The sequence below is a fragment of the Ceratotherium simum genome, chromosome 20, assembly GCF_057802395.1.
Source record: "Ceratotherium simum simum isolate JZ-2026a chromosome 20, ASM5780239v1, whole genome shotgun sequence".
NCBI classification, from domain to species: Eukaryota; Metazoa; Chordata; class Mammalia; order Perissodactyla; family Rhinocerotidae; genus Ceratotherium; species Ceratotherium simum.
The window spans coordinates 8,768,412-8,889,914 of NC_141919.1; the positions used below are offsets into that span (position 1 = coordinate 8,768,412).

At 39.7% G+C, this 121,503-nt stretch overlaps 1 protein-coding gene and 1 non-coding gene across 2 annotated transcripts; both read left to right on the forward strand.

Moving 5' to 3' along the window:
• The first annotated feature begins 1,345 nt into the window (after positions 1-1,345).
• On the forward strand, positions 1,346-120,435 carry LOC147914354 (uncharacterized). Its single transcript, XM_087444430.1, is given in 16 exon segments — positions 1,346-3,604; positions 10,023-11,353; positions 11,429-12,223; positions 12,225-12,295; positions 13,487-13,601; positions 20,476-20,552; positions 26,172-26,230; positions 27,237-27,239; positions 28,356-28,503; positions 67,903-68,072; positions 88,228-88,382; positions 91,924-92,000; positions 111,975-112,165; positions 115,318-115,445; positions 120,285-120,310; positions 120,313-120,435. Coding segments are annotated over 16 exon segments (3,486 nt in total). The 5' UTR covers positions 1,346-3,556; the 3' UTR covers positions 120,405-120,435.
• LOC147914355 (small nucleolar RNA SNORD36) lies at positions 49,773-49,841 on the forward strand. The gene has a single exon (XR_015555487.1). It is a non-coding gene; the product is annotated as a small nucleolar RNA SNORD36 (small nucleolar RNA).
• Positions 120,436-121,503: the final 1,068 nt, after the last annotated feature.

Here is a 121,503-nt window from a genome sequence, read left to right on the forward strand (position 1 = left end):
CCATGCCTGCAATAACACCGAAGTTCGACCTATAAATAAGTTATTATAACGAGGCACCCTAAATGCACAGGGTATTAGATTATCCCACTCTACAGAGCTGAGCCTCACCCAGACAACTAAGGAGACTGTGCAAATATTAGGTCCTACGTTTACGCCAGGGAGGACTATACTACGGAGATCCTCATTAGTGCAGAAGCCCGTCCCTCTCCATTTCACCACCATGCTGCCTCCTGAAAGCACGCAGATGAGGCTCATGGTTCCCAGCGTCCAAATCCAGCCCTCAGGTCCAGCCAGGGCTGCGGCTGTCTGCATCAATCCTGAGGTCTCATCTGATTGTTCAATAAAGGATGAGGCCCGGGGCTGAGAAACCTGTCATCTAGTGCGCGGGCATTATTCTCAACGAGCACATGATTGCTTTCCCAGCGTGGCTTCTTTGTTCTTCTGAACCCTAAGAGTAAACCAGGGATTGGAGCTAAGGGCTTCTTATATCCAGAGCCCTAGGCTCTGCGACTGCCGCATTCCTCGTCGGGAGACACCTCTCTGCATCCAAGCTCCGCTTTCTAGACGAGTTTATGTTAAGGAGACAGCAGCCAGAATTAAAGACCGTGGGCCGCTGCTCTGCGGAAGGAACAAGCGCGAAGGACGAGGCTGCCCCCAAGTGGGAAATGCTCAAAGAGCAGCGAGCTTCCAGCTTACACCTTAGTTCAAGGAACTGAATGGGGGCTGCGTTTCCAGCTCCAAGCCCGCCCCCACCCTTGAGAGCCGCTGGGGAGGTACTGGGGTGCCGGGTGCGGATTCTTTCATCATTATGGGGTGGTAGAGGAGGGCGGGGGGGGGGGTGAGAAAAAAGAATAGGCGAACCCAGTGTCTCCCAGCCTCCCAGCCCTGTAAAGTAACTGGTTAAATCCGGATTCCGGGTCCTCGCAGGGGAGATTTTGAGGCCAGGAGGCGGAACCTGAGGTCTGGGTTTCTCACCAATGTAATTCTGGTTTCTAACCAAGTGATTCTGATCATCTGGCAGATTTGGAGATCTGGGCTGGGAAGCAACTTTCTGTTTTCCTTTGCCGGCCCCGCGCAGGGGCCGAGCTCTCGAGGGTCAAGCAATGCAGAAGGCGGCGTCCTCCCCCTGCCTTCCCGCGGGCCCCAGCCGCCGCCCCCTAGCCTCCCGGCAGCCACTGCCCGACCCCTCCCCGCTCCGCGGGCCCGCCCCACCCCCGCGGTTTCCATGGCGACCCTGGCCGCGCGCCGCTCCCGCCCGGAGCTGTCGGGTTCCACCTCGCTGCCCCAGCTCCCGCCGCCGACCGGGAAGGTGGGGATTCTGGTCCAGGACAGTCAGGCTAAGAAGTAACTTTTATTATTATTTTGCTTATTGAGTATTTCTTCTGCCTATTTCTTATTTAAAATAAGCTTTAAGAGTTTTTTTGGTTTTGTTTGCGCGGGGGCGGGGAAAAAAGGAATATGAGCGATATGTCTTTCTAGTACTTTTATGTAACATTTCACCTTCAGATTCAAATGCTTGGGACTGACCGACCGCGTGGCTGAAAGAATCCATAATTTCTAGCAGTTGACCTTTGGATCCCCTTCCTTTACTGTCCAGTCCTGCCTTTCTTTCCAGAAGCTGCTGCCTCAGCTGAACCAGGTGGAGGAGGTCAGGTGCTCAGGAGGCCCAGGTGGGAATGCAAACACTGCGCTCTCAGAGGCATCGGGCTGAGCTTGGCACTCAGAGTCGTCTATTCTAATCTGTGAGCCCCAGCTCATTCTAATCAATCTCCTTTAGGAGAGGGCCACGTCTTCTGGACGGGCTGGTTTTTCTGGTTGTCAACCCTTAGGCCTGGGCATTCCCTCAAAAGGTGCCATAGGTCGCATGGCCCACATGTTTCAGTTGCTCAGGTCCACCCCAGGGGGCCTGTCAGCTTTTATTTGTGGTCGTCCAGGATGACCGCTGGATGACCTCAGGGTGCTGCCTTGGGGCGGTGTGGCTGTTCAAGATGGCCCAAGGCTAGATGGAAATCTAGATGTCTCAGGAAGCCTGTTGAAGTGCATGGGGGGAGAAAGGGGGAGCACTAACGAGGGGTGTTGCTTTTACTGTTCAAAGTAACCCAGTGGGGAGCTATTATTATATATCTCATTGTACAGAAGAGGGGAGGAAGGCACAGAGAATTTCAGAAATTGGCCGGAGGTGGGGTCCGGAATTAAACCCGCACAGCGTCTGGCTTCCAAGCTCACACTCAGTACTCTGAATTGAGCTTCATTTTCTTTTGCCCTGATGGAGCTTTTATTCAAGCCCTACCCCCTCATTAATTTAAGCAAATTCATCCACTCATTTAACAGTGAGCTGTTTCACTTCTGCCCCCCACCCCCTTGTTCCACCAGGGCAGACATAACCACATCCAGTTCAAGTTCTGTGTCTGGCACAGTAGGCTCTCAGGAAAGTGTGATAAGTGAAAAAAGAACAAAGAGAATGAGTGCTTCAGAGTTTTGCACTTAGCATATAAATTTGGAGAGAAGGAAACATGACAGGTTTATAATTACTTTTTCTGGGCCAGGCACCTAAGATATTTCCTCCCCATTTATTCCTGTAGCATGAGATAGGGGAGGAGCTAAGTCCCACTTTTTCCCCTCTTTTTGTGAATGAGGAAACTGCACGTTAAGACACACTGATCACTTGTGGGAAGCCGGGATTTAAACCCAGGATTGTTTGCCTGACTCCAAAGTCCACACTTTTCCCACATACCACACTGCCTGCCGGAGCTGTAGTAGTGGTCAAGGGGAAGGAGAAATTTTTTTTTTTTTTCTAAGTGAAAAACGAAAAGTGAAAATGTGATTGTAGGTGTGTAATTCTTGAGCCAGTCAACGAGCACATGCGCAAGAGGGGAGAGAAAGCATGTGAATGATAGCAAAGTGCTGAGGCGGGGAGAGAGCTCCTCGTCTAGAGAAGACTGTGCTTTCACTTGGGTCCAAGATTCCTGGCTTAGGGAATCTGGAAGCTTCTATATTAAAATAGGGCCTGGGGAAACTAGAAGCATTTAATCTATCAGCTCCTTCTATCATAGGCTTGCCTGAGATGGAATTGCAGGTTGTTTTGTTTTGTTATTTTAAACTCAGAAGGTATTGTGTAAGCACCAGAAACAGAACAATGGAGTCTGTTGGTCTGTGGGAGAAGGTTTGCTGCGGAATATGTAGTGTTTTTTAAAGTTTGTGCTATGTTCCCTGGTTTGTATTACTAGGAGAAGAATCCCTTTTGCATTCTGATCATTTACCAGAGCTCATGTGGTTTGGCTTTAGGTGAGACAGTCCCTGTTTCCAGTCTGTAACTGATACACTCGCCTGGTTTTCCCAGCCCTTATATTAATGAAGTTAACACTTGTTTTCTTTCCTCCCCTTGGTTGCCATTTGCTTTTCTTCCCCCCTGCTGTCCCTCTTGGTGTCACTAGTTTTTGTGCTAACCATCCCCCTTATCTTTGCCTCTACTTCTGCTCCGCCTCCTGGAGTCTTTAGGGATCACAGTCAGTTAAGCAATGCAGGTGGCTGCCCTGGAGAAGACCAGCATCTTGTTATGCCTGTAGGTGGCATGTGCAGACTGCAGGCTGAGGAGCGGCTGGAGGTGAGGCTTAATTCTTGGAAGATTTCAGTGGATTGCAAGAAGCAGTACTGAAACAATGAAGCACTAAGGGCTAAAAAGAAATTGAATGAGCAATGAGATACAGACTTAGTAAGCAAAGATCTGTTTATCTGCGTATACTGACACTACCATTTCTGCGCCATGCTCGTAGGTAATTGCAAACCATAATTTTAAAACTCTTTTTTTTTCTCTTTAACTTCAGATGTTTTCTTTTCCATGGGCGGGCCAGTCAGTTTGTGTTTGAATTAATCACCTGTCAATTTGGGATCTTAAAACACAACGTGAGCTGTGTGTTTGTTATGTCAATGCAGAGCCAACTAAATAATGAAAAGTGAGAAGTAGTATATCCTAGCGTTAAGAGCAAGAACTCTGGAATGAGTAGGCTTGGGCTGGAATTCGGCTCTCCCACGTATGAGCTGTGTGACCTTGGGCAGTTACTTAGGCTTTCTGTGCATCTATTTTCAAAGCCTTAAGTGCTATGTGTTAGCAACTATTATTATTATTGCACAATTGTCCATAGATTCCGCCAGACCATGATTGATTGGTTGTGTATATATATAGTATTATAATTTGTTGTTGTTTAGTAACACCTAGAAATGCATTTATTTATAAGATTGATTTCTTATTGGGCATAGAGTCAAGTGCAGCTTAAGGACGCCAAATGGGGGTCTGAGAAGGGGAAGGGTAGAAGTTAAGTCTAGGTCAATGGAACGACTTTTTAAATGTGAAGTCCTGGTTTCAACCTGAAAAATTTTCTCCAAAAACATCATTGTCTTTTAGTATAATGATTAGGAAAATACTCAATGTCAAAATACTTCTCTGAGTTCAAAAGTTGCTTTTATGTGAGTATCTATTTTATGAATTGCAATGTTATTTGTTCATTATTCAGGCAATTCTTACATAAGCTCATATAAAGATTCTTCAACTGCTTGTTGAAGCTTTGGTCTTAAACAACATTAGAACAGGTGGACTCAACGAATATATACAGAACATTCCATCCCAAAGCAATAGAATATACATTCTTCTCAAGTGCACATGGAACATTTTCCAGGATAGGTCACAAGTTAGGCCACAAAACAAGTCTTAATAAATTTAAGAAGATTGAAATCATATCAGACATTTTTTCTGACCACGGTGGTGTGAAACTAGACATTAATAATAACATGAAGAAAACTGGAAAATTCACAAATATGTGGAGATTAAACAACATGCTACTGAACAAGCAATCGGTCAAAGAAATCAGAAATCAAAAAATACCTTGAGGCAATTAAAATAGAAATATATATCATTTATATATATAAATATAATAGAAAAATTTGTGAGATGCAGCAAAAGCAGTTCTGAGAGGGAAGTTCCTAGCAATAAATGCCTATCTTAAGAAACAAGAAAAGTCTCAAATAAACAACCTAACTTTACACTTCAAGGAAGTAGAAAAGGAAGAACAAAGCCCAAAGTTAGTAGAAGAAAGGAAATAAAGAATACAGCAGAAATAAAAGAAATAGAGACTAAAAAGACAATAGAGAAGATACATGAAGCTAAGAGCTTGTTCTTTGAAAAGATAAACAAAATTGAGAAGCCTTTAGCTAGACTCACCAAGAAAAAAAAGAGGGCTCAAATAAATAAAATCAGAAATGAAAGAGAAAATGTTACAGTGGATACCACAGAAATACAAAAGATCATAAGAGACTACTATGAACAATTATATGGCAACAAATTGGACAACCTAGAAGAAACAGATAAATTCCTAGAAGCATACAACCTACCAAGACCAAATCATGATGAAATAGAAAATCTGAACAGAAAGATTGCTAGTAAGGAGATTGAATCAGTAATCAAAAACCTCCCAACAAACGAAAGTCCAGGGCCAAATGGCTTCACTGGTGAAATCTATGAAATTTTCAAAGAATTAATACCACTCCTGAAACTCTTACAAAAAAGTAGAAAAGGAGAGAGCTCTTCCAAACTCATTTTACGAGGTTAGTATTACCCTAATAGCAAAACCAGACAAGGACACCACAAGAAAATAAAATTACAGGTCAATATCTCTGATGAAAAGAGAGCAAAAATCCTCAACAAAATAATTGCAAACCAAATTCAACAAAACGTCAAGAAGATCATACACTATGATCAAGTGGGATTTATTCCAGGGATGCAAGAATGGTTCAACATCTGAAAATCAGTCAGTGTGATACACCGCATTAGCAAAATGAAGGATAAAAATCATATGTTCATCTCAATAGATACAGAAAAAACATTTGACAAAATTCAGCATTCATTTATGATAAAAAGTCTCAACAAAGTTGGTATAAAGGGAATGTACCTTAACATAATAAAGGCCATGTAAGACAAGCCCACAGCTAATACACTCAACAGTGAAAAACTGAAAGCCTTTCCTCTAAGATCAGGAACAAGACAAGGATGCCCAGTCTTACCACTTCTGTTATAGGAAGTCCTAGATAGAGCAAATAGGCAAGAAAACGAAATAAAAGGCATCCAAATTGGAAAGGAAGAAGTAAAACTGTCTCTATTTGCAGATGACATGATATTATATATAGAAAAACCTAAAGACTCCATCAGAAAACTGTTAGAACTAAGTGAATTCGATGAAGTTTGCAGCATACAAGGTCAATACCCAAAAATCTGTTGCATTTCTGTACACTAATAACAAACTATTGGAAGGAGAAATTAAGAAAACAATCCCATTTACAAGTGCATCAAAAAGGATAAAATACCTAGGAATAAATATAACCAAGGAGATGAAAGATGTATATATTGAAAACTATAAGACATTAATGAAAGAAATTGAAGAAGACACAAATAAATAGAGATATTCTATGCTTATGGATGAGAAGGATCAATATTGTTAAAATGTCCATACTACCCAAAGCAATCTACAGATTCAATGCAATCCCTATCAAAATTCCAGTGACATTTTTCAAAGAAATAGAACAAATAATCCTAAAATTTGTACAGAATACAAAAACACCTGAATATCCAAAGCAATCTTGAGAAGAACAAAGCTGGAGGCATCACACTCCCTGATTTCAAACTGTATTACAAAGCTGTAGTAGTTAAAATAGTATGGTATTGGCATAAAAACAGACACATAAATCAATGGAACAGAATAGAGAGCCCAGAAATAAACCCACGCATATACGGTCAATTAATTTATGACAAAGGAACCAAGAATATATAATGGGGAAAAGGCAGTGTCTTCAATAAATGATGTTGGGAAAACTGGACAGCGCGTGTAAAAGAATGAAACTCAACCACCATCTCACACCATACATAAAAATTAACTCAAAATGGGTTGAAGACTCAATAAGACTTAAATCCATAAAACTCCTAGAAAAAAACATAGGCAGTAAGCTCCTTGATATAGGTCTAGGCAATGATTTTTTTGAATCTGACACCAAAAGCAAAAGCAACAAAAGCAAAAATAAATAAGTGGAACTATATCATACTAAAAAGCTTCTGCACAGCAAAGGAAATCATCACCAAAATGAAAAGGCAACCTGCAGAGTGAGAGAAAATATTTGCCAATCATATATCTGGTAAGGGGGTAATATCCAAAATACATAAAGAACTCATACAACTCAATAGCAAGAAAACAAACAATGCGATTAAAAACTAGACACAAGATCTAAGTAGACATTTTTCCAAAGAAGACATACAGATGGCCAACAGGTACATGAACAAATGCTCAACATCATTAATCATCAGGGAAGTGCAAATCAAAACCACAATGAGATATCACCTCACACCTGTCAGAATGGCTATTTTCAAAAAGACAGGAAATAACAAGTGTTGGCGAGGATGTGGAGAAAAGGGAACCCTTGTGCACTGTTGGTGGGAATGTAAATTGGTGCAGCCACTATGGCAAACAGTATGGAGGTTCCTCAAAAAATTAAAAGTAGAACTACCATATGATCCAGCAATTCCACTTCTAGGCGTTTATGCAAAGAAAATGAAAACACTAACTTGAAAAGATATATGTACCCCCATGTTCATTGCAGCATTATTTTCAAAAGCCAAGATATGGAAACAACCTAAGTGTCCATCAATGGATGACTTGATAAAGAAATCGTTTATACACACACACACACACATACAATGGAATATTTTTCAGCCATAAAAAAAAATGAAATCTTGCCATTGTGACACCATAAATGGACCTTGAGGGCATTATGCTAAGTGAACTAAGTCAGATGGATAAAGAAATACCTCATGATTTCTCTTATATCTGGAATCTAAAAAAAAAAAAAAACAGCTCATAGACACAGAGAACAGATTGGTAGTTGCCAGAGGCAGGGGGTGAGGGGAGGGAGAAATGAGTGAAGTGGGTCAAAAGGTAAAAGGAAAAAAAAAAGAATTATAGCTTGTCATATTAAAAATTAAATAAAAGAGATAGAAAGAAATAAATAAGGGCCCAAGTTCCCTGTATTGACTGGCATGGAGCCAAACTAGAATCACCAGCACGTTCAAGGAAACAGCTATAAATCGGGTGTCTGTCTGCTCATCTGTCCCCGTGGAGTCAAGAGACTCCAGGCACCTAAGCTCCATGGGTTGTTCCTCTCGTGCGTACCAGTTAGGAGATCCTCAGTAAAAGTCGGCTGAATTAAGAACCTTGGTTGGGGCCAGCCCAGTGGCTTAGCGGTTAGGTGCGCGCGCTCCGCTGCTGGCGGCCGGGGGTTCAGATCCCAGGCGCGCACCGTCGCACCTTCTCCGGCCATGCTGAGGCCGCGTCCCACATACAGCAACTGGAAGAATGTGCAGCTATGGCATACAACTATCTACTGGGACTTTGGGGGGAAAAAAATAAATAAAATAAAAATCTTTAAAAAAAAAAAAAAGAACCTTGGTTCTAGATCAGAGCATAGAGTGGATACCGAATGTTTTGAGTAACCTTTTGAAATTGGACCATTTTGACACTTGAAAAATGGGTACTTGGAAAATATCAAGTGATGACTGAGACAGACACTCCTCAATTCACAGTCACGTCAGACCTGGGGACAGGGTGGTGAGAAATTCAGAGGTGTCTATTTTACACAGTCCTTGGTAATTAAAAAAAAAAATATATATGTTTATTTTTTAACATCAAGAGCCCCTTCAAAATATCCTGATTCGCATGGAGCCCTTGCAGGAAGGGAGGACAGTCCTGCCCCCAGAGTGGGGAGTGTAGGGAGTTCTTAACTACTGAGCACCTTGGCTGGGACCAGAAGTCACATTTCAGTACTTGTGATTCACGATGAAGTAGGAGAAAAAGTGGTGGATATGAGACCAGAGATCTGACTTCCGGTCTTGGCTCCGCGGGTGTAATTTTGTGTCTGGACAAATCACAAGATGCCCTTGGTACCTCACTCACTGCGTCTGAAACTCTCAGGATCGCTGTGAAGATCAAAGGAGAGAACCCGTGCAAAGTGGCCGTGCACACAGGCTGTACATCTCTGTTATTAGTATCAGTCATGCTTGCATGCATTATTTTCTTCATTCATTCAGAAATATCCAGAGGCTGACCATGTATGGCAAAGATATGCTGAAGGACTCTATGCATAGAAAAGTATTTTTTTATATCAGTAATTTTCAAATTACTGGAGGTGCCTCAAGGAAGACTTTGGTGAATCAGGCAGAGGAGGGAGAAAAAGGAGAAGTTTTGTTTTACAAAACTTGCCTTACATTAGGAATAAGAGGCTCTAATAATTTAGTTTTTTTTTTAAGTGAAAGTTTGTCAGGAGTCCAGTTTCTATGAGTAGCATATTTGATTGATGGGTGACCCTTAGGTCACTTTCTGGGTTTTTTGCTTGATCTGTTGCCTTTCTGTCCATCTTCATCATCCTGTCTCTCCCTGTCCTGGCCTGGGTTGACAGGATATGTAGGAAGGATAAATTGGTATGAGATGGTTGTACTGAGTGGGTCTGAATAAATTTTCTTTTCCTGCCTTGTCTTTTTCCTCCTTTTTTTCCCTTTTAGACTTTCTTCCTTTTATTCTTTTAAAATTCCTATGCCATTTATAAAAATCAAAATAACTTATATACCTGGTTAAAAAAGTTAAACAGTAGAAAAATCTTGAAATAAACCAAGCTACCCTTATTTAAAAACCACCTTCTATTTTGTATTCACTTAGTTGGCATATATCCCCTGCAAAAGACAAGATTAATCTTTCTTATTCAGTGACTAAGACCCATAGCATGACTGAATGTGGTAAGATACTAATGATGAAATTTTTCATAGTTTCTCTTAGTACATTAGTTGCCTTGATCTTATAATTACAAAACTGCCCTCAAGTCCCTATCTAAATTTTAGTTGGATTGTGTGATGTTAGTGGATGTGGTAGGGTCACATTGTAGATAGAAGAATCATCAATGGGTTTTTAAAAATATTTTTGACTTTTTATTCACAGATGGATCCCTTACCCCCGACACTGACTGGACATTCTCCCTGGAATGAGGCAGACACTCCTCGAACCTGGGACCTAAAGCACTTACGAGCCAAGCATGTGGCTTACTATGAAAGCATTGGGATCATCAAGGGTGATGCTTCCAGAAATGGCAGCAAACAAGTGTCGACAGCTTCCCAAGACACCAAAGTGAATCTCTCAGAAAATTAAACCTTTGGGCTGAGACCTCAGAAGTCACCATGTTATTTAGCAGTTGGAAAGAAACCTCTGCTCCAGGAAAAGTCCAAAGTGGCTCCTGGAGAAGCAGAGCAGTATCAGGACCAGAGGGCCCAGGAGGGGCCCAAGGGAAACAGCCGCCCAGCAGAACTGGATCTCCACCTGTTGGCTGATGCCTTGGTCCCCAAGACACAGAAGCTGCAACATGTTATAAATTGGGCCCAGAAGTTCTTGTCTAGCCCTTCAGAAGAGCATGGGTTGAAGAGTTCCACAGCTTCTCTAGGACTCCCTTGGTCTAACCTTTGTCAAAGTTCAGAAGCTCTAGGAAGTGAGAGAAATGCCCATCTGAGGTCATCTGATTCTCTACCTCTGCTCAGAGAAGACCAGTCCAGCACACAAACAGACATTCACAGCTGCTCTTCAGGCCCACAAAGGAACTGGTCAGAAATGAGCTTGTCTTCAGAATTTCTGAGTTCCTTCCTGAAGGAGGGTTTTCCCAGCAGTCTCTCTTGTGGGTGGCAAGAAACTACAGTTAGCAATAAAGGGGAGGGAAGAGTTGCCAGGTGCTCTCCTGATAGTCTTCAGCTGGAAAATTCTGCTCAACAAAAGTATGACAGAGCAGGAACTATTCAGACCCCCAGTGAGGACGAGACGTTTCCTGAGAGGCTGGGGGCTCAGCCACAGCTCAGACACGCTTCTGAAGAAAGCAAGGTTTTAGAGGAAACCAGCCAGAGCCCACCCAGAAATGGTTACTTCTAGACTCCACCGACAGACAGCTCAGAGGAGGAATGTTTGGATGGAGCCGGGGAAAGTAAAGGGACACTCAGAAGGGGTGTTCTAGGCAGGAAGTGTAGAGGGTTTTCAGGAATTGCCTTGTCTCCCACAAGTGATACTATGCTAGTGTCAAAAACCATGGTGCCAAGTGGGGTTTCCTTCCATCGGGAAACACCCCTGGAGGCTGAAGTCAGGGAGGGGTGCAGAGGAGCAGTGGACTCCCCTGTGGGGACCCCCAATGATGTCACAGTGGAATTCAAGGCTGACAGCTCCAGAGGTGAAGAACCCATCCAGAGACTGCCTGTGGGTCAATGTATGCTCCCCTATGACAGCTCCAGTGGAAGGTGAAGAACCCATCCAGCAGACTGCCTGTGGGTCAATTTATGCTCCCCTATGACAGCTCCAGTGGAAGGAGAAAGGAATGTGGGGTTCACTTTGGGGTCCCCCCAGCCTGATTTTAAGCATAAAAACGAATGGAAACATGCCATCAAGGAGAGAGTGGGGAAGACTATCGTGGGGAGAGTACCAAGAGGCAGTCCCAACAGAAGTGTGCAAAGTTCTGCTAAAAGCAGCCCTTCTGTGATAACTCAGAGGCGGTTTGATCTAACTCAGCCTGAAAGTTACTTGGCCCCTCAGATTGCCAGCCTCTCGCTGAATGTGTCGGAAGCCCCCTCAGAGAACACTGCATTTCATGGATGCTCGGGTGCCGCTGTCTTCTGTGGACCCGCTGCAGATGCACATGGCACTCGTGGCAGCACTTGGTTTGACCCACTGCCACCACCTGAGATAGATGATGGATCAGTACAGACATCTCGAATTGTCACCAGGCAGGCAACTCATGAGCAAAAGGAAGAGACACTGCCTTCAAGTTGCCCCGTTTCCAGAGACACCTCTAAAACTGGTTTGAAGGGATCCTTCCCACTCCAGGATGTTGGCAAGGGTGTCTCCTGGAATGATGAGCCACCCCATAAACCAGAGCAGGGGGCCAGTGTCCTGGAGACATATTTTTAGTATTTGCATATGTTGAACAAGATCAGGAGTCTCTCTTCAGAAGAGAGGAACTCCTTTGTGCCTGCACAGGGGCCTAGACTGTCGGAATCAGAGTCAGTAATCATGTCTCCAGGAGGGAAAGGCAGGTCCAGTCCAAAGGGGCCACTGGGCAGGGGGACCAAGGAGTGGAGAGATGGGAGTGAGAGCAATGTGGCTGTGGAAGGTGAGGCGACAAGGCTGTGTGGAAGAGGCAGCTCCAGAAGAGACCAGCTTTTGGAAACCTCAAGGCAACTATGGTATGAAACCAAAGCTGGGGAGAAGAGTCTCATGAGCAGCACATTTATTGGCACTTGGACTTGTCATGTGGCCTTTAAGGATGAGACACAAGCTCTTTCTTCATATATTGCCTCTTAGTTTCATTTTCTATAAATATAAAATGGGGATTGTGGTAGTCTCTATGGGCTGCTATAACAAAAATACCATAGACGGGGTGGCTTAAACAAACATTTATTTCTCAAGTTCTGGAGGCTGGGAAGTCCAAGATCAAGGTGCTGGCAGATCCAGTGTCTAGTGGGGGCCCGATTCCTGTTTCATAGATGGTTGTCTTCTCACTGTGTTCTCACCTCACTGAAGGGGAGAGAGGAAGCAAGCTCTCTGTGACTTTTATAATCCTATCATGAGAGCTCCACCCTCATGACCTCATCTAATTCTTATCACCTCCCAAAGGCCCCACCTCCTTTGGGGAGTATGGTTTTGACATATGAATTTTGGGGGAGCACAGTCAGCCCATAACAGGGATAATTATCAGAGTAAAGTATAAACTGTAAGATACTATGCAAATATTAGTTTTATTTTGGAAGACCAAAAGCCATTAGGTAATTAATAGTAAACTTAGAAAATAGTTATTCTGAAAGATAAATGCTTCAGCATTCTTCTGGTTGCTGAGAGCACGCTCTCAGGTGCTTGCATTTTCCGTGAGCACGATGATTCTATTCGTTTTGCTGTCTAGTAGTTTGTGTGGAAATAAGCGTTTTATGCCTTTCATCTAAAATACATTTTAATAACCAAGCATTAGAAAATAGAATCTGCCTCTCTAATTTGAATGCTGTGTAGAAAGAAAATGAATAATGCATTTTCATTTCATAGAATAAGCTCAGATTAGGAATTTAAAACACTTTGCTAGATCTTTATCTAAAAATTTTTTTTTCTTATTTGAATTCATTCTCTTTCCTTGTTTTTTTGGAACTAGGTTACATGATTTTTTGTAAATAATAGTAAAATATAACATTCCAAAGCTATTTTGAGATACAGCTGAAATGGTAGAAGACACATATTATTAAATATTATGCTTATAAGTATTCTTATAAGATCCGGGACGTTGAGTGACACGTCAGTCAGTGCAGATAACAGAGTACATGTGTAAAATAAAATCCATGTACTTAATATGAAACGTGAAAGGTTTATAACTTTTTATTTTATACTTTTAGGGAGGTTATGTTCTGCTACCCCCAAAGCGACATCTAGAATGCCCAGCTGTGCGGAATACTGGGAAATGTCCAGTACTGCATGTTCATCTCATAAGCGTGAAGATATGAAGCCAAGGTTTGACTACTCTTTGGTTTTGTCACATAATATTAACATTTTAAATAGCTAACTGTCAACATTGACAGTCTTCTGAGAAATTAGTTAACATTCTAGTTTATACAATATGGTAAAATCAATTATGTATTGAAGGTCTACCTGTAAGACACTGTACAGGGACAATATAATAGATAATGGATACAAAAGGGAAAGAGAGACAGTTACTCCAGAGCATGAAGTTCTGTAAGAGAAATGCAAATAAAATGTTTGGGGAGCACAAGAAGAAGTTATTGTACTGGTGGAATCAGGAGAGGCCTTATTTAGCAGATGGTAAGTGAGGAGGCTTTGAAGGATGAATAGGAGTTTAACAGGTAAGAAAAGGAATACCAATTGGTGGAAATAGCATGAGCACAGTCATAAAGGTAAGACACTTGGATTTTGTTGAAGGAGTAATGAGTTGTCTAATGTCGTTGGATATATTAGTCAGGATTATTTTGGTTGTAAGTGATGGAGGCACTATTCAAACTAGTGGGGCAACAGAAATAATGAGTTGGTTTGTTTATTTGAAAATTTGTTCAGGTTTCATCTAGCAACTCAACACAATGACATCAGCTTTCAACCTCTCTCCATTTCTTGGCTTTGTTTCTAAGATGGCAAGAACTCTCATACCTCTTTCATATTATTTTTGGCTCTGGGGCACTTTCTGTAGAGGTGTCTCCTAAAGCAAATTCTCCAGAGAGTTCCTCAACTTTGTTTTCTGTTTGTTTTGGATCCTTAACCAGTTACGGAATACAGAAGTTGAAGTCAAAAGACTTGGATACGAATCATAGCCCTTGTTAACTGAGGGGCTTTGGTTGAGTTAAACTCACCAAGATTCATTTTCATCATCTATAAAATGGGTACAATATTTACCTGCTTTGAAGGATTATTGTGAAGATTAAATGACTATAGTATATGGAAGTGCTTTGAAAATTATAAAGTGCTGTATACGTGTAAGATAAGTAAAAGTAATATTAATAGTATGTCTATTTGTCACACTTCAACTTATCCTAGAAATATCTTATCTTTTTGGTATAAGTTTATACCCCTTTTATAAAACAGTCCCATGTCATTGTCATCATCATCATCATCATCAAAACAGTAGATGTTTATTAAGTACTTACTCTCTATGTATCAAGCATGGTGCATGCAGTATCTCATTTATTCCTCCCAGCAGTCCATTTCACAGAAGTCTCTGAGCTTAGAGAGTTGAGGATCTTGTCCAAGTTCACCTGGCTAGTAAGTGGCAGAGCCAGTGTCCAAACCCATCTGACATGAGAACTCTTGCTCTGAACCCCTCCACTCTATTTCCTCTCCAGACTCCTTTTCTTCAGTCCTGCAGGTCATTAACACCATATTTCATAACCAACTCGTGCCTGTGCCTATGCCACCACACCTTTCAAGTCTTTCATGTACTGCATAGATCAGGTTTCTGGTTGTCCTGAATGCCATCCCTCGAATGTGATTTTGAACTTTTTGTTGAATATATTTCACTGTGAAGACGTCTGTACATTGTGTGATGTTGATGTACCTCTGTATTGAATTACAGCTACCATGCACTATTAGATTACATGTTTTTTGAGCTTTATGACAATCCATTTTTCTTGTTTCATCCAATGTTTTTGGAAAGTGTAAGTGGGTTAATTGTCTGGAACCAAACTTATCAAAAGCACCTTTCCCTTGAGAACTTTTGGTTCTTTCCCAGTAATAAGGTTGGCAATAAAATCTGTTGTCCCTCTAAGTTCATAGGACCCATAAGCAGTGGAAATGCAGGCCTTGAACCTTATATCTTGCACTCAAGAGCTGGCCTCTGGACTCCAGACACATGCATACAGCTTCTTGATTGACATGGCCATTTGAATATTTCACTGGAGCTCCACATGAGGCAGGTCAGAAACTACGTTCATGGGTCCCCGTTTTCCATCCCATAATACCCCTCATCCTCTGTAGTGTCCATCTTAGTGGCCAGCACCACTGTGAACCCAACTGCCCCAGCCAGAACACTGAGGTTATCCCTGACTCCTTCCTCTTCCTCACTTCCGTATTTGGTCCATCCCAAATCTTGTCCATTTTTACTTCCTAAATATTTTTGGAATCCAGCTACTCCTCTCATGCTCACCGCCTTACCATGAGCTCTCCCTGCAGGACTGCAGTAGCCTCCTACCGTGTCCCCCGTAACCACTCCGACTCTCACTCTGATCTGGTCTCCACACTGCCGTCAAAGTGATTTTTTTAAAAACATAGAACGGCACTCTGCAGTGGATTACCATTGCCCTTAGAATAAAGATGAACTATATTAACATGTCCTTCTGGGCTCAGGTTGGTTCCACCCCTGCCTCTTGTCCTCTTCACTCCAGCCACAAGGCCTCCTTCAGTTCCTCTGGTGCAGTGCATTCTCTCCCGCCCCTAAGCCTTTGTACCTGCTGTTTCCCCTGTCTGGAGTGCCCGCCCCACCACCAGCCCCTTAATTACTTAAGTGATAGCCACTCTTCAGGTCTGAGCTTAAGAGAGATCCCCACCCCACCAGCCTCAGACCAGATCTGGCCTACTTGTCTGTTTCCTCCCAAGGTACCCTGTTTTCTTCCTTCAAGGAACTCATCTAAAATGTAATGAAATAGAATGTAGGGAGGATCTACAAGGGCAGGATCAAGTCTGTAGCTCACTAGGAACTAGCACTGTGCTTAGCACTTAATAAGAGCTCAATATTTATTTATTAAATAAATGCAGATATAAATGTAAAGTTTGTGGGAAGCTATCCTCATTTTTAGTGGATTGCTGTGTATCTATCATCTATAATATATCTACATATTATTATATATATGACATACATATGTATGTATATTATATATTCCATCTATGTAATAATTTCCATTTTGCTAGCCTTAAGAGTTAATAATTGGGACCTTTTAAGGAAAACTCCAGATAAGAACATCTTTCTCTTTTAAACACTCCTTTCTGTTAAAGTCATTTCTAGTTAAAATTTTTCTAAAATACATTAGAGAGCTTTCTTCCATTTTAGTGTGTGCTGGTCATGGTTAAATATTGTCTTCATAATTGATCTTCATTATGAATATTCATTATCTATAGTTCTTTTTATTCTTTTATCATCTGTCTCACCTCTGAGTCATTGCAGCTGCCTATTATGTCTTTTTCCTAGCCTTATTTTCCTTCCAGTCTACTTTAGACTTAGAAATTAATTAAACATACTTGTTAAGCTTGTATGTCAAATAAGTGTTAATAAGGCATTGAATGACAACGTAAGAAGCAAAGTGCATGGTTCTCTGATGCAGTGTTATTTTAGCTCTTTTCACCTGTGTCCTGGGCTGGCTTCTGGATGCTTGAAATAGTCCTAGGTCTGATAATCTGGGAAGAGAGATATTACCATATATATTCATGCATTTAAGAGTGAAGGCATTTAAAATAGAATGCAAACCACTTGATAAATAGAACTGAAGAGAACACAAACCAAGCATGAAATTGCACCAAGTAATTTTCCCTTTCTGCATACTAAGTGGTATGTACAGCTAGATCTTCAGGAGGTAACTAATTTGTAGTTAGGAAGGGAGAAGTAGAAAGAAAAATCCCATTAATATTTAGAAAAAAATCCCATTAATATTTACAGTTAGCCCAACTGCTGTGTATCTGTCCACATGACAACAAATGTTTTATTCGAAAAATGTTTCTCACAATTCTACTTTTTTAAAGTTGTGAAATAGGGCTAGCTTGCTTAAGGGGTTGCCCCCAGAATCCAATTAGTATTTCAGGGTATCTCCATTAGCAAGACCTCTGCAAAGAGAATATCCAAGTTCTGACATTCTCTACTTGGGGAGCACAATTCAAAATTATTTCAGCAAAATGTGATGGTAGGGAGCACTTTCCACCCTGCTAAGAATCCTGGCTGGGCTGTTACTTGGCTTTCTGCTGCGTCTTTTTGGTGCACAGTTTGAGGCTGAATGAAGTGGGCTCTGTGGAGGAGAGCTTCATTCCACACAGGGACGTGAGGGCGGTTGTCCTCCCATCAACAGCCGGGGTCGAGTAGGCTGGTCTGACTCGACAGGCAGGTGTCCTTCTTCCTCACCTTCTCCCAGGATTCTCCCAAACCTGTGTCGTTGGCTGGAATGAATGACCTTTCTAGGAAAAGGAGGACCGTCTTTCCATCAAAAGTCATGAGTAGCTGCATTCCCCTGTTAGAAGTTTGCATCCAACTCTTTCAAAGAGTTTGTACCTTTGTACCTGTAGGTACAAAGTCCCAGAGTCTAAGGCCCAACTGAAGAGGGATGCCCTTGATTCCTTGGACACACCTCTGGAGCAAAGTCAACTGGAGGTCATGTCCAGAGCGGCAGCTTCACCTTAGTCTTGTTGCCTTGGTAACCATAAGAACCCTCTAGCTCTTTTCACACTTCAGAGGACTTGACTTAACTAATTCCTGTAACAAATTTTTTGAGACCCTATTACGAGCAGATACTGCCTTAGGCACAGTGAGCAAAACAGACAAAAAACATCATCCCTCTCTTTGCGGAGCTTACATTCCAGTGCAGTGAGACAGAATATAAAACACATAAAAAGTAAACCGTGAGATGTGGCAGGTGGCGATAGGTGTTTTCGAGGAAAATAAAGCAGCAAAGGGGGATAGAGAGTGTCGGAAGGATTGCAGTTTTAAATATCAGGGGGCCAGGGATGTCTTACTGAGATGATAACTGAGTAAAGACCTGAGGAGAGGCTCTGGGGAAGGATCTGGATGGGGCAACAGCTAGTGCACGGGCCCTAATTGGGAGCCTTCTTGTTGGTGTGTGTGTGTGTGTATCTTTTGGAAGAATTTTATGTGTGTGTGTGTGTACACATCCTTAACAAATGTACACAAATGCCATCATTAAAGAGCATCCTGTCTACTCCTTTCTTAGTTAGAGGTCTTTTCATACCCATTCATACTAACATTATTAATGAGGTCTGCCTCATTCTTTGGCGGCTGCGTCGTGTCCACACTATGCGTGTGCTGCGTGTAGATAACTAGTTCTCCATGAAGGTACTAGGCTGCAGCTGGTTCATAGTCCAGCTCCAGGTCCAAGAACTCGAGAGGCATTTTCACTTCCTGTCACCTATATGGGCCATACGGTTATATCTTGGCCACTCTCTTGCCAACACCCATGCCCTCCCTGCTCTTTTCCTTCCTTCTCGCCTTCAGTTCAGGCAAGTCCACATTTGTTCCAGTTTCTGAGTCCTCAATACAGTGTCAGCTCTTGCTGACAGATGTTGTCCTGTTGGTGCCTCATTTGCTCACTGATTTAGATGTGGAAGGAAACTCTGTGTGAGAGAATTCAGAAATGCATTGTGCTGGCATGTCACCGACTGTTGTGGTGTCACTCACTGACATTGTTTTGTGTTCGCCTGGAATCTGAATGGGCCTGAGCAGCACTGAACTGAACACGACAGTCTCATCCTGGCCTCTAGTGGATGATGCTATTTCAACACGCAGGCTGGCCAGGGTGGTTAGCAATGCCCGGTCTAAACAGACTGCGACAGTGAGCAACTCAAAAGCTGTATGCACACATCCTTTTGTTAAAGTGTGTAACTCTCTGCAACAGATCTCTAACAGGAAAATAAAATTGTCTTAATATCTTTTCAAAGGTCAAGTGTTTTGGGGGGTTTTTTTGGTCCATCCTGGGGCCTCCAAAATCTATGGGGAAAAATGATAACTTCTCAACCTCCACCTTCCAAATGTGTAACCCAATTTGTTTCCTGACCTAAAATCCTGCCAAACTTTGGAAGAGTATTGTATCTTTTTTCTCTTGTGAAGGTCTTGGAAATATTTGGGCAATTAACAATCAAAGTAATCTGAGGTGAAAGCATTCCAGTGCTTAGAACAGTCATTTGATAATTGTAACATTTTGTATTGTTCTCTGTATGCAGAGGTGGCTTTTGTGGCTGCCCTCTTTGCTTCTTTCATTGTCTAAATACTTAACGTTTTTATTTATTTCTATAGTAAAGTGTTTTCTCTACGTTCATCCCTATTCCCCATCTATTTATAACTTTGAAAATTGTATGGGAACAGAAAGCTAGTCTTTCTGCCTTTTCTCATCCTTTTGGCTTTGTTTTCCCCATCCCTGCCTGCTCAGGAGGCTGCAGTGCCCCGAGCACATATAACTGAAATGTGCTCTGTGAGTGACACGCCAAGAGGGAACATCACTTTGTCTTCTAGGCCCATTAGTTGGGCTCTTTCTGCCTGAGACGTTGGGCTGAGGTGAATAGTGGGTGGTGAGTACTGGGAGGAACCTGAGGTCCTGTAACTGGCGTCTCTGTGTGGTGCTGCGTTAGTCAGACCAGGGGCCTGGGGGTCCATCCATGTGTAAGAACATGTAGAGAATGGACATGAAAGGCAGTGAATTATGCATAAGGAAGGAAGTTTCCTTATGCACAATAGAAGGGGCAGAACCGTTGCTGCATTTATCAGACAGTAGCGAAGAAGAGGTGATGTCTGTCTAAATTGTGTGTTAGGTTGGCTATTTCCTTTGAACATAAGTGTTATGTAGACATAGTCATAAGGTGGCTCCTTATTTCCAAATTATTTTTCTTTGGGTAATTTAGCAAAGAACACATTATTTGGGGAGTCCTGATGTTACATATTAAAGGAATGGTGAACTGTGGTCAGTTAACTGTAGTAAATAAAATGGTCCAAGAAGTCATTTTTTTCTGGGGGCGCCTGTTAGACCAGAGAGATTTTGTGAGCTGGGTGTGATTGCAGTGACATTGAGGAGATGTGCACATGAACTTCCAAAAGATGATTCTTTCTGGTAAGCAAGAGCAAAGCAGTGCAGCCATCAAGCAATTAAATTATCTCCCTGTGCTTTTATTGCTGTAGATCTCAAAGCATTTCAACACCAGGCTTGGCTGAAGCCGAGGAGAGAACCTCTACTGGGACTTATTCCAGTGCTGTTGGTAGGTGGCCAAGTGATTAATATGCCAAATGGTCAAATCTGTCAGACGGAGGAAAACGAAGAGAGAACAGATGCATGTGCCAGGCCTAATTAAAATTTAAAAACTGGGAGGAGGTGATAAGCAGGGGTGAAGAAGGGGAACCTGGATCCATGACTTTCAAAGTACTAGCTTGTTAGCGTCATTCTCGGAGAAGCACTCATAAAATCTATAGTCTCAAGAATAATTTTTAAAACTTTCCTCCAAAAGTTCCTTATTAGAGAATCATCGCTGAATGCCCCCAGCCTCGCTTCTTATACTCTGCTCTCACCTCTCTTCCTCTTGCCACCACTCGAGGAGTGGGGAAGTGTCAGGCTCAATCCCAGCAGCTCTGTGTGAAGGTGGACCAGTGTGCCCATCAGAACTGCAACAAAGACCACTCTCCAGGTCGGTCTCTCTGTGGTTCCTGTGGGCTGTGTTCATGCTTGTGAGGAGGAGAGGCTTCATGAAGAGGGAGAACAGGTCCTGGGACCAGTCACTCCTCTGCCCCTCGGGACAACACAGCCTGCCAGAGATAGAGGGGTCACCATTTTGTGCAGAGTTTTCAGTGACAGCCATTACAGAAGACCAGCTCGCCCTTCCTGTTTAGCGACCATCCATTGTTCATTAAGAGATCAGCACTGGACAATTTTCATCATTCCGAGGGTTGGGTAAGATTTAATTGATCTGACAAGGTTGGGTTTCCATGTCTGCAGTGAGCTTCTTGCCCTCTGAGTTACTATAAAGACTGATTTGCACATATCACCACTTGAAGGAAACTCCAACCGGGAAGACGGAGATGCAGGGAGGAAATAATTAACACCTCTTTCTTCCCTTCCCAATATGGGACGACAGGAATCAGAGAGAGATTAATATCAGCTTTATTATGCAGCAGCACGGCTGTGGTTATGGGTTCAAGTTGGCACCAGACTCACAAGACACAAATATATTTTAATCTCATATTACGTTTAGGGGGCTTTGTAGAGAGATACCAAGTGGGAGGTCCAGCAGGCACAGCATCTTCATCTTATCGAGAGCCAGCAGCAAGCCAAGGACCAACTCTTTTTGCCCTGTCTCCCACATGAGATGCAGAAGGCTGCCATGGACCGGGATGAGAGCCAAGGCATGTGGGCTCAGCTGGACACACAGAAGCCATAACTCCTCTCCCCCATTAATGTTTTACATCATTCTAGTCATGCAAGCCCAAGGCATCCATACCAACCCGAGTGCAGACTCACTTGAGAGGGGAAGACCCTCCTCATTTACCGCTGTTTCTAAGGTAGTTCTGGGGAGGGCGGGGGTGGGGGCAGGTCCATTGTAGGCCTGACATTAACACTTTACTCACCTTTACTAGTTTATCGCATCTCCAATCAAATTCCTGCTCCTGTCCACTGCAACCTGCTCCTCTCGCAGTCTTCCTCATCTTGGTCAAGTTCAACTCCACCTGCCAGTCGTGCAGACCAGACACCTTGGAGTAGTCCGTGGCTCCTTCCCTCTTCCATGTGCTGCGCCTACCGTCACCACCCTGGCCCAGGCTGCCATCATCCCTGACCTAGATGATTCTGAGAGCCGCCCAGCTGGTCTTTCTGCTTTTGCCCTTTGCCTTCCCACTGCCCACAACTCCCATCAATGGGTGACTTTAAACATGGAAGTCAGAGTGGCCTGTAAAAAAAGAGAAAGGAAGAGAAAAATGTTATTCCTCGGTCAAAGCCATCGATGACCTCCTGTCTCACTCAGGGTCTCTGTCGTGCTCTCCCGTACCCCCTTCCCGCTTCACTGGCTCTCTAGCCAACCTGCCCTGCCTCTTTATAGCGCTGATAGCTCCTTGGCCTTTATGTGTTGATTTTTGTTTGTTATCTTAATTCCCCTGCAAGTATGTTAGCTCTGTGAGGGCAGGAAATCTGTTTTGTGTTTGTCTGTTTTTCTACTACTGTATCACTAGTGCCTAGAACAGAGCCTGACATGTATAGGATGTAAATAAGTATTTGTTAATTAAGGAACAGAGAAGTCCATGAATGATTGATTGACTGACATGACTTAACAGCATGGCCACAGTGGGCCTCCTCATCGTCCACCCATAAGTGAAACCGACCTTCCCACCCCGTTGTCGGCTTGCTAGACAACCCCAGACCCTGCTGACAGGGTCAGACAGCTGGCCACTGCCCCTGCTCTTCTGTCGGGCACTTTGGAAAGAGAGAATCCTGAAGGGGTTGAGCAGACTTAGTTCCCTCTTTCAAAATCACCAAGCAAACAATTCATTCTGCATTTTCCTGAGGTGAGTGATGGGTGGGAGAGAGGGCAGGAAAAGTACTCAAACTGAAATCCCACCACATAGAAGCATGAAGCCAGAGGCACAGAGGTTGCCCCTGACACGCGACAGCTGTAGTTCAGTAAGAAGATGCTGGTGGACCAAGTGCATACCTCAGAGCAGGCCTCCAGAGGAGGGCCAGGCCTGTCATAGACAGTGTGGAAACCAATGGTGAAACTCCCAGTGCACAGATCTTGCTTTCTAATACTGTTCTCTGATGAAAGGACCCAGGTCTCTTGGGAGAAATGACTGACTCTAGAGCTGGTACAGGGTATATCCTATAGCAAGAAAGTAAGGAAGTGCTCAAAAACACCAGGATGGGGCATGTTAAATGGACGCAGAAGCCATCCTGGCATTGCTGACCAAAGCTGGAGCGACTTGAGCAACAAAACAACGTAGTATTGGGTTATAACTGAAGGTATAAAATATCCGTAAGTCCATGCTGATCTAAGTGAACAAATTAATGAATAAGTAAATAGAAAAGAGAGAAATCTTCCTTACAGAAGAATTCCAAATACTTTATGTATTAATTTATATAGTAAGGAGGTCGAGCTTAAGTCCCCTCCCCCCATTCAAGTATGGGCTATACTTAGTGACTTAGAGCACGGAAAGAGAAAAAACTCACCTTCCAGTGGAGAAGCCTGGCGAGCACCACCTGGGCCAGGTGATCAAAGTCAGCGTCATGAGTGATGAGTCGTGTCAACAGCACGCAGCCCACGATGGATAAGAAGGGCACTACACCTCTGGAGTCTGTTTCCCCCAAACCCGTGACCCCAGTCTCACCACAAGAAAACCACCAGACAAACCCAAATCAAGGAACATCCTGCGAAATACCTGACCCGTGCTCCTCAAAATTGCCAAGGTCAGGAAAAGTAAGGGGAGTCTGAGAAACTATCATGGGTGAGAGGAGCCTGAGAAGACCTGATGACTAAATGTAACGTGGGACCCTGGACGGGATCCTGACAGAAAAGGGACATTAGTGGAAAAACTATTCAAATTCAAATAAAGTGTGACGTTTGTTTAATAGTAATTTGCCAATGTAGTTTCTTAGTAGTGACAAATATAGCGTGGTAATAATGTAAGACTTTCGCAGAGTGGTGGTATACAAGAACTCTCTGTATTACCTTTGCAGCTTTTCTGTACATCTGACACTATTCTAACATAAAAGGTTTATAAAAACAAACTGATGAAGAATTAGTAAGCACTTCCACCTGCAGCCCACCTAAGCCCATGTGGCCTAGAACTTCATAGGCTGACCCCCCTTGAATCTTGGGGCCTTATTGGATGTGACTGAACAAGCCTGGTATAAAATGCCTTTTATGTCACCAGGCTTCAGTATCATGGCTTCACCTGTTTATGCAAAAACTGTATCCCTTAGACCCTGCTGGTTGGTCTTCTGCCATTTATTGCCTAATTTACATTCTCTATCTTTATTTTTTTTAGATGTATATGATTCTCCTTGTCTCAGTTATCACATTCACTACCATAAAGAAACATCTATTTAGATTTTAATATGTAACTCTGTATGGATGAGGCCATTTAGAGAGAGGAAACTACCATTTATCAGATACCTCCTACATTCCAGACTCTGCCTTTGGTGCTGTTTCATTCAATCCAGATTATGCAGAGGGTTTGAATTCTGCCTATCCCAGGAAGGGATTTTCTCTCTCAAGCTCATTGAAATGCTTAGAATTGCTGGCATATTTTGTGTATAGACATAATTTTGTGTATAGAATTCCGTTCATCATAGTGAGGCTGGGGAAAAGATATCCTATAAGGTGAGTGTCCACAGTACTTGAATTTTCTTTTCTCTGATCTTATATAACTGTGGGTAATTATACTTTAGACAGGGAATAAACCCACTCTTGGTTCTCTCCCACCTTTCACCACAGCGATGAGTTTCTGAATTGCCCTCACGCAGGTCTGGCTGTGGAGTGTGATGCTGGTTAAGGGCTGTCGGGCAGGCAGAGCAGGGACCTGGCACCAGGGCTGCCCGCTGGGAGTGTGGGAGTGCAGTCTGATGGGCAGGCACGTGGGTCCTGGCAGTTGCTCCCCATCCCACTTTGCACTGTTGACCACGACTCCTGCTGCACTTGGATCTCAGAAGCAAAGACTACCAGAAGCTCAGCACAGCACTCACATTCCTTATTGTGTACTTGAAACCTCAGAGAGGCCTAGCATAGGGGTGGATGTATCATTTAACTTCTGCAGCTTATAGCTTGTTTCTCACTAGAATCCTGGGAACATTGCCCAACGCACATTCTTATGGTTTTTCCACAGTGAAACCTTCTTTATAAGCAAGAGTAATAAAACAGTTTGCATTTCAGCATGACATTCCCGTTTTCTCTTTCTCTGTGATAGAATTGCACTCTTCGTTGCTTCAGCTCGCCCGGAGCGATGAGCTCTCCTTGTTCCTGATGCAGTCAGCAGTCTTTATCACTGTTGCCATGATCTAACTAGTTTTTTAACTTTTTATTTTGTAATAATTTTATATTTACAGAAAAGTTGCGAAGAGAGTACAGAGAGTTCCCATATACCATTCATCCAACTTTCCCTAATTTTAATGTCTCTAAATAATGTTTTAATCCAAGTCATCCCAAAACAAAACATTTTTTTACAGGGGTGAGGATGAGGGAGGTGGGAGGAGGGGCAGGAGTTTGACACTTTGAGTCAGTAATTCCTCACAGGAAAAGAACGGTCAGGCTTAAGTCTTTTAAGCATCGTGGGCTTCCCTTTTCTCCAGGGGCAGTGTGTAAAGGCCGATATCATCACGTACCACATGGTTCTTTTCCATAGATTCCAAGTGTTTAAAAAATGCTGGCTGAAATTTGTGACCAAGCTGTGCCTCGCAATTGTGCAGATGAGATGAGGGAATCACCCGGTGGCTTTCCCACTTTCATCACCTGATATTCTTTTATTCTTAGTCTGTCAAGAAGTAATAAAGGGGTAGCTGTGAGTGGAAGGGGCTGTTTCTGCAGGGGATTATAATTGGTGCCTGCCAGTTCATCACTCTGTAGTAGGAAAATATAATCAAACTAAGGTGCCCTCTGTCTGCAGAAAGGCCGTCATCTTTTCTGGAGCCTTTGTTAGCAATTTGGTTTTCCTGGTGATTGAAATTTCAAAACCCACAGACTCGTCACAACCTCCCAGGCCAGGCTTTCCTTTCTATGAATTGCTTGTGGTTACTTACAGCCTCCTTGAGGTTGCAGGGGTATTTGCTCATTGGACCAGAGGGTTATGTTGCTGTTTGATTTCCTCTGATGGGTCTTATGTGCTAAATTCTTTTCTTTTTCTAGGATCTGTTGAAAAATTCCTTTGCAAGAACATGCCTCAAGATGTGGAGAGAGAAAATGAGGTACCCAGGCTGTGCACTGTGTGAATAATCAGCATGCTAGTCCCATTGTTACTTAATTTTGAATAATCCCAGTGTTTCCAAGTGAGAAAAACCTTGCTTGAGTAGGAAAGTCATTTGGTGATGGGCATGGAACATGGTGGATGGGAGAAGCTGAGTCCCTGAATTATGGTTTTTCCTACAGCCAGGTGAAGATTTCAGTGTTTCTTCCCAATAGTCATTGCTTTAGCAGAGTTGTGGCAATTGGAGTGAAAACACCTTTAAAGTGGATCATTGGTAATTATATATATGTATTAACAAATGATTGAATTCAGGTGGGAACCTTGGCAAACAGCCATGCCTTTTGCAGGTGTTCCTGTTCTCTTATTTAGGCATCTTTTTTTTCTAATATGCAAAGTTGCTGTTATTAAGCACCAAGATAAAAAATGCAGCATTCACAGCATAAAAATATTGAGTGGTGTGACATCCATAATCATAAGTAAAATGAGAGGCTGACAGTGTGAACCCAAATCCTCAAAGACCTGCTGTGTGGCTAAAAGCAAGCTCATTGAAGGACAGGTGTTTTCCTGTTGTGTGTGTGTAGATAGATGCCCATTGATCCATTAGAATTAAGTGGATACTTACAGTTCATGTTTATGATTTACAAATATATTTTAACATAGTTTAGTCATTTAATAATAGAGCATACTTTTCACACTGCTTTAAAGAGTGTGTTTTCCATGGGGCTTATATTGCACGTATAGATCAGATGCAATTACTTCACGTAACGGGGACAACAAACTATAAATATAGGACTATTTTACAGCCTTTTTGGCTTCTTGAATCCTAGAAATGTGTGTTGATGATTAAAATATTGTGGGAAAAGTGCTGCAGAATTGGAGGAAGCCAAATAGGCCGCTGAGATTTTATACTAGAAAGTAATAAAACTAGTAAAAGGAGGAGATAATTAATCCAGAAAGACTGGGGGTGGGGTGGGGGTGGGAGTGGACTGGGTGGGAACTTAGAGCAGGAAGTACAGTCTAGGGGGCCACTCCAGAGTGTGAGGAAGTTGGAAAGAGAAATAAACAGAGAAACAGGAGTTTTAAGACATTTTATTAAAATTGATCTCCTTTGATATTTTTAGAAAGACTCCAGTAAATATTTGAACTGCTTCTTAAATTATTTTTGATGGTTAAATTGATGTTTATTTGAATGAGACACATAGGAACAGGCTCTAGAAGAGACATAATTACATTTTTGCTACAGTAAAAATGGGATTCTAGATTGGAGGTGAGCATCTCAGATTTATTCAAGAATTGAGATGAGAGTACAAGTTTATCACATCTGCCTTATCTATGGAATGTATAAGATTGTAGAATGAGCAACAATAAGACATGAAGTATGATCATTCTTAGAGTTAACACTGAAAGCCAGAAGGGCACCATGCTGAAATTGGGATTACGGCTTTTCAGAGAATATGTGGTTTAGGACTAGAAGTTCCAGGTGAAGACCAGTCCTGTGTGATATTATGAGAGATCTCCAAAATGAGGAAGTCTGAAAAATTTCCTAATAAAAGTCTCATCTGGGAAGTGAATTTTCATCCAACCTCAATAGTAACCCAATTTCTCAAGAAACTGGAGGATCCATGGAAGGGGCAAGAAGGCTGGTGACAAGACTCTTTGTCCAGTTCAAGGCTCCTTCCAACACCAGCAGCTGAGGCCACACCTCTGCATGTGGCCTGGGCTGTGGCTGTGGGATTTCAGTCAAACATGGAACCACAGAACCATGATCAGGGCTCCTCCTCGCCAGCCACCAGTGATATCTGTGGACAGAGGCCCTGAGTTGGGGTTAACCGATGCCAATGAGACTCTGCGCCATATGAACCCAGAGGGGGTTAAAAATCCTCTGTTGGGTTTCTCTGTTGATGTTTTTCATTTTGGTTTCCAAACTTTGGGATGTGGGCTCTGTGTTGTGCATGAGCCGGGCTGAGGTAGGTAGAAGGAAAAAAAGAAAGATACCTGGTCTCTGTGGGGCAAATGCACTTTGTGCAAATGCAGTGCATTTAATTTCCTTTATTTTGAAGATGTGTGACCCCTCCTCTCTGCACGAGACTTTTAGTTACCCACTGTTTCTTGTTCCATTCCACGAGCACAAGAGAGATGCTGATTTCTCACAGTGGCTACTGCTGCCTGATGAAATATGGATTTGTGTATTTTCCCTCCTGTCACACAAGGAGCTTGCTCAGGTTGCACAAGTGTATCACCACTTCCACCAGCTTGCAAGTGATGAAAGTCTCTGTAAGCAGACAAAATGATATTTGAGATGAATGGGCTGTACTTGGGAAGAAAATGTCCATTTGGCTTCATCAAGTTTGCTTTCTAATTTTTCCATTGTCTAAGGGACGTCCTTTGGAAAGTGCTTTACACTTTCCTGGCCATTATCATGTTGGCTGGTACAATACTGCCATTTGTTCGTCCATCCAACCTATAAATTAGGTGCTATGGTGATAACGGAGAGAATAAGACATCAGCCCCAACCTCAAAGTACTTTTCTGCTGTCAGGGAGACAGATCTAGAGCCAACCAATAGAGATACAGCTAATAATGGCAATAATAATAATAATGATCACCATAATCATTTATTGAGTACTTTCTGTATGCCAGATGTTATACTGTTTCATGTGCTTTATCTCATTTATTTCTCCCAACAATAATATGAATTAGAACTTTCTCCATCCCCTTCTTGCAGATGAAGGAAGTCAGTCTTGGAGAGGTTCAATAATGTGCTTGCAATCCCGTGGCTAGTAGATGGCAGAGCTCATTGGTGAACTCCAGTACTGCTGTTACAGAGGTGAAAACAAAGTACTGGGTAGCTGTGGAAGGAAGGAGTAATTCAGGAGGAAGTAGCATTTGTGCTAAGTTTTGAAGAATGAGTAGTATTTTGAAAGATGGAGAAGTGGAAAATAGAGAGAAGACGGGCATTCTGAAGAGGCTGAATAGCTAGAAGAAAGCACAGAGATATTGCGTAAGTTAGAGATTACATTTGGCTACAGAGACCTGAAATAACAGTGGCTTAAACTTCCAGAAAGGGTTTTATTTTTTTCTCACATGACATGAAATCCATAAATGGGTTGCTCAGGACTAATGTAATTGCTTGGTGATATCATCAAGGAGCTAGGTTCCTTTTCTGTTTTTGTTTTGCCATCCTTAGGTCATGGCTTCTATCTTCAAGATTTCTTCATGGACACAGGATAGCTGCTGAAGCTCCAACCACTGTGTCACAGTTCCAGAAAGAAAAAAAATGTAGGGAAGGGTAAAAAGGCAGCTACCATGTGCACAAACCCCATGTAAAGCTTTCTTTTCTTAAAACCCCCCCAATGACATTTATATCTCATTGGCCACCTCTTTTTATGTGTTAGAGTAGGACATTCAGTTTTTTATGTAGGTACATTGTCTTCCCCAACATTATGAGGATTCTTTTAGGAAGAAGAGGAGCGTGGATATTGGAGAGGTAATTAGCAGTACTTGCTATAAATGAGGAGAGTGAGCACATGGCATGTGGAAAGGAGTTGAGAATGTTGTGGAGAAGGAGGCTGGGGTCAAGCAGTGGAGGGAGTCCCTGAAGTGCTATAGTAGGTTTTAGCCTCTAGATAACAGGGAACATTCAAAAGATCAATCCGGAAGCAATGTGAAACATGCATTAGAGAAAACTCTGTAAATAGGAAGAAAATCCAATAAATTGGAGTCTGCAGTGCACCTTGGGCAGAAGAAGAGGATGGCAGGGTGCCAGTAGTGGGTGTAGAGAGGAGGGGACGCATGCCTGAGACCCTCTGCTGCTGGAATCAACAGGGCGGGTAGCTCTGTGGAGGTGGGGGATTGGGTGTCCACAGTGACGGAGGTTTCCGGTCTGCGGGACAGGAAATGCACTGGTGCCCTGACTGTCTTGCCGTGGCTTCCTTCCGTCATTAGAGAAACGGCGCTCAATAACATAGTGAGGACAGATCCCAGCAGTCGAGCCCTGTTATTTCAAAGGCAGGGAGGACTTCCTAACAACAGAGATTAGTGAGGAAGGAGTTTGCTAATTTGGGTCACTTGGCTTTTTTGGGTCATTTTCTCCCCCCGGACAGCGGGAAAATCATAGGATTCCCCAAACCAGGGATTGGTGAACTTTAGCCCAGGGGCCAAGTTTGGAAGCCACCTGTTATTGGAAGTAGAATGGTTTTGGAATGCAGCCAGGCCCATGTGTCGACATATAGTCTATGGCTGCTTTCCTGCTCCAGTGGAAGATTTGAGCAGACCATGTGGCCCGCAAAGCCTACGGTATTTAGTATTTAAAGTTTCTTTAAAACTTTTAAAGAAAAAGTTTGCTGCCTCCTGCCTAAAACATTAGACTCTACCTGATGGCTCTTCTTCCAGGGTAATTTCAGTGGAGGGAGAACACTCCGGATCCTTTCACTCCTGGCCCTGAGATTGCGGGGCTTAATTAGTACTTTTTATAATGTTTAAGCTTTCTTGAAAAACACATTTTAAGAAATAAACATCATCAAATAAAACTAAAATAAAATACAATTTTGTTCTATTTGCCTACCCTCCCAGGTGACTATGTAAATTATGTGGCCATAGAAACCTATTAGAAATTAATTACCAGCCCCTGACATGGCTTTTTTATGTTTCACATTTCATATATATTTGTTATTGCAATCTCAAGTGTGAGTACCAAGTCCTCCAGTGGAGCAAATAATAAAAGCAAACCTCTTTCTTATTTGTGGCTAACCTTAATTAAAGGTCATTTTAAAAATTATGATTTTAGGTGTTGTGCATTTCAACACTGAGACAAATGTTTACCTGGAGAGTGGAAACAAACAGAATAACTTCTTTGGCTGAAAGAATAATTCTTTCCGGAGACCTTTATTCTGCAAAGAGTTGCTAAGGCAGCCCCTCAAATTAGCACTGTGGCTTCACATTTACTAAATTGAGAGGGAAAAAATTCAGGAATAAATGAGACACCCCTGAGCTCTTGGGCACGTATGGTTGTACCAGGGCAACCCCACTGTCGCAAGCCCAGTTGAGTGGAAGGGTATTTATGGAGGAGTAGCTGAGGCTTCCAGTTCATCTGTAGGTCTAGGCACCCTGCAGTCTGTCCCTGGTTTAAGTTCAGACCTTCAAGAGCTGCTTGTCTTCCTGCCTTGCAGTATCCCCTCAGTGGAATTTCATCTGGCCTGTGGCCATCTCAGCTTCTATTGAGAAACCTTCTAGGAGACTCACTGTGCTTTCTGGAAGCTTGTTGTTGGGAACATCACACTCTGCATTACACAGCTGTCTCCCTGTGGCACCCACAGGGAGGTCTCACTACCCCGAATAGTTGTGCTTCTCCTAGATGGCTCTTTTCTTGACTGTGCTGCTTTAGAAAGCGTAGAGCCACGTTGGTGGCCCACCTTTAACATGGATAAAGGACTTTGGGGGTATTTATTTTGTTGACCAAGCACAGTGCTGGGTCTGGAAGTTTTCCTATCCTTATTTTCTCTTCGCATCATTTTTTGTTCCTATTTAAATTATTTTTATAATTTAAAACACTGCTTTCGATTATAGACTGTACTGTCTATACTATACTGTCTGTAGGCTGCCTGAACTTGTTTTGAGATTCAGGCTTTAAACAAAGCAGTGGGTCTTAAACTTGAGTATGCCTCGGAATCACCTGGAAGGCTTGTGTAATGCAGATGACTGCCCTCCCCCACATTTGTGATTCTGCAGGGCTGGACCAGGCCTGAGGCTGTGCATTTCTAACACATTCCCACAAGATGTTGATGCTGCTGGTGCAGGAACTAGCTTTGAGTACCATGGTCGTAAAGAAAACAAACAAGCAATAAAAACAACTGTTATTGATTATTTATTATATTAGCAACCTGCCAGTCAAGCAGTGAGGCTTTTTAAAAAAATTCTTATTATGCAGCTGGCCCCAAACTAGGCATTGTGTTCCTTGTCCTGAGGGAATTTTCTGATTGGCTGCAGAGATGAGAAATACTTATAAATCAGAGAAAAGGACAATGTCTGGCCAAGTGTAGATCGGGGGGAACAATTCAATGTGAGTTTGGTCTTTAGGAAGGAACACAGCGTGAAGTAGAGCTTGAGCTCCTCTGGGAAGTGCGGATGGGGGTTGAATGATGGAATAAAAGATGGTGAGGAGGAGCCTTGGGATTAAAGGACGAACCAGCACGGGCATAGGACCAGCATTGGAGAAAAGCCCCATAAAACCAAGTCCGGCCGCAGCAGGCAGAACACACTTCAAACTCCACAGAGCACTGTTCCCCATTGGCCATGGAGGAGGGTGTCCCTGCCCCAAGCTGGCTCCACCCTCTGGTCTCATCTCCCCTCTGCTTTCCATTTGATCAAATCCCTCATTGCTCCCTGACAACTTTCCAAAGCTGTTCCTGATCCGTTGCCCCCGATATCTCCTTCACCTGACATCCGCTTCTTCTTTCTGTACCAGTCCCGCAGGGCACAGCTCAAATGCCACCAATGACTTAATGCTCCGGGTTCCTCCCCAAACCCTACTTCAGTGATTAGCGAGTAGCTTGCATTGATGAGGACATCATTCCTTCCCCTGTTTACTTGTGTCCGACTTTATCATCTGTCAATTCTAGTTTCCCAGCTCTTCCTCCGTGACAACCCCCATTCTCGAAGTGTGGTCCACAGACCAGCAATATCAGCCTTATCTGGGATGTGCTGCAAACGCAAATGCACCAACCCCACCTCAGAACGGAATGGGAACCTCTGGGGGTGGGGCCCAGAAATCTGAATTTTTAAAAGCCCTCCAGGTGATTCTGATCAATACTGCTCTATGAGGAAAGCTAATTATTGGCAAGTGGCCAGCGAAGCCCTCCCAGGTGACAGCCCAGCTCTAATTACTAACGGTCCATTTTAAGAGTTGAGATTTTGCATTCCTTGCAAGATGAACAGCTTTAATTTCCTCAGCAGTTTGCTTTAAAAACAAAATGAAGATGTTTTCTCCATAAGTTTAACATTTCATTGACTTTATTATGTAGTACAAATGCCTTGGCCGCTTTTTAAAATTATTATAATTCAACCATAGATAATGAACGCTTTAGAGTGCTGTAACAAATTGGATAATAGCAATGATTTAATAGAAGTCAAGCTGTCTAACAGCAGGAAGAAAAACCCTGTTGATTAAATTCATTTTTCTAAAAATCATGTCCATTTAAACTATATTCATACCCAAAATGTTCTAATGCCTTGCTTAATCTGTGTCTAGTATATATACTTTCTCATAGGAAAAACTGAAAAAATAACAAGGAATTCAATCTAGAAACACTGCGGCGTTTAAGGATTTGCAACGTTGCTCATTCTCCGGCAAAATTGTAACTGCTTAGCCATGTACATAGAGTATATAAGAATGCTTTTTTTCACACAAACATGAATGTGTATATCTATACACAAATCTAAGTGGACCTAAGTGATCTAAGTAATGTTCCTTTTATTAATTTTTTCTCAACTTTATTGAGGTACAATTCATAAAATACAACTGCATCCATTTAAAGTGTATGATCTGATGAGTTTTGACAGTTACTCATGAAACCACCATCACAATCAAGACATAGAACATTTCTATTACCTTCCAGAATGTCCTGTGTACCCTTGCTGTCTGTCCTGCCCTCTACCCCTGGTCTCAGGCAACTTTTTGTTACTCTGGATTAATTAGCATTCTATATAAATAGAATGATACAGTATGTACTCTTTTGTGTCTGGATCCTGAACTCAGCATGATGACTTTGAGATTCCTCCATGTTGTAGCAAATTATCAGTAGTTCATTCCTTTTCATTGCTGAGTAGTGTTCCATAGTGAGGATGTACCACATCCTGTTCATCTATCCACTTGTCAATGGTCATTTTGAATTTTTGGCTATTGCAAATGTTGCAATGAACATTCATGTACAAATCTTTGTGTGGACATATGTTTTTATTTATCTTGGGTAAATGCCCAGTGAAGAATGGCTCAGTCATATGCTACATGTAAAAATGTTAACTATTTTTCTTAAAACAGCCAAAGAGTTTCTAAATGATTGTGCAGCTTGTGTTCCCATCATCAGTGTATAAGACTCCTGGTTGCTCTACCAACACTTGGTATCATCAGTCTTTGTGTTGTTGGTCATTCTGATGTGTGTAGTGATATCTCATTGAGTATTTAGTTTGCATTTTCCTGATGACTAGTGATATTGAGCAGCTTTTTCTGTGCCTATTGGCCATTTGTATATCTTCTCTTGTAAAGTGTCTGTTTAAATAGCTTGCCTTTTTTTTTTTTTGAGTTATTTTTCTTGTTGTAAAAGTTCTTTATACAAGTCCTTTATCAGATGTATGTATTACAAGTACTTCCTCCCCGCCTGTGGCTTGTCTTTTCATTTGCTTAATGGTGTCTTTCAAACAGCAAAACTTTTTTCATTTTGATAAAGTCTGTTGAAAAACTTTTTTTCTATGGTATTTCCTTTTTATATCATATCTAAGACATTGTTGCCTATGACTAGGTCACAAAAATTTTCTCCTGTGTTTTCTTATTGAATTTTTATAGTTTTAGCTTTAACATTTAGATTGTTTATTCATTTGAGTTAATTTTTGAACAACGTTCACTTTTTTCCCCAGGTGGATATCCAATTCTTCCAGCACCATTTATTGAAGACTATCCTTTCCCCATTGAATAGTTTCGCTATCTTGATCAAAAATCAACTGACCGTATAAGTATGGATCTATTCTATGCTCTGTATTCTGTTCCATTGATCTATATGTTTATCCTAATGCTAATACTGTGTTGTCTTCTAACTCATGAATATGGTTTATTTCTCCATTTATTTCACTTTTAAAAATAATGTTTCTTAGCTATGGCTTGGGTATCTTATTGCAGAGGTTTGCATATCTTTTGTTAAATTTATTCCTAAGTATTTTATGTTTTTTGATGCTATTGTAAATGGAATTGTTTTTGTAAATTTTATTTTTCTGATGTTTGCTGTTAGTACAAAATATACAATTATTTTTCTATGTCAACTTTGTATCCTGTTACCTTGCTAAATTTACTTCTTATATTTGATATTTGTTTCTGGATTTCGGAGGATATCAATAATGTTAGTTGAATATAAAGACAGTTTTACAACTTTCTTTCCACTATTTTTGCCTTTTGTCTTCTTGCCTTCATGCAGGGGCTAGGACCTTTAGGACAATGTTGAACAGAAATGGTGAGAGCAGTCATTCCTTCTTTTTTCCCAATCTTAGGGGGAAATAGTTTAATATTTCACCATTAAGTCTGATGTTGGTTGTTGGTTTTTAATAGATGACATTTATCAGATTGAGGAAGTCTCCTGCTACTGGTTTGCTGAGAGTTTTTATCATGAATTGATATTGCATTTTATCAAATGCTTTTTATGCATCTAGTAAAATGATACAATTTTTCTCCTTTACTCTGTTAATATGATGAATTACATTGATTGATTTTGGAATATTAAACCAATCCTTCATTTGAATATTAAACTCAAGCACAATATGGTGCATTATCTTGTCCACTGAGTTCTTAATTTTTTTCCTTCTTATCTTTCAGTTGTAGAATTTCTGTTGTTTCTTTATCAAATCTAGTATATCACTTTTTAAAGTTTCCAGATCCATTCCAAAATTTTATTTTCTGGAACATAGTGACCATACTTGTTTTATAGCCTGTGTCTGGTAATTTGTAGCCCTTTGGTTCTCTTTCTGTTGTCTCTTATTTGTACTGGTTTTGTTCATGTCATCTTATCTCTTTATGAGCCTTGTTTTTTTTTTGATTATATGTGGAACATTGTTTTTGAAAGTTTGGGGGAAAATTTGAGGCCTAAAATGGTTTTACATTCTCCAGCAGGTGCTTTTATTTGATTCTGCTCAGCCCTTGGGGGCGCTACTAACATGTTATCAACTTTATCCAATTTTAGTGCTTGAGATTTTCTTGACCACCCAGTCGAGTCCAGTCCCAGGATGGTTTCCTTTCAGTTTACTCTTACTCCTAGAGTTCAGCTCACACCCACGGGTGGTTGCTTTGGCTCCTTGCAGGTTCTGGATTCCTTCTTTTGGTTCTCTCTGTCAAAGAGCCTGTGAAGACCACTGGCTGGCCTCTCAGCTGCCGTTGCTGGATAGGCATACGCCTTAGGGCAAAGGGGTTTCAAATGCTGGACGCACCACACTGGATTACAGCTTTCCCGGTATTTCAGCAGGCTAGTTCCTCACCATTTCATTAACTTTTTAGCACATTCAAGATGACTTTTAAAACATACCTTTACTTAGCTTTTTCATTTGTCTTCAGTGGAAGATTTGGTTTGAATTACCCAAAGCAGATGCCCTAGTGTTGCCTCCTTGATCCCTTTAAAAATGACCCCCAGGTGATAGTCATGTGTTTTCCAAATCATGTACTCTGACCTGTGGTTTGGGGGAGAGGAGTTATTTCCCAAACATGGTTTCCCAAACAGCCAGTCTCTCACTTGTGGGCTTTTTTTTATTTAGGGTTGAGTCAGATACCTGCAAACTCCAGGAAGCATTTACTAAGCTCCTTGAGAAGTCTTTTTTAAGTTATCTCTTGCTAGGCTTGAGAGGAAGACTAAGTATTTCTCCCCTCAGGGTTGTTACCCATAGTGTATCAACAATGCTTTCTAAAGAAATTCCCTCAACTCCAACTGCTAGCCTCTCCAGCTTCACGCCTTTGATCCTCTCAGAGTAGATGAGTGGCTAAGGGTTGTGAAACTGGTTTCCAGACACTCCCTTTATAAACATTTAGAATCCAGGTAATTGGCACACATTGCCTTGGATGCTGAAGATGAAATTGTAGGGGAAGAGGGAGAATCCCCCTCTGCCCTTTCCCTTAAGGTTCTTATGGCTGGCCAAATAATTAACAAGTCAGGTTAGCAGGAGAAAATAATCCCAAGTTTAATAACATGTATACATGGGAGAAAGCAGGAACACTGCGTTTGTCAACACAATAGCAGAAATTCTCGTCTTAAATACCATCTTCAGCTAAAGACAAAGGAGGATGTTGGGGGTGGGGGGGTGTCAGTTACAGGAGATTACCACTAAAGCACAGTAAACAAGAGTAATGTTATTATGCAGATTTAAGGCCTCACCTTCCACATTGATAAGTTTCTAGAAATGAGGTCATCCGCCCTCTTCCCAATACAGAGAGGGAGATACCTTTACAAATAGAGATTTCCCTTATAAGTGTAAATGTTTGTCTGGCAGCTTTCCTCGCAGGGCCATCCAGGCAATGTGGCCAGAGAGACAGAACTTCCAATAAGATGGGCTTGTTGGTGCCTTTTCTATTGTAACATCTATTTTACATTATATTACAGCCATCAGATAGAAGATCTGTTCCAGGAAGGAGCCACCATGTCAAATTCTTTAGGCAGTTAGCGGGGGAGGTCAAATGTCCGTCAGAGAAAACAATCAAGGTAAAGAGGTATATTTCAGGGTGGCCAAATCTTGATCTCCCACAAAATATTTCAACTTCCTATTATGTGTTTTACAAATATTTTCTCAGTTCGTCATCAGCCTTTTGATTTTCTATGGTGTTTTCATGTTCCAATGTTAAATTTTAATATAATGAAGTCTTTTCATGGTTTCTGACTGTATTCTTTTTTAGAAACACATTTTATACTTCTGAGGTTGTTTAAATATTTACCTATATTTTCTTCTGCTACTTTTATGAGTTCCTCTTCTACGTTTAAATATTTAATCAATCTGGCATTTGGCAAGTTAGGAAATCTAACTTTTTTTCCCCAAATCGTAAGCCACCCAAATACTTACATGTATTTATTTTTTTCTAGATTTTTATATTTTATTCTATTGGTCTGTCTGGCCATTCTGCTAATGATAATGTAATTGATTAATTGAAATCTAAAATATGGATGCATTTGTCTAAGTATTCACATTAATCCTGCTGACGTAATTCTTTGTTAGACAATTGCTATTGAAATAAATAGCCTTATTGAAGATGCTTCAATGAAATTATCCTTAAGTTAGAATTTTTCAAATTGAATCCTAGTTTCCCTTTGACTTACAGTATAATTTTTGGTTGTCCAAAGACAGTCAGTGATGGTACATGTGTGGAAGCTCCCAGTTTTCATGATCCAGTCAAAAGAAGATTTAAGGCTGTAAACAAAACATGTTACAGGTGGTACCAATGTCAGTAGATTGGTCTGAATTTCACCTGCTACTAGTCAAAGATTCCCACTTCTGTGACATTCTCACAGTGAAATTCGAAGCTAATAATTAACTGACTGTGTTAACAGACTGAATGGCTGGAAGCAGCAGACTCTGGTACGTCACAATGCATCAGTGTTTTAGCCATCAGGCACATTGTTGTTCGTAGTGAGCAGGACTCCTGGGCTGGGATCCTGCAAATGAGGCTAAATGTTTTGAGCAGGTGCTTGGTTACAGGACAGCCAAAGGGATCATGTGGTCATCTTAGAGCCACATCAGAATCTCCGTCATCTGAAATGGAATTCAACTAGAGTGGACACTTACTTTGGGGAAGGATCCGAACTGGTTGTGTTTTCCTGCTTCCAGGAGAGGACAAATATAGAGAAAAAAGTTAGCACAGTATTACTGTAAAATTTTCATTTTTATTTACCAAATTACGTAAAAAACTAGTTTTGTAAATACTTAAAAACATTTTTATGTTATTATTTATTTCCTACTTTTTCCTAAAATAATTTGAGATGTTTATTAAAATGTATGGAATATAATGTTTCAATTTGTAAGAAAATGATAATAAAGCAAAAGAAAAATAAGAGTCAGAAAGAGAAAGGAAAGGGGAGAATAAATACATAGAATGTGTGCTCTTTTTATCCTTTCATGATTGTAAAGCCACTGCACAATGGACTGAATTTTCTTAGACCTACAGAAAGAGGTGAGCATGATGAATCACAAAATTCTCATTGTTCAGAGAAGAAAAACAAGCCAGTTGCTGAGAGAAAAGGCTTTTCATAGGAGTTTATTCTTTATATGAAAGACTTCTGCAGTGTTTGTTTTAGGACAGTAATGTTACTGTTTATGTTACTTTTCTTGATGCTGTTTAGGTTTTGTGTGTTGTAAATAAATTGTATCTTAAATGTGATGAATACATCCATCAGCCAATTTCACAGACATTGTCTCTAATCCATATATGTTAGTCAATTATTTAATAAGTGCCTCTATGTGCATGGGATTGATTGGTGCTAAGAGATACAAAGATAAAGAACACCAGTTACCACATTTCCTTTTGAAATAAATCTAGGAAAGCAAATAATGATATAGGTACTATGAAAATAAACGTATGATGATGATGATTGTTATGGCAAAAATCACAAAAGTAGTACTTAAATGACTGGGTTGGGGAACGTGGTTGTAGATGATAGTGGCGCTAATTAAGAGGTTTTGGCAATGGATGACATAATCAGATTTGTGGTTTAGAAGGGTCATTTTGGTTGCCATGTGGAGAATGGATTGGCAGTGGGGAAAGATGAGGATTGACAAACAATAAAGGTTTGAATTAAGGCAGAGACTTTGTGGAAAAAGCCTAGCTCTCAGGACAGTGGAAGGTGAGTTGAGAAGGGAGGAGGACCCAAGGAAAGCTCCCAGATTGCCGGTTTAGGTGACTAGACACTTGGATATAACTAACCAGAATATGGAATATGAGAAGAGAAACCAACGAGCTTTGGAGAAAAAGAGGAGTTCAATCCTAGAGGTGTTTATTAAATTTGAGGTGTCTGTGGGTCATAACAGAAATGTCCAGTAGGCAGTTGGATTCCTGGTGCTGGAACTCAGTGGGAGTCGTCGAGGCGTGAGATATATAAACAACAAAACGTTCCTACGTATAAGATATAGAGACACAAGATATATAGAAAACAAAACGTGGCTGGATTAAACAATCCAATCAAAAGGCAGAGACGGTCAGATTGAATAAAAAAAGAGATCCAACTATATGTTATCTATAGAAGACACACTCTACATTCAAAGATATGACATAAAGGGATGAAAAAGCTATATCATGCAAACCACAACCACCAGAAAGTTGGAGTGGCTTTACTAATATCAGACAAAACAGACATCGAAACAAAAAAAATTACTACAGATAAAAAGGGACATTTTATAATGATAAAAATGTCAACACATCGAAGATATAACAATTATATACACACTACAGAGCCCCAAATACATAAAGCAAGCCTGGCAGAATTGAAGTCAGAAATAGACAATTTAACAATAATAGTTGGAGACTTAAAAACTCCACTTTCAATAGTAGATAGAGTTACTAGGAAGAATATCAATAAGGAAATAGAAGAATTGAACAACACTTACACAAACTAGACCTAATAGACATCTGTAGAACAGGCTACCCAACAAAAGCAGAATATGCATTCTTCTAAGTACACATATAAAATTCTCCAGGATACACCACACGTTAGGCCAAAAATCAAGCCCTCAATACATTAAAAAGGATTGAAATAATACCAAGTGTGTTCTTTAACCACAATGAAATGAAATGAATATAGACACAAAACCTGCAACAAAATACTAGAAAACCAAATCCAGTAACATAAAAAGTGTTATACACCATGAATAAGTAGGATTTACCAGGAATGCAAGGTTGGTTAATGAAAGAAAAAAATCAGTTAATATAATACACTACATCAATAGAATAAAGACAGTAGCCACATGATCATCTCAATAGATGCAGAAAAGCCATTGACAAAATCCAACACCCCTTCATGATAAAATACTAAACAAACTAGGAGTAGAAGAGGACCTCCTCAACCTGAAAAAAGGTGTCGATGAAAAACCAACAGTTAGCATAATGCTCAGTGGTGAAAGACTGAAGGGTTTACCCTAAGATAAGGAATAAGCCAAGGATGTCTGCTCTTACCACTTCTATTCTAAATGGCAGGAAAATTAGGAAAGGAAAAGAAAGAACAGGCATCCAGATTGGAAAGGAAGAACTAAAACTCTCTCTATTCACAGGCAACATGCTTTGGTATATAGAAAATCATAAGGAATTCACTAAAAAACTAATTAGTTCTATTAGTAGAACTAATAAACAAGTTTACCAAGGTGATAGGATACAAGACCAACATACAAAATTCAGTTGTATTTCTATAAACCTGCATCGAATAATCTGAAAATGAAACTAAGAAAGCAATTCCATTTACAAAAGCATCAAGATAAAATATTTCAGAATAAACTTAAAAGAAGTTCAAAGCTTAGAATATTACAACTATAAAACATTGTTTAAAAAAGTAAACAAGGTTTAAATAAGTGGTGAGATCCCATATTCATGGGTCAGAAGACTTAACATTGTTAAGATGGCAATACTCCTCAAATTGATCTATAGACTCATGTAATTCCTATCAAAATCTCAGCTAGCTTCTTTGCAGAAATTAACACTTACCCTACAATTCACATGGAAAATCAAGGGATCGAGAATAGCCAAAATAATCTGGAAGAAGACAAAATTGGAGGACTCACACTTCCTGATTTAAAAACTTACTACACAGCTGTATTACACAAGATGGTGTGGTACTGACAGGAAGATGGACTTATAGATCAGTGGAATAGATTTTAAAGTTTAGAAATAAACTCTCACATTTATATCAATTGATGTTTGACAAGAGTGTCAAAACAAATCAATGGAGAAAGAATAGTCTTTTAAGCATATGGTACTGTGACAACTGGATATCCAGATGCAAAAGAATGAAGTTGGACTCCTTCACACCATATACAAAAACTAACTCAAAATGGATCAAAGATGTAATGTAAGAACTAAAACTCTTAGAAGAAAACATAAGGGCAAATCTTCATGACCTTGGACTAGGCAATACTATATGTCACCAAAGGACAAGCAACAAAGAAAAATAGATTAATTTGACTTCATCAAAGTTGAAAATTTCTATGCTTTAAAGGATACCACCAAGAAAATGCAAAGACAACCTACCAAAGGAAAGAAAATATTTTCAAGTCATGTATCTAATACAGAATTTATATCTAGACTATATAAAGAACTCCACTCAGTAATATAAAGACAGCCCAATTAAAAATGGGCAAAGGATCTGAATAGAGATTTCTCCAAAGAAGATACGCAAATGGCCAATAAGCACATGAAAAGATGCTCAACATTATTAACCATCAGGGTAATGCAAATCAAAAGCATGATGAGATACCATTTCACACCTACTAGAATGGCTGTAATAAAAAAGACAGTAACAGGTGTCAATAGAGATGTGCAGAAATTGGAATCCTGATTCACTGCTGGTGGGTATACTGGTACAGGCTCTTTGGAAAACATTTTGGCAATTCCTCGAAAGTTAAACATAGAATTAACCATATGACCCAGTAATTCCACTTGCGCATGTATACCCAAGAGAATTGAAAACATATGTCCACACAAAAACTTGTACATGAATGCTTGTACCAGCATTATTCATAATAGCCAAAAAAGTAGAAATGACCCAAATGTCCATCAACTGACGAGTGGATAATAAAATGTGGTATATCTATACAAAGGAATATTATTCAGCAATATAAAAGAATAAGTACTGATACAATGTGGATAAACTTTGAAAACATGGCAAGTCAGAGAACCCTGTCACAAAAGCCCATGCATTGTATGGTTCCATTTAGATGGAACCAGAATAGGCAAATTTATAGAGACAGAAAATAGATAAGTGGTTGCCTAGCTCTGGGGGAAATATGAGGAGTGGGGATGACTGCTAAAGGATGTGGGCTTTCTATTTGGGCATGTTAAAAATGTTCTAGGGGCCAGCCCGGTGGCGTAACAGTTAAGTGCGCGCCCTCCATTTTGGCGGCCCGGGGTTCGCAGGTCCGGATCCTGGGCGTGACTGGCGGGCTGCTTGTCAAGCCATGCTGTGGTGGTGTCCCATATAAAGTAGAAGAAGATGGGCATGGATGTTAGCCCAGGGCCAGTCTTCCTCAGCAAAAAGAGGAAGATTGGCATTGGATATTAACTCAGGGTTAATCTTCCTCACAAAGAAATAAAAATTAAAAAAAAAAGTTCTAAAATTGATCATGGTGATGAGTTTGGACACCTCCGTAAAGATACTAAAACCCTCTGAATTGTACACTTTAAATGGGTGAATTGTATGGTGTGTGATGTATTTGCCAATAATGCTGTTACGAGAGAAAAATACGGGAGGCTCATCCCCAATATTTTTAGAACACTTATTTACGAAGTGTTGCTAACTCCAACATCTCATGTGCTTTCGTAGCAACCCTGGAAAGAGATTGGTGTTGCCAGACCAAGTCGCAGAAAATGCGGCCTAAAGACTTTAAGTCCTTTACCTAAGTTATTGGCTGGTTTGTGGTAGAGCCAGGAGTACAGCCCCGCCCCCGAGGCCAGTCCAGAGTTTCCACCACACTAGCTTTTTCCCAAGGTTATCTGCTCACTCCTTATTTACTTTGCTTCAGTTGCCTTATTTAAGGAGTCATAAATAAGTTTGACGTTGTGCCTGGCACTGTTCTCAGCCCTTCAAGTACATTAATTAATTAAATTCTTATCACAACCCTTTGCAGAAGGTGCTACTTTGACCCTATTTGCAGATTAGGAAATGGAAGCATGGAGATTAACTTTCCTAGGTCACACAGCTAGTAAGTGGCAAAGCTAGGATTCGAACCCAGGGAGTCTGGGTCTGGAGTCTTGCTCTTAAACCTCTACACCCTGCACAGACCTTCTCTTCCTCGACTGCTCCCATCTTGGATCTCATCCTCAATTGTAAAGAGAGGTGAAGAGAGCCTGCTCGATCTGTGCAGTTGTGCTGAGATCTGACACTAGAGCCCTAGCTGAGTGTGCTAGTGGTGCTGCATTCCCCAACACTAGAGTGGTAGCAGGGAATTCATGACTTCCAGGCTAAAGCTCAGCTGGGAGCAGTGTTTGCTGTGCAAACACATCCTTCATCTGTCAGGTGATGGGGAGCGGGTGGGGTAGGCAGGGCAGAAGGGGAGCTGCAGAGTTTGTTTGTGCCTACCCAATCTTGTGAAAACCCCTGGAAACACACCACCACTGAAGGAGCCTGAACAAGAGCTCTGAGACTCAAGAATGCCTTCTCACTGTGCGCATGCGCACGCACGCACGCACACTCGATGTGCTGATAGCACTACCACGATGCTCCCTGTGCCTTACGGCCGACCCAGCCACAGCGTTGCTTGTTATTTTACACCCTGGCTCCCTGGGTTCTGCGTCAATGGGCAGCCACAGCTAGTTCCTGGACTTGTCTTTCTGGTTGGTTGTTTAGAGAAGGCTTACGGGTGCTTTTCTTTTGACTGGATGACACGCAACTCTGCGTGTCAAGTGTAATTAAGAGTTCTTACCCGGTCACCCAGGCTGCCTTCCCCAGCAGCGTCTGTGTCTGGCCGTCTCCGGGAAGGCCCAGTCACTGTTGCATTTGCTTTGTGGGCAGGGTCCACAATATATTGGGATACTCAGGGTTAAACAGGCGGCTCTAGGTTTGGAGTGGAGAGTATGCAGTTTCCTGGCACTGACTTGGGAGAGCAGGGCTGCAGGGACCTGCACCGAGAGCTGTCATGCTTAGTGCTCGTGCCATAGTCAAATCAAGGGCTGTGGGGACAGTGTGTAGCCTCGGTGAGGATTAACAATGGCCGTGCCTTTAAGAACATCCTTTTAGAGACAAGCCTTAGTTTCTTTATAATCTGGAGCTTCTGCAACTCATCCTTCCTTTAATAGACCTGGGCATGTCTGCTCCTTTGTGTCCTGTTTACTCTTTATTTTATTTTGAATACAACTTAAACTGAATTCTGATTTTATTTTAGTAAAAAGGTTTATAAATGCTTCTGTACTGAAGGCTGAAGAGTAGCTTAGAAAGGTTGGCAGGGTAAAAGGACTATTCAGCTTGATGCTACGTTTAGTGTGTTCTGGTTTATACTGTTTAGTGATTGCAGCTTCCATCACCCCCGAACCTTCTCCTTCTCTCTTTAATTAGCTGTTAGGAAACTTTGATCTAAATTTAAGACCCATTTTTAGCATATATATAGTATTATAACATGTAATGTACTTGGGGCTTACTTTATCCCTACTCTTATTTTCCCTTTTTTCCTGATTGTATTCCTTTTTATCTTTCAAAAACCTGATTCAAATCCTTTTTGCAATGAGATTGGGCATAAAGAAATAAAAAGATCAAATCAGGCACCCATACACCAAACGTTTGTTGAAAATCTACTACGTGTCAGGCATTGAGCCACGGATAAAAGAGGATACAAAGTTGACTCCTCCATACCCTAAAATAGTCCTGATATGAGGTGCTGTGTTTTTTGTTTTAAGCTATCTGGTGTTCTTCATTCCCTCCTTCATTCCCATGTTTTCACCTGGGATCATTTTCCTTCTGCATGAAAAACTTCCTTTAATATTTCTTTTAGTGCAGGTCTGCTGGTGACCAATTCCCTTAGGATTTTTTTTTCCTAAAACATCTTTATTTCACCAGTATTTTTGCTTGGTTGGCCCATATTTCAGCAATTTAAAGATGTCATTCTATTGTTTCCTGAATTTCATTGTTTTTGTTGGGAAGTCAGCTGTCAATCTAATTCTTGCCCCTTTGAAGGTGACCTTTCTTATTTCTCAGGGTGCTTTTAAGCTTGGCTCTTTGTTTTGTTTTCTCAGCAGTGTGACTGATGTGCCTAAGTGTAGTTTTGTTTTGTTTTGTTTTTGTATTTTACCATTTTATGTTCACTCAACTTCTTGAAAATCTGGGTTGTTGTCTTGCACAAGTTTTAGAAAATTCTCAGCCATTATTTCTTTGAATATTGCTGAGCAAAGTCCTGATGGAGTGAGTGAGAGACCCAGGTGGTTGTCTGGGGAAAGAGCATTCCAGGAAGAAGGACCAGCCAGGACTACTAGGATTGTACTTGGCAAAGTTGCGACACAGTAGGGAAACCAGGGTAACTGACGTAGAGAAAGAGGAGGAGAAATAAGGGATAAAGTGACGGGTAATGGGGCCAGTTTGTCTAGGTTTTATTATGCCATTGTAAGAGCTGTAGCTTTTAATTCTGAGGGAGATGAGAAGACATTGGGGATTATTGAGCAGACTTTTAAAAAATGTAACTGCAAGACTATTATTGTACCCCACAAAATTAATATTAATTTGTTAATATCATCACACACCCAACCAATATTCACACTTCTAATTATCCCATAAATGTCATATTTTTAGTTAGTTTGTTTTTTTTTAAATCAGGATCCAAATAAAGGACACACATTGCAATTTGTTGATGTCTTTTAGTCCTTTTTAATCTTTAGGTTCCTCCTCTCTCTCTCTGTCTTATTTTATTTTTTTAACCTTTTAGTTTAATGGTGGAAAAATCCAGATTACTGTTCCTGGAGTTGTGGAGATTTCCACATCCTGGATTTGCTGATAGTATCTTTTTAGTGTACTCTGACCTGTCTCTCTGCCCCTTATATTTCCTATAAATTGTTAATTAGACTTAGAGGTCTACTCAGATTCATATTTGATTTTTTTCAGGTGACTTTTTAGATGGTGATGTGTTCTTCCACCAGGAAGCATATAATGTCTAGTTGTTTCTTTTGTGTGTGTGTGATGTTACCTGATGTTGATATTCAATACTTAGTTTTATTAGTCCATGAGGTGTTACAAAATGGTAATATTTAAATTCTTTTATACTTATTTTTTTAAAAAAGATTTCACTCTGAGTTGAGAATAGCTTGGGAGAAACAATGGCAGATGAAGGAGGAATTAATCATCCAAGTGAGGGGTGATGGTGGTTTTTGTTAAGGTACTGGCAGTGGAGGGGTGGGAAGTTGTTGGATTCTGGATATGTTCTGAAGACGGATCCAACAGGATTTGCTGATGAATTTAGTTGCAAGGTGTGAGAGAGAGAAAAACAGAAGTTTAAGATGACTTCAAGCCTTGAACATCTGGAAGGGTGGAATTTTCTTAAACTGGGAGAAGGACAACTGCAGGAGGAGCAGGTTTATGGTGGAGGGACTAACAGAGGTTCTGTTTTTGATGTTAATTTTGTGATGCTGGTAATAGGAGAACCATGTAATTTATCACTTAAAATAAGAAATACTTGAGAGTGAAAGATGTGCTACAACAAATTAAAATCATATAGTTGAAAATATTTATGTACCTACAAATTAATACTTTGGTTTATTGTTTAGAGCAGTTTTAGGTTCACAGTAAAATTGAGAGGAAGGTACAGAGATTTCCCATATACCCCCTCCCCTGACACAAATGCATAGCCTCCCCCATAATTAACATCCCCCAACAGAGTGGTACATTTGTTAGAATTGATGAGCCTATGTTGACATGTCATAACCCAAAGTCCTTAGTTTACATTAGGGTTCACTCTTGGTGTATGTTTTATGGGTTTGGACAAATGCACAATGACATGTATCTACCATTATGGTATCATACAGAGCAGTTTCACTGCCCTAAAAATCCTCTGTGTTCTGCTTATTCAGCCCAGCCCTATAATCCTTGGAAAACACTAATCTTTTTACACTCTCCTTAGTTTTGCCTTTTCCAGAATGTTGTATAGTTGGAATCATACAGCATTTAGTCTTTTCAGATTGGCTTTTTTTACTTAGTAATATGAATTTCAGTTTCCTCCATGTCGTTTCACGGCTTGATGGCTCATTTATTTTTAATGCTGAATAGTATTCCATTGTCTGGATGTTACAGTTTATTTATCCATTCACTTTCTGAAAGACATCTTGGTTGCTTCTAAGTTTTGGCAATTATGAAGAAAGCTGCTATAAACGTCCATGTTCAGTTTTTTGTGGACAGAAGTTTTCAACTCCTTTGGGTAAATACCACGGAATGTGATTGCTGGATCATATGGTAAGAGTAGTTGAGTTTTATAAGTAACTGCCAAACCATCTTCCAAAGTGGCTGTGCCATTTTACATTTCCCCCAGCAATATAGGAGAGTTCCTGTTGCTCCACACCCTCCCTGCATTTGGTGGTATCAGTGCTCTGGATTTTGGCCATTCAAATAGGTATGCAGTGCTATCTTGTTTTAATTTTCATTTTCCTGATGGCTTATGATGTGGAGCATCTTTTCATATGCTTGGCATCTGTATACCTTCTTTGATGAGGTGTCTGTTAAGATTGTTGACTCATTTTTTTAAATTGGGTTGTTTGTTTTCTTACTGTTGAATTTTAGGAATTCTTTGTATATTTTGGATAACTGTCTATCAGATGTGTCTTTTGCAAATATCTATTCCTAGTCTGGGCTTGTCTTCTGTTTCTCTTGATATTGTCTTTTGCAGAGCAGAAGTTTTAAATTTTAATGAAATTCAGCTTATCATTTATTTATTTCATGCATCCTATCTTTGGTGTTGTATCTAAAAAGGTATCACCATACAAGGTCATCTAAGTTTTCTCCTATGTAATCTTCTGGGAGTTTTATAGTTTGGCATTTTACGTTTAGGTCTGTGATCCATTCTGTGTTAATTTTTGTGAATGGTGTGAAATCTGTGTCTAGATTCATTTTTTGTCTGTGGATGCCCAGCTGTTCTGGCACCATTTGTTGAAGAAACTGCCTTTGCTTCATTGTTCCTTTTCAAAAAGATCTGTTGACTGTATTTATGGAGGTCTATTTCTGGTCTCTCTATTCTGTTCCATTGATCTATTTGTCTGTTCTCTCACCAATATCACACTATCTTGATTATTGTAGCTTTAGTAAGACTTGAAGTTGGGTAGTATCAGTCATCCAACTTTGTTCTTCTCCTTGAGTATTATATTGGGTCTTTTTCCTCTCCATATAAACTTTAGAACCAGTTGTCAATATCATAAAATAACTTGCTTGGATTTTGATTGGGATTGCATTGAATCTGTAGAATAAGTTGAGAAGAACTGAGGTCTTGACATTATTGAGTGTTCCTATCCATGAACATGGAATATCTCTACATTTATTTAGTTATTTGATTTTGTTCATCAGAGTTTTATAGTTTTCCTCATATAGACCTTGTATGTATTTTGTTATATTTATACTTAAGTATTTCATTTGGGGGGGGTGCTAATGTAAATGGTATTTTGTTTTTAATTTCAAATTCCACTTGTTCATTGCTAGTGTACAGCAAAGCATTTGACTTTTGTATATTAACCTTGTATCCTGAAACTTTACTATAATCACTTTACTATAATTTTTTGTCAATTCTTTCAGATTTTCTACATAGATAATCATGTCATCTGCAAACAAAGACAGTTTTGTTTCTTTCTTTCCAATCTTTGTACCTTTTATATCCTTTTCTTGTTTTATTTCATTAGATAGAAATTCCAGTATGATGCTGAAAAGGAGTGGTGAGAGGGGACATCCTTACATTATACCTGATCTTACTGGGAAAGCTCCAAGTTTCTCACCATTAAGTATGATTTTAGTTATAGGTTTTTGTAGATATTCTTTATCAAATTGAGGAAATTCCCCTCTACTCCTAGGTTACTGAGAGTTTTTATCATGACTGGATATTGGATTTCATCAAATGCTCTTTCTACATCTCTTGATATGATCATGTGATTTTTCTTCTTTAGCTCATTGATGTAATAGATTACATTAATTGATTTTCAAATGTTGAATGAGCCTTGTATACCTGAGATAAATTTCACTTGGCCATTGTGTATAATTCTTTTTGTACATTGTTGGATTCAATTTGGTAATATATCGTTGAGGATTTTTGCATCTATGTTCATAAAAGATATTGGTCTGTGGTTTTCTTTTCTTGTAATGTCTTTGCTGGTTTTGGTAATAGGGTAATGTTGGCCTCATAGAATGAGTTAGAAGTGTTTCCTCTGCTTCATTCTTCTGAAAGAGATTGTAGAGAAATGGTATAATATCTTTCTTAAATATGTGGAAGAATTCACAAGTGGAATCATCTGCACCGTGTACTTTCTATTTTGGAAGGCAATAAATTATTGATTCAATTTCTTTAATAGATATAGGCCTATGCATATGGTCTATTTCTTCTTGTGTGAGTTTTAGCAGATTGTGTCTTCCAAGAAATTGGTCCATTTCATCTTAGTTATCAAATTTATGGGGATAGAGTTGTTCATAGTATTCCTTTTTTATCCTTTTAACATCCATGGGATCTATAGTGATGTCCCTCTTTCATTTCTGATATTAGTAATTTGTGTCCTCTTTCTTTTTTCTTAGTTAGCCTGGCTGGAGGTTTATCAGTTTTATTGGTCTTTTCAAAGAACCAGCTTTTGATTTTGTTGATTTTCTTTATTGATTTTTCTGTTTTCAATTACATTGATTTCTGCTCTAATTTTTATTTCTTTTCTTCCATTTACTTTGGATTTAATTTGCACTTCTTTTTCTAGTTTCCCATGGTGGAAGCTTAGATGAGTTCTTTCTTCTTTTCTAATATATGCATTCACTGCTATAAACTTCCCTCTAAGCACTGTTTTCACTGCATCCCACAAATTTTGATAAGTTGTATTTTCATTTTCATTTAGTAAAATATATTTTAAAATATCTCCTTATATTTCTTCTTTGACCTAATGTTATTTAGAAGTGTATTGTTTAATTTCCAAGTGTTTTGGAATTTTCCAGCTTTCTTTCTGTTATTGATTTCTAGTTTAATTCTATTATGATCTGAGATTAGACATTGTATGATTTCTGTTCCTTTAAATCTTTTAAGGTGTATTTTATGGCCCGAAATGTGGTCTGTCTTGGTGAATGTTTCATGTGAGCTTGAGAAGATGTGTATTCTGCTGTTGTTGGATGAAATAGTCTCTGGATGTCCATTATATCCAGTTGATTGATGGTGTTGTCAAGTTCAGCTATGTCCTTACTAATTTTCTGCCTGCTGTATTTGTCCATTTCTGAGAGGGTTTTGAAGTCTCCAACTATTAATAATGAATGCATCTGTTTCTCCTTGCAGTTCTATCAGTTTTTGCCTCTTAAGGGTTTAGGCACATACATATTAGGGATTAGTATGTCTTCTTGGAGAATTGACCCTTTTGTAATTATGTAATGCCCCTCTTTATCCCTAATAATGTTCCTTTCTCTGAAGTCTGCTCTGTCTGAGATTAATATAACTACTCTTGCTTTCTTTTGATTAGTGTTAGCATGGTATATCTTTCTCCATTCATTTTTCTTTTAATCTATATGAGTCTTTACATTTAAAGTAGATTTCTTGTAGACAACATATATTTGGGTCTTATTTTTGATCCACTCTGACAGTCTTGGTCTTTTAGTTGGTATATTTACACCACTGATGTTCAAGGTGATATAGTTGGATTAATATCTACTATGTTTGTTACTGTTTTCTATTTGTTGCCCTTGTTCTTTTTTCCTCTTTTTGTCTTCCACTCTTTTCCTGCTTTTTGTTGAGCATTTTATGATTTCATTTTTCCTCTTTCTTAGCATATTAGTTGTATTTTTTTTCCTGTTTTTGGCAGTTGCCCTAGAATTTACAATATACATTTACAACTAATTCAAGTCCACATTCACATAACACTATACTGCTTCACAGGTAGTGTGAGCACCTTATAATAACAAAATAATCCTAATTCCTCTCTCCTGTCCCTTTTATCATTACTGTCATTTGTTTCACTTATACGTAAGCATATATATATATCAATATGCCTATATAATTCAAGTACATTGTTACTCATTATTGTGAACAAACTGTAATGTGTTTAGATCAATTAAGGATAAGAAAAATAAAAGTTTTTATTTTACCTTCACTATTCCTTCTCTGATGCTCTTCCTTTCTTTATGTAGATCTGAATCTCTGACCTATATCATTTTCCTTCTCTCTGAAGAACTTCTTTAAACTTCTTGCAAGGCAGATCTGCTGGCAACAAATTCCCTCAAATTTTTTTAGTCTTAGATAGTAGTTTTATTTTATGGTTACAAATTTGAAGTTATTGACACCTTCAATCGATTTCCCTCTGCAGATCATATTTTTTTATTGATGTTTTAATAGTTTATAACATTGTGAAATTTTTGGTTGTACATTTTTGTTTGTCCATCACCATATACATGTCTCCCTTCACCCCTTGTGCCCACCCCCTACCCCCATTGCCCCTGGTAACCACAATACAGTTTTCTCTGTCCATGTGTTGGTTTATATTCCATATATGAGTGAGATCATATGGTGTTTGTCTTTCTCTTTCTGGCTTATTTCACTTAACATAATACCCTCCAGGTCCATCCATGTTGTTGGAAATGGGACGATTTTGTCTTTTTTTTATGGCTGAGTAGTATTCCATTGTATATATATATACACCACATCTTCTTGATCCAATCATCAGTCGAGGGACACTTGGGTTGCTTCCACTTCTTGGCTATAGTGAATAATGCTGCAATGAACATAGGGGTGCATAAGCCTCTTTGGATTGTTGATTTCAGGTTCGGTGAATAGATTCCCAGTAGTGGGATAGCTGGATCATAGAGTATTTCTAGTTATAATTTTTTGAGGAACCTCCATACCGTTTTCCATAGAGGCTGCACCAGTTTGCATTCCTACCGGCTGTGTATGAGGATCCCTGTTTCTCCACGTCCTGTCCAACATTTGTTGTTTTTTGTATTGGTGATTATATTCATTCTAATGGGTGTGAGGTGATATCTTAGTGTGGTTTTGATTTGCATTTCCCTTGTGATTAGTGATGTTGAACATCTTTTCATGTGCCTATAGGCCATCTGTATATCTTCTTTGGAGAAGTGTCTGTTCACTGCCTCTGCCCATTTCTTGACTGGGTTGTTTGTTTTTTTGTTGTTCAGTTGTGTGAGTTCTTTATATATTATGGAGATTAAGCTCTTGTCAGATAGATGTTTTGCAAATATTTTCTCCCAGCTGGTGTGTTGTCTGTTCATTTAGATTCTGGTTTCATTTGTCTTGTAGAAGCTCTTTAATCTGATAAAGTCACACTTGCTTATCTTTTCTTTAGTTTCCCTAGTCTGAGTAGGCATGGCATCCGAAAGGATTCCTTTATGACCAGTGTCAAATATTGTGTTGCCTATATTTTCTTCCATGAGTTTTATAGTTTCAGGTCTCACCTTCAGGTCTTTGATCCATTTTGAGTTAATTTTTGTGAATGGCGATAGCAGATGGTCCACTTTCATTCTTTTGCCTGTGGCTGTCCAGTTTTCCCAATACCATTTGTTGAAGAGACTTTCCTTTCTCCATTGTATGATCTTAGCTCCTTTGTCAAAAATTAGCTGTCCGTATACGTGTGGTTTTATTTCTGGGCTTTCAATTCTGTTCCATTGATCTGTGTCTCTGTTTTTGTACCAGTACCATGCTGTTTTGATTACTATTGCTTTGTAGTGTGTTTTGAAGTCAGGGATTGTGATGCCTCCAGCTTTGTTCTTTTTTCTTACGTTGCTTTAGCTATTTGGGGTCTTTTGTTGCCCCATATGAATTTTAATATTCTTTTTTCTATTTCCATGAAGAATGTCATTGGGATTCTGATTGGGATTGCATTGAATCTGTAGATTGCTTTAGGTAATGTAGACATTTTAACTATGTTTATTCTTTCAATCCATGTGCATGGGATGTCTTTCCTTTTCTTTATTTCCTCATTGATTTCTTTCAATAATGTCTTGTAGTTTTCATTGTATGGGTCTTTCACCTCCTTGGTAAGATTTATTCCTAGATATTTTATTCTTTTTGATGCACTTGTAAATGGTATTATCTTTTTCAGCTCTCTTTCTGCTAGTTCGTTATTAGCATACAGAAATGCAACTGATTTTTGTAGATTGATTTTGTACCCTGTGACTTTGCTGTAGTTGTTGATTATTTCCAATAGTTTTCCAATGGATTCTTTATGGTTTTCTATATATAAAATCATGTAGTCTGCAAATAGTGAGAGTTTCACTTCTTCATTGCCTATTTGGATTCCTTTTATTGCTTTTTCTTGCCTAATTGCTCTGGCCAAAACCTCCAGTACTATGTTGAATAAGAGTGGCGAGAGTGGGCAGCCTTGTCTCGTTCCTGTTCTCAGAGGAATGGCTTTCAGCCTTTCCCCATTGAGTATGATGTTGGCTGTGGGTTTGTCATAAATAGCCATTATTATGTTGAGGTACTTTCCTTCTATACCCATTTTGTTAAGAGTTTTTTATCATAAATGGATGTTGTATCTTGTCAAATGCCTTCTCTGCATCTATTGAGATGACCAACTGGTTTTTATTCTTTGTTTTGTTGATGTGGTGTATCACGTTGATTGATTTGAGGATGCTGAACCATCCCTGCGTCCCTGATATAAATGCCACTTGATCATGGTGTATGATCTTTTTAATGTATTGTTGTATTTGGTTTGCCAATATTTTGTTGAGGATTTTTGCATCTATGTTCTTCAGTGATATTGGCCTGTAATTTTCCTTCTTTGTGTTGTCTTTGTCTGGCTTTGCTATCAGGGTGATGTTGACCTTGTAGAATGAGTTAGGAAGTGTTCCATCTTCCTCTATTTTTTGGAATAGTTTGAGAAGGATGGGTATTAAATCTTCTTTGAATGTTTGGTAAAATTCACCAGACAAGCCATCTGATCCTGGACTTTTATTTTGGGGGGAGGTTTTTGATTACTATTTCAATCTCTTTACTTGTGATTGGTCTATTCAGATTCTCCATTTCTTCTTGGTTTGGGTTTGGGAGGTTGTATGAGTCTAAGAATTTATACATTTCTTCTAGATTGTCCAATTTGTTGGCATATGATTTCTCATAGTATTCTCTTATAATCCTTTGTATTTCTGTGGTATCCGTTGTAATTTCTCCTCTTTCGTTTCTAATTTTATTTATTTGAGGCTTTTCTCTTTTTTGATTAGTGAGTCTGGCTAAGAGTTTGTCAATTTTGTTTATCTTCTCAAAGAACCAAATCTTTTTTTCATTAATCCTTTTTACTGTTTTTTTGGTCTCAATTTCATTTATTTCTGCTCTGATTTTTCTTATTTCTCTCCTTCTGCTGACTTTGGGCTTTGTTTGTTCTTCTTTTTCTAGTTCTGTTAGGTGTAATTTAAGGTTGCTTATTTGGGATTTTTCTTGTTTGTTAAGGTGGGTTTGTATCGCTATGAGTTTCCCTCTGAAGCGGGCTTTTGCTGCACCCCATATGATTTGGTATGGCATATTTTCATTTCCATTTGTTTCCAGATATTTTTTGATTTCTCCTTTAATTTCATCAATGATCCATTGGTTGTTCAGTAGCATGTTGTTTAATCTCCACATCTTTGTCACTTTCCCAGTTTTTTTTTCATGGTTCATTTCCAGTTTCATAGCCTTATGGTCTGAAAAGATGCTTGTTATGATTTCAATCTTCTTAAATTTATTGAGGCTTGCTTTGTTTCCCAACATATGGTCTATCCTTGAGAATGTTCCATGCACGTTTGAGAAGAATGTGTAGTCAGCTGTTTTTGGATGGAGTGCTCTGTATATGTCTACTAGGTCCATCTCGTCCAGTTTTTCATTTTAGTCCACTGTTTCTTTATTGACTTGTTGTCTGGATGATCTATCCATTGGTGTAAGTGGGGTATTAAGATCCCCTACTATTATTGTGTTGTTGTTAATATCTCCTTTTAGGTTTGTTAATGGTTGCTTTATGTACTTTGGTGCTCCTATATTGGGTGCATATATATTTATAATTGATATGTATTCTTGGTGGAGTGTCCCTTTTATCGTTATATATTGCACTTCTTTGTCTCTCTTAACCTGTTTTATCTTGAAGTCTACTTTGTCTGATACAAGTATGGCAACACCTGCTTTCTTTTGTTTGCCATTAGCTTGGAGTATTGTCTTCCATCCTTTCACTCTGAGCCTGTGCTTCTCTTTAGAGTTGAGATGTGTTTCCTAGAGGCAGCATATTGTTGGGTCTTGCTTTTTAATCCATCCTGCCACTCTGTATCTTTTGATTGGAGAGTTCAATCCGTTTACATTTAGGGTAATTATTGATATATGAGGGCTTAATGTTGCTGTTTTGTCACTTATTTTCTAGTTCTTTTGCATTTCCTTTGTTTCTTGTCCCATTTTTTTCTGACTGCCAATTCAGTTTGGTTATTCTGTCTTATGAGCCTTCTAGTTTTCTCTTTGTTTATCATATGTGATTTTGTTTTGATTATTTGTTTAGTAGTTACCTTGAGGTTTGTATAAAAAATCTTGTGTATGAGATAGTCCATTATCTGATGGCCTCTTATTTCCTTATACTAAGTCAATTCAATCTCTTTCCTCTTCCCCTTCTAAGTCATTCTTGTTACAACTTATTATATCTTGTGTTGTGGGTGTGTGATTACAGTGATGAGGTTATATTTGGGTAATTTCCTTCCTTTGATCTTTGATTTTGGTATTTAAGTGGTTACTGACCTATTCCGGTAATGATCTACTATTTTTCTGATTTTGTCTGCCTATTTTTCTCCTTGCTCCAAGCTTTGTATTCCCTTTCTCTTCTTTTTTTCAGGCCTGAGGGCCTTCTTGAGTATTTTTTTAGTTGGCTTCTCATGGCCATGAACTCCCTTAGCTTTTGTTTATCTGGGAAAGTTACTATTTCTCCATCATATTTGAAGGATATTTTTGCTGGATAGAGTATTCTTTGCTGAAAGTGTTTGTCTTTCAGTATTTTGAATATATCATTCCAGTCTCTCCTAGCCCATAAAGTTTCTGTTGAGAAATCCGCTGAGAGCCTGATGGGAGTTCCTTTGTACGTTATTTTTTGTTTTCGTCCAGCTGCTCTTAATATTGTTTCTTTGTCATTGACTTTAGCCAGCCTTACCGCTATATGCCATGGAGTTGGCCTTTCCCTGTTGACGTATTTAGGCGACCTATTGGCTTCACTTACTGGTATTTCCTGCTCCTTTCCAAGATTTGGGAAGTTCTCAGCTATTATTTCCTTCAATAGGCTCTTTCTTCCTCTTTCCCTCTCTTCTCCCTCAGGAATACCTATAATTCTTATGTTACATTTCCTAATAGAGTTGGATATTTCTCGGAGACTTTCTTCATTTTTTTTTAGTCTTAGTTCTCTCTCCTCCTCCACCTGGAGCATATCTGTATTCCTATCATCTATGCTAATTCTTTCCTCCATATTTTCAGCTCTGTTCTTTAAAGATTCCTAATTCTCCTTTATCTCCTCCATTGTGTTCTTCATCTCCATCAGTACTGATGGGTTTTTCTTTATGATTTCAATCTCTTTTGTGAAGAAACTCCTTATCTCATTGAATTGTTTGTCTGTGTTATCTTGTATTTCGTTGAGCTTTTTTATGATAGCTGTTTTGAAATCTCTGTCGTTTAGGTTATGGATTTCTGTGCCTTTAGGGTTGGTTTCTGGGTGCTTGTCATTTTCCTTCTGGTCTGGTGATTTCATGTATCTTTGCATTTTGCTTCCTGTATTCGCTTTGTTTTTCCTCGTCCTGGAAATATCTGGTTGCAGTTTCCGCCTGCCACCACCATGTGGGGGTTAAGGGCTATGTAATATGAGCCCTATGTGCTCTGCCCTGGCTGCTCCCTGTGATCCATCCGACCACTCTGTCTAGTCTGGTCGGCTGAGCTGCAGTGTCAGGCATGTGGCGGCAGGGCGGTGGGGCTCTCTCTTTTGCCTGCTGTGTCCCTGGAGTGGGGGGCTTCTCACTTGCCCCTCATTATCCACTCTCCTGGGGTGCTCAGATGTTGATGACACCCCTGCAGCAGTTCTGAGTCGTCTATGTGGGAGCTTCCCACTAACTGAGAGAGCCCAAAGAGCTATGGTTTCCCTGCAGAGGGCCGCCCCTCCCCCCTCTCTGTGAGCTGCATAGACCCAGATCGCTGATCTGATGGGGAAGGAGAGGATTTCTCCTTACCTCTCCCTACTTCCTCCAGGGGCTCCAGCACATCCACTCTCAGATGTGTGGCAGTGTGGATCTTTCCGATCTTCCTTTTTGCTGTATAGGAGTCCGTTGTTGGTCTGTGACTGTCTGTTTTGTTGTATCTTATCGGGGAAGAGTTTACGGGAAAGCTCACTCTGCCATGATGCTGACGTCACTCCCCAGATCATCATATTTTTAATTGATATACTGTGTTCTTTATAGTTGCCAAAATACCTAGTAAACTCACAGTAAATCCTGCTAAATGAATTATAGTCTCCATTCTAATTTTTCTGTATTGAAATTTGTAAATGTAGCAGCTGTAATATTTTCACAGATTTTCTTTCTATTCAACAAATATTTTTACAGGAAAAAACTGATCAAATAAGTTGTCTGTGATTATTTTGAAAGTTTTTCCAAATATAAATACTGCAAATTTGTATATTTACCGAACTCTTTTCCATTTCGATGTAGAATATAAAATTATCCAATGAAAAATAGGAGGTCCATCAAAAGAATATTCCTATAAGTCAAAGTATCCAAAAGCATGGTTAGAAAATTTCAAAGCTAAATATTGTTTATCATGTGAGTTCTAATTATTTAATTTTTTCAGTTCCTCCCTTGCTTTTATAGGAATACATTTTATTAAATTTTTGCTTGAAGGCTTGTTTTTATAATTGGAACTTTTTAAAGTGAATTGGAGAAGCTGAAGATTTTGATACAGCATTCATTGAATATTTGAGTAAAAATTTCCAAATGATGCTGAATAAAAAGTAACCAAAATTTGGAGGATTTGTTCATAAAATGTTCAGTGTCAGTGTGGAACATTTAAGGTGATTTACAAAGTAGTTTGTAAAGGCTCAAACTTTCCTAAAATTTTATTGATCATGTCTATCAAATAGATAAAGTATATTCTACCTTGCATATAAATTCTAACATCAGCTTCATACATTATTTTGTAATTTACTCTAGCTATGTATATATAGCTTACAAGTATTGTATATAATACATATTATATTGTATATTTATATTATATATATAATATAAACATATAAACACATATAATATTAGTAACTTTTGACAGAGTGTCTATTTTGGTTAGAAAATGTCACAGCTTATTAGTTTCTAATGTGTGCACCACAACCGATTCCCGGTACATTTCTGCTTCATGAGATTCTTAGTTTAGTAAGAAAACTTTTTTTCCCATGATGCTATGCTTTACCAAAACTTGTATTTATATTACTACTTCAAAAATAATTTGTCTTCAATGTTGAGTTTTTAACTTAATTTATGATGACATTCGCAAAATGGCAATTATTTCACTTTAGGCAGAAAACTCTTCCAAATGCTTTATTTTGATTTCATTAATTGGATTAAAAATTTTAATCCTTATTGAAATTATCTCAAATAATTGTCTGTTTTTAATATCTGTTCATATTGAGAGAAAACTGGCATCACTAACTGTTACCACTTCAATTTTATCACATGTACAAGAAAACTTGGAATCAAAAATGAGCTAAATTAATTTTGAAGAGCAGTCATTTAATTAACATGAAAATTCATGCTTCCCAGAACAATATTTAAATGGACCTTTTGTAGTTGCCTGTGTTGAGTCATCGCTGGGCATAGCCTTCTTGCAGTAACTAATAAATCAACTTTGTGAAATGAGTGCTGAAACTTCTTCAGTAGATTTGTGTCTGGTTTTCACATGGTCCCTGATATCACTACAGCCCAATGGTGGATGGTAAGTGTCAACATTTTGTATACGTTACACTTTGATTATCAGCGTTTTTTTTTAGGCAGGTAAATTCAGTGCTTAATTTTTCATTAAATATGCACTTTCATTTTTTTAGCTCATTGCTGCTGAATGGATTTATTGCAAAAATGAAAACTATGTTATCAAACAATGAAATAAATAAGTAGTTGTAGATTTATACCAACCAGTAAATGACAAGACCTCTGTAACAAGATCCACTAATCCACTAATCTACTAAGACCACTCTACTTATGGAACTGTGCCCAGTCTCTGTTTCCTGTGTATTTTTCAGGTCCACCTGACCTGTAATTCCCACATTTCCCACTGACTTCACTGACTGGCTGCTTGTGTCTTCGTACATCTTGCATGCCAAGGTGGTGTCCATGGCAAAACTGGCTAGTACACCAGGTGGCTGACTGCAGCAGTAGCTTCCTCCAATACTTTTCCTACCACTACCAATACCAGGAGTTAGCTGTCTCTTCTATCCAGGACATTTGTTTTTTAAAACACTAGCAGGTGTTCTGCATGCTGTGTTTGAGGGAGGCATTAGTTATATTTCATCTGGAAAGGGTTGGGAAAAGAGTGATGGGTTATTTCAAATGTAACTACATGTTAAAGGGGAAACTCTATTTATTGCCCATGCATCTTCCACATTACTGGATAAGACCATGACAGGAGCTGGAAGTACAAAGTGGAGATCTCGGAAACTCACCCTGGCTTATTGTAATTAAAATGATAATGATACTACTTCATTTACAATGAAAAATCCAGGACACATGCTAAATCAGATGAGATGCTGCTCGGTCTTAGGAATAATCCAAGCCTGTCCTATGCAAACCAGGAAGGTTCTAGAGAAATGGATTTATGACACCCCACTGTTAGATAGTCAGGTGGAAAGAGTCATGTCGGCAGTTAGATAAATGAGCCTGGAGTTCCTGGGAGGCATCCGTTCTGGAACACATTGGGAATGATCAGTGTGCAGAGCATATATAAAGCCATGAGATTGGATGGGTCACAATGGGAATGAGTGTTATCCAGGAAGAGGAGAGGCCCAAGGACGATGCCCTGGGTACCCCATCATGGGGAACGGGGAGAAGATGAGGAATCAGCAAAAGAGACTGAAAATTGAAACTCAGCAGAATGTCACTTATCAGGTGGCAGAGTGCTCGAGTTTCAGAGAACCAGAATTTTCACTGAGTGCTCGCTGTCTGCTAGGAGCTTTCACACCCTCATGGGGTCCTGAAAAAGAGGTAGAACTCAAATATGCCCATGTGCCTGGGCAAAAGCACAGACTCCTGCTGCAGGTCAGTATAAGACCAGAGAGAGGAGTGAAGAATGTGCCAGACAGGAGAAGGCAAGCTTCCTCTAAAGGAATTTATAAAATACTTTTCACAATTTTGTGAATCGAAGAAATTATGTCTGTGACCAGATATGGCCCATGAGCCATAAGTTTGTGATACCTGCTGTATATTAACTTTTCAAAAGATATTCCCGTGTTTCCAGGCAGAGTAAATGAATCCCAGGACTAGTAACTATTAAGTGGCATATGGAAACTCAAGTCAGTGGCCTGCAGAGCTGGTGTTCTTTTCACTGTCTAAACCACTGTCCAAGAGTTTCTGAAACCAAATCTTGCTGGAGGTTGACTGATAAATCTAAGCTTCAAGCTCTGTCTGTATGTCTGTTGAGGTGAATGCAAGAAGGGGAGAAAATTATGTTTTGTTTGTTCCAGAATATTCTCATTGGTACTTTTAAATGTTTCCGCTCCCACCCTATCCAACTTCTAAAAGGGAAATGGCAACACTTTTTTTGTATCTTTCACTGGAAGAAGTCCCATATCTTTGAAGTCTGAAGGAAATGTATGGAACCTATGGCCACAGATGGAAGATGGGGATCACAGAAACATCCAGGAATCTTAAGGTCCTTAAAGTGTATTAATGGCCCCCTTAACATGACTGGGGGATTGAATGACCCCCAAATGCTGCCCATTGTTCTTGGAGTCAATGACCTTTTCCTTTCCAGTTTACCTCTGGATTCAGGCTGTCTGTCTGTAAGAGGTGGTGCGAGTGTTGCTTCTTGGCTGTGCCTCTTCTTTTTCCTATGGAACCCACAAGGGGTAGTGGTTAGAATGTTGACTTTGGGTCAGCAGGCTGGTGTGTGGGGCCAGGCTTGGCCAAATACTATCTATGTGGCCTTGGAGCTAGTCACCCAGCCTTTCTGGGCCTCATTTCTTTTATTTTGTAAATTTTAAAATAGAGATAAAAACACCTTTCCCCATTATTTCCCTAGATGATTGAGAACCTACAATAAGGTATTTGTGATTTCATTGTGTGAGAACACAGTATTAACTCTGTGAGTGGAAGGATTCTTATTTTAGAAGCAGGCAGAGGGAAAGGAGTATGCTGGTGTAGAGAGAGGAAACTGGGGAGTGTGGGGATTGCCATGGGGTAGGCAGAGGGGTGGCCAGCTGCCATCAAGAACTGCCAGAAAGTTAACTCCAACTTTGTGTGCTTTAAAAGTTCCTGAATTTTCAGTGTTTCAGAGGCAGTCATGTGTGCCCAGGCAGTGAGAACACGATGTGAGGGCAGGAATGGGGGGATCGGCTTCCTGCCTAGCTGTAAGCTTTCTCACTGTGGCTCTAAAGCACAGGCAGACCCAGTGTTCTAGCCCATCTGAAATGGCATGACTGAAAATATGACTGTGGATGGTACTTGCAGTGCTGAGAAAGGGTTCTAGAAAGGTTCGGACTTTTAAATGGGATCTGATAGGCAAGTGGGTGAGGCAAGGAAGCCCAAGGGGGTGTCACTCAATCAATTTGCAGAAGACTGTGTAGGTCACAGGGCTTTCACATCCCATCTCTCCTTTCTTGCAACAGCAACACTATGCAAACAGGGCAGATGTTTGTGTCCTTGTTTTATAACTACTGCATCCGAGGCCATATTGACTGAGAGCTGGTTAGTGGCAGAATGTAGACTAGAACGTGGGTCTGCTATTTTAGTCTACTCTTTACCCACCAAGCTATCCAGGGTCCCTATTTGCTGAAGCTCAGAGAGGTTAAGCAACTCCTAAAAGGACAGAAAGCGGTAAGTAACAGAGCCAGGAGCTTAATCCAGGCATTCAGACTCTAGATCCCATGTACTCTCCACTATTCCATGCAGCCTCCCTAACGGGGAGTGGAAAGGTTATCTCACAACTGCCAGGTACTCAGCTACCTGGAGCTACCATACCTGCCCGGAATATGCCACACAGTCTTTACTACATGGTTAGGTGCTGCTTTTGAGGTTTTACTCTTAAGGTCCCCTAGTACTGAGTACTAGAAGAGAATATCAAAAGAAGAGAAACTGTTAAACAGCCTCATGCAATGGGTCTGGTATGAGAATGCAATGGCATGGGGTGGGATTCGAGAGCTTTAGACAAATAGTTGCATTAGTGGGTTGGAGAAGAAAGGTCGCTGTCACCCCAGAGGCAGTATGAGGGCAGCTCAGGGTTCCCATGATGGAGACACAACGCAAAGGGGCCCTGGCAACTTGCAATTGATGTAGACCTTCTCTGAGTTTTTGATAGCATTAGAGATGGTCTTGTTAAACTCAGGGACAATTTTGTAGTGCCTTGGAAGATTTAAGGTAAATAGTGGGTGCCCTTGAATGTGCAAGGAACAGCAAATTTCTTATAAGCAGTCACATATTAAAATAAAATGAAAATGTATTTAATGAGGTAGATAAGCATTTAATAAATGCTTGTCGTGGGGAAAGCAGTAGGTCTTAAAGAGATAAAGAGATAGAAGGGGAGAGAGAGAGAGAGGAGAGAGAGAATATATACATGGTGTGTAAGGGGAAGAGGGGATGTTAGTGATAATATCTCACTGTAGGAGAGAGAATTGATGGGAACTGTTAAACTATGTCTTGACTAAAGTCATAGCAGTTGAGTTGGAATTGATCAAACTTATTTCTAATTTCTACTATATTTTGTATTATACAGAAATCTCTGCAAAAACAAGTTTTCTGAAGCCATTTGTTATGGCAAAATTAAGCAGCACAGAGTATTTCATCAGGCCAGATTGGAAGACATTGGTCTACCAAATTCTCCAGTGGTGTGTTGTATTTCGTTCTGAGTGCAGTGTCACTAGCTGCCATAGAGGGCTGAATGTGGCTAGCACGGTTTGGTCTTGTCAACAGTACCGAAGTTTTTTTATGTATCTCTCTTACAGCCGGCACTATCATTACTGTGCAAGAGGTGAGAGAGATTGATGGGAAATAAATAAGTATTTCACAGGAAATGACTCAGAAATGAGTTAGGCTTCAGTTATAGTTTCCTGTGTGTGTGTGTGTGTGTGTGTCTGTGTATACACACATATATTCAGAGAATCAAGTGGCCTTCGTTGATAATTTTCAGTATGTTAGAACATGAATGTGGAATTCCCAGGAGTGAACTATGCATAGTGGCACTTTTAAACAGAGAATACTGGGAAAAAAACCTATAAAACATTGCCATTTTAGTTCTACACATGAAGAAAGACAAAAGACCTTTGGGACAGAACAATGGCCTGGGAGGGAGATGTGGGTTTGAATCCTGACTCACCTCTATGGAAGTATAGGCTCATTCTCAACCTGGGCTTCCTTAGAATGAGGGGGTTCCAGAAGAGAGATGGTCTGTAAGGCCCCTTCCAATCTGATTTTTTAATCTGTGATTCTTTCCAATGAATGGAGAGCAACATTTTAATTATTCTGAAAGTGGTCATCCTTTCTGTAGTATTTTACAGCTGAAAGAAATCTTTTAGACCAATCTCAGATGAATTAAATTATTTGATTAAGGCTGCACGTGCAGTTTTTCCTAGAGCTGGGTCTAGATCCAGGTAACTGATTCCTAGCCTAGTGCTCCTTCTGTTCCAGCTGATTTTCCTTCACCTTGCAGTTATCGAGCACCGACCACACGTGAGACCCTGTGCTTAGGCACCACGGATATCAGAAGGTGTGAAATCCACTCCTGTTCTCAAGATCGTAGTCTCATCGGGGAGAAATGACCCTGCCTGGGGAGGCAGCCACAAATACCAGCACAGGAGGCCTCTCTCTCGTCCTTGAAATACCCTGCCCTCTTGGTTTTGGTGATGCTGTGCTCTCCAGGTTTTCTTCTACATCTCTGGCAGCCTTCCTGGACTTCCTCAAACCGTATTTAAAGTAAAAAAATCTATTTCTGGAGAAAAGAAAGTCTGCATTTCTCCTTTTCACACCTCCTGATTTTTGGGTCTCCTTTCCAGCTGCCCCGAGACTGATGATGTCTGTGTAAAATTCTTCCCTGGTGTGGCAGAGTGACAAGCCCTTACATTTCTTTTCAACATCTCCAAAGATGGTTCCTTCTTAAAATGCAGTTTGACTAAGTGACTGGGTGCACATGATGAGGCCAAAAATAAACTCTGGCTCTTCTCCTAACTTTCTTTTGGAAAGATAATACAACCATTCATTGCTTTGGTTTTCCAGTTGCAAAATGGAAATAATATTTGTCAACAGATCCTCTTCTAAATATTAGAGTTCATCAGGGTTTGGAAGTATTATGAAACTTTCTATCCCCAGGCAATTGCATCCATGCTTGTGGCTTCAGTCCCCCTCTGCATACCAATGAGCCCACCGTCCTCCTGGGCGTCCCATCCAGAACACTGGAGCTAACATGGCCTCCTTCCTCTCCCCACCTGCATATCCAATCAGTCATCAAGTCCTAACACCTACATTTCTCTCAACCCCATTTTCTTTCCCATGGGCTTCCCTCCTACTGGCCTCCTCCAAATCCCTTGCTCTCCTTCAATGCATTCTCCACACCAACGGTGTCCTGAAGGCTGAGTGGAAGGAAAGATCTGCTCAGGGTGCAGTCAGTAAGGGGGTGCATTGACTGTAAAGAATTTAAAAGCAATAATACCTATTAAAAGTCAGTCTGTTTTTTTATTATCACCATGCACAAGCAATTCTAAGCAATGTTGGTAATAAAGTACTGATCCCTGAAAAAGATCTTTTGACGGTCTAAGTTCTATGCAGTTGCTGTTGAATTTTAATAATTAATATATAGACTTTAAATTAGCTCATTTTAATGCTTTAATAAACACTGTATTCTACATGGAAATTAACTCAGAGACCTCCCGGTTACATAGCAGGCCCTGACATGTATGGATTCATCAACCTGCATTTGTTTGAGAGTTAAGTTCATGATGGTTCGGGATCAGAGGAGCTCACTGTAGTTGTTGATTAGTTGTTGTTCATGTCTCCATCCTTCTGTAACTACACATTCACGCATTCAAACAGTCTATCCAAATGAACAATGGTGGCACAGTGCTTATAAAGGTGAAGAACCAGAACTGGAGTTATTTCCATTCTATTATGCTATATGACCCCATAGGGACTTGATATGTTTAAAATTTAAAACAACAAAACTTTAGTATGTGTACTTTTTTATTTATACATGAAGTGATTTGCTAAACTTAAATAATGTCTTTAAACTGGAAAGTACGTTTTTTAAGGTATTGCTCTAAAGCTAAACAATTCTAGAAAATAATAATTGTTATTGAAAATAATTTTGCCCTACAGAGGAGGGGGGTGTTAAGATGATCTACCTTACCTCCATGCAGTAGCTAGAGTGATCTTTTTTTTAAACTCGAGTCTGATCCTTTCTTAAAGCCACTGGGTTCAAGCCCTCATCATGACCTGCAAGGCCGCGCAGTCTGACCCCTGCCTGCCTTGTAGTCTCATCTTGGGTCACTCCCAGCTCACTGTCTAAATGCCAGTCACACCAGCCTTTATTCATTTCCCTGTGCCAGGCTCCTTCCCACATCAGAACAATCTCCCCAGGTGCCGTCCTACCCCTTTGCCATGTGAATTCCCACCCTCCTTCACCTCTCAGTGTAACTGTCTCTTCCTGGGGAAGCCTTCTCTAACTCTAATGTCACCCTGCAATACTGTGATTGATAAGAAAGACATAAGGAAGATGTAAAAGTATATCTTCCTCCACCTTTCCTGGCTCCGAGTTCCTAAAACGCTTGGAATTTCCTGAGTGACACGAGCAACAGGAGCATCTTTTGTTCTATATTTGGTCTCTTGTCCTCAGTTCCTGAAAATACTTCAGAGCCAGAAATGGTTGTCTTGTTATTCATAACAGGCCCCTTTCCACTACAGCTGCCTTTATGTTAATGAGGTGATTTTGGAAAGCACCTCAGGATGGGGGCTTGTTGTCAGGGGGACCAACCACAAATCGAGGGTTGGAACTTTCAGTCCCTGATTTCCAGGGAGGGAAGAGGGGCTGAAGGTTGAATCAATCACCAGTGGCCAATGATTTAATCAATCATGCCTATGTAATGAAGCCTCCATAAAAACGCTCAAAAGGAGGGGATTCAGAGAGCTTCCAGGTTGGGAACCAGAAGGCTTCCACGTGCCACCATGACAGGCCCCAAAGTCCATGAGGAGAGAAGCTCCTTTGTTTGGGACCTCGAGCTATGTATCTCCTCATCTGGCTCATATGCTTTGATATCTTTGTAATAACCTCATAGTCTAGTGAGCAAAGGAGCTTCCTGAGTTCTGTGAGCTGCTCTAGCAAATTAATCAAACCCAAGGAAGGGGTTCTGGGAACCTCTGATTTATAGCCAGTTGGTCAGAAGTCTAGGCAACAACCTGGACTTGTGTTTGGCATCTGAAGTAGAGGGCAGTCTTGTGGGACTGAAACCTTAACCTGTGGATCCGATGCTATCTCCAGGTAGATAGTGTCAGAATTGAGTTGAACTGTAGGACACCCAGCTGGTGTCAGAGAATTGGTTGGTGGTTTGGGGAAAAGCCCCCCAGACATTGTAATTGGGTGCAGAACCCTGACACCCCTCATATAATCTCCCAGCATCTTGTGCTTTAGCATTTATGAGGGTTGCTAACTACGCTGTACATGTGACCATCTGATTAAGGTGAGGGTCCTGCAGCCAGCCCCTGAGATGTCTGAGGGCAGGTGCCGTATCTGTGTGGTTACATCTCCCTGTCGCCCCCCTAGCACACGTTGGTGCTCAGTAACCTTTGTGGCACATGAGAGGACACTCGGGGACAGACCCTTTCCTGAAGGTGTTCTCAAAGTGGAGCTCTTTAAGGTCCTTGGTTTTATTTATTATCATTTTTTTACCCCTCAGGGAAGCAAGTCCAGATCTCAGACTGCCATGTCCTGGAGGATGACTGGCTGGTGGCTCTGGCTCACCGCCAGCCCCGCTCTCTCACCCTGCACCACTGCCGCCATGTCGGCCAGGCTGTGACAGACTTTGGGCTGAAGTGGCTTTTTCAGCACTGTGGGGACATTCTTCAGGTATCAGTACAGGCCACACTGCGTAACGCTCTCCCCTCCAAGGGGAACTGTATGGATTGGGTGCTAATGGCTTCCTACCTACCTTTCTCCTCACTCCATATAAAACAGTATCTCTTTTGTATGGGATTATACACAAAATGTTATCTATGGAATGAGCACTACATTCACTTGGATTAAAGAGTGAAAATGAAGGGCTGGCCCCATGGCCTACTGGTTAAGTTCGGCATACTCCGCTTTGGCACCCAGGTTCGGTTCCCAGGCATGGACCTATGCCACTCGTCAGCCACGCTGTGGCAGCAACCCACATATAAAAAAACAATAGAGGAAGATGGGCACAGATGTTAGCTCAGGGCCAATCTTCCTCAACAACAACAAAAAAGTGAAAATGCTGTAAAAAGATATCCTTTGAAACATCTTACTCTCCCCCGTGTTGTATTAGTTTGCTAGGACTGTCATAACAAAGTACCACGAACTGAGTGGCTTCAACCACAGAAGCGTATTGTCTCACAGTTCTGGAGTCTAGACCTCTGAGATCAAGGTGTCAGCAGGCTTGGTTCCTTCTGAGGGCCGTGAGGCAGGATCTGTTCCAAGCCTCGCTCCTTGGTTCTGGTGGTTTGCTGGCAATCTTTGATGTTCCTTGGCTTGTAAAGCATCACCCCGATCTCTGCCTCCATCTTCATGTGGCATTCTCTCTGTGTGCTTGAATCTGGGTCCAAATGTCCCCTTTTTATAAGGACACCAGTCATATTGCATTAGGGGCCCACTCTATTCCAGTTTGACCTCATCTTAACTAATTACATCTACAATGAATTTATTCCCGAATAAGGTCACGTCCTAAGGCACTGGAGGTCAGACTTCAAAATACAGAGTTTTGGGAATCACTGTTAAACCCATAACACGTATTCCAAATAATATTTTTAATGTCTGATTGGACATTCATGCAAGTGAAAAAACACTTTATAATTATCTGAGCATAGACCTTAACACTATTTTACACATACACTCAAAGTAATTTTTGCAGTTTTAATATGCACTGAATTTCTCAGAAATGCATCTACCAGGTTTATTGAAGAACGAATGTGCTTTGTTTTGTTTGGAAATTTACCAAGAGTTGTTCATGTTTTTAGAAAATCATGTCATTAACATCAACACTGTGCATAGTATTTGGGTCACCAAGACAACCTATCTAAAGCACTCTTCATTTATTGAAAAATGTCAGGCTCCTGCAGCTGTAAAAATGATTGGGAATACGCTTTTCATTTAGTTACATTCTTTTCTTCTTTCTAGTTGTAAAGAATGGGATTGCAAAATGTTCTAAGCCAGAGTTACAGATATTTCCTCCCGATACATTATGGGAAATATATACACACACACACACACATATACACATATATAATGATACATATGTGATATATATATAAAGCTACATGTTTGTGGCATCTGGGAGGTATGAAGCATAATGATATTGTAAAATACCTTGAGGATTCTACTATTACCTTTTAAAATTCCTCTTAAGATTAATTTTTTGTTAGTCTCACTTCCTTCATTCTCATCCAGTTGCTGGAGGCTCTGTCTTTTCTGCACAATTTTGTCCCCAGGTTTTCAAAAGCCCAACATTTTAGTTGTTTAGTGTCTTCAGCTAAAGGTTTTTAATGGTGGGAAATAGTCCTGGGAGTCTGAGTACAAAGACACTATAAAACAGTGGGGTGTTAAGTGCCTCATTTAGCATATGTACCCATGCACATATTAGTTTGAAAATTTCAGTCTGACAGAAGCTGTCAAAGAGTTTTAAATATTTGATGAGAGGTTCCAACCTTTATCTGAGTTCAGAGATTAACAGTTTCGGAGGACAGAGGGTATTCTCTGTTGACATTCATGGATCAATTAGTGTGCAAATATTGAATTCTTTCCAGCTATAACAACAGGCAAATAGCAGCAAATCTACTCTCTAGAATAGCAGAATTGTGAAATACTCATTGAAAGGGTGTGTGTGTGTGTGTAGAATTCTTTTTATCCAGGGAAACAGCACACAGTAGGGGCTGAGTAAAATGTAATCAAGAATCACAAACAGTTTTTCAGAGCTAGAAGGGATTACCTAGGCTGTTCCACCTGCCTGTCATCCCCCCTTTTCATACTGACGATACTGAGGCCCACAGGGATTAACTGAATTGCCGGTCATTGCTCATATACTTGGTGTATTTTAAGGGATCTTAAAAAAAAAACACCAGTTGTTTTGCATTTTTATCTGGATGGCTGTGAGGACTTAACTTGTGAACCACCATATGGCTCCCTAAGGAGTGTCACCTTCAAAACCTCTTTGCTTTTTGCTTTTTTAGCACTTCATTTGTCTGCTTCAAATATCATGGATTATTAAACTGTAAGACACAGCATTCTTTATAGCTACGTTATAAATTGAACTTTTTATGAGGACCCAGGAAATACATTTCTCAAAAGACTTGGACCTAGGTATATTTGTCATTCTTCTGAGTAACGTGTTTGTGTTTACTTTGTGAAATGTGCGATGGTGCTTTCTTCTTCGCCTTGGCTGCTAGGAAATCCAGACTCAAATTTGTGAGATTAAGCATCTCAATAGGACATGGAATGTTATGACTTATATTTTGTAAACTAACCTAACTTTGCCCTCATTTTGTTTTTCCTAACCTTTTTTTTTCTGTTTTTCCTATTTTCTCCCTTTCTTATTTTTATCTCATTGAACTGTGGGTATTTGAATTTACATGAAATCCTTTTCAATATTATGTTTAGCCATCTTCGGATCTCTTACTTATTGCACAACAAAGTATGCTAGGCCCTGTCAATAGGCCTACCTTAAAGTTGTGGTGAGACAGGCTTAGAAGATAGAGAATCCAATTAGCTGTCTTTTTAATATTGAAAAAAGCTTTGGGGCCCTATCAGGTAAGAAGAATCTGAAAAGAATGCAGGGTTCTCTCAAGTTCCAAGGTCTCTTGACCTAAACGGGAAAATCAACTATCATATTTAACACATATTAAAAAATACAGCGTAATGGGGGCCAGCCCATTACGTAGTGGTTAAGTTCACGCTCTCTGCTTCAGCAGCCTGGGGTTTGCAGGTTGGAATCCCAGGCACGGACCCATGCACCTCATCAAGCCATGCTGTGGCGGCGTCCCACAAACAACATAGAGGAAGATGGGCACAGATATTAGCTCAGGGCCAGTTTTCCTCAGCAAAAAGAGGAAGATTGGCAACAGATGTTAGCTCAGGGCCAATCTTCCTCACCAAAAAAAAAAAAAAAGTACAATGTGTCTTAAAAATATAATATGTGAAGAGTGAAATTAATCTGGAATTCTCTCAGGTGGTATAGTAACCCTCAATGGGGTTGATAGGCTCAACCGTGACTTGAAAATTATGCCATGGTATGACTCAACTCCAGAGATGTGGGATGTTTGGTTACCTCCTTCTACAAATTTTATAGGTCTTGTTAAAGATATAAATAAGGCTCTGTCTCACTTGTGTTTTGAACAAGAATTCAGTCTACATTCCAGCCAATCTTTCTGCTTGTTAGAGAGTTTTAGCAAATTCAGGAGGAAGCCCCAAAGATTGCTTGGAAAAGTAGACTCAAAATTGTTTGGGATGATTTAAATTGTTGTCTTTAAGAGTTAACAGATTTTAATCCTAGAAATTAAGACTAGAAATGATGAGAATCAAACTCATGATATTAATATTTTGTGTAAAAATCTGTACATATTTGTGTTTTAAGTATTGATAAAACGTAAGAGGATTTGGCTTGTGGTTATCCTTGTGATTCTAATTTTAAGTGGATAATTGAATAAACGACTTACATGTGTAAGCTAGGATTTGCATCCATGCCCCTCTAAGCCCTGGTTTTTCTCCCCCTTCATGCCGAATACTATAAGAAAGTGACTGATTCTTGTAACTTAATTACGCACCAGGAAACAGGTTAACACTTCATTTCTGGGTGCTGTTGCCTCTGCGCACCAGCTGTCTCATTTTCCCTGGATGTACTGTGCACTTTCACACCCTTGTGTGTTTCTTCATGCTGTTCCAGAAACTCACTACCTGTCCCATGTCTGCTTGGAAAAACTCAACCCATCCTTTAAGGCACAGTGGAAATGTCCCCTTGGCTGACTTCTGCCCCCTAACCCCCCACTCCACAAACAATACGTGCTGTAGCCTCTGTGGTGTTCTGCGTTCCCTGCTCTGATAAGTATGTGTGACTGTCAATTGTGGGGTCACATATCCATAAAGGCACAGATCATGACTTGGGCACAGTGTCTGGTCCATAACAGTCACTTAATACATGTTAAATTGAGTTAAATGGCATAAGTTAAATATATAGAACAGTTAAATAACAGCCATTTATTACTCAGCCAGTTCTTATTTAGGATCCCTTCAAATCATTGGGATTTGAAAGAGAATCTAGTTCTGTCTGTTTCATAGTCTTATGTTCTATGGAGAATTTAATTTGAAAAAAGTCTTCTACAGCATAAAACAGCCTGAAGTCCACTGATTCTGGACAAAAATGCTTTATTTTCAGTTGAGGTAACTGAAGATTTTTTAATATAAAAATCTAGATTTCTGATTTCCCTTGAAAAATTAAAAGACCCAGCAACACAGGTTCCCATTCTTGAAAAGTGTCAATCTGTTGGAACCCTCTCCAGTTTACCACAGTCCTCATCACTCCCTATAGTTTCCCTGATGCAAAGCTAAGTATCAAGAGCAGCACTAAAACCCCAAAATGATGACTCTGGCATACTATGGTAATGCACCTGGCCTTCTCCCTTTGTTTATGTTACTTGCCTGTCACTGAAGGCAATTGAACTCGAGGCTCAGCTTTTGCAATAGTTGTGTTTCTATGAAGTATCATCGGAAAAATATTGTTTACAAATCCAACTCCATCTGAAATGCATGTAGTTTGCTATTCAGAGGAATCAACTGTAACTGTAAACTCACTCTTCTGTACATCAAATAAGCACACTTGATTATATTTCTATTTCCTTGGCAAGAGCTACATCTCAGCTTAACTTAAAATTCAGAGAGCTCAACTTGTCCTATTAAAATTCTGTAAAAATGTCTTCCTTTGATATTGTGACATTTACTTTTGCACAGGGGAAGCTTGGGTTCTGTGTGCTTGTTTGTCCTTTGCAAGTAATCTGTGTGTTTGGCTTTCTTTTCCTGCATGGATAAGATCATATTGCTTATACAATTTTTATCATGAAAATAAAACTGTTGCCAAGACAAGTTAAAGATGAAGCTACATTAAATTAATTTTCGCCAGGGACATGGTGAGCTCATTAGAGCTGTAGACTCAGACATTTTTTCACCCTAGAAAGTTTTCCTTTTTGTATATAGTTTTTAAAAACAGTTTCATTGGTGTATAAATTTCATATAAAATTTACCCATGGGAAGTGTACAATTCAGTAGTTTTTGGTTTCAGAACATTTCCATCATCCCAAAAAGTTCTTTGTGTTCATTTACAATTAGTCCCTGCTCCCACCCTCCAGCCCTAGCCAAGCCTAAGTGGGGAATATACTTGGCCCAGTCATGACCTCAACCTGGGGCAGGTATGGCCCTCCCTGCTCACTCATCACTGAGATCATCACTTCTACCAACAGTGACATTGGACGTAGGTGTTGCCACTGCTCCAAATGGAATGAATCCCCTTCCACTGAAGCACAGCCTGCCCCCTGCCTGGCAGAACCCCATGCCTCCTGAGCTGGGGGGCTAGGGGAGTGATTGGAGCTGCCCTAGACTCCCTGTGTTCCTACTCGAAGTTCAGCTGTTTTCTAAGCATAAACATTTTGCAGATTATTATTTACAGTTGTTTTGGCGAAGAGGATTTGCTGACCTCCTCACTCAGCCATGGCCAGAAGTCTCACCTTTTTATATGTTTGACTTTTTTGTTATGGCTTAATTTTTTCTGCTTTCTTTCTCAACGATATCAATGGCGAACTAATTGGATCTTTGTGCTCTGTAATCTATTGCTATCTCTTTTTATCTTATTGTCCTCATCTCTGTTTCCGTATGGACCTTTCTCAGTTGGCCCCTGATCTCACTGATTCTGTTCTCTAGTAGGTCCCTGTTCACATTAGTTCTCTTTGCTGCAGTGCGTCGTCTGCTCTGCACTGCCTTAGAGATGGATTTTAGTTAGCTATTGCAATATTCTTTTCTTTAAATTTCTTTTGTGTCCTTGCTATCTACCTTTTTATATGAGCCTGGCATCTCAGTTCTATTTTCATCATTTTCTTCTTAATTTTTAAAAGTTATTTTTTTCTGTGTTTTTGAAAACAGAAGTGCTTTCTAAAATTTTTATCTAATTTCTCAGTATTAATAATTTTTCTCTGCATCTTTGGAGCAATAATAGCCTTTTTTGATTTTCAAATGCTGCACGTTACATAATTTTCCTGATTACTCAACTTTGAACAAGGAGTATTGATTCCAGTCTGATGTTTGCCAGCTGATAGGACCCACATATTCTGTTTGGATTCGCTCACTGTCCATCAAGGTACCGTCAGAATTCTCTTTTCAGGATATAAGCTGGAGGTCAAGCAGATGCACATGTCCCTAACATGCGTTTAAGTTTTTAATGTCTAGAAGACGTTTATCCAATTTAACATACTTTATTGAGCCAGGGCCACTTCTGTTCCCATTACCTGATTTTCTAACTATCAGCTAGTGTATTTATTACTGAAAATTTTGAATCAGCCTGTAGCTGTTGCTTTGTTGGAAGTAGAACATGGGTAAGCCCAGTCTCCAAAGTGGATTGCTTCCTCTTTCTGCCCTCACTCACTCGACTTGACACCATCGGGTGCCATGCACTATTGCTGAGCCCGTGAGCTCATGGCCAAGTTCAGTTACTGGGTGTTATAGGCTCCAAAGTCAATCTAGCAATGAAGCATTGAAGAGTTCTCAGGGAAGAATTCCCTTAGGGAGGAAGATTCCCTTAGGAACTAGGTCCCTAAGATAATGGTGAATTGTTACAGCTGTTTTGCTCTCTTCCAGAGACCCGTATATGAGCTCACTGGCCATCATTTCTCAGTATGACTCATCTACATTGGGGTTAGGACTAACTCCCCCCAATGATTAAAAAACATCATTGATATCATTGATTTATATTCTTAGTTTCTGCTGCTATTTTAATTTCCCCATCATATTGGTATTTGAAAGTGGAAGAGGGAATTAGCAACCAGCCACCGTATACTAAAAATATCTAAATATTGACTAAACTAATACTGTATTTTAATGTTCAGAAGGAATTTTTGTCCTATGACCCTTAATGTTTTTAGCCTAAATCCCTAAAAAAAAACTTCTGCTCTAGTCTATATACAAAGAAATATCTTGGAGCAGTGTGTGCTAGAGCAGCGAATCTCAAATTTTAATGTACAGTGCTTCTAAAACTTTAATATGCATTCTATCCCCTGGTGATCCTGTTAAATGCAGATTCTGCATTTCTAACAAGCTGCCTGGTGATGTTGATACTGCTGTTCTGATCAGTAAGCTGCTAGAGGAGCTGGTGTGTCCTGTCCCTGATTTGGAGCCCAAATCATTGATATTTGGGCTTCCTGATTACCATTCAGGAAGATGCAAACTGGGAAAATTCTGCAACATCGCCATTTGCAGACTCATTGAGGGCCTGGTGCTCTGTGGTCCCTGCTCCCAAAGCAGAGACTGTCACCAAATGATTGCTCTGTCAATAACTGTGTGCCGTGTCACATTCAATACTCATGGCCTTTTTATCTGGGAGGAGACTGTTAGAGTAAGGAGGCAGCAACCACAGATAAGTCTTATCATTTTCATAACACCAATAATACATTTTTTTTTTAAATAAAAGCTTCTAAGAGTTTGAAGTGGGGTTTGTTGCACAGCAGGTGATGTCTAAAAAATTCAGACACTGCTTTGAGGCCATGGACAGAGCAAGAGGTCACATGGCTCCATAGGGGATTTCTGAAAGGTATGCAGGCTTCCTAGGAAAATAGCCAAGGATGTGTTTGGAGCTATAGGAAAAAGCTATGGTTAAGAAGGTTGGCAGGGCCGGCCCTATGGCTTAGCAGTGAAGTGTGTGCACTCTGCTACTGGCGGCCCGGGTTCGGAACCCGGGCACGCACCTACACACCGCTTGTCGGGCCATGCTGAGGCGGCGTCCCACATACAGCAACTAGAAGCATGTGCAGCTATGACATACAACTATCTACTGGGGCTTTGGGGAGAAAAAAGGGGGAAAAAAAAAGGAGGAGTATTTGCAATAGATGTTAGCTCAGGGCCAGTCTTGCTCAGCAAAAAAAGAGGAGGAGTGGCATGGATGTTAGCTCAGGGCTGATCTTCCTCACAAAAAAAAAAAAAAGAAGAAGAAGATTGGCTCTGCTCTAGAAGAGTTGAGTTGCTGATGTTTTAACATTCAATAAAAATAAACGCCCCTATTGATTTGGAAGAAACGTTGTAAAAGTCCCCTCAAAATAGATTCCACTCTAGTCCTTTGTTTGCCAGTTTGGGCATTTTTATGGTGTTGTACTTAAATTGGAGTTAATTTTCAGGATACGACTGCTTTTATCCCCCCGCCTGCTTGATAGGCACTATTTTCTAGATCTCTCTCCCAGTATAATTACTTCCTTATTCTAGTATTTTCCTTAGAGAACCATCTTCACGATTGGCAATTTCAGTTTTTTAGGGTACGTTGTGGCTAAGAATCGTAAGGCATTTAAGTGGAAGTGCCCAAAGAGTAAACTTGAGACCCCATGGACAGGAAAGATGATGGTGGCATTTCCAGCCCCAACTAGCCTGCTGGGATTATTTGGGCAATGGATACAGGTAGAAAAGCAACTTGCCCAGGAAGCTTTAAAGGCCTTCAGTGTTTGGAAAAAGCAGATTAACACAAGTACCATTGTCACCAATCGTGTAGTTTTGGACAAATCATTGCTGTTGTTATTTAATTTCTCATCCTGTGTGGTCTTCGTAAAGTAACTAAAAATGAAATTGCATTTATATCTTAAAATAGGTCAGATCCTTCTGAGGATAATGTTCAAGTTTCGTATATCCTCCACCAAAGCAGTCAGTCTTTTAAATATGTTTTATCTTTCTTTTTTAGAAACATAACAGTTTGTTGCCAGCTTAACCTGCATCCATCCCCCCCACACACACACACACGCCTCTTAGCATGTGCTGCTCTCCATCCATTCCTTTTCGGTACTTCATATATAAAAATCCCTTGTGGCTGCTCCACTGCTCCCTACTGAATTTCCAGCCTCCTTTCTCTGCCTGGCCCCAACTGTGCCTAAATAACCTTTTCAAGCCTTTCCTTATCATTCTGATAAAGCAAGTTCCAGTGGACCCTGCCCCAGCTAAATCAACTTCTGACTTCTGTCAGCAAGCTTTTCAATATTTATCTGTGTTATTCTATTTTTCTTATTCCCAGCTTGAACCCATCTGTTACTGTTTTGCTGCTTCTAGCTCTTTCTCCTTCTTTCTCAACATTCACCAGTGTCCTGTTTTCTGTCTACTAAATTATCTCCCACTATTTCAGGAAATCTCACTTTAAGACATTAACATTTTTCACTGTTAACTTTTAATACAAATATTTTACAACTCTTAACTCCCTACTCCAACTTACTTAGTTTTTATGATTATTATCTCCTATATTACATAGTTATTATCTTACTTATTCATTTGCATCCAGTGACTATGTTCTTTTTTAATGTGTATTATCAGGTTGAGTCCATAAACCAACAATTTCCCAAACAGTATTTTGCTACAATAAAAATAGGAACACCAATTAATACAACAGACTAGAGAGTACCAACATAAGGCAATTACATGTATGCAAAACTGTGTATGTGTATGTTTAAAGAGGTTAAGGAAGGATTGTTTAATATAAGGTATTATAGAAACAGAATAACATTTCAGTAAAATAATTAAGGTGACTTCCTGCTTTTATCATGTTCCACAAGCAGTCCATATGGAATAAAGACTGAAATATAAAAATCTATCAAATTGTAATAAAAATTGACAAAAATTAGAACATTTATTCAACATACAGAAGAAAGATAATTTCATTTTTGAAGAAATGAAACAAATTGTAAAGGGATGATTGATAACTTCAAGATTATGCATATTTAAAATTGCTATACCGTTAAAAAATCCCAAAGGGGCTGATATGTACAATAGTTTCAAACATTCATACTTATAGAGAAGGCATCCAAATTTTAGAGGGTAAATGAAGGAGAGGACATGAATGCATTTCACTGACTGTAAGCTCTGTGAGGACGGGGATGTTCCCTTATATTTCACACATTACAGGGATGTAATAAATATTGAATGAATAAATGATTAAGGGGGACCAAATAGAAAGAAAACATCTAACACCTCATCATTGCAAACATAAATATGTGAAATAAACAACTCTGGACAGCTAAAATAGTTTTTAAAATTATGTCATAAGTATCTGCAATATTGTGATAGAACTGTACATATTCCTCATAAAGCCTCTATAAATTGGTTATGTTTTAGAGGGAAATATGATAATTTGTAATAAGAGCTTATCATCCCCCATGCAGAAATTTTATCTTAACGAAGTAGCCAAGGTTAAATACTTCATAAGTGCATAGTAAGTAGATATAAATATTTAATATAGCCATATTCATATATATATTTCCAAATTGAAGGTGTTCAATCTAACTTTACCATAATTAATATTAGGGGAATGGTTATATGCATTTTCACTTCGCACAAGGGTATGTTGTGAAACCATGCAAATAATATTAATTCTAAAGATGCAGGGAGACTAAGTAAAAACAGAATGTGTATTATTATTATATTATGATTGCACTATAAAAATTATATAAGCACATAGGAGACAGTATGCATGCCTGCAGAAATAAAAGCAATTTATGAGAGTGGTGGACTTATGGTCTTACTATTATTATTTTTATATATTTTTCATGATATAGCTCTAATTAAAATATATAAAGTGGTCTCTACTTTTATGTTATATTTATTACCTATAATTATATATAATATGTATATTTACAATATATAATTTTATATATAATAATATTAAATTATATATTATTTTATATATAAATTATATGTATGTATAATTTACATTCTCATGAGCCTAGTAAAGCTGTTAGTAGCCCAGGGAAACTGTAATAATTACTTATTGACCAATGGACTCTCCACTGACATTGACATGCTCACTAATGAGCAGAGTGCAGGATATCCAGTTTCATAAGGGTTGAGGGAAGGCTTGGAAGAAATGTTCTTGAAGCACTGTCTACCTTAACATGCCTGTGAAGACAAAGCAGGTGATGTTTCCTGGATGCAGAGAACAAGGCTTGGAGGCATTCAGGGTGTGTTTGCATGGACAACAGATGGACCATTTTTGAGTTGATTGACAGGTGGCTATTCATTACGAGATAATTTGCAACATTGAAATATTAATTGTACTTTTTTTGTGTCTTGGACTTATAGGTGGCTTTTAAAGGAATAACTGGTTTGTTGAGATATGATTTACAAGCCACAAAATTCCCACTTTTAAAGTGTACAGTTTAGTGGGTTTTAGTATATTCAATAAGTTGTACAACCATCACCACTATCTAATTTTAGAACACTTTCATTACTACAAAAAGACATCCTGTACCCATTAGCAGTCAATCCCATTTCCACCCCCGCCCCAGACTCTAGCAATCGCTAATCTACTTTCTGTCTACATGGATTTCTCTATACAGGACGTTTCATGTCATACAATATGTGTCTTTTGTGTCTGGCTTCTTTCAGTTAGTATAATATTTTCAGGGTTCATCCGTGTCATAGCATGTATCAGTACTTCATTCTTATTTTATGACTGAATAATTTCATTGTATGTATATACCACATTTTGTTTATCCATTCATCAGTTGATACATATTTGGGTTGTTTCCACTTTTTTACTGTTATGAACAATGCTGCTATGTACAAGTTTTTGTGTGGATATATGTTGTTTTCAGTTCTCTTGGCTGTATACCCAGGAGTGGAATTGCTGAGTCATATGGTAACTCTGTATTGAACATTTTGAGGAACTGCCAGACTGTTTTCCAAAGCAGCTACACCATTTTACAATCTCATTGCAGGTGGATTTTACTTTCTTCTTTCATTTACTTATTCTTCTATAATGGATGTATATTACTTTAATAATTAGGAAAAAAAGGAGTAATTTAAAAAAAAATCTGTGTGTAATCTGTTGGCCCGGACATTTTGCCAAGGGGCTTTTAACACATTTGGGTCCCATCTTTGTCCTTAAACGGAACAGAGGCCCTGTCTCATATGCCATGTATAAAAGCTATTGTGATCAAAGAGGAACAAAGTCTTTGTTGGAGGAAAGAATCTACTCCCAATTAGTCTGGTCAAAATGATAGACCTGTTGGGAAGAGGTGCAAACTATGTGTTCTTCATAGGATTTCTCTGTGTAAGTTGAGCTCCTATCCTGTGTGTTCTCTGTTACGCTTACCTGTGAAGGTCCAGTAAAACCACCTCTGCTGATCGGGTGACCGAGAATAGGGAGGGGGAAAAGAGGGATGAGAAAGCCTGTGTGTGATGGAAGAACCCCATTTCAGTACATTCTGGATATAAGCTGTATCTAAGCATACATCTATATCTATATGTCTATCTCTATACCCATATCTATATCTATATCTGTTAAAGTTGGCTATCAGAATTTTGACTAGTACAGAGTCCTGAAGTAATTTGCTTAAGTCAGTTATAGGATCTATATATAAAATAATGTTTTTGAGTTGCATGAGAGAACCTAAAACAAGGTAAGCATTGATTTCTTGTCTGTCACAATTATCATGTGTGATGAAATGATGGAGCTCAATTTATCCGACTTTTAGGGCTCAGTAACAGTGCCACACTGAACCATACTGGAGCTTGAGGTAAAAGGAAAAGCAGTAATATTGATCCTGTTTTTATTGAAAGTTTTGACATTTTGTTCATCATAGATTTTGTTTGCATTAATTTCGATTTTTAAAAACTATTGCACTGAATATTATATATCTGGATAACTGAGATTTTGGACACCTCCTTAAATGTTATGCCCAAGGAGGGAGCCTCACTGGCCTCACCTTAGTCCCAGCTCTGACTTTGACTGTATTTAAAGTTCCTTAGTTAAAATGGCTGGAAAAACAAGTGACGATTTATTCATGGAGAAACTGAGTCGTGGATCAGATCACTTGATGTCGTGCGTTGATAGTCATGTAGTGACTAACTGGGACTCAGAAGAGCAACTCCGCACTCCTGTTCTTTTATCACATCAGAAAGTGATACTCCCCTGTTCTATATTTACTGAGGTTTGATCCCTTTGCCTTAATTCCCATTTCACACATTTGATTAGAAAAATGAACTATTTCTAACTTTTTCAATGTTGTTCTCTAATTTTTTAACAGTTACAAAGTGGGGAAAAATTTCCCGATAATCACTAGCAGCTTAATCCTCATTCCTGGCCCTTCAGAATTTTCTGGACAGGAGAAGCACTCTGTTTTAAAGCTTTGTAGGGAAGTGATATTACAATGGAGTGGAATTTTCTGTATAAATCCTACATTCATCATAGAGATTAGGGACAAAAATCTAAGTGAGATGGTCAGAAGAGCCAGAGGGTTATGCAAATTTCAGTGCATCGAAATGTTTGTCATACCCATTGGAAGAACAGCACATCCTGGAGCTATTATTGGCACAGCAAATAGTGAGTGACATTCAGAGTTTATGCTGTTTGCTCTCTGATAGTGCTGGCATGAGTTTACGTCACACACGGGAGTTACCAAGAGCTGACTCTTTCTGAGCTGGCCAATAACCATTTGTTTGTTCTTCAATTTATTATCACAGTAAAGTAAAATCTTCATTTTCTGTAGTTCAGATCACCAGGGAAAAGGGAAACCTACACATGAGAAGACAGTATCATTTTATCCCAGCATTTCCTCAAGTTATCCCTCGAAAGTAGCTATGAAAATGGTTTCTTGGGGAAATAAATTGGGAAATACTGTATTCTAAATGTGTTTCTTAGAGATACACATGCTCATTAGCATATGAAGTCTCTGAGAAATACTACAGGGGAAAACAAAAACATACAGAGTTTGGTTTAACCCCAGTTTTGCCCAAATTTTGGTATGGAACCTCTTCAACTTGTGAAACAAGTTGCCCCAAAACTTAGGCACTTAAAACAACAATAATTTTTATTATCTCATGGTTTTTGTGGATCAGAAATTTGGGGAGGACTCACCTGGGTGGTTCTGGTTTGGGGTCTTGCATGCAGCATAGTCAGGTGGTGGCTGGTGCTGGAACAGCAGGTGGCAGGAGCAGCTGGAGACTGGCTGGACATCTCTCTTCATGTCACCTTAGGGCTTCTTGTGGTCTCTCCATGTAGGCTAGATTGGGCTTCCTCATAGTATGGCTACCACAGGGCAGTAGGACTTATACATGGTAGGTCAGATGAAGGTATTTCAACTCACAAGGTGACAAATGCAGTGACTTTTATGACATAACCTTGGAAATCATGCAGCATGACTTTCACCGCATTCTGTTACTTACAAGTGAGTACAAGATCACGAGATCAGGGGAATTCAATCCCACATCTTGAGGAAATCGCAAAGTTCCATAAGACCATGTAGACAGGAGATATTTTGCTACCATCTTTGGAAAATACATTCTACTACAGAACGCTCTTTTCTCCATGGAATCTGTTCAATGTTGGTTCCACAAAACATACTTCATGAATGTTGCTTTAGGCAATTATCACCAGAGCTGCTTCTAAGTAAAAAGACAGACTGGTCCAAAAAGATCTGTCTAATAGGGCACATGTGTATAGTGATGGATGGCAATTAGTCTTTGGGTGGTGAACATGATGTAATATATACAGAAATCAAAATACAATGATGTACACCTGAAATTTATATAACGTTACAAACCAATATTACCCCAATTTAAAAAAAAAGATCTGTCTTCACAAATTCTGGGGAGGTCCAGATATGCAATTCACAAAGAGATTATTTGGCATGACTATACTAAAAGGTACCGTTATTTTAAATCCTATAGCCCAGGGTGTACCCACTTAGATGTTTAGTTTTTAAGGCTCAGGGAAGGTTAGTGCTCTAACCTTCTACATCAGTGCCAATGATTGAATCAGGTTGTGTGGAATCTCTTGGCATTTATGTGTCTAGACTGGAGTGGGTTCAGAAGTGATCCACTGCAATCCAGAATGACCCTGGAAAGTCTTCTCTGTGTTAAATGGGTCCTTATCAAACTGAATGGCATCCTGGCAGTGTAGCGAAGTTTTGAGGGACATATCAATAAGCTACTGGTGTTTCCTAAACCTCCCAATACTCAAATTCTTGTCCCAGGGTCTACTTCTGGGGTAACCCAAACTAAGACATCCCATTGTGAAGAATAAAAAAGTACTTGCATACATGAAATACTGTATATAGCATGCCATGAATGCTAATAGTGTGGAGAAAATCAGCTTATTTTTGCATACATGGTTGGGGGGGGGAAAGATTGTGAGATGGGCTGTTGGCGAAAAGGAAGGGCCTTGTTGGACTGATAGGCAATAATTTACCCAAAAAATCTACCTTGAGGACAGTGTCACCCAGCAAGAGGTGACTCCCAAAACACTGTGTACTAGATTTTCAACATTTGAAAGCTGAGGGATTAAATGAAAGCTAACTCATCACACGGAAACCATGACCTCAGGAATGGAGAGCTTGTTGATAAGTCTCTCAAAACTTGGCTACACTGCCTCCTAGGTATTTTTTCCTACCCCGTGTGTTCTCCATATACGCTTATTTCCAGGCTAAGCCTGCCTAGGGTGGAGCCACACATTCTGAAAGTAATGAACAAGCTTCGGTTTAATATTTCACTCTTGTGTGAATTATGGGCTTAAACAAGAAGAGGACGCTCTTCTCTTAGAAATAAATACTCTAGGATAGTAACAAAATATCTGAATTTAAAACAATAGCTGTTAAATTTTAATTGACTTTAAATCAAGGCAGGTAAAATTTATTCCCACACTAGCGATGAATTTTTACTGATTTTTTCACAAAGCCATCTTCTCCAAACACACTACATATTTGAAAGTCATCCAATAGAAGTTAAGAGTATATAGACTGTGACATGGAGCATAACTGGATTTTTCTCTTTGTTTTTGTTTAAAGGTAACTGACCTACACAGGGATAAAACTCATTGATCTGAACTCTTTTCTCTGAATATCCATGTATATGCAACACACTCTTTGCTGAAATAGTGATTAAGAAATTAGTAGGGTATGGGTTTAAAAGAACAAAATAATATGGAATAAAAACTATTACAATAAAGCTCTCCTTATTTTTAAAGAGTTTCAGAATTGCTAAGATGCTTCCTAATGAAACATCATGTCTTTATGTAAATTACAGAGTAGGAGAAGTGGAGGTGTTGGCTATAATTCCATTAATTTTTGCAAAAAATCTCCTTTGTGGTAGTGGGCACTCCATTCCTTGAGTTTCAGATCAATGAATAGGAGCAAATATCAACTCATCTAAGAAATATCATGAGAAATATTGTCCACAACCAAACCACAAACAGCTTTGGTTCTTGTTGACATGCACAAAAAGTTAGGGAAATATCTCTAAATCAGCTTTGTGAGTCAGCAGCTACTGTAGGCTGTGGGGCATGCAATGGTAGACTTGCCAGGTTTCCCACATCCTTGCTGTAGTATCCTGTTTCAGGGCTGCTCGCAGACAAAGGGTTGCCTGTGAAAGTGGCCCCACACCCGGATCAGGACACCACTGGGACTAACCCCCACTTTGGTGCCTCAGAACTGAAGCTCTCTTTCTCCATCCAGCCTCTCCTTTCATTTTTGTTCCCGTTCTTTCTTCCTCCCCTCTCACTGCCAGCACATACACACGCTTTGGTTCACGCTGCTGAACTGTTCTACGCTGGGTCTCAATCTCTCAACCTCTATTCTTTTTCTTTCTCTCTCAGCCTTTTTCTTTTTTTTCTCTTTTTCCCCCATTTTGCTTTCCCAGCTTGTCCTAACAGAAGGATAGATAAACTCTCAGCGAGGGGCTCTCAACCTGGGGCCCCTGGATAAAATTCAAGGGGTTTGTGACCTTGGGAAAAAAATCATCTGTTTATTTTCACTTCTTCCCTGCAAAAATTTAGCACCTCCTTCTACTATGACTATTGGCAACTAACCTTCTAGTGTGAGCAATACCTGTGACTTGGTCACCAATAGAAAGCAGACTTATTTTCATTTCACATTAAAGTTGTTGCAGAATCTCAAAATGTAGTTTATGTCTATGTCTTCAAAACTAGAGTAGTTACTGGATGAGGAGCTAGATCATAATATAATAGATCATATTATAAACTGTATTAATAAAGAAGCAAATATGTTACAATAGCACAAAAATTTTTAAATTTTGATGTTTACTTCAATATAATTGGTTTCCTTTGCAATCCTACATATTGTATTTTATTCATTTACAAACATTATTCTGACACGAGTCCATAGTCTTCACCAGTCTGCCAAAGGAGTCCAGGGCACAAATAGGGCTAAAAGTCTTCTATACACAAATAGGCAGGGCTGGGGATCCATGGCCTGCGTCTGTGGTGGCCCAGACTAGCCCCAGTTATCATTAAGGGAAGAAAAAGCATGATATATAAAAAAATTAATTTTGATAATCTTTAATTCGAATAATGTTGCACATTGTACTTTTGGTGCTGATGGTGAACAGGGAATGTCTGACAGTGTTGGTCATTTGAGTTCCAGAAGGCTGAGGGCTGCCGTCCAGGGCAGTAGGCAGCAGTCAGGAGTCCTCCTGGGGAAAGAGCGAAGCTGAAGGTGTAATGCCCCAACTTGAGCCTCTCGTGCTGTTGTAGCAGAAATGGGAGTGGGAAATCAGAAGCATCTGAGGCGTGGGAAGCTACTTCAAGGTCATTATGATTTCAGATAATTCAGCTTTAATTTAGGCTCTCAAAATTTTCAGGTTCTACTGGTAGAAAATTCCTACTGTCTAGGATAATAAGCTTCTAGCTTAGAAGGATTGACGTCTGTTCTTTTTTATATCAAGTGGGAGTAGCTCCTGTTATGTATGTGAGGGGTCAATAAAAGCAAGTGTGGACTGGGGTCTCAGGAAGGCCTCCATTATGGAGAATGACGTCCAAAACTGCCTAGATTCTAAGGGTTCCATGAATCCAGTTCAGCTCAGTAAAAAATAATAGAGTGACATATCCAATGGGTAATATCCTCTGGCTATTTATTTCAAATGAATAACCTTTTAATAAAAAAGAGCACTTATATCCAAATATCTGTTTTAGAATTCTTAGTTTTCACAAATTGGTTTTGCCGAAGGTGGACAAACCAGCATTTCCCACTGCAGCCACTCTCTGTTGGCAATGCTGTCCTAAAGTGCTCTCGGCTATGGTGTGAAGCTCCCGTGTGGACTGAGGGCCAGACCAGACCTAGGTCTTGGCTGGATTTTCCTATGATTTTTTAATGAAAAGTTTAAAACATACTTAAAAATTGAAAGAATTGTACAGTTAACGGCAATACTTACCACCTTGCTTTATGATTAGGTGACACTATATTCACTTTATCACAAATCTATTGATGGTGCTCAGGGCAAGCTACCCCAGGAAGCACCACTCTGGTATGCGGATTATTTCGAGCTGAAGACAATAAGGACTCAGAGAACTCAGGAAGAATATTTGAGTTTCCCCTCCCAAACTGCCTAAAGAATTTAAAACAAAAGATCTGTTTCAGGAAGGAGTTATTGTCATGACGGCTATAAAGATAATGTAGGATAGAGGTTACCATAGAAAAGGCATCAACAAGCGCATCTTATTGGAAGTTCTGTCTCTCTGGTCACATGCTCTGGATGGCCCTCCGAGGAGTTACCAGACAATCATTTACAAGGGAAGTCTCCATTTGTAAAGGTATCTCCCTCTCTGTATTGGGAAGAGGGGGGATGACCTCATTTCTAGAGACTTATCAATGTGGAAGGTGAGGCCTTAAAACTGCATAATAAACCTTACTCTTGTTTACAGTGCTTTAGTGATGATCTCCTGTAACTGACACCCCCACCCCCAACATCCTCCTTGTCTTTGGTTGGACATGGTATTTAAGACGAGAATTTCTGCTATTGTGTTGAGAAATGCAGTGTCCCTGCTTTCTCCCATGTATACATGTTATTAAACTTGGTATTATTTTCTCCTGCTAACCTGTCTTGTTAATTATTTGGCCAGCCATAAGAACCTTAAGGGAAAGGGCAGAGAGAGATTCTCCCTCTTCCCCCGACACTATCCATTCCTCTACCTGTCCATCAACACATCCTTTTTTTTTTTTTAATTAATTTCAAAGTGAGTTATAGACATCTGGTATATTTCATATCTGAACACTTCAGCATGCATATCATTACAGTCCCTTTTTTTCCTTTTTGAGGTAAAATTTAAATATAATAAAGTGCACATATTATAAGTGTACCCTTTATGGAGTTTTGACAAATGTGTACAACCTGGATAACCCACTCCTATCCAGGTATAGAACGATACCACCACCCCAGAAAGTTGCCTCATGCCCCTTCCCACTCAATCCGCACACTGCCATCCCCCAGAGCTAATCACTGTTCTGAGTTTTTCCGCTATAAATTAGTTTTGCCTTGCTGGCAAATAACATTTTTTAGTCTACAAAATTAATACATATTTATTAAAGAACATTTTAGAACAGCAAAAAGGAACATAATAGAGATTATAAAATACATAAAACATTTTGTAGTCATCATTTTCACTTAAGTGTTTTCTCAATTAATTAAAAGCTCTTCATAAAAATAACTTTGAATGTCTACACAATCGTTGGCTGTGTGGATGACGAGTTACTTCTCTCCCCGAGGGTAATCCCCAGCCGTCAGAGGAAGGTGTGGTGGATTCAGTAAACAGGCCTGAAGGAAGATGGGCTGGCCGAAACAGAAACATACTAGTTGTAATTGCTCTAGACAAGTTCTTCTTCCTCCTTTGCTGAGCTGTTTACACTTCAACTGTTGTTGGCTACTAGGTTGATTGATCTCACTCCCTAACCCTGTCTCTTAGCTACTAAAATCTCCTTCTGATCATGCCCTCTTCTCAAGGGATTCTGAAGCATTTCGAATGAATGCTTTGTTCATCACCCAGGAGCTGAATGTGACAAGTTGCAGTGGTCCTGGGCTCACAGGAGACAAGGTCCTGCTCCTTGCAGGGGCCCTTTGCAACAGACTGACAGCAGTGGACATAAGTTGGTCTGGCGCCACAGATGTGGGCGTGGTGGCTCTCATACCAGGAGCTTCAAGGTAACGCACCAAAAATTACCCTGCCATTCCCCCAATTAATTCATTGATAATAAAATTTTTAAAATAACACTTCTTGTTCTTATAAACCACTGTTCTAAGTGTTATAGCTGTGTTGTTTTAATCCCCAGAACATCTCTGAGAGGTAAGTATTCTTATTATTTTGCTGAAGAGAGAACTTAGGCACAGTGAGCTAGGTCACTTGCCTAACTTCACACATCTAGTAAGTAGTAGAGTCCGTACTGGAACCTAGACAGTGGGGTTGCAGAGTCTGAGTGGCCTCTGCCTTTTATCTGTTTCCTGCAGAAAAAGAACAATGAGGATGTTTTTTCGGGATTTAATGTTTGGCTCTAATTATGTGATTTCTGAAGCGTCAGCCCTGTTACTCTCAGTTGAGAACCAGGAGAGCCAGGTCTCTAGATGGAGCAGAGTCCAGAGCAGCGATCGGAACACTTTATCTCTCAAGTGCCTGGTAGTTCATATTGTAGACTTCACAGTCTGTCATAGCTGCTCAACTCTGCCTTGGTAGCAGCCAGAGACGGTATGTAAATAGATGGTCATAGTCATGTTCCAGTAAAACTTTGTTCACAAAATCAGGTGGCAGGCCACATTTGACCCATGAGCCATAGTTTTCTGACCCCTACTCTGGAGAAGTGCTTAAAATGTTATGGGTAATAATTTCTTTGAGAATCAGATGAAAGCGATGGATTCCCTACCCGTAATGAGCCACGTAAACACATGCAAAAAGCTTTTGCATATATTGATATGTATATCATTATATATAAATATGTATGTATATTATGCATATCAACTGATATACATATGTGTGTGCTAATTGATATGATATACTTACATATATTGATATATTGCCTTGAAAATTTATTTTCTTCAGAAAAATTAGAACATAATATTTACAAATTTATCTCATAAATATTTTTCATGCAAAAATTAATTTCATTCCCAAGAAATGGAAATAATTCCAAATTGTTTGATTAAAGTATAGAGCAAAAATTAAATCTGTTCCAAAGCAACTCTAATATAAAGGCGGCTCCTGAATATAAATATCATCTTTAACATCCTAATGGTTGTGACTTTTTGTTCTGATGGTAGCAGAAGCTGAGAGCTGAGAGCCGTGACTTACAGAGGTGCGTAAATGGAATCAGAATTCTAGTAGGTCTCTTTATCAGACATATATAAAGGAATTCTGGATTTCTCAGAAGCTCTTAAATTGAATTGATATTGTTTCACTTCCTTTGTTCCTAAAGCAATGAGGTCACCCTGGCAAGGTTTTCATCACTGGTACTGTTTATGACAGCAAAAAGTGGCTTATAGATTAACATTTCAATATTAAGTGTTGCCTGAGTTGAAGAAACTTATAAATGAGTTCTGCAATGTTTCTGATTATCTGCAGAGCTCTGCTTACAGAAGCACTTCCTCTAGTGATAGAAAGTTGGCATAGTCCTTGTATCAGTCAGAAAAAACTAGATTATGTTGTTGTAACAACCTCCAAATCTCAGTCAGTAGATTGGAACAATAAAGGTTTATTACTTGCTCATGTCTGTCTGGGGTGGGTTGGAGGCTGAACTCTAGCTTCATCGTGCTCACTCCAAGGCCAAGTTAATATAGAAGGCACAGTCTGGAACACTGGCAACTGTCACGGAAGGAGGGAAGAGCATGTGGAGAAGCCTGCGCTGGATCGTAAAGCAGCTGATTACCTTTCATGGTCAGAGCTACAAGCTCCATGGAATGGGGAATTCAACCCTATCACACTTTTGGAAGGAAAGAGAAAACCAGACATTTGTGAACAGCCATCCTGATATCACAGTGACCTTCTCTAATCTCTTTTTCCTAGAGTAGAATTGTGGCCAAAGTAGTTTCAGTTTTCCACCAGCCTCTCTAACCACCCAGTTCCTAGCTCTGATGAAGTTTATGATAACTCTGCCAGCAGTAGGCAAGACTTTCAGATTTTTTAATAGAATCTTTGATGTCAATTTATGTCGGATATAGAAGGCAATGAGTCATTACAGCTTTCCCATCCAAAGCAGCAAAAGCATGTGTGTGGTCAAGCATCCCAAATGTACTTTCTGCATGTGGGGTCCATAGGAACTGTTTGGGAAATACATTTAATATCATTTTGAAGATATCAGTGTCTTTACCTGGTAAGGAAGGTGAAAGTGAAACAGGGATCCATCATTGAGGGTGTCTATGCGTATATAACTGATGAAAACCAGGAAGTGGCTGCGCTGAGAGATAGCAATAATTTCATCCAGTTGCCTGTGTAAGGAAGATGGCGCAACTGCCCACTCCTCCAGGCCTGCTTCAGAATGGCAGGTGGCGTGACTGATAGGGAGGGAAGTCTTCATTGTCAGGGCTGTTGCTTCAGTTTTCTTCCCTTGTTCTGAGCCATAATGCAGGATAACCATTTCTATGACATGTGACTTTGTCAAAGTTCCTCCACTCACGCTTCTCAACGTGAAAAGTTTCCTTATGGGATGATTTAAGATAAGGACTTTATATTACATCAAGTAAAGTTCCAGCCTTTTAAAACTGAGCCTTGTTTTCACAAAGAATCCATACTGCTGATATAATTTGGTGTCAGGTAAGATGCTCTCTCAGCTTTTCTGATTTTGTGCATCCAATGGGAGGGAATGTGTCATATAGAAAGCACAGTCGCTTTTATGTCCCACTATATTTGGTGATAAATCTAATGGTAAATTCGATAAAATTCGATAAAATCGAATGCTATGTAAGACTCACTATATTTCATTTCTGGGTCAATTTCTAGCTGAAGCTTGGCCTGGTCATGAGCATAGAGAATCTCTATAATGACCATGATGTCATTGTATGTTTTCCTTTATCTCTGTAGGAACCTGTTCTTGGCTTAATAACATGGTGGTGATGAAGGAAACTATACTTTAAATGACCATACCCAGGAGCATTCCGTATCCCTTACACAACCATATTCCTTGGAGACAACAAAGCCTCCATAAAATAATTTGAAATGGGGGCTGACCTGGGGGCGTGGTGGTGAAGTTCGTGCAACCGCTTCAGCGGCCCAGGTTTTGCAGGTTCGGATCCCTAGTGCGGACCTATGCACCGCTTATCAAGCCATGCTCTGGCGGGCATCCCACATGTAAAGTAGAGGATGATGGGCACAGATGTTAGCCCAGGGCCAGTCTTCCTCAGCAAAAAGAGGAGGATTGGCAACAGATGTTAGCTCAAGGTTAATCTTCCTCACTAAAAAAAAAAATTAATAATAAAAATAATTTGAAATGAAAATACATTTGCTACAAAGACAAAATCAAAGCAACAGAAAAGAAATCCGAGAAATAAAGATATATATTTGTGCCTGATTCATTGAGTCCCCCCAAAGTTCATAAATCAAAATTAAAGTACATCATTTACCAAAACAAAATTCCTCTTTAAATATTTTCGAGGCCATTTGAATGACTAACAACTGCAAGCTTTTGGTACAAAATCCTTCTTTTTAAGTAAAGACGTTATTGAGATGTAATTGTTTTGTTTTTTTCTTGTAAACTTTCAGCCTTCAAGGACTCTCCATTAATGCATGTCAGATTACAGACAAAGCCATTAAAGCTTTAGTTAAAAAGCATGGAAACAGGTAATAATGATAAATTTCTCATTTGCGTGTACCTTACATTTATGTATCACCTGTCAGCTTGCAGAGTGCAATCTGTTGTCTTATTTGTATTACATTATTTGGTGTTTTCATCAAGTACTCATTGAGGTAGGCGTTATCCACATTTGTCCATTGAGTGAACAGAGGCCCAGAGACACTAAGTGACCTGCTAACTGGCACACAGTAAGTACAGAAGCTAGATGTCCAGTTTCAAGTGTGGGGTCCTTTGTAGCACAACTCAAGGAAATGTCTTGAAGATGTTTTCCCTCTCTCCTCCTGTTCAGAACCTCAGAGCTAATCACCAATAACTAGAGACTTTCCCATCATGATTTGATTTCCACTGTCTTGGGCTGAAAGAGTTAGTACCATGTATTTACCCCAGCATTCTGGAAAGATCATCAAATGACCATATTTTCAGTAGCTACCATTCTCCCACACTTTGGGGAAGGAATTACCCACCCACCTAGGAAGATGACCAGTAGCAGGTGGCACCTGCACAGAGGTGCTCCAGACTTATAGGATTCCAAAGGGACTGATGAGGTGCGACTTCTGTAACCAGAGGGCTCACCAAGCCTAGGGTGTGAGGAGTCCTCTGATGAGGTGGCATTAGAGACCTGTGTCTGGTCTCTCAGGGCAGCAGCTACACTCCCACACCCTGCAGAAAACATTGAAAAGAGTCTTCCTGGACAGCAGTGTGGGCCTCTTCCATGTTTCTGAGGTGAAGTGATTCAGAGGGTGACAGGTTTTTATTCCTCTAATTTGAGTCTGCTTCTGATTTGTGCACATTCCAAAGGAGTCTGGTGAGTCTTACCCCGTGTGGAAACCAAGCTGCATTAGGTTCTGTGCATAAACCACTCCTGGACAAGAAGAACTTTTATCTCGGTCACTCCCTGTAGAGAGAGGCTGCTGCTTTCTCTCCAACTTTTTGTTTGTTTTTTAAATAAAATTACCCAATGTTACCTGCCTGGGAAAGTCTAAATGAATAGTACATCAGGTGTGATCATATGTTAAAAACGTGGCAGATGATGGCTCCAGTGTGAATTGGGAGTTTGATATATTCTCAAGAATCTTTTTGAGACATGCTCACTCTGATCAATTCTCTTCCTTATAATTTTATAAATCATGAAGCATAGGAATCAGTTTATATTGTGTTTTTGGAAAGAGTAACTGAGAGACTAGATATTTGCTTAAGATTGTGGTTGTTTCTGGTGCCTTAGACTTTCTACTTTATAAGGAGAAAAATATTCCAATAAACTGATCCAGATAATTGGTCAACTTGTTATGAGGAGGAAGTATTATTAGAGGGATGTTAATTTGTTTACAGAATATCTATCCTTTTACCTTTTGGCGTATTACTCAATTTTTTCTCAAACCTTTACTTCTCTTTGAAACCTTCTTTGAATAGTAGAAAAAAAAACATGGGAATCTTATATATCTGTTCGTTAGTTATGAGACTTTGGGAAAGTTATATACTTTCTGAGCCCCAGTTACGTTATTTATAAAATGTGAGTCATAATGATTATCAGGAATAGTGGTTGTGAAAGTTAAGAGATAATGTATATAAAACTTTTAGTGACTAGGATTTAGTATATGCTCAATAAATGCTACCTTAATTGTTTTATTGATTATCCTCCTCTCTGAATGCCTGTAGCATATACTCTTTATTGCCCAGTGTTTCTGTAACGATAACCATGTCTCCTTACACGTTTTTTTTTTTTTTTTTGCTGAGGAAGATTGGCCCTGAGCTAACGTCTGTGCCCATCTTCCTCTATTTTATGTGGGATGCCTGCCACAGCATGGCTTGATGAGCAGTGCGTAGGTCCACACCTGGGATCCGAACCTGCGAACCCCAGGCCACCCAAGCAGAGCACGTGAATTTAACCACTACGCCACTGGGCTGGCCCCTCCTTAGACAACTTTTAAAGCAAGAATACCTTTGCATTTGCAGGATCTGGCACAATGCAGAAAATAATTTGGGGAAACACCATGATTCCTCCCAAGGTCAACAGCCTGTAAATTGTGTAGTAGTTTGTTTGGTAGAAAAACACCAAGGAGCGTGGACCCTGTGATAAACAAAAGGCTGTAGCTGGCCAATAAAAACCTCATCAAATTGAATTCTGCTTGGCAAAGTATACAAGTAAATTAAGAAAGCCAACATTTCTTAAATAATTGGCAGCAGCCTGTGGTTTCTCTGAATTATTTCAAGTCTTTTGAATCCTAGTCCTTGGACAATTTTGACATAAGTCAGCAATAAATGGAAAGATAAAACTAGAAATGAAGTCTTGGCAGGGAATTCCAAAATGGTCCCTGTTGCCACAGTTTCAAGTCTCACCTTCACTTCCTTCAGAATATTGATATCAATCCTTTGGTTTAGAAAAGGTCCAGTATATTTTTCTTGTTTCTTTGTTAAAACCGTTACTACTTGGGTATACTTTCTGCTAATTGCTTTTAATGCATAGGTTTGGTATTTTTTTAATAGTTGTAGCTTTTTTGTCTTCAACATTTTAGCAAAGATTTTCCTATGTTATTGAAAACTTGCCATTAGTATCATTTTAACATTTGCAGAACTTATTAGCCATCTCAAATTTTGAACAGTTAGAACATTTCCAATATTTTAAAGTAAATGCTGCCCCAGTGATACATCCTTTTGCATGTAGATTCCTGCCGTCCCTTTAACAGCTATGTATTTAGGCTAGACTCTCCAAAGTGGGATTTCTGGGTCTAACCACATGAAAACACCTTAAAATCTTGATTCACATTTCCAGATGTTCTCAAAGATTGAACTAATTTATACTCCATCAGCAGTGGAAGAGAATGCCTGTTCCTCATTGCCCTGCCAGTCACTGTTCTTTGGTGGTAGGGTAGGGAGTTGAGGGGTGGGCAGAAAGTGAACTTCACTGATTTGATAGGGAAAAAAAGATGTTATGCTGTTGCACAATTGCTTTAATCCTCTTCTCTTTGATTACTTGGTTCTATCTTTATCCATACGTTAGCTATTTGTATTTCTTCAGTTGTAAGGTTTCTGTTCAAGCTGTGTTGAGGACATAGTGGTTTTTGTAACAAATCTCATTTAGTACTTTTTTTTTTGCTGGGGAAGATTCGATCTGAGCTAACATCTGTTGCCAATCTTCCTCTTTTTGTATGTGGGCCACCACCACAGCGTGGCCACTGACAGACGAGTGGTGTAAGTCTGCACCTGGGAACTGAACCCGGGCCACCAAAGTGGAGCACACCAAACTTGAACCACTAGGCCATTGGGGCTGGCCCCATTTGTTACTTTTAAGATAACACAGTTCTTTTCTATCTAGATATCAGATTATTTATCTATATTTTATTTTACTTCTTAAATATTTGTTGAAAATTGACTCTAAATCTATAAGGATTTTTTTTGTGTGTGTGGGGAAGACAGCTCTGAGCTAACATCCGTGCTAATCCTCCTCTTTTTGCTGAGGAAGACCAGCTCTGAACTAACATCTATTGCCAATCCTCCTCCTTTTTTTTTTTTTTTCCCCAAATCCCCAGTAGATAGTTGTATGTCATAGTTGCCCATCCTCCTAGCTGATGTATGTGAGACGCAGCCTCAGCACGGCTGGAGAAATGGTGCATCGGTGTGCACCTGGGATCCGAACCCAGGCCGCCAGTAGCGGAGTGCGCGCACTTAACCGCTAAGCCACGGGGCCGGTCCCTATAAGGATTTTTAAAGACAATGCTTATTTTAAAATATAAAAACAGTGTATTTAAAAAACATTAGAACATACATAATTAGATAAAGAAGAAAATGTAAATTGCCCCTAATTCTACTACCCAGTGATGAGCATGTTTACATCGTATGTATTTCCTATCAGTCTTTTTTCTGTGTGGAAAATTTTTTTTAAAACAAAACCTTGATCACAAGGATAGAGTTTTCTAGCATTTATTTTCCTTAACTACACTGAAAGGATATTCTCAATTCCTTAAATATCCTCTGAAAGCATAACTTTTAATGGTTCCATAAAACAAATGTATACATTTACTAACAGATATTTGGATAGTTTTTAAATGTTTGTTATTATGTATAATATGATGCAAAATCTTAGGACAGAGTCTTAGAAGTGGAATTACTGGATCAAAGGGCATGAATGTAAATACTGCAAAATAGCTTTCAGGAAAGTGGTAGCCGTATGCATTACAGCAGAATGTAAAAGTGTAATCTAACCTTGTTTTGCTAGCATTGAGCATTATTATAATTTTAAATAAAATATTTATTTAATATATTAAATAAATTCAAAGCTGCTTTGATAGATTTGAGTTACACATGATTTTGTTTTTCTGCTCTGATAGCAAAGTTGAACATTTGTTAGAACATTTATTTATCGTAAGTTTATCGATTATTTGCCTCTATTCTTCTGTGGAATATATGTTCATACTTTTCCCACACAAATATTTCAGAGGTTTTATTTCTTTTAAGAGCTCTCAATATAAAGGATATTAACCTTCTATCACAGCTATTGCAAGTATTTTTCCAGTTTGCCATTTACAGTTAAAAAGCTTTATCTTCAGAATTATAAAAACTATTTAGTCATATATTAATCTCCTTCATATTTTCTTGCATTGTTCTTAGTTTAAAAAGTCTTTCAAAATTTCAAAAATTCTCTTTGAAATTTTCTTATTAAATTTTTTTTTAAACTTTAAGTTATTTTGGAAGAATTGATACCTTGTCAGCATTTGTAAACATTTGCGTTTTGCATATCGTCTTCAGATCTTTTTCTCCTTCATTAACTCTTCCATGGCATGCGATTTGCCATTTAATCCATCAAGTTTTAAATTTTAATTATTACATTCTCATTCTTAGAGGTTTTCTTTTTTTTTCAAATCTGCCTAATCAAGTTTGATAGTTTCTTGTTATTTACGAACACTTTCAATACTCCATGTTATTTCTTTAGTGATATTATGCATTCTTATTTTGTATTCTGCGTCCAGAAATTCTAATACCTGCAGGCTTTGTGCATCTGAATTTGCTACTTGTTTCTAGCAGTTCTTGTTCATGTTTCCTCTTGTGATTTGTCATTCTTAAATGTCAGCTCATGTTCAAGTTCCCTTGGGAACACCTGGGGTGAACGTACTTTTCTCCGGTAAGGATTTGCTTTTTCTCTTTCCTGGTTTCTGGAACACTGCTAACCCAGAATCATTTAAAAGAAATGATTCTGAACTTAGGGCTTTTCAGACCAAACAGGTGGTATAAATTTAGGCCACAAAGCAGTGTGAGGGCCAATTTATGATTATAAATACTCAGGGGAGATGAGCAATTTCTGTGGTCAGAGCACATTTTATTGTTTCACTGAAGGTGGAGATGTTTAGGTCCTGGCTCTATGGGCACATTTCTCTTCTGACTCCCCCCTTCTACACACCCTAGGCTTTATATCCTGTCTTCTGTGGTGTCTTTAAAATATAAGGCTTGAGACAAATACCCCCACCTTCATTCTAAATCAAGGTGCTAGACTACCCATACAGGACATATTGAGAGAGTGTAATATTAGTTTGGCAGGATTGGCAAACACCTACCCTCAGCCTTTATGAGAAGTGGAGGTTGAAGAGTAGGGAGAAGGGATTTTTTTGGAATAAGTTATTGGTATACTCTGATGGGGGAGGGAAGTGCCCCTTGACCTCAAGTCAAGTGGGAAGGGGTGGTGAGAACCACCATGTCCCCTGTGGTTTAGGAGCCATAGGGGCTAATGTCTGCTTTGTATTCTTTTGAGTCCATTGCGGCTCCTAAATATGGTTGTTCTAATAGTCATCATCTGTCCACATTGAGATGGCCACTTTGCATGGGCTGATGTATGCCAATTGCTCTGAGGCCTTAATAGTGCTAACGACTAGAAATGAATGCAACATTTAATTTTCTTTAAAAATGTAATTGTGTAAGCAATAAAATGCTTTTCTGATAAACTTATAAGAATTCAATGCCAGCATGGATTTGTGGATTCTTGTCAAATTGATATAAAGAATAGCAAATATGGACAGAAATATGTTCCTTCCACTTTGGAAGTTGATTCATTGGAATTAGATTTAGCCTCTTGATGAACCCATAAAACCTTTTTACTGTTGGGAAAAAAGCATTCAATCTCCTTGAGACGAGAAAGTAAAACACTGCATCTGGGAAGGAAGTTAAGGTGGGCTAAAGCTTGCACAGTGGTAGAAATGAGAATTTTTGATTAACAAATTGTCAGCCTGGGGTACATTCCTTTAATTTTTGGCAATTTGAAGTCCTAGCATTAATCAGCATTTGTAGAATGCCGCCCACTGTTCATGTAGAAGCGAGGAAGGCAGTAATGAAAAATTGTAGAACTAGCATTAGATCAGAGATGATGCTGACTGGTGTGTCTTTATTTCGTGTGAAGACTTTTTCTTATTATTCAGGAATTGGTCAAAACATGCCATGTCTCCATCAAATGACTCCTGTGAGTTCTTTCTTTCAGGACAATAAATGGTGCTAAGAAGCTGGCAAGCCTCCCACAACTAGACCTTTGATAGATGTTGTGTGAGCGCATTAATATGAAATCAGAATTACAGAAACAGAGGGAGTATTCCCCACTCATAATTGTCTTTTTCTGCAATGCAAAATAAATCAAACTATCACGTTGCTCCCAGGAAGCCTAAACCATTTATAAAATAATGACTTTTGTTTTTATAAATTGGTTTAATTTATTCATTTCTTTATTGCTTATTGGGTTCCTACAATGTGCGAGGTGCTGTAGGGACTAAGTAGATGCACAGGTGAGGCCCTGCTGTAAATTGCTCACAGTATCCACATACGCTGCACTGTCTGGTCCACGTGTTTTTACTTCCTCTACATTCTTGGTCTATATTCTTCCTCTATATTCTTGGTCTCCCGAAAAAATGTGCCAATATTCTTCTTATGTGATTGTGACACTGCTCACCCCTCTGTCTGTAAGCTATTGCTTTGTGCTTTTTTCTAGTACTGAGGCTAGGGACTGCCTGTTCATCACTTCTGGTGTTCTTGGTCTATCTCGGTACCAAACTATATACATTTTCAGACAGACTTCTCAAGACTTCTCAAGTAGTATATAGACTGTCACCTAGAGGGAAAACAAAATTAATTGATGCAGGACTGAATATTGTAATCTGGGCAACTTTGTTATTGGCTATAACCATGAGTAGTTCCATGGAGCAAACAAGAATGTGAAATGGAAGTTCAATTATTTGTGGTTCAAAGAAAAGAGAGCCAACCTGTGGATTGTTCTTAGTAGAGTGGTTTAATAATTTCTGATGAAAACTTCAAACAGGGGGTCTTAAGTTAGAACTGATGACTGTGCTTCAGAGGACATATGAACTTCCTGAAATTATAAATAACATTTTATATTTAAGAAGTTGTGTGTTTTCTTAAGGAGATAATCAATAGCTTTCACTGGATTCTCTAAAACAATCATGAATCCCTAAAAAATTATGAACTGTTGGTCTAGGTCAGGATTTGGCTAATTTTTTCTAAAAAGTGCCAGATAGTAAATATTTTAGGCTTTGAAGAATATACAGTCTCTGTAAACAAAGGGATGTGGCTGTGTTCCAATACAACTTTATTTACAAAAACAAGATGGCCCAGGGGCCATAGTTTTCTGGCCTCTGGCTTAGGCTATGATTTGGTAACTCAGAGCTTTCAAAATACTGTGCTGAAGTACATCCAATTTTTCCCTTTTATAAAAACCATGTTTAATATATGATTTTCATTTACTGAATTTTGTTTCTTCTTTCTTATTGAAGTATAATCTACATGGGGTAAAATGAACAAATCTTAAGTGTACAACTCAATGAATTTTTGCATATGTATATACCCACATAACCACTACCCACAACTAGATATAGAATATTTCTCTCACTCCAGAAAATTCCCTCATATTCCTCTGTAGTCATAATCTTCTCCCTCTCCCTGGAAGTAACCACTCTTCTCTCCTCTATCTCCATAGTTTAGTTTTACCTTTTCTTGAACTTTATTTAAATGAGAGTATAGTGCTGTGTGTATTTTTTTGTGTGTTTGGCTTCTTTCACTCAACATAATGTTTTTGAGATTCATCTGTGTTTTTTAACATACACAGATTTTTGACATAGATATCCTGGTTCATTTACATTACTGTTCCTGAAGACTCTACTTGCTTGAATAACAAGAATTTGTTGATCCTTTTGGTGTTTGTAATGTTAGACTAGGGGCCACAAGAAGATGCAGGAGAATTTGTGTTTCCACCCTCCCACCCCTTAGAGTGAAACCACAAACACAGAAATTGCAATTCAAGAACGCTTAGACACAAACAGTGTCAACAAATTGAAGCATGAGCTCGCAGTACTCTTTCTCATTGGAGAATTTAAAGGTTTAAATGTATTCTTGACAAGTGAGGGCTCCTGTTTCTCTTTACCTTCATATCAGTAGAAACTAATTTGGTTTTATGCTACCATTGGCCCATAGAATTGTGAGGAAGTTTCTGATGTCCTTTGGTCCAGTGCTTCTCAGACTTTTATGTATATATGAATCACCCAGGGGTCTTGTTAAAATGCAGATTATGATTTAGTTGGTCTGGGAGTGGCCTGAGAATCTGCACATCTGGCAAGTTCCCACATAGTGCTGATGTTACCCTCATGTTTCACAAGATTTGAGTAGCAGGGCTCGTGTCTAGTAATCATTATTGATGTGGTGTAGACCAGAGACGATGCTATCCAAGGGCAGTGACGGTGAAAACTCAGAGAGAAGTTAGATATTTATGAATTAAAATGGGTAGAAGTTGCTGAGAAACTGGAATAGAACATGAGGGACAGAAGATACCAGATGATTCCTAGGGGTCTGCCTTAAGAAATTAGATAAATCCGGATTGCTACCCAGCTCTGGATTGCTTCTAGCTCTGAGTCTTTTGCAGCCATGAGAACTTAAGAATTTTGGTTTCTGCTGGAGCAACATATGTTTTCCAGCATATCTATGTCTAAACTTTAAAGTTCTGAACACTCTTTGTTTTCCTCTGTTGGCTTTATTGTGGATTTTTTCTCTTTCTTTTTTTTTTTCCATGAGGAAGATTGGCCCTGAGCTAACATCTATTGCCAATCTTCCTCTTTTTTTTTTTTTTTTTGCTTGAGGAAGATTGTCCCTGAGCTAATATCTGTGCAATCTTCCTCTATTTTGTATATGGGACGCTACCACAACATGGCTTGATGAGTGGTATGTAGGTCCACACCTGGGATCTGAACCTGTGAACTCCAGGTCACCAAAGCGGAGCGTGCAAACTTAACCACTAGGTCACCGGGCCAGCCCAATTGTGGATTTTTTCTCAAGAAAGGCCTGCACTCTCTGTATCATAATATTTACCTAGTTTGTTCTCGTGATGCTACCTAACCACCTCTGCTTTTATGTGATAAATATTGACATAACATATGCTTTTAGATTGTTAACACATTATGATCTTCACATGGACTCACATCCATCACATCTTCCACTGCTGTCTTTGTTAAGTAAGTATTACTTCATCACGGGCACATTTTTAGACCCTCCTACAACCGGAAGATATTTTTACAAAAACATCTGATTTTGATTTCAGTCTCTTGCTTCAGCTTACCTACAATCATCTCTAGGAACTATTGTTCACCACAGCTCATGTTCATGCATGTGTTATGTCTCCACTGAGCCCCAGATGTACACATGTTATTACGTAGGGACTTTAAACATTTACACAGTGATTCTGCTTACTCATCCTATATCTTATAACAAGCACAGCCTAAAGGAAGAGTAGCCAGCTCTTTTGCCTCTGAAACCCTTCCTCCCCTATCTCCATAATTCCAAAGCCCTCTTTTCAGATGCTTACATAAAAAACATTTCCATTACAAAGTCTTTCTTAGTTTTATCTTTTAAAAAATTGTGTGTATTTGAAAAATCTCGTGCATAGAGAATGATATTTGTAACATACAGACAATTTGAAAGATAATTGTAAAGCATAAAGACTAATTGGAAATCCCTAGTGTATGTACCACCTATCTTAAGAGACAGAATATCGTCTGTTGCATATGAACCCTCTGCACACATCACCCTGCAGCTAGAATAGACCATCAATGGCCTGACCTTTGTGAGAACCTTTCTCCTACTTTTATTTAGAGTTTTTTCCACGTATGTATGCATCCTTAAAAATTAGCTTAATTTTGCTTCTCTTAAAATTTTATATAACCGGAATCATTCTGTATATATTATTTTGTGATCTGCTTCTTTTGTTTAACATTGTTTATGAGATGCACTGATGTTAAAGCACATAGTTATGGTGCATTCATTTTAATATATAGTATCCTATCGCATCGATATATCACACTTTTTGTATTTATCAAGTCTATTATCGATGGGCGTTTAGGTTGGCCAATTTTGGCTTATTACAAATAATGCTTCTATGAACAGATAGAAAAAACTTGGAAGTGAACGTTATTTGGGGAGGCAAGATTTGAGCATTTACTTTGCTATACTGAGTTAGAAGTGCTTTGGGATATATAAGTGGAAATGTTGAGTAGGTATTAGGATATAGGATTCTGGAGCTCAGAGCAGGATTTGCCTAGAGATGTAAGTCTGACAAGCTATGGCCATGGTTGACATCCAGAGAGAGATTATAGTGTAAAGGGAGAACCCTTAGCCTTGAAAAACTCCAATAGTCAATGATCAGATAGAGGAAGCTGAGTTCGCAAAAGAGACTGAGAAGGAATAACCAGAGATAAGTGGAAAACCAGAAAAAGAATGTGCGTTTTTTTTATTTTTTAAGAAATAAAAAGAATAGAATGTTTTAAAAAATAAGCAGTGGTTAACAGTGTCCAGTCCTGTTTAAAGTATACAAAATGACGATTGAAATATGTCTGTTGGATTTATCTACTAGCAATCATTAGTGATCTGCATGAGAGTTGTTTTGGGGGAGTGACAGAGGGAAAAACCACATTGGCATGAAATGATGAGTGAATGGGAAATAAGAAAATAGAGATAGAAAGTAGAGATTTTGTTTAGAAGGGCAAGAAAGAGAGATAAAGTGATGACTGGAAAGGAATATGAAGTTAAAAGAACCTTTTGGTTTTCCTTGGTGAGACTTGAACATGTTCAATTTCAGTGGGAAAGATCCATTTGAGACAGAATGATTGGATATATAGGATGGCAAAAGTATAGGTGATGGTTTGTGGTTCTGGAATAGGCTGGAGTTGATGGGATCCAAAGATTAGGAATTGGCTTTTGAAAGGATGAGAGATGCTCAACCAATGTAAGAAGAGTGGAGAAAGATGAAAAAAATATGTGGAAGGATATGGTAGTGGAGTGTTGAGCATAAAGTAGGTCATTGGCTTTGAGGAATGGGGAAGCTGGAGCTATAAGGACATGTCTAAAGAAGAGTGACATAGATTTGAAATAGTAATTTTAGAGAGTGTCATGCGTTGGCCAGACAAATGTATCAGGATGCTGATCATTTGTTTAAAATGTAAGTATATTGTATGACTTGCTGCAGTGCAAGGCCAGAGAACATAGAGAGTGTTTATGTGGATTTCTGATTATGACAGAAAAGTGAGACAAGGCTTTGGAATACTGGCTAGATTATCAATGAAATGGTGGATCATGGAATTTAAGCAAGAAGAGAATAAAGTGAATCTTTTGTGTTTATACAGATACTTTCATGACATACTGTCTGTAGTCAACATTCAGTTGCTCAAAACTTCTTACTGCTGTCAGGTGTTATCCACTACATCCAGCATAACTGTATTAACCACATTTCATATGTAAATGAATGTGGGACATTTGGCCCTTGGGAAAAAAAAAAGAGAATAAAGTGGAGAAATTAGAAAGCTGATGGTAGGAGTAAAAGTAAAGAAGACAGTTATTTGGAGTCCCTGATGAGGCGGAAGAATGGTCACAGCGGGAGCAGTTAGAAAAGTTATAAGCTGGAAGGAAAAGAAATTGGAGTCTAAATGAGGGATGCCCTAGTTAGTAATTTCAGGGTATGACAAAGTCCAAGGCCATGCTAATGGAGTGGGTGGCTGATGGGGTGCAGAGGAAGGTCGTAAGTGATGAGGAGGTCAAGAACCTAGGTGGGTCATCCATTTGCCTACTGAAGTCACCCAGGAAATTGGCAGGACTTGTGGTGGACAGGAAGACTGTGATCACATGCTCAAGTCTTTCATAAATGGTGGTGACTGAGGGATAAGTGAAGTTGATATGTAACTACAAGGGCGGTAAATGACAGCTGAGAGGAAGGGGGGAGGCTGTCATGCATGATGTGAGGGGAAGTGATAATTGTTGGCAAGAGATGATGGGGAGCACAGAGGACAAAAACTTCCTGTTCTGATTTTGAGCTACATGGCAGTGAGAGAATGAACAGTCTCTACTTGTGAGAGATGTGAGAAAGTATTTATATTGGGGGTCTCCCTTAAGGAAAGGTAGGAGGATTAAGGAAAGAAACAAATAAATTCATAAAGGATTTAGTGAATGGAGCAATATTTCCCTAGAGCTCAGCTCAGGGGTTTAGATGGGGTAGGGGAGGGATGGGCTGGGTCAAGGGCCCAGAAGTACCAAGCAGAAGGGATGAGAGTGGAGGAGAGAATGGTCGGCCAGAGCCTCATACGTTGGGTATTCCTGGTGAAAATGCCTGGTGGGTTTTCAGTTAATCTCTTTTAGGAGAGTGGGCACTGGGCCTCATGTCCAGACGACTTCTCTTAGCTGATGTTAGCCCCAGCAGCTGCAATTTTGGCCTTGGTGTTCTTCTAGGCTGCAGCCCTGCAGTCAAGGCATGGGATGGATGGTGTAAAACCCTTATTGTTATTCAGCCTATAACCAAAATTCCTGGCTATGAGTATTTGCAGCTTTTATATCCTAGCATCATACTCACTTGCCATAAGTTGGCTGGGATCTATAATAATGCAATCATACACTTTCATACGTTTACAGGCTTTAGAATAGTTTACAAGGTACTTTCAAGCACATGATCCCGTTTAATACCATGCGTTTTTCTTTTATAAACACAAAGCTTGTCTCTGATGGATTATTTGCAATTCTGGGAAAACTCAGGCTGAGAAAGGAGAATTTTATTTTGGGTTAATAATTTCAGTTAGGTTAATTGGCTTATGGAGTGGGGGCAAGACGCACATGGAGGGCGATTAAGATTTGAAAAATAAGCATGGGGAGTGAGAGGCAAGGTGTACCCCTTATCAATTTTCAGTGACCCTGAATGGGTGAAGTTGAAACTAATTTTAGCAGGTGGGTCTTCATGTTGTTTGATCATGGCTTCCCTCCACTCTTTATTTTTTCATTTTTCACATAGTGTTCCTCCAGGCAGGCATCTATATTCTCTCATTTAACTTTGTGACTCTTCGAAATTGGAGGGAAGTGGCAGATATTGTGAAAATGTGACTGGTACTGTAAAGCTCTGGTTGGCCTTGGAAGTAGCCAAAAGAGGTAGAAAGAGCATAAAGTCTTGAAACTTAGCCTCTTATAGATGCTCAAGCTTGAATAAGATACATAGCAGATCCTGAAGCCCATTTTCCTCTCTGTTAACAATGAACATTATGAAACCCATTTACCTGGAACAAAATAGACATTCAGTGAATGTGAGGCTTTCATTTCTTTCTCTTAGCTGAACTGCTGTTTACACTTGGCACTAACATGAAGTTTGAAAGTGTAGGAAGGGTGTAAAGAGGTCTTTTGTCCAAGGCAAACTAGGGCAAGTGTTAAATAATGTGACATGTTTTATTTTACACTTTCTGGATATCCTGATGCTAGTTTGAGCAGTTAAATGTTTTTAGAGAGTGGGTAATATTTTCCTATAATTGTAGGCTATATTAAAGTACACAAAATTAAATGAGGGGTTTGAAAGTTGATGCAGTCTACCAAGAATTTAGTCATTTGGGTAATGCAGAATTATTCGGTCAGACAAGGGAAAGAACTTTTCAGGATTCATCATTGAGGTATTCTTTTTATGGGAAGAAACAGGAGATAATTTTTTGTAGTTTGAATGGACTGATACCACCGGGTATATTTGTGTAGATTCATCCTCTCTCCTTCCCTCTAGCAGACGCGTTAATTGTCAGGTGCTCTGGTGTTGTATATGGTATTTTGATTAAAGGGTCTCTTAACATGGCTCATCTTTTATTGCACAGACGGACTCAGTGCTTTTTGCAGTCTCTTTCAGCGGCTTTACAGATACCATGGAAAGAAGACTCAGAGAACTGATACTTTTTTTAATTTCCTCTGTTGATTGGCTTATAGTTACGGTTCATGGATTTTTTTTTAAAGGATTCTTATTTCTTCAAACAAAAATAATGAATTTGGGGAAAGTTTTCTCAAGCAAAAAGTTGGTCACTTAATGGAAAGTTTAAGGAAATGCTTATGTGAATCCAACACCTAGAATGTGCCTAAAGAAAAATCCATTCAGTCCAATAAGATCAATATATTTTCCTTTCTTTTTTGTTGATAAGTCTTAGAGGAATTTTCACACCAAGATTTCTGAGTGGTATTTGGAGGATTCTTTCATCAACTTGGCACAGATAGAAATGTCATCTTGACCTTGTTTCTGAAGGATGTTTTAACCTCACGAATTAAGCAACCTCCACTGCTATTCAGTCAAGCTCTCTTGAGAGTGAAGGGCCTTTGATTAGGGAAATTCCCTAATTGGATAGGACCTCTCATCATAAAACAGTCATAACATGTTGATTATAATTTTACCATTAGGAATTCCATTGCTTAGCATAAATGGATTGTAATAAGAACTTGATTAACCTAAGTCAGTTTTCGCCTGGAGATATTTGGAACCATTGAAAAGATCAAGTCACCTTAGCAATCCAGGACTCGAAGGACAGAGGATGGGCTTTTGATTCATGATAGAAAAAATAAATATTGTACAGCAGAGTTTGGGTATTTTTTAGAATAGCAATCTTCTACTGATTGCTAAAGTCTAATACTTCTTTTCTCTATGTTTCTCAACTTGCATTTAAAATTTTTATTAGGGGCCGGCCCCGCGGCATAGCAGTTAAGTGTGCGCTCTCCGCTGCTGGCGGCCTGGGTTTGGATCCTGGGTGCGCACCAAGGCACAGCTTGTCAGGCCATGCTGTGGCGGCGTCCCATATAAAGTGGAGGGAGATGCGCACAGATGTTAGCCCAGGGCCAATCTTCCTCAGCAAAAAGAGGAGGATTGGCATGGATGTTAGCTCAGGGCTGATCTTCCTCACCAAAAAAATAAATAAATAAAAATTTTTATTATGAAAATGTGCACAAATACACAAAAGAATTATATAAAGAATTCCCATGTACCCATCATCCAGCTTCAACAATTACCAGTATTTTGTCAATCTTGTATCATCAATCCCCTCTACTTTTTGTTTGTTTGCTGGGATGATTTAAAGAAATCCCAGATATATTATTTCATCCATAAATACTGTGGTATTTGCCTCTGTCAATCTATTTTCATGTTGTTAAAATAACTATAAATGCTAAAACTTACAGAGTGCTTTATAATTTTGAAGTGCCCTACCTCATTTGGTTATCATAAAAATTTGATGTATATTATTATCACTATTGAGTAGATTAAAAAAAGCCCAGAGGTTTTGAGTGGTTAAATGAACTTCTCAGGGGTTATTGAATAGTGACAATGGCTTTCAGACATTTGTCTCCTACAAATATTTAACTCAGTTTCACACTCTGTAGCATATATGACCATATCAAGTAAAAAGCTATTCCTTAGGGATTTGACTTCAACTGCTGTGAGCAGAGGCTTCCTTCTTTTGATAGTGTCTTACCTGGGGACCAACTACAGAAAGTTGAGGCTAACCAGAGGAAAATGGCCACTCGAGATGTGTATTAAGTATATCTCTTTATTCTGATGTTTTGATATCTGGGGCCTTGCTGACCCTGGAGACACTGTCCCTCCCAAGGCTCCATTTCCTAGAAATAGTTAGGGATTTACCTGCAAGTGAGACTTTCATATGCAAACCAACCAATCCAAAGCCCATACCCCTGAACTACCTCCTTTACCTAGCTCTTACACTCCAGGCCTCTCTCTACCTGTCCTTATAACTGCAGGGCTAAGTACCAGACAACAAGGGAAACCCCCATGCCCTAGAGCCCTCCAAAATTATTCAAACTGGCCAATCCTAAGCCTGCTTACTCTGCCTCACCCATTCCTTCCTTTGGAAACCACAACAAAGGCTCTTGTCTACATTTTCCCCTCACTCCCTCTGCCTCTTGACTGACACTAGTGCTTCCCCCAGTGGCCCCTTGTGGTGTGGTGTGCCCTTTCTCTTGGGAACTGTGAGTGTAACAAACTCTCTTTTCAATGGCAGTCATCTCCTAATCTGTTGGCCTCACCATTCCTGGATAATAATAAAACCTACTTTTTAAAACAAGGTGGTAAAAGCTGAGTAAAATCTCTTGGGACTAATATCAAGGCCTTGCTGCTGGAAGATCTGACAAACTTAGTAGGAAGCAGGTGAAGGTCCAAGGTCAGATAATCAGGTTGGAGATCAAACTCTGTAAAAGAATAGGAATAGGGGACAGGCAGTGAGGTCGACAGCACATGAAAGACATCGTAACTGAATGGCAGCAGGCAATCATTCAGTTATCTTGCTGGCTTCCTGAGGTGGGCTGAATTCCAGGGGGAATTATACTTTTTCTTAGGTATGAATAGCATCTCAAATACATTCCCCCAGGACTATAGGAAGGCAGCATTCCTTTGCACCCTGATGTTGATGCCTCTGCAGTATTTCTTCCCTTAGGTCCATCATTCCTGCTGGTCCTGCATGACCCATCCAATCTTGCAGTAGTCAACAGTGAAAGACCACAGTCAGGTGCCACATAATGAAGTTTTGGTCAACAACAGACTGCATATATGGCAGTGGTCCCATAAGATTAGTACTGTATAGCCTAGCTGTGTAGTAGGCTATACCATCTAGGTTTGTGATGTTTCATAACAATGAAATTGCCCAATGACGCATTTCTCAGAACATATCCCTGTCATGAAGCAACGCATGACTGTATATCTGAGGCTCTCAGTACTTGACTCTATCTCAAGTGTTTCCTCTTCTCTGACTCTCGCGTGCTCAGGCTAACTCTTGCATTTCCAGCTCAGTTTCCACCTCCGGTAGAATTTTAGATCAGACACCACAGAGCTGTCCAAGTCCAATATCCTCACTTTACAGATGAGGAAACTGAGCTTCAGAGAGGTAAAAGACTGGTGCTGAGAACATAGGCTGCAAAAAGGTGAAGGCCTTTTGACACTAAAGTACAGATTGCCTTACTTCGCTGATAATTTTCAGTAAAATCTGACTTCTATTCAATATAGATCATATCTCACAATAACAAGTTCCAGTGGACTATGAATTACTTGGCTGTAGCACAATTAATATAGTAAACATTTATTTAGATAACTGGGAAATTAATTATTTCCTTATGAAAAAATGTTCTTATGATGGTTTATATCATATTTCATTATAATTTGAACATTGTAATATGCTAGATTTTTCTTTCAGACTTTTGCTAACATATGCAGAAATACACTCACAAACACACAACCACACAACATAAACACACCTCACACCCAAATACTCACTCTCCTATTGCCTTTAAAAAAAAAATTCTTGAGCCAGCCCTGATGGCCTAGTGGTTAAAGTTTGGCGCGCTCACCACTTCGGTGGCCCAGGTTCGTTTCCCGGTCACGGAACCACACTACCAGTCTGTCAGTTGCCATGCTGTGGCAGTAGCTCACGTAGAAGAACTAGAAGGACTTACAGGGCTGGCCCCGTGGCTTAGCGGTTAAGTGCGTGTGCTCCGCTGCTGGCGGCCCGGGTTCGGATCCCAGGTGCGCACCGACGCACTGCTTCTCCAGCCATGCTGAGGCCACGTCCCACATACAGCAACTAGAAGGATGTGCAGCTATGACATACAACTATCTACTGGGGCTTTGGGGGGAAAATAAATAAATAAATAAAATCTTTAAAAAAAAAAAAGAAGGACTTACAACTAGGATATACAACCATGCACTGGGGCTTTGGGGAGGAAAAGAAAAAAAGAGGAAGATTGGCAACAGATGTTAGCTCAGGGAGAATCTTTCCCTGAAAAAAAGAAAAATTCTGTAGCTCAAATTAACCTATATAAATGGATGGGGCAATAAATTAATAGGCTATATGTTAAAACACTTCACAATAACTCATTAATTTTGATATGAATTGATTTTAAATAATGTCCTAAAAGTATACTATCAGTTTAAAGAGGTATTTTATTATTTTGTACTGGTTCTGAGAAATATATGATTAAAGCTTCATTATTTAGTAATGAACTCAATTATCCAAGATGTAATCATGGACCCAGGACTCACATGCCTCTGTTAACTACTAAAGTGACCTGGACATGATTAGGAAGATTTCTGAGGTCAGTGATTCTCAAACTAGAGCCATGAGAATCACCTGGAGGGCTTGTTAAACCGGATTGTTGGCCCCACCCACAGAGGCTCTGATAAATTAGGTCTGGGGTGGGCCCCACGGATTTGTATTTCTAACAAGTGTCTGCTGATTCAGGAACCTCATTTGGAGAGCTGCTGCCTTAGTTAATCGTTTACCTGAAAGTCATACGAAAAAACGAGCTGGGGGGAGTTTCCTGATTCCTTCAAAGCCAACTCATGGGCTTGCAACCTTATACCAAGAAGACAATGTTATGACCTACTCTCTTCCCTCTGCCCTTACTGTGACTGAAATTTTGCAAGTGGAGGCTTCTAAAACCCATGCAAGCAGTAACCCAAATCACACAAATAGGTGAAAAATACACCAATAGCACCAGCTACTAGAATAGATACACTAATTCATGTAAGCCTTAATGCTTTAAAGCAATCAGACTGATTTTATATGTCCTGTAATTTGAGAATGAGGGACGGTTCCACATTCTTGTGCACTATCAATTTGTAAGAAATGTGAACATATTTTTGATAAATCTCCACTAGCTGTGAGCATTGCTATCCTGTAATTTGGGTGTCACTAGCACAAACTAAGGTACTGCTGCTTCTGCTGTAAGCTGCCTTTATCCATATATGCTATTGCTATTTTAGTGTATTGGTATTGTCGATCTTCATTATTTATGGATTCCATATTTGTAAATTAGCCTCCTTACTAAAATTTATTTGTAACCCCAAAATCAATACTTGTGGTGATTTCCTGGTCATTGGTAGACATATGCAGAGTGGTGACAAATTTGAGTAGCCCAAGGTGCGTGTTCTCAGCTGAGATCCTACAGGAAGTGGCTCTGCCTTTGTGTTTCAGCTCTCATGCTGTAAAGCAGTGTCCTTTTCACAGTCTATTTAGTGCCATGTTTTTCACATTTTTGTGCTTTTTGTTAGTGATTTTGCTGTAAATGGGCCCCAAGCATAGTACTGAAGTGCTGTCTAGTGTTCCTAAGGGCAAGAAGGCCGAGAAATGCTTCAGGGAGAAAATCTGTGTGTCAGACTAACTTTGTTTAGGCATGAGTTACAGTGCTGTTGGCCATGAGTTCAATGTTAATGAATCAATAATATATATTAAATAAGGTGTTTTTAAACAGAAACAGATAAAACAAGGTTATGTATTGTTCAGTCAATAAAAATATTATAACCAGAGGCCCCCAGGAACCTAACCCTGCATTTCCCCTGGGAGCAATGATTGAGTACTTGCTAATCCAGTTTTTTCAGCAGCTTTATAGAACATAACTATCATGAATAAGGAGAATCAACATGGCTTGGATTTGCTGAGGATACCATGCTTTGTGAATTTTATTCATCTGTTGATTAAATTTACCAACTCATTTCATGTTATCAGCACTATATAGTCACTTCTCAAATATGACATTAAAATGCAGACTTTCCACATAAATAAGTAAAAATGTGACTCAGGTGACTTGAGGGATCTGCTCATGTGCAATGGATCAGGGAGCACAGTATAATATTTTACTGATTTTTTTTCCTTCCCTTGTCTCCACAAAATGGAAGTATTTGGCTGCTTCGCTCTTACCACCAGGAGCGTAGGTTCCCTGGGCCTGCAGTGTCCACACCCACGGACCCTGAACATCGGGAGAGTCCCCAAGCTTTCCGAGGCCTGCCTGGTCAGAAGCCTGGAGAACTTAGGAGTGGTAACTGCGCTTAATGTTGCTGGCCTCAATATGGTGAGACTTCCTGGGCTCAGACTGACTGTCATTGGTGTCTATGTTCCTACATTTTCAGAACATAAAACTAATAATGCTTCCCTGCCTTTCTTACTTCATCATAAGTAATGCTGTGAAATGTGTGTTTAAGGGGAGAAAGAATCCCATATTTCCTGTGTGATATAAAGAGTTTGAACATTGGATTATGACTACTCAAAAGAAGAAATATTTGAAACTGGAGGAGCAAATATGATTTCCCTAAGGAAACATTGCTATTTTGTTATGGAGTAGGTAATAGTCTAAAAGTTGACCCGTGACTGGATCTTTTGCCACTTTTGTAACTGAACTAGTACTTAACAGTAATTCAATCAAACTATTGAACAAATAAGAGATAATGAAAATAGCTATCATTTATTGAGCCCCTCCCGTGGTCCAGAAACCGTAGAAGGCACTTGTTACACACACTATTTCATTAGCTTCCCATCTTTCCTGTGTGAGAAGTGGCAGTATCCCGATTTTACAGGTAGAGTCATTGAGGTTTCAGGAGTTGAAAGAGATATGGTACAGGTCACAAAGCTGTAAGCCTGGATCCAGGTTTGCTGATTTCCCCCCATTGTATCCCACTGGCTCCCATCTATGTGGAAGGAGAAGGGAGTCTGACTTCTCCCTCCAGATATGATTAGCCAAAGGTGATGTGACAATGGGTCATAGGCTGATTTTCACACACTGAGTGTTGATTTCAATTCTGTGAACTTGGGGTGGACAGTACTTCTGGCTGAGAATGGATTGTCATCATGCCTTTTGATACTGGTTGATTGGAAGCCAGTGAAAGGATGTTCTGATGTGAGCAGTTGAATTAAAATTTTTATGTGCTCAGTTTTCTCTTTTGCCAGCTTCATCTTGGGCTCTGAAGTGTTCTTGCCTTGAACACTGCCCTGAATAAAGTAATGAGAGAAAAACAATACTACATTTCTTTTTTTCTTTTTCTAATCAAAATGTCGTGTCCTTGAAAGGAATTCTCCATTAAAAGTTGACAGTCTGCTCTCAGCTTGCTTAATGATGTATTTATATATGTTTGGGGAAGTCTTTCACAAACTCAAAATTTTGGGAAGAAATAAGCTCTCATTCTTAGTCTCTTATTACGGAAAACACCAAGCTCACATAGCAACAATAGCTTAATCTTACTCAATTTCTAGTCATTCACATCTAATTAATGAAGAGCTCCTAATTTAGCCTTATGTATGCCATGTTAGATTCCTTGATATCCTAAATAAGATGATGGATGGTATACAAGGGCAGAGCCTATTGCTCAAATTATGTGAATCTGGTTTAATAAATGCTGTGTCACTATAATATTTGAGGTTCTTTAGTTAGTCTAAGGACAATATGGGATAAGCACTTCCATGCCTCTCTGATTTATATATTCCAATGGGTATTCTGTAGATTCTGGCACTAAAACAGACACGCAAGATCACAGACTTGGAGCTCAGCCCCAAAAGGTCTTTGGGGCTCTAGCTATTGATCATGAAGCAAAGCACAGCTCCTGGCACGTGGTCAGTGCTCTGTAAATTTGAGTTAACTTAATGCCTGGGGTGAGACCAGGCTATATCACAGTACATGATGTATCAGTTGAAATTTTGTGAATCAAATCTCATTTTGCATGCATAGTGAGGGTTTGTTATATTTAGGAACTTTGCCTGGAATTATTTGTATAATGAGTAGCTACTTCCTAATTTGCCTACTGTCTAAGTTTGACTTTCTCTTACATAGGGTTTCCTTGAAGTGTGGATCACCTGTGTGTATGAGGAAATAACTTAGCAAAACATGGTATCCTGGACAGGATGTTTCCTGTGATTTTCCATGTTTTTGTGTCCTGGAATGTCAAAGATCCTTTATGATCTCTGAATGTCATGCTTTGCAGTAAGTTCTTAAGAGAGTCACCATGGAAGAAGGGCATTCTCTCTTTGCTCTTGAGACTAGCATTGTGGCCCAGATGGAGTCCAAGGTTTTCAAACTGGGCTTTTGTACTCATTGCTTATATAAGGAGCATAATTGTATATGGGCACTTAAATCAGACTATAATGAGTCAAGGGAGTAGATATTACAGCATAACTATAATATATCATAGATGGTTAGACAGACAGATGATAGAACACAGACAGATAATATAGATATTAGTAAAGACATAGAGATGGATAGTAGGGGTGGGTGAAGGATGTACAGGACTTGATTTGCCCTTCTTTGTGGGTGTGAATATCCACGTGTATATGAAAGGCTAGGGCTTCTAAGATCTTGCTCTAATATAAATAGTGAGGGGGAAAATCTGAGTCTGTGTTGAGTGCCTAGCACCATCCTAGTTGTAATTAGGTGCTTATTAGTGATTTTTTATAATGATGATATTAGGGAGATAAATAAAATCTTCCTATTAATAGAGTACTACATAGTCATTAACATGATGGTTAAGAATAAAAACACAATGAGCAGTGGTTAAAATAAGCAGAAAAATCACATAAAATCTTGGGGTTAATCATATATTTGATTTGATTTTCCTAAGTTTATTAGGCTCCAGCTTGGTACATTTTGATCCTCTATAACACTTCAATTTCTCAGAGTTTCATAATTCATTTTATTCTAATAATAATTTAAAACTGAACCTACTTGGTCTAAACTTGTTCATTTTCGAATCTTATAACTAATTCCATTTTATATCATCAGTTTATCAAGGTCTCTCTTACTTGCTGATTTTATTAATCAGATGACTGACTCTTATCAGTCAGTTCTCAACGGAAAGTGCATTAGAAAAAATATGGGCATTGGAACCAGTAGCCCTAGATTTAACTGTTAACTTTGCCAGTTACTTAGGAACAGTCTCAACAAGACATTTAACTTTCGGACCCACAATTTCCTTATTTGTAAAGTGGGGATATTAACATCTATTTTGTAGGATTACTGCAAGGATTAGAGCTAGTGCATATAAAGTGCCTAGCTCAGAATCTGACACACTTTAGGCACTCCTCAAATGAGAACTATTAATATGATGCTGATGCTGATGGTTATAATGCATCTGAACAAATGCACACTTATATTTCTAACACACTTGATGTATTGTCCTGTTTTCTCTGTGCAGAGAGACCTGTGCTTGAAAATAAATTCTTGTTTGTTTCCTCCTGTAGGTGAGGGATCGGATCGTCCACCTCATTGTGACGCAGTGTCTTAAACTGGACAGTCTGGTCCTCAGCCCCTGCTCTCACATAACAGACCTGAGCTTCGTGGAAATCAGCACCTATCTGCGAACCCTCAGGTACTTCCTGCTCTGTTAGCATCCTAAGCAGATCCGAGCAAAGTGGTCACATTGTTCTTTAGGACTGTGGCTTTGGTCTTTAGATTTTTCTTTATTTAAGTCACCAGAATGACCAATATACTCTTGTCAATGGATTAGTTAGAAGCCAGGATTCTGCCTGATACACTTTTGTGACTTGGCAGAGCAGCCAGCATCCTTCCATGGAGTGACCTCACCCATCAACACTGACTGGAATGGAATGAAACAGAAAGGAATGGATACACAGTTTGGGGATGTATGAGATTTTGTTTACCAAAGGTTTTTTTGAAGGACAAATTTAGGATATGATTTCAACAGCGCTGTGACCATTCTAGATTCCTAAAGGGCCTGTCTCACAATATCATTAAATGGTTCTACTGCTTCTTCCTTTCACCATCCAGTCTAGGCAAGAGCTGGTATGATGGGAAGAGGGAAGGCAAGGCAGAGCAGTCATAGAGGAGATGCCTTCCACAACAGAAGCCCACTTACCCAGGAGTATTCACGAGTGAAATGCGTGGCACTACAGGGGATGTTCTAAGGTCTGAGCCACAGCACTATTTGCTTAATTTAGTCCCATCTCATGACCTTTTTCCTCACTTTCTTTTAACCCAGAATTACAGAGTTGCAAAAAACCTCCTATGTTTATATAATATGGCATTATTAGTCTCTGTTCCAGTTACTGTTGCTGCATAATAAACTACCTTGGAATTTAGTGGTGTAAAAACTATTTTACAAGACTCACAGATTCTGTGGTTTGTGAATTTAGACAGGACACAGGAAGGACAGCTTGTCTCTGTTTCACCATGTCTGGGGCCTGTGATATTGTGATTTATAATAAGAAATATATATTTGGGCTTTGACCCAGTTCCTGACACAGAACTCCTAAAACCCTTGGAATTTCCTGTGATAAGAGTGATTAAGGTGTCTTTTGTTATGTGAATGAGGCAACTAGTGGAAAGCCCTTCAGCAACCTAAGGATGGGGCTGGTTGCCAGAGGAACAAAGCAGGAGTTTAGAGGGTTGGAACTTTCAGTCCTGCTCCCCACCTCAAGGGAGGTGAGAGGGGCTGGAGGTTGAGTCAATGGCCAGTGGCCAAAGATTTAGTCAATCATGACTATGTAATGAAGCCTCCATAAAACCCCAAAAGGACAGAATTGAGAGAGCTTCCGGATTGGTGAAGGTGAGGAGAGTTGGGGAGAGAGGTGCACCTGGAGAGGGCATAGAGGCTCCGTGCCCTTGCCCTTGTAGGGGAGGAAGACAATTCCTCTACCCGTTCTGGGTCCTTCTGGCTGGGCTATGAATTAAATTGACATGAGACAGAATAACAGGAGAAAATCAAACAAAGCTTTATAACATGTATACATGGGAGAGACCCAGGAAAACTGAGTAACTCCACCATCTGGCCGAGAATGCCATCTTAAATAGCATCTGCAGCTCAAGACAAAGGAGGGTGTTGGGGGTAGTGGTTTGGGACTTCAAAGCAGAAGAAGGCAATTCACACGGAAATGGAAAAGCAAATGTTTGGTGTACAGAACTTTGGTAAGGATGGGCTTAGCAAGGACCCTTACAGTCTACCAATGCCCAGAGTTATCTATGGTGATGGCCCATCTTGGGGACAGGCTTTTTTATTTTTTATTTTTTTTGAAGAGACATAAGTGTAGCTGCTTCTTTTTATTTATTTATTTATTTATTTATTTGTGAGGAAGATCAGCCCTGAGCTAACATCCACGCTAATCCTCCTCTTTTTGCTGAGGAAGACCGGCTCTGAGCTAACATCTATTGCCAATCCTCCTCCTTTTTGTCCCCCCAAAGCCCCAGTAGATAGTTGTATGTCGTAGTTGCACATCCTTCTAGTTGCTGTATGTGGGACGCGGCCTCAGCATGGCCGGAGAAGCGGTGCCTCGGTGCGCGCCCGGGATCTGAACCCGGGCCACCGGTAGCGGAGCGCGCGCACTTAACCACTAAGCCACGGGGCCGGCCCCAGACTTTTTATCTTAAATTATTTTAGGCAGTTAGGGGGAAGACCAACATTTCTTTGAGAGTCTTTTGTTTTTAAAAATAATCAAGCCAAGGCAAAGAGACACATTTTGGGGTGGCCAATTCTGATCCCCCACACCCTATACCGATTGTTCCATCTGACTGTTTCTGAGTTATATCCTTTTATCATAAACTAGTGATCTAGTAAATAAAATTTTCCTATGAGTTCTGTGAGCCACTCTAGTAAATTAATTGAATCAAAGGAGGACATTGTGGGAACCTCTGATTTATAGGCAGTTGGTCCGAAGTACAGGTAACAAGCTGAAGTTGTGATTGTCATCCTGAGTGGGAGGGGGTTTTTGGAACCTCCAGTTTGTAGCCAATTGGTCAGGTCAGAAGCACAGGTGACAACCTAGGCTTGTGACTGACGTCTGAAGTGTGGTGCTGGTGGGGGGCAGTCTTGTAGGACTGGACGCTTAATCTGTGGGACCTGATGCTATCTCCAACTAGATAGTGTCAGAATTGAGTTGAACTGTAGGACTCCCAGCTGGTCTCCTGCAGAATTGCTTGTTGGTGTGGGGAACTCCCCCCAACTCTGGAATTGGTACCAGAACCTATTTAGGCCTCAAGAGGGAAGACTCAAAGGCTGGGGTGACTTAATGGCTGGGTCTAGAATCTGGAGGCACCTTCACTCACATGTCATGGCATCTGGACAGGGATGACTTGAACTCTGGATTCAGCTGATACTGTCAACTGGGGAACCTACACATGGCGTTTCCTTATAGTTTGGGCCTCATCACAGCGTGGCAGCCTCAGGATAGAGATACTTCTTACATGGCAGCTCAGGCTGTAGCATGACTATCCCAGGAAACAAGGAGGAAGCTGCATCATCCTGTATGAACTAGCCTCGGAATTCATGTAGGGTCATTTCCTCTGTAGTCTATCGATTGAAGTAGTGACAAGCATGCCCAGTTTTATAGAGGAGGGCACATAGATCTCACCTCTCAATGGAAGGAATATCAAAAAATTTTGCAGCCACTAAAAATAAATAGCCACTGCTGATTCTATAGTTGAGGTACCTAAGAGTCAAAAAGGATCAATAACTTATATAACTTCAAAACTAATGAGAGACTTAGAATTTTTGAACTGAAGAAAACCTTAAAGATCCTCTAGTCCAAACACTTGTTTAAAAAATGAGGATATTATCGATACCCAGAGAGGTGCAATGACTTGCCCAAGCTCACACAACTAGGCAATGGCAGGGCTGGAATTAGATCCCCAGTCATCTGACTAACAAATGCTCTCTCCACCACACTCAATAAGTATTAGCAACTGAGCAATGCTCACGCCAAACTCTCTCTCGTGGAAGAGAACTTTGGGACAGCAAATGACACCAGCAGGGGCATCAAGGACTGCACAAAGTAGTCACTCCTGCTGCTACTGAAAACCTGGGAGACAGAGTAACAGCTGGGAAATCCATCAATCTGCCACCTCTCTAATAAGATTGCTTTCTATTGATTAGCACTCCCACAGACACACGTATAATCATCATAGCAACTCTAAATGATAAGCAGTTATTCTCTTTTTTTTTTTTCAAGGGAAACCAGAGCTCAAAGGAATTAAGTAACTTGCCCAAATTCACCTAATTAGTAAATGGCAATGTCGGCCTCCACATCAAGTCATCTGGCTGTACATCCTATGCTATTTTTTCCTAAAAGAGAAAACTGTTTTAATCTTTAATATACAGTATAAATAGATAAAGGTACCCTGGTTCTATGAAAGTTTGCTTTCTAAGAGGGAAGGGAAGGAATGTCATGGAATACATCATAGAACAAGTGCATGAAGCCAATACTTTTGACTCCATCATCTGAACCCATCTAGTGAACTTTCCAATTCCCAAGAATGTCCTCTTTCCTTTAGAAGAAGGCAAAGGGAGTAAAAGGCAAGCAATACCATTCCTGCTGCCAGCAGCGCACCCCTCATTACAGGCTCTAACCCATGGCTCCCATCCAAGCCAAGCAGAAGCTTTCAGAAATGGCCATTTGCTTCCTTGGAGAAGCAAGGCAGGTAACGTGTGGTGGTTTCTGGAAATAAGACCCTAGAAGAGAAGACTCTGGAGGTGATTTTTATCTTATAAACTTGAAGAGTTGTAAACTTACTTCACAAGTGAACTTAGAGATGGAAGAGGAAAACAGATTAATAATATAAAATATAAATAATATAAACAATAAAAAAGTAAAATAGTTATTATTATTATTATATCTGTATAGATGTTTGTACATAAGCTCTTCCCTATTATGAAAGTTGAAGCTAGTTTTGCTCCTGTAAAAATTCAACAATGATTTCGCAAATAGTTTTATTGAGAAAAGTCTTGATTCACTTTCTTGATTTTGATACTTAAAATACTTGAACAAAAGCAGCAAAAACATTTGAGCTTTATTTGAACTCTGCTCATGGACATCTTGTTTATATTGTCTTTAACACCTTTTTAAAATAACTCATGATCAGAACATTCTGTGAAAATCTAGGTAAGGCTAAACTTGTTTGGATACTTAGAGCTCATGTTACTTCAGCAAGTAGATGTGAGGAGAATAGAAGACAGAGCTTTTGGTTAGGAAAATGAGACTTGGGCAATGCCCAACGTGATTTGAGTTACATTGGTGTGTGTCTTCTTTATAACATCAAAGTCCACTGAAGTGTCCTCTCAGCTAGTTAGTTAAATATGAAGCTAATGTTTCTTCACATAGAATCCCACCAACTCTTGTCCTGTTAGCTAGGACAGGGGAAGCTGAGTGTGCCAATTTGTGAAAAGTCCCTACTAAATCCTTTTACCTAAATTCTACAGGTATCTTGATGTGAGTGCATGCCAACAGTAACTAATGCAGGAGTCCATGCATTGGCAAGAAGCTGCCACCAGCTCAAGTATCTGGACCTAAGCTCTACAGGGATAAGCAAAAGAGGGTAGGACATTTACAAATAATCTTTTTTTTTTATCCAGTTGCTTTAAGAAAATGTATTATTACAAAATGTTAATGTTGTTAATGTTAATTATACATTTCAGTTTATCATTTTATGGGCACCTTGTGAATCTATAACATAGACTATGATGTTATAGGCCAAAATGAATTTCTATAGATTCTAGAAGGAGAAAATACATGATAAATGAAAATATGAATGGAGGAAATTTATCCAATCAACTGAGGGGAGAGTTATTTGCCAAGAGGGATATATACAAATGGTGTATTGTGTATAGTCTGATATGAACTCCCCCACAAACTTGGAATTAAAATATGGTCCATATCACTTTACTTTTCTAGTGAATTGCTTACACAAGGCAGGAATTGCCTCATTTATAGGAAATCCATTTTCTTCCTAGTTGGTGTACCTTCTTGTTAAATTATCCTGGAACCCTGGAGCCTTACATAGTCTAAAGAGGAGGGAAGGTCTGTCCAGTTTCACCCAGGTGAAGAGACTGGAAGCTCATGAGTCCACTACTGCTGTTGCTTCCTGCTTCCACAAGGGGTGATGCTGAAGACTCATCTTTCTCAATTCAGTAGATTCCAGGGTCTCCTGCGGCAGTGATGCTTATGTATCCAGATCTCTGCTGAAGCCCACTGGGTTCTTTAAGGGAGAATGGTCTCAATACGTCAATTCTGAGCAGTGCGCCCCAAGACTGGGATCTCGAGATAGTTCCTATTGGTGTTTAGTTCGTTCAGTTTCCTTACACGGCTACCTCCCAGGGTATTAGTTGACTGGTTCTGACACCTCTCAACTCATGCTTTCTTAACCACCATCTTTCTTTCCTCCTCAGTCAGCATTTCCTTTTTACACTCTCAAATCATAATTGCCCTTCCCCAGGATATTGGAACTATTAGACCACTCTTCCAATGGAGGCCACTCCAGTCATTCCAAAGGGCCCTACATTTACCCACCTGAGGAGAATTCTCCCTTATGCTTGGGTGCAGGGCTACCTTCACTAATGTTAAGTAAAGTCAAATGCACAATGTAAGAAACAAGTAATCGTAAGTATCATTGTCAGGGTACATGCCATTCCTGTAAGTAAT